The sequence below is a fragment of the Grampus griseus genome (assembly GCF_964374135.1).
Source record: "Grampus griseus genome assembly, chromosome: 2".
Lineage (NCBI taxonomy): Eukaryota > Metazoa > Chordata > Mammalia > Artiodactyla > Delphinidae > Grampus > Grampus griseus.
The window spans coordinates 43570468-43714646 of NC_139018.1; the positions used below are offsets into that span (position 1 = coordinate 43570468).

General features: G+C 38.2%; 2 protein-coding genes across 3 annotated transcripts; one reads left to right on the forward strand and one right to left on the reverse strand.

Annotated features, from left to right (window-relative positions):
• Positions 1 to 1817: 1817 nt before the first annotated feature.
• CCDC198 (coiled-coil domain containing 198) lies at positions 1818 to 28635 on the forward strand (the record flags this gene model as incomplete). 2 transcript variants are annotated; one of them, XM_082649088.1, is made up of 6 exons in its annotated part: positions 1818 to 2040; positions 4411 to 4493; positions 20440 to 20526; positions 21669 to 21770; positions 22549 to 22708; positions 28406 to 28635. In XM_082649088.1, 6 exons carry the CDS (start codon positions 1818 to 1820, stop codon positions 28633 to 28635), a joined length of 885 nt encoding a protein of 294 aa, XP_082505214.1. The 2 variants fall into 2 exon arrangements, with proteins under 2 accessions (XP_082505214.1, XP_082505215.1); XM_082649089.1 differs by having other exon boundaries at positions 21672 to 21770.
• A 43918-nt stretch (positions 28636 to 72553) lies between these two features.
• Positions 72554 to 92293, reverse strand: NAA30 (N-alpha-acetyltransferase 30, NatC catalytic subunit). Its single transcript, XM_082647439.1, has 4 exons — positions 91519 to 92293; positions 86638 to 86761; positions 84814 to 84869; positions 72554 to 75984 (listed from the first exon to the last, which is right to left on the reverse strand). The coding sequence occupies exons 1-4, from the start codon at positions 92290 to 92292 to the stop codon at positions 75847 to 75849; spliced, it is 1092 nt and encodes a 363-aa protein (XP_082503565.1). The 5' UTR covers position 92293; the 3' UTR covers positions 72554 to 75846.
• Between the last annotated feature and the right edge of the window lie 51886 nt (positions 92294 to 144179).

Below are 144179 nucleotides of genomic sequence, written 5' to 3' on the forward strand. Positions count from 1 at the left end.
AATTAATTTACCCTTCCCTCACTGGTCTTTTCCATACTTAGGTATAAACTCCTTTAGACAGGAATATGTCTATTTTAATGGATTATGACCAATGGGTGATAAGGACTACCCTATTACATGTAGCAGTACTTCCTCAGGAGGACAAGAGTAGTGGCTAATGTTTACTTCAAGCTTGCTGTACGTCAGGTACTATTCTAAGAGCTATAAGTGGAATTAATTCATTCCTCATTAAGTATTTTTACTAACCCCATTTTACAGATGAGAAAATTCAGGCATGGAATGGTTAAGTAACCTGCACAAGTTTCAAAGCTTGGAAGTGGCTAGTGATCAATGGAAACAAATGTGGTATAAATCTTCATTTCTTTCATCGTCTCCTCAACAACTAACCAACTTCCTCTACAGAGGCTCATATTCTCTACAGATACCTGTCTTGAAATTAAATAATAATAAGGCAAAAAATGAGAACTGAATCTTTCTCACTGGTCCAGATCCATGAAGTCCACAGTTTCCAGTATAATTTCTAGTTCATTGGTCAGTTTGCAATACTTTCGCCTGCCCCTAGAAATACTTAAACTAATTGTATCCAAAAATAAACCTGACTAGATATTGTTCAAGTATTTTAATCTTTATAATTAAACTAGTCTCTAGTTACCAGAGGTAGTTTTGTTTGCAGATACTATTTATATATGATTATTTCTTACAAGTCTTTCTGCCACAGAGAAAACTGTGTGTAAAATGCAAAGGGAATAAGTAGGAGAAAATTAAACTCAGGCTTCTTTTTAGAAGACCTCTATTGGCTTACAAGAATTTCCAAACCCATATTAGCATCTTAGAAAATGAAGTTTACAGAAGTGAAAAATAAATTTCTTTGAACTTCTCTCTATCCCTGTATGGATATGATGAAAACATAAGCAATCTGTGGTCATGAACAATTAGAACTTGAAAGTGAGTTCTGTTTCTAAGTATCAACATGAAGAATAAAATAAAAATCACCCATAATCCCAACATTCAGAAATCATTGCTCAACATTTCAGCACATTGCTTTTCAGTCTTTTTTTTTTTTTCAATTTTTTTAAACATAGTAAATAGGCTATCTTTGAATAGGCTATCTTTGAGTTTTACTTGAACTATTTATTCAAGAATTTTGTCCCCTCATCCCCAGGAAAAAAGTGCTATTGTCTCCCTGCCCTCCTGTAATGTATTCATCTCCTTCAAAGGCAATTCAAATTATTGACAGAAAAATTATTTTAGCTACTCTGCTGTTTCCTATTTGGAAGATAAATTCTTCAATTAAGATTAAAGATTAACAAAGCCCTAGATGATTAGTTCCTGTTATTTCCAAAGGTGACTTAGCTCTTCTCAGTTGGTAATTCTTACAGATGATGTTTGAAGGTACACACAATTTAAGGGTCCAATTTAAGACCAATGAAAGGGTCAAATTTAAGACCTCTGAACCCCTGCTCTCCATCTCTGTTAATGGCCTTCCTGGTGTTAGAGATTTGTTTAATGATCAATAGTGGTTTCTCTTCCTACCACTGAGTCTTTCAGAAAGTAGGCATAACCAAGTCAATGTTTAACTGGATTCTTTGGGTCTGAAATGGCAAAGTAGGAGTTGAAGGGCAGTCTCCATGGAAACCAGCCTCCCAGGAAGTGGCCAAAGTGTTAGTGTGTAGTGAAATAAAGCTACACAGATGTTATGAAGGAAACGACTGCTTTAGAGCTGGGTTAACTTCGGAAATCCCTTGATTAAAACAAGCTATATTAAAGACCCCAAACTACTAACCTCATGGTTTTACACTGACTGTCTTTAATGTGAAATGGGCCTGAGCCACTCTAAGGCTCACCCAAAGGTGACCAAGGTAGCACCTTTGCAAAACAAAGAGGAAGAGACTCCCTCAGCCGGCCCTGTGGACTTTGTATTCACTGAGAATCCAGAAGAAAAGAGCTCATATTCGTTTGCAAGACTGGAGGAACGGAATAAAGCTTTGGAAGGGCAGTTGCCACCTCTAAGAGAGACCTGGTATGGAAGATATTCTGCAGGTAAATGTAAAACCCAGCGTGAGATTTGTGGATTTGGGCCGAGGAGTGCTATTGATAGATTTACCTGACTGTCTATCTCTATAATCTCTGAAAGTTTCTAAATTACTGAAATATAAGAGAACATCCTTCAAAGGGTGACAATGTTTGTCAGTTGTAAGTATTCTGGGCACATTAGAATAGGTGTGTAAACTGTGTACTAAGGGCTTTTCACCATTCCACATGAGAAGGAAAAAATCATTTTGTGTCAGCTTGGTTTATAGTGCTTTGGATGTTTATACCTAGCTTTGCCAGGCAATTAAAATTCTATAGATAAAGATGTGATAATTAGGACAATCATACGTTTCAGTTAGATTCTAAATTTAAATCATTCTCTTCAGTACTGTTTCTTGCATCAGGCTTTGTTGTTTTGCAAGCAGTACTTTAGGAGTGAATCCATTGTGATGTGAATTTGGAAACCACCCCAAACTGAATTGATTTATTGCAGTACAGATGAGCGGATGGGGCACCCTCTCCCCAGCCCCTTATTCTTCATGGTCATACGCAAAACTAAGAGAATTTTTCCTATTATGATTGGAAGCTCTGAGCCAGATGTGGCTATAAATTCTCCTGGGATATTTCACAAGACATAGAATGTTTTATGACAACCATGATGATACTTAAACAGATGATACTTAAACTGACGTTCTAACTTGGGAAGAGATATATGCATATATATATATATGTATATATTTTATATATATATACACACACACACATATATATGCATGTTGTTTTTTCTTTTCTTCACATTCTGGATTATTAACACAAATAAGTTCCCATTATTGGCCATAAAGCCATATATTCCCTTTCAGCACCTAGTAGCTCTTACCTAGAGTGATTTTCATGGCTACTTTCTACAGAACTGACAACCTTTGACTGGTTCTATATGGCCTTTTTTTTTTTTTTTTTAAATGTTTTCAACTTCCTAAGCATGCGAGTAGGAATATTCCTCTTAGTTCATTGAATAATTCCTTTTTTACCCAAACCTTCCATCTAGAGTTTTAAGATTTTGGTAACTGACAGGTAAAAGCTGATTCTAACATGTTAAGAGTTCCAACTGGGAAATGTTCTTATTTTTGAAATTGCAAAATCTCATTAAAAATAAATAACAACGGATGGTAAGCATTCTGAACACTATTTTCAAGGGGCCCATATTCTAACCCCAGCTCCACCAAATACCAAATTGTATGACTTTGGGCAAGTTACTTCATCAATTTTCTTCACTTATAAATCAGGGGTAAAAGTAACACAGCCTATGCCATTTCAGCAGTATCAAATTAAATAACGGGGTGATATTACTCAAATCATGGCATAAAAATAAGTAGTCACATTGCTGAAAAAAATTTTGCTGGAAATACTTACATTTTTAAATGCAACATGTTTTTGGTCTTGCTCAATATACTGGCATCTCTCGAAAGAAAATAAGGACATAGAGAAGTTCTTAAGGTGATCATTCAAATGTCTTAAGGATAGAAACACATAATTACCCATGGATTTTTCCATTTAAAATGCAAAGTGGCACTATAGGATAGTCTACACAACAATCTAGAAATCAGAATGTTTCCAGATTGTTAAGAGGAAAGGACAAGAATGTCATTCATGTAGCATTGGTCACGGTAGTAGTCCCAAGGGCCCAGGATAATCAAACTGAAAAATGAAATCTATATGGATCTCTTGAGCTTCTCTGTTTCCTAATGAGGCTTAACTCTGTAGCCCTGGGTTATTTTATCAGGAAAGAATACTGATATGTTGTATTATAGTAGCAACTTGTGGGAATTCATTTCCCTAGATGGGGGGACTATTTAATTGGGAACATTCAATGCTAAACGTTGCATACTCCTATTACACACTCAAGCTCCATTTCTTTATCATCTCTCTGTCTAATACCTATCCACCTATTTATCTATTTTATCTGAAAAGAGAACTTATTTTCATTTCTTACAGCTATATGTTTTCGGATTTCCTATTTGAGGGAGATTTCATGAAATTAAAACAAATCAATAAGTTTCTATTTTCCAAGCTAAATTCTATGTCTGAATAACACTTGCACTCAATACGTTGTTAATTGTGCAGCTCTTCTTCTAAATATTAGTCTGGGGAGGAAATGATGAAAGCAGAAATTAAGTCCTGCATCTAGGCTAATATTTTATCATTTGCAGTTATGTAGGGCCCCTGCTTTATGTGTTTCATTTCCACATTCAACCTATCGGTTAGACATATAGAACTGAAGATACAAAATTGTGTTAACAAAGTCTAATAACTAATGACCAGTCTAATTTAATAGTAAATTGCTTTTAATAGTTTGTTTTTGTTTCTCTCCAACCCTTCAAGGACCGAGGGCCATGTATTTTGACATCCCACTGGAACAGGGAGAAACAAGTATTATTAAAAGGCATCCACCCCGAAGACTTCAAGTAAGACGCATTTAAAAGGCTTCATAAGGAATTTCTTGGATTTAATGGTAACATCCCTTTTTAACTATAATCATAGAAGAGGGATATTGACAATGACTAAGCTAATGAGAATGACAGTGTTGTTAAAGAGAATGTTGTCAACGCAAAAGCCATATTTCTTTAGGATTTCCTTTTGTAATGATTTCACTTTTAAGACCACCACCAAAAGAAAGAAGTATAGTACTAAAGACATAAACATAATGGGGCACAGAGGACCTGAATCTTGCACTTATTAGTTGGATGACTGTAAGGAAATCACTGTAATAAATAACAACAGTAACAACCACTACTACTATTCAATTACCACCTATTACAAGTCTGATACACTCTAAGCAACAATGATCTACATCATTCATTTAATCCTCATACCCCTCTATGAGAAAGGAAGTATTATCTTTGTTTCATACATGTGCTTCAGAGATTAAGTGACTTGCCCAAGGACAACAGGGGCCACATAACAACCAGGCCTCCAAAGCCTGTGCTCTTAACCATCGGCATAGATGATCTCAACAACCCTTCTATCCCTAACTTTTCATTGTTCTAAATGTTAACTGGTTGTCTAAATTGAGGACATTGGATTTCAAGGCAGCAAAGCAAGAGCTTTAAGGTAAAATACAGTCACCTTAATAAATATTTAATGAATTCCCTGTAGAGAACTATAAATTTTAAGAACTCTCATCCTAGAAGGGGAAAGAGATCTGAGTGGGTCCTTAAAACTGAGCATCAGCTAAAAGGAAGGTCTGGGGCTCTCTTGTGAGCAGGATCTACCACTGACATTTGGAAAAGGGAATTGGAACTAAACCCCACCTGCTACACAACTCACCCAGGTGTCCGGACTAATCCCAGGGGTATTTGAGCTCCTTTGTTGGGGATTATTTCTTTTAACGGTAGTTTTTATTTACCTGTCTTCTCCAGAAGTTCACAATCATTATTTGAAGTGATTATATCTTTTGGTCACACAGAAAAAGTATCTTTTCCCAAAATATTAGAAACCTCAAAATATTGCTTAGTTACTGGAAAATAAAGTGTAATTCTATCAAATTGATATCTAATTTTTAAATTTTTGAGCATATCTCTAGCTAAAGTGGCAATTTTAAAAACTTACGTTTTATTCCTAAATCAAAGGTATCCTTTCAAAGGAGCTCATTTAACATATATTCCTGTGAAGACTCTAAGCCAAATAACTCAAATAGAAGACATCACTATAACTAGTGAAAAATATTTGTGTACCAACCTATAGTTCACAAAGTACTTTTTTATATCTATCAACCCTAAATAAGCTAGAGTCAGGCTTTGATTCTCTCAAGTCAATCAGACTCAAAAAGAGAAATTTGGTATTTCAGAGTCAAAGACTACATTCCCCACATCCCAGCCAACCACCTTAAAAATGAAGAATCAAGATGAATTATTTGAGCATAAAAACAACATCTCATTCAGTGTTACGTATTTAGTCACTAACACTTAATATGTATCCCTCGAAAGTTTATGAATAAAGGAATGAATGAACAGATGAATGAATGAGACCCATTATCCCTGGTGGGAAAAAAAAATCAAAGTGAGCTCCCTGCTATTTCAGACCTGTAACATAACTGTATTAAAAGTCAAATGGACTAGCCAAAGCAACCCATGCGATAAATTATAAGGATATAGGAGTGTTTTAAGGAACTCAAAAGCTGGGAGGCATCTAGACTTCAGGGAAGAGCTACGTCCTGGAACCTGAAAGGCAGAAGAACTCTCTCTGTGCATTTGCTTTAATCTCTTCTTGCAGGTCAACTTTCTCTAGTCCTCAAGACGGCTTGGTGAAATATGGCCACCTTGAATTTGCATCTTATAATTCCAGCCAAACCGACTAGTCTGGCCCTCTTGGGTCTGATTCAAAATTCCTGGGAGAAAAGATGCTATTGACTCAGTTTAGCTCATGATTCTAGCTCTGTTCCAATGAGCTATGACCAGAGAATATGCTCATGCAGTAGAAATGTGGGCAGGGGAGCCCTCCCCACCGCCACCAAATGCCACTCCCCGCCAACTGCCACTCCCTATAGATTCTAGACGCAGCTCCCAGAGAAGAGTGAAATCACTGTGAACTTGGCAGACACTCCCAAAGATATAAACTATAATTATCTTCACAAATGAGGCTCAGCACATTTTCTACCAAAAATGGGTTTTTGAGAGAATAATAACCTCTGGGTTCCCATGACATGCTAATTAATAGCCTAACCTCTGTCAAAGAAAATTCTAAAAGTATTTTTAATTATTAAACCAAATCTAATTGCATCCTAAATAATTTGAGTTTCATATTTGGCATACTCCATCTCCTGAACATCTACTACTCAAGTAAACAGCAGGTCCTGAACTAAGGTTCTCCAACTCGGAGCGGCTAAGATCTGAGAAGCTCTGCCAGGGAACTCTGAATCAAATGTACCCACCCTATGTTGAAGAGTTGACCATCACCGTCCCTTCTGGGTGATTCACCTTCTCATCCAACCATCTCAGGTCCAGCCTAAGGTGGAGATGGTCCCCCACTCCCACCACACCCCACGTATAGAGTTTCCTCAGGTGATCTCCTTGGATGACTCCCTCATCTCCAAAGATTTTCTTAAAGCTCACTTTCCCTATAAGGCTTATATGACAGCATATTGACAACCATAGCCCTTACTCTGGCACTCCTGATCCCCTTGACCCTTCACTGTCTTTTCTCTGGGGTGCTTATTTCCATCTAACACACCAAGCAATTTGCTTATGTGTTAAGTTCATTGTGTGTTTTTTTTTTTTTTTTTTTTTTTTACTACCTGCACACTCCACCTCAATGCTAGAATATAATCTTCACAGGGGCAGGGATTTTTGTCTGTCATCTTCACTAATATCCAAGTGTCTAGAACAGTAGCTGGCACATAAAGGGTGATCACTAAGTATGTGTTAATCAGTGTTGAAAGAATGAATGGAGAGAAGAGAAAGATGAGCGTAAAGACGGCTGGTGAGGGATGAGGAGAGTGATTCCGACCTGAATGATTTCATTATACTCTTTGAAGTATTAGACAATTTGTCACAAACTTATTCTCTTTCCTTACTTATTCTAATCCTTTGCCCATTTTCTATGATCTCTTTCTTTATGATCCGTGACAGTTCTTTATATATTTTAGATGTAGTCCTTTGTTAGCTATATGTGTTGCAAGTATCTTCAATCTATGGTTTGCCTTTTCATTTTGTTGTGTGTATGTGTGTGTGTGTGTACACAAAGACTTTAATGTTGTCAGATTTCTCAATCTTAATCTTTATGTTTTTGTATCTCATATTTTGTCAAGGAAAATTTTTAATTCTCTAAGTTCATAAAGATATCCTTATTTATTTCTAAAATTTATAATCTTTAACGTTTCACGTTTAGGTCCTCATCCATCTTAAGTTCATTTGTATGCAGGTGTGAAATTGCAAGCTAATTTTACATTTTTTCCATTTGATTATTTTATTGCCCCAGAACTGTTTATGGAATCATCCATTGTGACCACTGATTTGAAATGTTACTTCTGTCATGTATCCATTATCCAGATCTTAATGAGTCTGCTTCTGAGCTCTCTCTTCTGTTGCACTGGCCTACTTGTGTATCCACAGGAATTCCATCCTGTCCTAATTATGTACCTTTAAGCTAAGGCTTAATATCTAGTTTGACAAGTCCCTTCACCTTATTCTTCTTCAAAATTGTCTTTGCTATTTACAGTCCTTTGCTCTTCCATGTAAAGTTTGGATCTTCTTGTCAAGTTCCACAAAAAAACCTTGTCAGTATTCTGATTGGAATGCATTCATAGATTAATTTGGGGAAAATTAACCAAGTTTACAATACTGAGTCTTTTAAACCATGAACATGATGTAAATCTCCATTTAGCCACATTTCCTTTTAGATCTTTCAATAATGTTTCATAATTTCTCCACAGGGGCCTTGTGTGGTATATTTTTAGGTTTGTTCCTTGATACCTGTATCAGTCAGTGTTCAACCAGAGAAACAGAACCTATAGAAGGAGACATATATTAAGAGACATTGCAAGGAATTGGTTACATGACAGTGGAGGTGGACTGGCAAGGCAAGTTTGAAATCATAGGACAGGCCGTCAGGAAGGGCAGACTGGAACTGTAGGGCATGAGGTGAAGCTGCTGTCCACAAGAAGAATTTCCTCTTCTTCTGGAAAACCTCAGCTTTGCTCTTAAGGCCTTTCAATTGATTGAATCATGCCCACCCAGATTATCTAAAATAATCTCCCTTAAAGTCAACTGATTATTGGCTTTAATCACATCTACAAAAGAATTTCACAGCAACACCTAGGTTAGTGCTTGAATAACTGGACACTGTAGCCTAGCCAAGTTGACACATACAACTGGCCATCAAAATATCTTATTTCGTTTTTACATCCTACAATGAATGAGGTATTTTTCCTATTTAATTTTCTAAATGATCATTATTGGTGAATAAGAAAGCTAATAATTTTTGTGGGGACTTCCCTGGTGGCACTGTGGTTAAGAATCGCCTGCCAATGCAGGGGACACGGGTTCGATCCCTGGTCTGGGAAGATCTCACGTGCCGCGGAGCAACTAAGCCTGTGCGCCGTAACTGCTGAGCCTGCGCTCTAGAGCCTGCGAGCCATAACTACTGAACCCACGTGTCACAACTACTGAAGCCTGTATGCCTAGAGCCTGTGCTTCACAACAAGAGAAGCCACCACAATAAGAAGCCTGCACACCTCAACGAAGAGTAGCCCCCACTCGCCACAACTGGAGAAAGGCTGCGCACAGCAACAAAGACCCAACACAGCCAAAAAGAAAAAAGAAAAAAAAAGAAAGCTAATAATTTTTGTGTATTAAATTTTGTGTTCTACAACTTGATTGAAATACCTTGGTAATTCTAATTGTCTATAGATTCTTCCTGACTTTCTATGTAGACAATATCTTCTGTAAACAGAAATAATTTCTTCTCTTTCTTCCCAATTGTTCCTTGTACTGGTTTTCTTGACTTCTGCATTGACTAAAACTTCCCTTGCAATTTTGAACACAAGCAGTAATAATGGACATCCTTGCCTTATCTGTGACATGAACGGGACTGGTTCTAAAGCGAAATACATTCGCAATAGGATTTTGACAGATGCTCGTCAGAGTCCCAAAAGGAAACAGATGGTACATTCGAATTAGGACAATTCAGGCGAGTTTTCTTTACAGGTAATTGTACCGAGGTTTGGATGAAGGGAACCAGAGGGGGTATTGCAATAACCACTAGCGGCAGTAAGAAGTAGCTATATCTAGGCCAAGGGACTTCTAGAACCTGGAAGGGAAGAGTGAGGTAGAGGGAGCTGCTCTGAGGAAAACAGTAGGACACAGCCAACCCAACATGCCTTGCAGGGAGGAGATAGAAGAAGAAATATCCTGACCTCATTCTCTTTCTCCTCTCAGATTTCCTACCAGGATTCTTTAGCAGTTGAACCCAATAGGAAGCCAGAAGGCAGGAGAAACTGCTTACTCGTTATAGGCAGAGAACAGGGTAGAGAAATGTGATAAGTGGATCTGGAGAAACAAATGGAAGATATCTGTCACAATGCTGTTTACTAAATTATGGGCATTTCTCTCATTTCTCTTATTCCTGGTAGGCTAAGAGTTTTTCCCAGGACTGAGTGTTAAATTTTATTGATGTTTTCCCTCCATCTAGTAAATAATCTATTAAAATGATCTTATGGATTTTCTTTTTAACCGGTTGACCTAATATATCACACTAATAGATTTTATGATGTGAACCATGCTTGCATTCCTGATATAAATCCTACTGGGTCATAAGATACATATATAAATACACTTCTGAATTTTATATGCTTAGGATTTTTGTACCTACTGATATTTTCATAAGTGGAGTTGTTCTATAATTTCCCTATGCTGTCTTTTTCCAGTTTTTTTTCTCGAGGTCATACTAGTTTTATAAAAGGAGTTGATTACCTTTTCATTTTTTCTGTTCTCTAAAACATTTGATTTAGCATAGTCCTTATCTGTTCCTTAAAAATCTAATAAAACAGGCCTGTGAAACCATCTTTGACCACCTGGAATTTTGGGGAAAGAGAAATTTTCCTGCTTACTTAATTAGTAAAAGAATGGTTCTTAGTTGATTTAGATATCTTATAGGTATCTTATTTCTTCCCGATGCAATTATGTTAACTTATATTTCCCAGAAAATTATCCATTTACCTAAGCTTTTAAGTTGATTGTTATAAAGTCTTAGCTTCTTATTCAACTTTTTGATAATGCCTGTAAAACAAATCTTCCGGCTTACGTTTTGATGCAGCTCTTGGACTGGGGAAAGAGGTGAGAACAACTCAGCCCCCGAGTTTAAACTCAGGCCCCTGTGAGCCTGCCTCTACTTTCCCTTCTTATATGGAGCATTTTTGAGGTCTCCTTTAGCCTACAGTAATAACTCACAGCCATCAGGAGCCCTAAATGCCTTATGAATCAGCTTCCCCCAAGTTTTCTGTTCCATTTTCTGATCCAGAGAGATATTTTTCTTGTATTAAAGCCTGACCACATCTTATTTGGTTTATGTTTTATTTTTCGTTGCTGGTTATTCGAATCAAAGAATGTTACTGAAATGTGAACTCACTGCAATGCCTTGGCCTTATAGTTTCTTGCTCCAATCTGTCTTGGACACCTTTACCTTCTTCCCAGAAACTTAAAAGACATATTCTTAAGTCATGATACCAAACAAACTTTACAGTTCTTCGAATTGCTCCTACCCACCTTTCTCTTCCTGTTAGTAAACATAACCAACCATCTCAGGTTAGTGGTTGTCACCAGGCTCTGTGCCTTACGCTTGATTTAATCTCCTTTCCTGAATCTCCTAGCTGACACGCCAACTGATTATCCTGACCATTTGTTTTCTTTGAGAAGCCAAATAATCCAGAAATCTTTAGACAAATAATCATTTTTTATACCATGAAATAAAAACAGTCATCCTTCTACCAATTCTCCAGTAATTCCTCCCATTGTATTCTCTCCGAAGATGATGAAGTGAGGCATCTTGCTTCCCTGGCAGGGAAAAGAAACATTGATATGAACCCAGAATTCTGAGGCAATTTCATTTGACTGGTTTGTTTGGAGATGCCAATTTTCCAACACTTTTTTCTGCAGTGCTTCTCAGGGCAAGTGCAGACGATTTAACCAGGGGATCCTATTTGCAATGTTAGCTACTGCCATCTAGTGCCGTTTGTGGAGGAATGGCATTCTTTAGGTTCTCATCAAAGGCCAGAAATGAAAGTCATTGCCTGGAGAGAGTACTTAAAGATACTTACTACTTAACCATTATCAGAACTGAAAATGAGGCTGAGAATAGAATCATATATATTCATACTTTCAAAGAAAAAGCTGGCTCTAGAACTTATGGATAGACTATTTTAAATAGCTGAAAATATTTAAATAGCAGGCTTCTTCAGACTCAATTTTTCAATAATGCTCCACAAACAAATCCTCCCTGGTCTATTTTGATGTAGCTCCTTTACTGAGTGGAGGGAGTCTGGAGGCCAGTGGACACCACCCTAGGAAATCTTCAGAATCCTCTGGAGAGTTTTGAAAAATACATATTCCAAAGAAACAACTGATAAGCTCGACTCCATTAAAATTAAGAACTTCTGTTCTGTGATAGACAATGTCAAGAGAATACGAAGAGAAGAAGATATACAGATGGCAAGTAACCACATGAAATGATATTCAACATCATATGTCATTAGGGAATTGCAATTAAAACAACAATGAAATACTACTACACACCTATTAGAATGGCCAAAGTCCAGAGCACTGACAACACCAAATGCTGACACGGATGTGGAACATCAGAAACTCTCATACATTGCTGGTAGGAACGTAAAGTAGTACAGGCACTTTAGAAGACAGTTTGGCAGTTTCTTACAAAACTACACATATTCTTACCAGACAATCTAGCAATCACTTTTCTTGGTTATCTACCCAAATGAACTGAAAACTCATATCCACACAAAAATCTACACACGAATGTTTATAGCAGCTTTATTCATAATGACAAAACTTGGAAGCAACCAATATGTCCTTTAGTAGGTGAATGGATAAATAAACTGTGGCATATCCAGACAATGGAATATTACTCAGCAATAAAAAGAATTGAGCTATCAAGCCATGAAAACACATGGAGGAAACACAAATGCATATTGCTAAGTGAAAGAAACCAATCTGAAAAGACTACATAGTATATGATTCCAACTTGATGACATTCTGGAAAACGTAAAACTGTGTAGACAGTAAAAATATTAGTGGTTGCCAGGGGTTTGTGGGGAGAGAAAAATGAGTAGGCAGAGCACAGAGGGTTTGGGGGACAGTGAAACTGTCTATATGATGCTACAATGGTGGGTATGTCATTATACATTTGTCCAAACGCAGAGAATGTATAACATCAAGAGTAAGCCTTAATGTAAACTATGGACTTTGAGCAATAATGATGCATCAATGTAGGCTCAATGATTGTAACGAAGGTAGCGCTCTAGTGAGGGATGTTGATAGTAGGGAGGTTGTGCGTGTACGGAGATGGGGGTATGAGAACTCTGTACTTTCTACTCAATTCTGCTGTGAACCTAAATCTCTCTAAAAAATAAATTGTATTAATCAAATATATACATGTAAATATATATAAATATTTATAATACATATAAAGATATATAATACATATAAATACATACATGTGTATATATGTTTTAACATCTTTATTGGAGTATAATTGCTTTACAATGGTGTGTTAGTTTCTGCTTTATAACAAAGTGAATCAGTTTTACATATACATATGTCCGCATATCTCTTCCCTCTTGCACCTCCCTCCTTCCCACTCTCCCTATCCCACCCCTCTAGGTGGTCACAAAGCACCGAGCTGATCTCCCTGTGCTATGTGGCTGCTTCCCACTAGCTATCGATTTTACATTTGGTAGTGTATATATGTCCATGCCACTCTCTCACTTTGTCCCAGCTTACTATTCCCACCCCCTGTATCCTCCAGTCCATTCTCTAGTAGGTCTGCGTCTTTATTCCCGTCTTGCCCCTAGGTACTTCTGACCATATTCTTTTTTTTTTTTTAGATTCCGTATATATGTGTTAGCATACGGTATTTATTTTTCTCTTTCTGACTTAATTCACTCTGTATGACAGTCTCTAGGTCCATCCAACTCACTACAAATAAGTCAGTTTCGTTACTTTTTATGGCTGAGTAATATTCCATTGTATATATGTGCCACATCTTCTTTATCCATTCATCTGTCGATGGACACTGAGGTTGCTTCCATGTCCTGGCTATTGTAAATAGAGCTGCAATGAACATTTTGGTACATGACTCTTTTTGAATTATGGTTTTCTCAGGGTATATGCCCAGTAGTGGGATTGCTGGGTCATATGGTAGTTCTATTTGTAGTTTTTTAAGGAACCTCCATACTGTTCTCCATAGTGGCTGTATCAATTTACATTCCCACCAACAGTGCAAGAGGGTTCCCCTTTCTTCACACCCTCTCCAACATTTATTGTTTGTAGATTTTTTGATGCTGGCCATTCTGACTGGTGTGAGGTGATACCTCATTGTAGCTTTGATTTACATTTCCCTAATGATTAGTCATGTTGAGCATCCTTTCATGCGTTTGTTGGCAATCTGTATATTTTCTTTAGAGAAATGTCTGTTTAGGTCTTCTGCCCATTTTTGGATTGGGTTACTTGTGTTTTTGATATTGAGCTCCATGAGCTGCTTGTATATTTTGGAGATTAATCCTTTGTTCACTGCTTCATTTGCAAATACTTTGCAAAAAATATTTCATTTGCAAATGTTATAAAGCAGAAACTAACACACCATTGTAAAGCCCATTGCATGGGCTTCTCATTGTGATGGCTTCTCTTGTTGTGGAGCATGGGTTCTAGGTGTGTGGGCTTCAGTAGTTGTGGCTCGAAGGCTCTAGAGCACAGGCTCAGTAGTTGTGGTGCACGGGCTTAATTGTGCCACAGCATGTGGGGTTTTCCCCGATAAGTGCTTGAACCCGCGTCCCCTTCATTGGCAGGCAGATTCTCAACCACTGTGCCACCAGGGAAGCCCGTTTTTTACAGTTTTTTTTCCTATAATTGATATCTAGTCTCATAGTGTTGTGGTCGGAAAAGATCCTTGATATGATGTCAATTTTCTTAACTTTACCAAGGCTTGATTTGTGACCCAAGATATGATGGATCCTGGAGAATGTTCCATGAGCACTTGAGAAGAAAGTGTATTCTGTTGTTTTTGGATGGAATGTCCTATAAATATCAATTAAGTTCATCTTGTTTAATGTATCATTTAAAGCTTGTGTTTCCTTATTTATTTTCATTTTGGATGATCTGTCCATTGGTGAAAGTGGGGTGTTAAAAATCCCCTTCTATGATTGTGTTACTGTTGATTTCCCCTTTTATGGCTGTTAGCATTTGCCTTATGTATTGAGGTGCTCCTATGTTGGGTACGTAAATATTCACAATTGATTTATCTTCTTCTTGGATTGATCCCTTGATCATTATGTAGTGTCCTTGTCTCTTGTAATAGTCTTTATTTTAAAGTCTATTTTGTCTGATATGAGAATTGCTACTCCAGCTTTCTTTAGATTTCCATTTGCATGGAATATCTTATTCCACCCTTCACTTTCAGTCTGTATGTGTCCCTAGGTCTGAAGTGGGTCTCTTGTAGACAGCATATATATGGATCTGGTTTTTGTATACATTCAGCCAGTCTGTGTCTTTTGGTTGGGGCATTTAATCATTTACATTCAAGGTTATTATCAATATGTATGTTCCTATTACCATTTTCTTAATTGCTTTGGGTTTGTTTTTGTGGGTCTTTTTCTTCCCTTGTGCTTCCTGCCTAGAGAAGTTCCTTTAGGATTTGTTGTAAAGCTGGTTTGGTGGTGCAGAATTCTCTTAACTTTTGCTTGTCTGTACGGTTTTAATTTCTCCATTGAATCTGAATGAGATCCTTGCTGGGTAGAGTAATCTTGGTTGTAGGTTTTTCCCTTTCATCACTCTAAATATATCCTGCCACTCCCTCCTGGCTTGCAGAGTTTCTGCTGAAAGATCAGCTGTTAACCTTATGGGGATTTCCTTGTATGTTATTTGTTGCTTTTCCCTTGCTGCTTTTAATATTTTTTCTTTGTATTTAATTTGTGAAAGTTTGATTAATATGTGTCTTGGCGTGTTTCTCCTTGGATTTATCCTGTATGGGACTCTCTGTGCTTCCTGGACTTGACTGACCACTTCTTTTCCCATATTAGGTAAGTTTTCAACTATAATCTCTTCAAATATTTTCTCAGTCCCTTTCTTTTTCTCTTCTTCTTCTGGGACCCCTATAATTCAAATGTTGGTGCATTTAATGTTGTCCCAGAGGTCTCTGCGACTGTCCTCAACTCTTTTCATCCTTTTTTCTTTATTCTGCTCTGCGGTAGTTATTTCCACTAGTTTATCTTCCAGGTCACTTACCCATTTTTCTGCCTCAGTTATTGTGCTATTGATTCCTTCTAGAGAATTTTTAATTTCATTTATTGTGTTGTTCATCATTGTTTGTTTGCTCTTTAGTTCTTCTAGGTCCTTGTTAAACATTTCTTGTATTTTCTCCATTGTGTTTCCAAGAATTTGGAACATCTTTACTATCATTACTCAGAATTCCTTTTCAGGTAGACTGTCTATTTCCTCTTCATTTGTTTGTTCTGGTGGGTTTTTACCTTGCTCCTTCATCTGCTGCGTGTTTCTCTGTCTTCTCATTTTGCTTAACGAACTGTGTTTGGGGTCTCCTTTTCGCAGGCTGCAGGTTCTTAATCCTGTTGTTATTGGTGTCTGCCCCCAGTGGGTAAGGTTGGTTCAGTGGCTTGTGTAGGCTTCCTGGTGGACTGATGCCTTTTCCCTGATGGATGAGGCTGCATTTTGTCTTTCTGGTGGGCAGGACCACGACTAGTGGTGTGTTTTGGGTTGTCTGTGAACTTAGTATGATTTTAGGCAGCCTCTCTGCTAATGGGTGGGTTGTGTTCCTGTCTTGCTAGTTGTTTGGCATGGGGTGTCCAACACTGTAGCTTGCTGGTCATTGAGTGGAGCTGGGTCTTAGCGTTGAGACCGAGACAGTTCTCTAGGATAGCTCTCACTGATTGACATTACATGGAGCCAGGAGGTCTCTGGTGGTCCAGTGTCCTGAACTTGGCTCTCCCACCTCAGAGGCTCAGGCCTGACAGCCAGCTGGAGCACCAAGATCCTGTCAGCCACATGGCTGCTAGTGTTGGAGGGTCTCCTGCAGAGGTGGGGGCTGGCTGTGGCTCACTGCAGGGACAAGGACACTGGCAGCAGAAGTTCTGGGAGGTACTCCTTGGCATGACCCCTCCTGGAGTCCACCATTAGCCTCAAGAAAGAGCCTGTAGCTTCCAGTGCTGGATCACCTCAGGCCAAACAACCCTGTATTTTTATATATATATATATTCCCTCCTGCTGGGACATATCCCAGACCTATTGAATCTCAATCCCCAATGAATAGCCTAGGATTTTTTTTTTTAATTCCAGGAGATTCTAACAATAAACCAGGTTTAGAAACAAGTATGGAGAAAGGAACATGGGATTTGGAAGTGGACAGACCTGAGTTTGAATCCCAGAATCAGCACTTTCTAGCTCTGCAAACTTGCACAACTCATTAACCCGTGAAACAGAGAATCACCATAATTATACACAGGGTTCATGTGGGGATTGAATGACATATTGTGAGCATGGCATGATGGACGGCAGTGGCTGCAAAGGCATATGGGCCTAATCACCAGAAAGAACCAAATCTTGAACCAAGTCCAGGGGACGGCACAAGAACTTCCTTCTTCTCTCCTCACCCCGAAATCCCCCTCAGTCATTGCTGAGTCTTCCTCCCATAGGTTCCTGCATATTCCTTCCCCTTGGTCTCCCTCCCCCTTCCTTTTCTTCTCCATTCCTTCAGGGTTCTGACTTGATCAGTGGCTGCTTCCTGTGCCAGCAGGTGTCATTTACCCTGCATCTTTAGGTTCTGCAGAGTTGAGAGACAGGACAACAAACAAACCTCTTTCTAGCTAGTATTAATTACCTCTCATTACCTCATTGCTAAGTTATTATGTTAAAAAAAAAATCCCTCACTTCCTCACCTGAGGTGAGACCGGGACAGAGAACCACTTCCTTCCACAAATGCAAATGGCCTGGCACATCTAACACAGAGATGAGTTCTTCCAGCTTTGTCTCTCCTTCCCATCTCCACATCCTTTGCCTTTCTTTCCCTCCTTGCCAGCTCAGCTTTGGGCTGCTCTACCAGAAAGGGCTGCTGGCTGTTCTCCCTAGAACAGCTCAGGCCCAGCCCAGGGACCAGGAAATTGTTCTACAGGGAAGGAGCAGGAGGCCCCAGTCATGCTCCCCTTTATGAGTGCTGGATGCTCGGCCACCATTTTCCATGGTCTCTCCCTCTCTTTTCACTCTGGTCACCCTGAAGAACAAACTGGCTTCCAGGCCTACCCCTTGATAAGGCAACCAATCAGACTACAATGGAAAATACTTTCAAAATATATTAGGATTTGCTTGTAGTGCTGGACTAAGGTGGGTGTGGTGCTGACACTGGTTTCTGTGGCATGGTGTCCTCCTGGTTTTCCTCCCGCTTGTGAAGCAATCATTCCTCCATCTCCTTGGCCAGCCCATCCCCATCCACCAACTCTCAGTGCTGGGGCATCCTTGATTCTGCTCTCCTCACTCTGGACCTCATTCATCCTATGGTTTCAGTTATTCTCTACCCAAGGATGATTCCCAAGCATGCATCTTCAGCACAGATCTCCCCTCTATATTCCACCCAAACATGGCCCTCTTCCAGGATTCCCCATCTCAGCAAATGACAGCACTATCCATCCCTTGTATCTGGGTGTCATTTGGACATGTCACTCTCCTTCAATAACAATCACGAATCTTGCTTGGTCTGTTCTAAACATTTGTAGAGCTCATCAATTTCCCCCCCATGAGCCCATCATCTTTGTCTTCCTAAGTGTTCACCCACATCCATAATTGCTCTTCTTCAGTATAGTTCCCACACCGCAGCTCGAGTGATCATTTTTTTAAGCAAATGTAGCATATCCCTACTCAGCTTAACGTGTCGATGGCTGCCTGCTCCTCTTAAGAAGACAACGTCTTCATGATGCCCCATCAGGCCCTTCATGAGCTGGCCCCTGCCTACATCTCCAGTCCCATGTGAGCCACTCTTCCTCTCACTCTCAACTGCAGCCAACTGACTTCTTACAGTTCCTTCCAGAGATCATGCTCTCTCCTGCCTTGGGGCTATTGCCCATGTGATTCCCTCTGCCTGCAACTCCTCAATCCCATGAAAACTCCCAAACTTCCAACTGCTGCTAAAAAATTACTTCCTCAGGAAACTTTCTTGGACTGCCTCCTGACCCCTCTGTCCCTTGAATTAGTTTTCTAGGGCTGTGGTAACAGAGTATAACAACTGTGTGGCTTAAAACAATAGAAATGTATTGTCTCACAGTTCTAGAAGCTACAAGTCCAAAATCAAGGTGTTGGCAGGGGTGGTTCCTTCTGGGGGCTATGTGGAAGAATCTGTCCCATGCCTGTCTCTTAGCTTCTGGTGGTTTGTTGACAATCTTTGGCATTCCTGGACATGTGAAAGCATCGCCCCAATTGCTGCCTTTATCTTCACATGGTATTCTCCCTGTGTGCATGTCTGCATCCAAACTTCTCCTTTTTATACCGATACCAGACATATTGGATTGAGGGTCCACCCTATTCCAGTATGACCTCATCTTAACTAATTATATCTGCAAGGACCCTATTTCCCAATAAGGTCGCACTCTGAGGTACTGGGGGGAGGTGGTTTAGGGCTTCAACATATGAATTTGGGGGGAACATAATCCAATTCATAAAACCCCTCATTCCCAAGGTGGAGTCCTCCAGTTATATCTTGTCATAGTCCTACCCTGCAGACTTTTTCTTCAAAGCCCCAATCGCAGTTTGTAATTATTCATCAAATAATCACACAAGCAAAAGTGTACTTGTTTCCCCATAGATCGTAAGCCCCAAGAGGGACCATGCCCATTTTTGTTGAGCATTGCAACCCAATGCCTGGCCGGTAGCAGTCATTCAATAAGTTATCACTGAGTGAACAAATAAATTCAGGTCCCTGATTGCATGTCAATGTGAAGAGACCAGCCCTTGTCTCCCAAGCCTGCTCAGTCACTTCCTAGTGCTCCAAATTAAGTCATCTAAGACAGGTAGAGCTGGCGGCAAATCCCTAGTTCATCAACTGCCTAGTCTCAGTGTCCGCTTGAAACTTCAGCATCACCTCCCCGATAAAGCCAAAGCCCTGCTGGAAAAATCCATGTCTAAGATTTGTTAGCACAGTGCATTTTCATTGTCAATATGCCTCATAAGCACCAGTGATTATTACTGAGGAGGCTGAGGGAGCTTCTCTGGAGAGCTTAAAATAGGTTACTTCCCTAAGGACCAGAATAGTTTAGCTGGGTGGTTAAGGGATAAATAAAGTAAAGGAACTTCCTGGCGCCTCTTTCATCTCTAATATTCTAAGACACTTGTTGCTTGATAACTGTGGACATAGTCCCTCAATGCAGACAGAAAATGATTCTTAATCCTTTAACTCTCTGACCAATACTTAGATCAATGAGTCACTGGCAACAGTGCAAGAGAACACTGAAGAACCCAGATAGGTCAAAAAGCCTTTCACACAGATACAGCTGTAATCCTGTAGAAACTGCCTTCCCTGTGTGCTCTCATGAATACGTGCAGAGTGTTAAGATAGTTTAATATCTGGCTTTTATGTTTCATCATCTCATGGCATGAGGAATGCTGAATACTCTAAATGTTGGACTTCCAGAAGCTTGAACCCATTGACCTGCCACAAGTAATTACTTCTGAAAGGCTCCTGAGCCAGGAAGAAGCTGGGAGGACTCACAAAGCCAAGGTGAGCAGCAGCAAAACCTGGAGGGGGTGGGGAACTGGGGGGCTGGCCATCCTTTTCCTGTACTCCCCACACAGAAGACCTCAAAGGCAAAGAGAGCTATTAATTCATTCAGAGCTAGAACTTTCCAAAGCTATCCATTCTCTTCTGGGCCTGCTTCCAACTGGTGATTACTCTTGCCTCTCAGATGAACTCTGAGCCCTTCTCTGCTGCCTCGTGAAAACAGGGAGATGTAGATGAGAGAGAGGAATTTTACTTGGAAATTGGTGATTCTAGAAGTGTTCAAATTTGTGAACACTTTCCTCCCCTGATTCATTTCAGAGTCATCTAGATGCTGCCATCCACAGATGACTGAGTCGATAAAAGATGTCCAGGTACTTTTAGATCCCCAAGGCCATGTTTGTGATACTGACAGTGCCCATAGAGATGGGCCCCTCCCTGAGGCTCACATAGCCACCACAGTTCATGTCCACAGGGAAACAGAACAGGGGATCACTGAACACATTTGGCTACATGTCCCTTCCCCTTCCTGGCCACAGCAAGTGATGAATGAGGGTATATTCACCCCTGGCTGCCCTCATTAACTGTTCACATTGTCTCACTGGAGTTTATGATACACCAGGGGAGATCACCCAAGTCACAAATAATCAATTTTAAATCCTTCCTAAACTGCAGTGTACCAGGGCTTATAGTGGAATATGGGAGTAAACCCTACAGAAATAGGTTGGCCCCCCTCTAGTTTCATAGCCAGACAATTACTCAATGACAGAAGAAGCAGGGAGAGAGAAGCAGGTCTCATCAAACAAGAACACATTTCTGGGAAGATAGTTAAAGCAGCTGTTGACATGGAAAGTGATATCTTGTCAAAATGAGATATGGAAACATATTTCCATTCAAGGTTTGCAAAACTCTACAGGAACCTTAAAAATGATATGATACACATGGCAAATTGCCACTTCATTCACTGATAGCTTCACTAAGAACTGGTTGGGAAGCTGCAACGGTCCACCTCTGACGTCACAAGAGATCTCTATGGATTATGACTGATGATTAAGATCTCACTCTGTTCCAAAAAGGATTTCAAGTTGTGATTGCAGAGTCAGTAACTAATTACCCCACGCTAACGAGTGCGTCATCTTTCATAGCAGGAACTGGAAAAGAAGATGCAAACTCTAATGTATCCTTCTGGGAAAAGACAATATTTACATAAGATGCAAATGCTGGAAATGAACCGTAAAAGACAAGAGGTAAACATGAGAAGAAGAGGGTCATATTTACCAAATGTACTCTACATAATCACTGCCCTGGCACATGAATATAGTTAAGCATTCATCTCTAGTCTTTACCTAGCATTTTAAATTTAGTCATTGGAGCCAAAGTTTCAACTACTGGGATTGAGAAGAAGCAGGAAGATCCCTTCTGCTACCAACTCTCTTGAGTCTTTCCTCTGTTTTCCATCCTCTCAAGGATGTATCCATGTCTCAAGTCTCCCTTTTTTTAACTGTTGCTTCTATGACATTCTGGCTCCAGCAGGAAAATGAGGTTAATTTTTCTTGGTTTAGTAAAAAGGAAGAGGGTGGTGAATTGGTCTGTGTTTTGATACCTAGGCATCTCTCTATAATTTAAGCCATAGAATCATTTTATAAGCAAGATCTCTTATAACAAACCCCTTTACAGTAATGTCTCCTGTAAATGTCATAACCCAAATTCCTCAGTCTAGTGAATAAGCCTGAAGTCCCTGTCTTCTGCAATTCCAAATATATCAGCTAGCCTATGGTGAAATGGTTTTACAAAGGTCCTCACTGTTTTGAGATTATAGGCATGCTCCCCTTTCTCCTAACAAACCTGCACGTGAAGAAAGTTTCCATACCTTCTAACAGGAAAAAAGAGAACCGTGCTCTATTTAGGGGACCATAGATGTCTACAGATAAGCACACAATTTGCAAAGTAGCTGATCTCTTGACCTACTCTGGTGAAAGCAGCTTGAGGGGAGAATACTAACTGTTTATAGCTGATCAATTTCAGGCCCAAGTGGAACTGAAGACAAGTCTTCACAAGGAGGCAAGAACTAATAAGCAGAAACAGAAGGACCATAAAGTCAAGAAAATCCTTCAAAGCATCCCAAGAAATGACGACGGTGACTTTCTAACCTTGTTGCCTGATGAAACCTTGAACAGAAGTCCAGGTGAGGCACACAATTTTTTTAGTAAAATATTTCAAGCATTTTAAAAACTTCATCAGATAAACTTCTGATGTGGAGTGGGGAAGGTGAAATGCAAATCTGACCATATCACTCTCCTGCTGGAAAAAAAAAAAATCCTTCAGTGAGTCTCCTTGAGCCTGAGGACAAGGTATAACTCCTTGCCCTGATACTCTAAGCCTTCAGGATCTAGGCTCTGCCTACCTTCCTGGCTTCACCTCCTGCTATGATCACTCCCAGCCCACACACTGTAGTCAGGCCAGGTTGCTCAGGGGCCTCAGATGGCTCTGTGATTTCCAACAGACATTTTGCTCATAAACTCTGTGTTGTGTTGCCCCATCAATTAGCGTCCCATTAAGTTTTCCCTGTCTGTACTCCCCCAGAGCAAACCCACCACTGCAAATGCATGGTATTGTTCACATACAGAGCTTACTGCGCTGTGGGCCAATCCCCCATTAGCAAGACTGACCACTTAGAGATCTACAGAAATGCTGGCCATGTCTCTGGAGGTCTTGAGCCTCTAAGATGCAAAGTTACCAGCTGAAAGAGACACTGCCCCTGCTCAGAGGAATGAGATGCTTAATCAATAAGTTAATTAAATAAGAAAAGGCTGAATAAATGAAAAATCTGCTTGGAACATCTATTTAACCTATAGTCCCACATCCCAGAATGAAATATGCTGTGTAGTCACATAGAGAAACAACTTTTACCATTTAAAAAATATTGGCAAAACCACCAAGAAAGATGCCTCAGTTAAAATTAGACACTTAGAGTCATTGCTTGAGATCAGGCCAAAAAAAACCCCAACATTTGGAAGATGCTCCAGATCTGGAGAGCCAGGGGAGACTGAGGCACATGGAGAGGGGCTTCTCCTCTGCTCTCCTGATACTTTTTAAAGCTGTTTCATTTAGTTCCAGCTAAGGTCTCTTGAGTGCTTACTCTAAGCCAGGCACCGTGGTCCACCCTTAACATGAATTATCACGTTTAAGCTTCACACCTATAAGACAGGAGTTACTATTAGCCCCCATGTGACAGAGCCAGGATTCAAGGCCGGGTCTTTCTGATTCCAAAGGGTGCACTCCCACCCATCCCCTCATATAGCCTCATCAGGACTCCAGCGACTCAGAGCTGGGTCCAGGACAACCTTGGGAAAGTCAGCAAATGTAGAGGTTATGACTCCTCCAATTTCTCTCTCAAGAGAAGGCTCCCCTCTGCAAAGCCTTAGAGACCTCACCACTCTGTAGGCATATGCTCAAGAAATGGGTCCTTTTTACATATTCCCAAGTAGCATCTTTGATTTCCTTCTTTGTCTTCTAAAAGCAGTTCACTTTGCTTTCTCCTAAAACTGAAACGTCGCTAAGATCATAGACTTCCATGAGCATTCTGCTAGTTGAGTTCTGGTAATTAAGGTTCCTCTGTACCCAGCTCCTCTTATTTAAGGCTCTATTTGTCCATTTTTGTTCCCTCTTTTGGAAGGTAGGATGAGAGTTTCAGCTCTCTTGTGAGATAAAAATCAGTCTTTGTTTCTTGCTGCCTCTTTAAAATGAAATCACACATGCTTTACATATATTTTATAGATAGTTACATAGTAAATTACATATATCTGTGTAATACATGATAATATATAACTTACACAAAGTGAACATTGCTCTCTTAGGTATACAATTCTATGAGTTTTAACATGTTAATGTGGCTCCTACACTTTCCAGAAGCCATATGAGTCTAGTGAGTAGAAAAAGCACTGGACTTGGAATCAAAGTCCTTTATTTGAGCCCTGATGGTACATTCACTAATTGTAAGCTCCATGGGAGCTAGTAACTTTTCTTGTTCCTAGAACAGTGCCTGGTACATAGCCGCTCAATAGTACCACTATTAGAATAGAATTAGAATAATAGAAGCCCGAATAGTACCGCTAAGAGCAGCCGCTCAATAAATATTAGCTATATATTTGTTCATATAGCTTTATTCTACAGAGAGATTATAGCTAACTTCCAGTTGTCTAACCTCTTTGAACCTCAGTTTCCACATCTATAAAATGGGAATAAAGCATTGTGTCTACCATGTAGAGTTTACATAAAATTCAAGGATGTGTGTAAAAGCACATATAAAATGTAAAGTATCATATGGATAGGGACAAAACTGAAGAAATATGGAACTGATGTCTTATAGTGAAAATAACTACCTGCTTCAGGGGAAGTGTCACTCCACATACATCATTTGAATGTCACCTTCACAACTCTGGTCTTATCTGGCCACTTGTACAATTATTTACTTAGTATTTTCCTTTAAGGTATCTTGCTTTGTTTTATTTTTATAATTTAGCCTTGTCTGTGAATTAACTGTGACATTATGGGTTCGATATAGTGGTAATACATTTTTCTAAAGCACATATTATAAAATACATAACCATCAAACATTTTTAATGGTTGGTATGATCCCTGTACTACCTAAAATCACTCCCTATTTTTCCCACACTGGCCTCTGTTTCTTTCCTCTCTCTCCAAATTAATTGTGAAGTAGGATACACTTTCCTCTACTCTGCTCACCCAAAACACATTTAGGTTTTAAAGGTTGTGTTTTTCTTTTTTTATTTTTTCTTTAAGTCTAGCAACCATAAAGAATCAAACAGAGATTTATCAAAATGTAACAAGTAATAAGACATCTAGCTCAGAAGTTCTCAGACTTTAGTGCTTAGTATACAAAACTTTGTATATAGTGCTTTGTGAGTGACTTAAGGGATTTTCAAGGATAAAACTGAACATGTGACTTTTGCCTCACATACTAAATTTAGAGTTGAAATATCGTAACACCAAGAGCGTAGTGAGAGTCAAGCTATTGCTAATATTACATTAGATCCCACCATTAACAAATGGTCTCTTCCTGTTTCAAAGCTCCTGCCTCTAGTCTGCAGAAAATCCCTGTTCTCAATCTGAGTGATGCTTCTAATAGTTCTGGGCTCATGTGTAGAGCAGAGATGATTCACACGCCCTGGCCCCAATGAATGAAGCCCTTCCCAGGTCCCAGTTACCAATACTTCCCGCCTGCCAAAATTCTCTGATGGCTCACTTGTTCATTCCTTTACTCATTTACTCTTTCAACAGATACTGAACTGAGTAGATGTGGTTCTTACACAATAGCACACACAATGAACAAAGGAAAGTCCAATGAGAGTATAACTGAGAGACCTAATAATCTGAGGAGTTGGACAGTTTCTGTGAGGAAGTGATATTTAAGTTGAGACAGGAAGTAGCTGCATGAAGGGAGCAGGTGAGCACGTGAGCATAAGGAACAGAGTCCTGGGACATCCTAAACTGTGATTGATAAGTGTGCAAAAGCCCTTGAGTGGGAAGGAGCCTGACAGATTCCAGACACCAGATGGAGAAGAGACATTGAGATAGAGAATGATTGGAGATGGTGCTGGAGGCACAGTCAGGGCCCAGGGCACACAGGGTCTCATAAATCAAATAAAGACTTTGAACTCTATCTTAAGATCAATGGGAAACCACTGAAAGGGCAAGTAAGTGAACTATTGGGTTTATATTTTAAATATTACTCTGTCTGAACTGTGGAGCATGGATGGGAGAGGAATGCAAGAGGATGTGGGGAGACAGGTGAGAAGTACATAGCAGTAGTGCAAGAGAGAGGTGGTGTCTGGACCAGCAGAGAAGGGTGACACAGAGGAGGGAGAGAAGGAGCCAGATATAAGATATTTAGGAGAGAGAATTGGCAGAACCTGGTGATGAATTACACATGGGTACATGGAGAGAGTGAGGTGGCCGGGAGGATTCTTGGGTTTCTCCTGAAGAACTAGGCAGATGATGGAACAAAGTTACAACCAAGTGCTGGATTAGGGTAACTGGGAGAAGAGGCAGGTTTAAGACAGAAAAAGAAGGTGGAGCTGACATATTGTCAGGAGACATCAAAGAGGAGGTGTCCAGTTGTACAAAAAATGTATCAGAGCTCAGGAGACAGATTGGGGCTGCAGGATAAATTAACTATAGTTTTCTGTCGGGGCTGTGTAAATAGACAATGCTAGTAAGTACAGTAACATTCAAGGGGAGAGCAGGGTAGCCCCTCAGTGAGGCAGAAAGGGAACTCGCGAGTCACAAGGCATGAATCCTCACGTTGAAATGCTTGATATTCTTTTGTAACCATATGCAACTTCAGATATCAAGGGCTTAAATAAAATATGCCTTAAGATTTGATAAACAACAATCATGAAAACAGCATCCATAAAGTTACAGCTGATTCCACCAGACTGAGGGGAAAATCTGGACTTTGACCCAGGATGATTTTCCAAGCTTGAAAATGATCGTTAAGATTTTGTTTTCTTAAAAGCCACCTTCCTTGCATAAAGTCTGTTGTTCTGAAGCGCATTCTAAAAGGGCACTGAGTTCTACTTAAATAAAAAGCTAAAGTAAAGACATACATGCACAAAATCCCACACAAAAAATAAATTAAATATCTTCCAAAAAAAAAAAAAAGAAGGTAAAATAAGTGCCTGACCCTTTGAGCTCCCTAGTTCTGTAGATCTGGCATCTGTGTCTCTGAAAATCTCCATAGGTGATTCTGCTACGAAAGGCAGAGCTGATGTGAAGGTTAAGAAAAGTGTATAGTATGTGCCTAGCATGTAGTAGATGTTCAATAAGTAGCTCCAGGCAACATCACCTGTGCAATATTCTTGCCAAAACCACTTAACCTTAATTTAATCACAAGGAAACAATCAGAGAAGCCTGAATTTAGGGCCATTCTACCAAACAATTGACCTGGATGCTCTAAAATGTCAGCGTTAGGAAAAAAAGAAGATAATGAAGGTGGAGGAGGAAAAGAGCCAATGAGAGAGTTGGGGAGGGGGAGAGAAAGAGAGACGAAGGAGAAGAAGAAGGGGGAGATGGGAGGGGGATAGGAGAGGAGAGGAGGGGAGGGGTGGGGAAGGCGAAGAAGAGAGGGAGAGAAGGAAGGAAGGAAGGAAGGAAGGAAGGAGAAGAGAAGAAAGAAGAAAAAGATAGGAGAGTGTTCTTGAATTAAAGGAGACTAAGAGACAAGAAAATAAAATGCAACACATATTCCTAGATTGGATCCTGGATCTAAAAAATAAAACACAAACAGACAAACAAAAAGCCGTTATAAAGGGTATTACTGGGACAACCATGGATATCTGAATACAGAACGTATATTAGAAAACAATGTTGTCTCAATGTCATATATCTTAAGTGTAATAATTGTATTGTGGTTACATAGGAAAATTGCCCTTGTTCTTAGGAGACTTGTGGTGATGTATTTTGGGAGGAAGTGACTCTGAAACTAATTCTCAAATGGTTCAGCTGAAGTGTGTGTGTGTATGTGTGTGTGTGTGTGTGTGTGTAAATATATGTATAAAACAATACTGTGACAAAATGTTGTTGATGAGTTAGGGTATACAAGTGTGTACTGTGCCATTCTTGTGACTTTCAGAAGATTAAGAAGTTTTTTAAATAGCAAGGAAAGCATTTTTAATGCTTACAGAAACACCAGTTGAAATCCTTTATATATGTGTGTGTGTGTGTGTGTGTGTGTGTATTTTTTTTTTTTTTTAAAGAACACCAAGTAGATTATGTTGTGTTCCTAAAAACCTAAGCACTTAAACAAATACATCATTGTCAGGGGAAAAAATAAATTAAATGAACTTCTAATTCTTTGTAGAAAATACACAGAATGCAGAATTTCTGGAACATCAAGCAAGTAATGACTATTGTCCCCAGAAAATTGGCAAATTGGAAACATGGTTCCGTGAACGAGAGGCTCATGGACAGTTTCTCTGGGACAGTTCCAGCTCTGACTCAGATGAGTTGGGGAAAGACGAGAAGAAACCACGAGCACTGGTGAGGACCAGGACAGAGAGAATTCCACTTTCTGACGAGTTTTTTGATTGAGAATAATAATACTATTCACTAACCTAGATACTGAGTGCATTGAAAGCTTACTTTCGTTTAAAAATTCTCCAAGGTAGTATATGAACTATTTTGAGGACACCAATTCACTTTCTTTTCATTTTGAAATCCTAAGATTAAACAAGTGAGATATATTGTTAATTATACTACATAACTAACTGCCTCAAAACTTAGGGGCTTAAATAACAGCCACTTATTGTCCAACTTTTCTGTGGGTTGCTGGGCTCAGTTGGGTGGTTCTTCTGCTGGTGTCCTTTGAAGTTTTTCATGCTGTTGAAGCCAGATGGCAGCTAGGACTGGAGTCCTCTGGAGGCTCGACCAGGACACTGAGACAGCTGGACCTCGCCCCCTCTCTGTATCATCCCAGAGCCTCCTCATGTGGATTCCCCAAGTGCTCTCTCCTGCAGGGTAGTGAATTTGCTTTTATGTCAGCCCAGGGTTCCCCAAAGCAAACGTTCCCAGAGGAGGAAAAGCTGCCCATCCTCTTAAGTCTAATTCATGGAACGGGCCCCAAATCACTGCCCCACAACACACACTCGATTGGTTACTACAAGTCATAGGCCAGGTCACAGGTAATGAAAAAGGGGCTACACAAGGCATCAATTCCAAAGTGTGGTCTATTGGGGTCCATCTCTGAGACATGGCACTCCACTGTTTTAAAAGCAAATTATTTCTTATAAAACAAATAGATGAGAGAGTAAATTTGATGGAAATAAAAATGACTTTTTAAAGAAAAGTCACAGTGATGCTACAGTAGACAGTAAGCTCACTTAAGTCACTTTCCTGTGAGTTAGAAACTTGTTACCTCATAACAGAGAGGCTATAGGAAAAAGGTAAAATAATGTCAAGTGTGGAACGTCACTGTGAGTTGAAACTCAAAATTAAATGAAGATCCCTTAGATTATGGTGTAGATCTTAGAACTCTTTAAAAGGAAACTTAGAAATGTTCAGTCCAAAAGTGATTATATTTACAAAATTTAAATTTTTTTTACCCTTCAAGCAATCTACTTTATTCAGATTTTACCAGTTACATGTACTCGTTTGTGTGTGTATTTAGTTCTGTGTAGTTTTGTCACGTGCGTAGATTCATGTGAGCAACCCCACAATCAGATACAGAGAAGGTCAATCACAAGAATCCCTTGTGCTATCTATAGGGGCCCCCAAAGTAGATTCTTAGGCAATTTTAAGAACTTCTTTTGTATAAAATTTGACTCCACTTTTAGCATAACCTAAAAATATTTTTAAGCCATCCAGAAGCTTCTAAGAATTTAGAGAATTTTAAAACAAAGTAAAACAAAAATACCTTTTAAGCCTTCTCTAGGAAACTTCCAAAAAGAAAACAATAGAAACACCCCCTGAATTTGACATTCAGTGCATTCAAATCAGTCACTAAGAAGATAAAAAGACTGCTGTGTCAAGGGATGAACATTCATGTTTCTTCCAAGGACAGAGACAATTAACTAGGTCATCCCGGGGCATTTTTACTCCCAGTTCTTTGCAAGCAGCATTCTTACTTTTTCTTTGGTAGGTAAAAACCGTATTTCCTACAAAGGAATGCATAGATTGTTTGACCAGTTAGCCTGTTTGGAAAAGTAAGAGCCTTCTTTTTTTTTAATTGAAGTACAGTTGATTTACAATGTTGTGTTAGTTTCAGGTGTACAGCACAATGATTCAGTTATATATATGTGTGTGCATATATATATATATATATATATATACACACATGTATGTGTATACATATGTATGTGTGTATATATATATATATTCTTTTTCTGATTTTTTTCCCTTGTAGGTTATTACAAAATATTGAATATAGTTTCCTGTGCTAGACAGTAGGTCCTTGTTGGTTATCTTTTGTATATATAGTAGTATGTATAGGTTAATCCCAGCCTCCTAATCTATCCCTTCCCCAGCCCTTTCCCCCTTGGTAACCATAAATTTGTTTTCTATGTCTGTGAGTCTCTGTTTTGTAAATAAGTACATTGTATCTTTTCCAAAATAAACAAATGGGACCTAATTAAACTTAAAGCTTTTGCACAGCAAAGGAGACAACCTACAGAATGGGAGAAAATATTTGCAGATGATGTGACAACTGAGAAGGGATTAATTCAAAAAAACAACCCAATCAAAAATGGGCAGAAGATCTAAATAGACATTTTGGTAAAGAAGACAAACAGATGGCCAACAGGCACATGAAAAAATGCTCAACATCACTAATTATGAGAGATTATGGCCATTCTGACCGAGAAAGGCAAATCAAAATCTACAAACAATAAATGCTGAAGAGGGTACGGAGAAAAAGGAAATTTTCTACGCCACTGGAGGGAATGTAAATTGGTGCAGTCACTACGGAGAACAGTATGGAGGTTCCTTAAAAACTAAAATAGAGTTGCCATATGATCCTGCAATTCCACTGCTGGGCATATATCCTGAGAAAATATATTTTTAAAAGACACATGCACCCCAATGTTCACTGCAGCACTATTTACAACAGCCAAGACATGGAAGCAACCTAAATGCCCATCGACAGATGAATGGATAAAGAAGTTGTGGTATATATACACAATGGAATATATACACAATGGAATATTAAATGCCCATCGACAGATAAATGGATAAAGAAGATGTGGTATATATACAATGGAATACTACTCAGCCATAAAAAAGAATGAAATTTTGCTATTTGCAGCAACATGGATAGACCTAGGGATTATCATACTGACTGAAGTAAGTCAGACAGAGAAAGACAAATATTGATATCATATGATATCACTTACATATGGAATCCAACAAAAAAAGGAAAAGTAAGATCCTTGAGAGGAGAAATGAGTTCAACCTATTCTCAACATCCTCATATTATGGTTGACCTGGAAGGTTTAAAACAAAGTGGGAGGGGCTTCCCTGGTGGCGCAGTGCATGCCCGCGTACTACAAAAAAGGAAACAAAAAAACAAAGTGCGGTGGGCAACTCCCAGCACTGAAGACAGCAGGGCCAATGAAGGTGTTCATGGCTCTGGTCTGTGACTTGAACTTGGACGACACCTCCTTCTACACGTTCACTGGTCTCTGAGCTACATGAGGGCTCGGCGTCTCCTCCCTGTAGTATCCACACCCTACACCCATCCCCCTGCTTCCTAGCATAACATCTGGCACCGAGTTTATTATTTAATGTTTGTGGAATTCATTAATTTATGTGTTAACTAGTCAATTAGCGTCAATTGCTCACTCTCACTTTCATTTCCCAAGAGTCTTAGTTGTACAAGGTTGATTATACAGTTTAAAATGAAGGGCTTCCCTGGTGGCGCAGTGGTTGAGAGTCCGCCTGTCGATGCAAAGAAGACAGGTTCGTGTCCCGGTCCAGGAAGACCCCGCATGCCGCGGAGCGGCTGGGTCCGTGAGCCATGTCCGCTGAGCCTGCGCGTGAGGAGCTTGTGCTCCGCAACAGAAGGGGCCACAACGGTAAAAGGCCCGCGTACCGCAAAAAAAAAGATGGGTTCTTTTTTTCCCCCTAGATCTTGGAATTTATACATCTAAATGGATGGCACAAATTAGACATTGTCTTGGGATAGAGGAGCTAGACACGTATGTGTACCAATGAGGATGCCATAGCTCAAAATATTTCTTGAAATTCAATCAGAGTGTGTCAGCTGCAAAAGAAAGTCAATCATAATGCCTTCTCTATTTTCCTGCTCCATGTGGAACTCTCCTTCACCCGATCTTAAACTCAAGAATTTGAAATTACGATAATAATAATAACGGTGATAGTAATAACTGCTAATGTGCACTGACTGCTTATGGTGTGTCAAGCACTCTCCAAGTGCTTCACGTATATAATCCACGCAACAATGTTGTGGGTCACCCCTGTTTGACAGATGAGGCACAGAGAGGTCGACTAACTTGCCAGGGTCACCCAGCAGAACTGGGTGTTTTTGAGTAGACCGCTGCTTACCAGCAGGGGCCTGATGGGAGCCAGAAGCACACGCCTCCCCTCCCTAATTTTACCTCAACTCACCAGTTGCATTCTCACATTTCCGTTACATGTTTTTTGTTTGGGGAGCGGAATACTATTACACCGGAAATGGTGAGAGCTTTCTTTTAGCAAGAAAGAATTGCCGCGGAGCCTGAGTGCTTCAGTGGGGGCACAGGGCAGGATAAGAGCACCTGAGAAATATGTCAGGAGGGGAGTTTCCAGGGGTGGGGTGAGGGGTACAGAAGGCAGATGAGAGACTAAAGATAAATTTAACTGTCTTCACAATTTGGCCTGCGAGCAGGATCAGTGAGCAACCCCACCAGATACCCCATCCAGGATGGAACTCAGGTGCACACCGTTTCCTGGGCCAGAGGGCGGTGGTTCTCAGAGCCACATGTTGGAATCAGCCAGCGAGTGATCAAACACCTAATAACAAGTAGGATTTGTGTTCCCGCCTTTTGATTTATTTGGGTCAGGCTAGAGTTCTGGCACTGGGTTGGTGTTTTCCTGCTTTTAGCTCCCAGGTGAATCCAACGTGCAGCTGGGGTTGAAAACCACAGCTTCAGGGCTACAAACATTCTATTATAGCAGATATACCAACTTCTATCTTTAAAAGCAACCGCTTCTGAGGTAATTTTTAAAGGTAAGGACATGAGGCCTGGAGCTCCACATACAGTAAGAGACTGTGCGTTTGGCTGGTAATTATCTGAGAACACCAATCCTTTACTTAATCTTGAATTTGTTCAGAGGCAACGCAGGGCCGTCAGTAAACACAGCTGCTGCCGCTGGTAAAAGCTATAAAATTAAGCCTCAAGGCAAAGTTGTCAATTTTCTCTAACTGAAAATCTCCTCAGCTTTGGGGATGGTGGGGAGGGGGGGAGAGTGGGGGTAGGCTTGTCTATGACCAAATACATGCTTTCTCTTGTGAAAATAACATTTTCTTTCTTGCTCTGAATTTTTCATGAGAAAAAGAAGTCTTTTTTCTGGCATACTTTTGGAAATATGCTTTTCTCGATTATTTTTCTCCAGCAAAGGGCCATTCTTCTTCATCTATCTATTTTGACGATAATTCTGAGTTACTGGGAGTTAACTGAAGATGATTCTTGCAGGAGTCACCTATGAAATAGTTTTGTAAACAAGAAGATAATCTTTTCTGCTCACACAGAGACTTTAAAGACAGAAAACAAATACCAGCTCTTCATGCCACTTCCTTTCTTACCAGGATCATCAAATCATAATTAAAGTCAAATATTTCCTGCCTCAGATGAAAAACAAAAGCCTATTTCCACATATTACTGCAAAACCTAATTTAGAATACTGTGGGGAAAGCTTGAGAGAAAATATGCTAAGAGTAGATGAGGGAAGTTTAGACCATGAAAAATCCGAATTACATCTCCCTTTTAAAGGAATACTATTATACTATTTATGTGCAAAATAAACAAAAACATTTTAAAACAAAGTGAAGAGTTAAGGTTTATTTTCAAATGTGTACTTCATAATAAGTCTGCAGCTCACTCTCATTCATTTACTTAATCAAACATTCGGCCAATAGGTTTTAAGTGTCTACTAGAGGCCAAGCACTGTTCCAGATGCTGAAAATACAGCCACACAAGACAAAGTCCCTGGACCCATGGGTCATATTCCAGCGGTGAGACCTGGAGCAGAGAGTCAAATACATGATACAATTTCAGGTAATATTGAAGAGAATAAAGCAGGTATGAGGACACGCACAATGGAATGGACTGTTTCAGGCAGGATGCTCAGGGAGGGGCTTGTTAGGGAACCAGGTTTGTTTTGCCTGACACACAACAAGCAAAAACACTGCAGTGACAAGGTTTGCAGCAAAGAGAGGGTTTATTCTCAAGACAGACAAGACAGGAGAACAAGTTTCAGATCCGCCTCCCTGAAGCCAAGGGGCTTGGGTATTTATGAGATAAAGAATAAAGCAGCAGGGTGGTCTGAGGCATGGGGGGCGTGGGGAGTGTGGGGAAAGGTGATTGGAAAAAGGTGCAGTAATTGTCCTTCTGCGCAGGTGTAACGAAGCTACAGGCCTTGGCACATTCAAATATGTAAGTGCTTAACACAATCTGAGGGTGGAGTTTTCAGCCCTCTGACAGCTAAAGAATACTCAGGCATGCCCAGCTGGAGGGTCAGTGGTCCCATCCAGTCTTAACTGGCTCGGCTTGAACTAGACACAGCTGACTGCAAGTTCCTGGAAAGCAACTTGGGCTATGTGCTGGTTGGAGAACAGGCAAATCTTTTGTAGCAACAATGAAAATGACCTTGATTAGTAAAGCAAGGTGAAATGGATTTGACCCATGGTTTTAGAATCTCTGAGGAAGAGACTTGAATGAAGTGAGGATGGAAGCCATGAGAACACCTGTGAGAGCAAGTACAAAGGCCCTGAGTTGAGATGACTTGTCATATTCAAGGACCAACAAGAAGGCTGGAAAAGTGAAGTGAGCAAAGGGGACACTGACAGGGACGACCTCAGAAAGGTCATCAAGATACAGATGGTGAGGAGTCCAGAGGATCGTGGTGTGACAACGGGTTTTAAGTGTAACAGAATTTCAGAGACACAAGGGGCTGGTCCTAGTCTAGAATGACATCTCCAATGTGATCATGAACAGAAGCAAACAGACTATGGCCAACACTAACGTCATATGGTCATAGCTGACTGTCTAGGACTGACCCTTGACCCAACTGAGCCAGTCAGAGAGGACCTCAGTCTCTGCTGGTGGCAAGAACCTCAGTGAGTACATTCAGGATTGATGGATAGTAGCATTCTGCCCTGTGAGCCAGAGATGCAGGAACACAGACCTGCAGTAAACAGAGTCAGAGACAAGGGATGCACTGAGACCCCATAGCACATCTATCCCTCATTCCCAGCCCTCCTAAGCCCTGCTGCCTCCTTGCCCTTCCTTCTAAGACTGTATCTTTACAGCGAATTCACCTTTGACTTGGACCAGCTCCACCTGATTTCTATTTCTTGAAGCCAAAGAACCTCAACCAACAGGTACCTTACACAGCAACCACCTCCTTGCCTTATGATGTAATGCTGGAGGCTGAGGAGTGCTGGAATTGCCTAGTGTGGCCAGTTCCGGTTCCCAAGAGGAATTATGAGGACCTCTTCCCAAATCCATATTCAGTGATACCACATCAACCATGGTGAGAGTAGTTACACCACAAAAATTGGCAAATGTTGCCAATCGGGACTTTTTTTTTTTTTTTCAGAGAGCTGGATATAAACATTTACCAGCACACCTGTCTAGAGGTAAAGAACAATAGGCTCTAGACTCAGAATTCACAGCCCGGCTCTGCAACTTCCTTATGGCCACATAGAGGTTAAATAACTGAAAGAAATTCTGAATCAGGTATCAATAGTTAATAAAAGCTGTGTATTTTTTGTTTGTTTTTTGTTTTTGCGGTACGCGGGCCTCCCACTGTTGCGGCCTCTCCCGCTGCGGAGCACAGGCTCCGGACGCGCAGGCTCAGCGGCCATGGCTCACGGGCCCAGCCGCTCCGCGGCATGTGGGATCCTCCCGGACCGGGGCACGAACCCGTGTCCCCTGCATCGGCAGGCGGACTCTCAACCACTGCGCCACCAGGGAAGCCCCAAAGCTGTGTATTTTTTAATGAGTCTTCTCTGTGTATAGAATTCCTGATCCTGATTCCATGATAGACATTATCATTCTTGATTCTGAAAAGGGAAAACTGATGTTAATAAAGTGTATGAAATGTCAATGCCCACACATTTAATTGGAAAAACTGCAATTTCATTTCAAGTTTGCCTGTCTTCAAAACCTCCTCACTGCAAAATGGAAATTAGAATAGTGCCTACCTCACAGTGACAGAAATGAGATCATACATTAAAGTACTTAAAACAGCACCCAACACACATACAGACTGAAAGTGAGGGGATGGAAAAAGATATTCCATGCAAATGGAAATCAAAAGAAAGCTGGAGTAGCAATACTCATATCAGATAAAATAGACTTTAAAAAAAAAGAATGTTACAAGAGACAAGGAAGGACACTACGTAATGATCAAGAGATCAATCCAAGAAGAAGATATAACAATTATAAATGTATATGCACCCAACATAGGAGCACCTCAATACATAAGGCAAATGCTAACAGCTATAAAAGAAGAAATCGACAGTAACACAATAATAGTGGGGGACTTTAAAACCTCACTTATACCAATGGACAGATCATCCAGATGGAAAATAAATAAGGAAACACAAGCTTTAAATGACACAATAGACCAGATAGATTTAATTGATATTTATGAGACATTCCATCCAAAAACAGCAGATTACACTTTCTTCTCAAGTGCACAAGGAACATTCTCCAGGATAGATCACATCTTGGGTCACAAATCAAGCCTCGGTAAATTTACCAAAACTGAAATCATATCAAGCATCTTTTCCAACCACAATGCTATGAGATTAGAAATCAATTACAGGGCTTCCCTGGTGGCTCAGTGGTTGAGAATCTGCCTGCTAATGCAGGGGACACGGGTTCAAGCCCTGGTCTGGGAGGATCCCACATGCCGCGGAGCAACTAGGCCTGTGAGCCACAACTACTAAGCCTGCGCGTCTGGAGCCTGTACTCCGCAACAAGAGAGGCCGCGCCAGTGAGAGGCCCACACGCCGCGATGAAGAGTGGCCCCTGCTCGCCACAATTGGAGAAAGCCCTCGCACAGAAACGAAGACCCAACACAGCAAAAATAAATAAATTAATTAATTAATAAACTCCTATCCCCAACATCTTAAAAAAAAAGAAATCAATTACAGAGGAAAAAAAAAAAACGTGAAAGGGCTTCCCTGGTGGCGCAGTGGTTGAGAGTCTGCCTACCGATGCAGGGGACACGGGTTTGTGCCCCGGTCCGGGAGGGTCCCACATGCCGCAGAGCGGCTGGGCCCATGAGCCACGGCTGCTGGGCCTGTGTGTCCGGAGCCTTGCTCCGCAACGGGAGAGGCCACAACAGTGAGAGGCCCACGTACAGCAAAAAAAAAAAAAAAGAAAAGTGAAAAACAGAAAAACGTGGAGGCTAAACAATACATTACTAACTAACCAAGAGATCACTGAAGAAATCAAAGAGGAAATCAAAAAATACCTAGAGGCAAATGACAATGAAAACATGACGATCCAAAATCTATGGGATACAGCAAAAGCAGTTCTAAGAATGAATGTTATAACAATACAATCCTACCTTAAGAAACAAGAAAAATCTCAAATAAACAATCTAAACTTACACCTAAAGGAACTAGAGAAAGAAGAATAAACAAAATCCAAGGTTAGTAGAAGGAAAGAAATCATAAAGATCAGAGCAGAAATAAGTGAAATAGAAACAAAGAAAACAATAGCAAAGATCAATAAAACTAAAAGCTGGTTCTTTGAGAAGATAAGCAAAATTGATAAACCGTTAGCCAGACTCATCAAGAAAAAGAGGGAGAGTACTCAAATCAACAAGATTAGGAATGAAAAAGGAGAAGTTACAACGGACACTGCAGAAATACAAAGCATCCTAAGAGACTACTACAAGTAACTCTATGCCAATAAAATGGACAACCTAGAAGAAATGGGCAAATTCTTAGAAAGGTTTAACCTTCCAAGACTGAACCAGGAAGAAACAGAAAATATGAACAGACCAATCACAAGTAATGCAATTGAAACTGTGATTAAAAATCTTCCAACAAACAAAAGTCCAGGACCAGATGGCTTCACAGGTGAATTCTATCAAACATTTAGAGAAGAGCTAACACCCATCCTTCTCAAACTCTTCCAAAGAACTTCAGAGGAAGGAACACTCCCAAACTCATTCTATGAGTCCACCATCACCCTGATACCAAAACCAGACAAAGATACTACAAAAAAAGAAAATTACAGGCCAATATCAGATGAATATAGATGCAAAAATCCTCAACAAAATACTAGCAAACAAAATCCAACAACACATTAAAAGGATCATACACTGTGATCGAGTGGGATTTATCCTAGGGATGCAAGGATTCTTCAATATATGCAAATCAATCAATGTGATACACCATGTTAACAAATTGAAGGAGAAAAACCATATGATCATCTCAATAGATGCAGAAAAAGCTTTTGACAAAATTCAACACCGATTTATGGTAAAACCTCCCCAGAAAGTGGGCATAGAGGGAACCTACCTCAACATCATAAAGGCCATATACAACAAACCTGCAGCAAACATCATTCTCAATGGTGAAAAACAAAGCATTTCCTCTAAGATCAGGAACAAGACAAGGATGTCCACTCTTGCCACTATTATTCAACGTAGTTTTGGAAGTCTTAGCCATTGAAATCAGAGAAAAAGAAATAAAAGGAATACAAATTGGAAAAGAAGAAGTAAAACTGTCACTGTTTGCAGATGACATGGTACTATACATAGATAACCCTAAAGATGCCACCAGGAAACTACTAGAGCTAATCAATGAACTTTGTAAAGTTGCAGGATACAAAATCAATGCACACAAATCTCTTGCATTCCTATACACTAACAACAAAAGATCAGAAAGAGAAATTAAAGAAACAATCCCATTCACCATTGCAACAAAAAGAATAAAATACCTAGGAATAAACCTGCATAAGGAGGTAAAAGACCTGTACTCAGAAAACTATAAGACACTGATGAAAGAAATTAAAGATGACACAAACAGATGGAGAAATATACCATGTTTGTGGATTGGAAGAATCAATATTGTGAAAATGACTATACTACCCAAAGCAATCTACAGGTTCAACGCAATCCCTATCAAATTACCAATGGCATTTTTTACAGAACCAGAACAAAAAATCTTAAAATTTGTATGGAGACACAAAAGACCCCAAATAGCCAAAGCTATCTGGAGGGGAATAAAACAGAGCTGGAGGAATCAGACTCCCTAACTTCAGACTATACTACAAAGCTACAGTAATCAAGACAATATGTTACTGGCACAAAAACAGAAATACAGATCAATGGAACAGGATAGAAAGCCCAGAGATAAACCCATGCACCTATGGTCAACTAATCTATGACAAAGGAGGCAAGGATATACAATGGAGAAAAGACAGTCTCTTCAACAAGTGGTGCTGGGAAAACTGGGCAGCTACATGTAAAAGAATGAAATTAGAACACTCCCTAATACCATACACAAAAATAAACTCAAAATGGATTAAAGACCTAAGTGTAAGACCGGACACTATAAAACTCTTAGAGGAAAACATAATAACACTCTTTGACATAAATCACAAGATCTTTTTTGACCCACCTCCTAGAGTAATGGAAATAAAAAAAATAAACAAATGGGGCCTAAAAAAATAAACAAATGGGGCCTAATGAAATTTCAAACCTTTTGCACAGCAAAGGAAACTATACAAGATGAAATGACACCCCTCAGAATGGGAGAAAATATTTGCAAATGAATCAACAAAGGATTAATCTCCAAAATATATAAACAGCTCATGCAGGTCAATATTAAAAAAAAATCAAACAACATAATCAAAAAAATGGGCAGAAGACCTAAATAGACATTTCTCCAAAGAAGACATACAGATGGCCAAGAGGCACATAAAAAGCTGCTCAACATCACTAATTATTAGAGAAATGCAAATCAAAACCACAATGAGGTATCACCTCACACCAATTAGAATGGGAATCATCAGAAAATCTACAAACAACAAATGCTGGAGAGGGTGTGGAGAAAAGGGAACCCTCTTGCCCTGTTGGTGGCAATGTAAATTGATACAGCCACTATGGAGAACAATATGGAGGTTCCTTAAAAAACTAAAAATAGAACTACCATATGACCCAGCAATCCCACTACTGGGCATATAGCCAGAGAAAACCATAATTCAAAAAGACACATGCACCCCAATGTTCATTGCAGCACTATTTACAATAGCCAGGTCATGGAAGCAACCTAAATGCCCATCGACAGACGAATGGATAAAGAAGATGTGGTACATATATACAATGGAATATTACTCAGCCATAAAAAGGAACGAAATTGGGTCATTTGAACAAACATGGATGGACCCAGAGACTGCCATACAGAGTAAGTCAGAAAGAGAAAAACAAATATCACATGTTAACGCATACATGTGGAATCTAGAAACATTGTACAGATGAACTGGTTTGCAAGGCAGAAATAGAGACACAGATGTAGAGAACAAACATATGGACACCAAGGGGGGAAAGTGGGGTGGTGGGGGGGGAGTGGTGGGGAGATGCATTGGGAGAATGGGATTGATGCGTATACACTAATATGTATAAAATAGATAACTAATAAAAAAAACAGCGCCCAATGCCTAATAACTGCTCTATACATGTTTGTTAACGAGTAGTTTTATTCCTGTTGAAATTAGGAATAAAATAAGAAGAAAAAATTTTGTGGTTCTAGGAGTCTGGTCTGTTCAATGAGACATGAAACAAAAGCCAGAAGTACATAACTATGGAATTAAAAAGAGATTTACCATGATTCACAGACAATTTGATTATATGCCTAGACCAAAAGAATCAGCTGAAAAACTTTCAGAATGCATAATGGAATTAAAAATAGGTTTCTGGATAAAAGATATATTTAAAAATCAGCAGCTTTTGCAAACCATTTCTCAGAAGTTAGCCAACAGAAATAAAAATATCAGTATGCAAAGACAAAAGTTCAAGGATGACTGGGGCTTCCCTGGTGGTGCAGTGGTTAAGAATCCGCCTGCCAATGCAGGGGACACGGGTTCTAGCCCTGGTCGGGGAAGATCCCACGTGCCGCGGAGCAACAAAGCCTGTGTGCCACAACTACTGAGCCTGCACTCTAGAGCCTGTGAGCCACAACTACTGAGCCCATGCCACAAGTACTGAAGCCTGCACGTCTAGAGCCTGTGTTCCGCAACAAGAGAAGCCACCGCAATGAGAAGCCGGCGCACCACAAGGAAGAGTAGCCCCTGCTCACTGCAACTAGAGAAAGCCCACATGCAGCACCAAAGACCCAATGCAGCCAAAATAAATAAATAACATAAAATAAAATAAACCATAATAACTGTAGAAAAAAAAAGACAACTGACAAAAAGCTCCAAATATAATTTTTTAAAAGTTCATGGATGAACAGTGGCTTCACTAATCATAAGGGAAATGTCTCAGGGTATACTATCTTGAAATGCTGTTCCTCTCTCTGTAACTCTAGCTCTCAAGCTCCCATTCCCAACACTGTCCTCTCACCAGTTCAAAGTACTTCAACCACTATGGCTTAAAATGCATTCGCTTAAGATTCTCCTCCACTCCTGTTTCTCTCTCCCCAGCCAGGGTCCAAGTTTGGGGGAAGAAGCTCAGGCCTGCTTACGGCCCTGTCCTTGTGGGGTGTGAGGAATAACTCATCAGTGTTGTCCTCTGTCCTCTCTGGCCTTGACTGAAAGATATTCATCTTGATGATCTTGGGCATCTACCTCCCTCTCCTTAGCAAGAGCCCCAGCCCCATCCCCAGATATGTTACTTCTTGCCATACTCTCGGCACTGGCCTTGTGTAGTGACTGCTTACAAGGAAGCCCTGCAGTTTTCTCCTGCTGTTGGGCCCCACCTCAATTTGGAGGGTGCTACTCATCCTCCAAGAATCAACTATATTTTCTATACAGTCCCTGGGGTGGGCTGTCCATCCCACATACTGTGCAAAGGAGTCCCCAAGGCCCTCAGTTCTCCGCTCCCTCGCCTGCTTCTTTGGAGGCCATGGAAACTTCCTTGCAATACCTGCAGGAGTCGAGGCTTGGGGGTGCAGGCCCTTTCTACTGAAACATATCTTGTTGCCATTATTACTCTGCTGCAGCCCCCAGATGTTGCTTTGAGGCAGGTTCATAATTTTCATTCTTTTTCATAAAGGGCACACCCCAAAATATATGTTCCTATCCACCCTGCAGATAGAGAGGTAGCTTTCCGCTTTTAAGTCAACAAATTTTCCTGAAGACGGCAGGGGATAGTCAAAACATTTAACTATGCACAGAGCATGGGCAGTAGTCAGAATGGCTCCGGCAGGGTCCTCTAAACAGGACGCACTGAATGAGAATCTGCCCGGAGTCTCTACATGATCCCACCTCCCAGGTTTTCACACCAAAGGACAGGCCAGGGAGATAGCCCCACATAAGCTTCTCAGCTCTTTTACTTTCTCCTCTCAGTTTCTTCCAAAATACTTGCCTCTAAGCCAAGGAGGAATTTTCTTTCTTCTTTATGTGGTTGGCAACCTGTTCCTGAGTCATCACCTTTCAACCTCTTACCCCATGTCCAGAACACAAATGCTTCGTTCTCTCTGTTCTAAGACTTATGGGATCTGGCTCTTAACATCTAAAGGGAACTTTTTAAAGTGCAAAAGCCCCCTTCTCAAGAACCTGACCTCGTTATTGAAGACAAAGATCTCAAGGTTATTGCAGCAGCATAAAATTTGAAATAATATTAATGTCTATCTATAGTGGTAATTGAAAAATTATAGTATGGAACCTCAATAAAATCAATGTAACACTACAGAGAATTTTTTTAAAGGATTGTCTTAGGCGTCCATGATATACTACTAAATGAAAAAACTAAGGCAAATTACAGGGTAATGTGTATAATGTATAACTTTTTTTCCTGTTTATGCATGTTGTAGAAGAGAAAAGTATAAGACAAACTACTCCAAATTAACAGTATTTATGGTAGGGTGGAATTGGAGCATATCTTAGGTCAGGTTCCCCAAAGCAGACCCTGAGGTGACTTGAGCACAAGTTATTTTTTAAAGAAGAGATGTCAGGAAAAATCAGTTAAGGGAGGGGGGAATCAGGACAATGAAGGGGAAGAACCCAAATAAAGGTGCAATTTCAGGCAAAATTCTGAGGAAGGTAATTTATCTCACAGGAGACCCTGGAGTATGATTGAGATATCAGAGTTGTTGAGACCGACACCAGGAAGCTCTTCATAATCCTGTAACCTCTAGTCATTGGCTAGGGATGACTGGTGGAGAGTAACTGCCTGGCCCTCCAGCCCTCTGTTCATGGGGGTAGTGAGCTCCACTAGCCCAAAGCAGTTTGCTGAAGATGAGACGCAATTTGCCTCAAAGGAAGGGCACACCAAATGGTAAAATGTATTCGAGAGGATCTGGAGTAGCAACAGTATACGCCATGGAGTAGAAGGGGGAGATGATCCAGTGCAACTATATATTTTACATAGTTTGAATCATTGCAAAGTGTAGCAAAACAGACATTCCTGCCACATGCCAGATATATCATATACACTCAATTACTGTTATTTTGAAGTAGTGGATAGATGGATGATTGTGGCAATTTTACTTTTTCAGGAAGCAATCTAGAAGCTTCCAAGAAAGTCTTCAAAATTATTTGTTCTTTTTGACCCAGTATTCTATGTATAGGATAAATTCTTAAGGATATGAACATATGAACATGTATTTTTTGAATAAAAATACATTCAATGCAACATTACAAAAGCAAAGAACTTTAAAATAAATATATTAATTTCACAGAGATAAAATAGGCTGACAAAAACAAGTGTCTATAAATATAAACAGGTGAAAAAGACAATGTGAAATCTTGAAAATGTAAAATACAATTTAAAAAATAGCTGCTCAATAAATGAGCAGAATTGCATAATTGACATTGAAGATAATTTAGTGAGCTAAAACATTTGTTCAAGGAAATCTCCAACAATGTAGAAGAAAGGGGTAAACCATGAAAGATGGATCTAATAATTCCCCTTCCTTAGAAAAAAGACAGGACATACAGCAGAACAAAGATGGCAGTAGACTTTTCATCAAAAACTGTACAATCCAGAAAACAGTGACATCTTTAAAGTACTAAAAGGAAAAAAAAAACCTGTCAACCTAGAATTTTATACCCAGAGAAAATATATTTCATAAATGAAGACAAAGTGAAGACTATTTTAGACATTCAAAGCTCTAACAATTCATCATCAGCTGACCGGCATTGAAAAAAATGTCAAAGAAAGTTCTTCAGGCAGAAGGAAAATGCTATCAGAAGGAATTATGAATCACCCAAAGGAATGAAGAGCACTAGAAATGGTAAATATATGTAGGTAAATATAAAATACTTTTTTAAAATTTTCAGAACCTCTGTAAAAGTTAATTGGCTGTTTAAAGAAAAACAACAATGTATTATGAGATTTCATATATATTTATATAGTTATATATTTTAATAATATTAGTATACATTATTATACATTACATTTTATTTATATATGTCTTTTTTACATATACATGTAAAACGCATGTACTGACATGTGTTGACATCAACAACATAAAGGCCAGGAAAGAGGATATGGAAGTATACTGTTGTAAGGCTTTTCCACTATACATGAGTGACTTAATATTACTAAAAGGCAGACTGTGATATATAAATAAGTATACTACAGCAACCACTTAAAAAAAAAAAAGAAAGAGGAGGAATGGCTAATATGCCAGTAAGGGGAGATAAAATCAAATCATAAAAAATAATCTAAGAAAAGCAGAAGAAAGAGGAAAAGTTGGACAAAAGAGAAAATGCAAAAACTAGATCCAAAAGCCAAGGTGTCCTAATTAAACCCAGCTTGTCCATAATTGTATTAAATATAAATGGTCAACAGCACAATTTAAGTGCAAAGGTGGTCAGATTTGATAAAAGAGCAAGAATCAACTCTATGCTATCTTCAAGAAACAAACTTTAAATATAAAGACACAGATAGTTTAAAAGTAAAAGGATGGAACAAGGTGTACCATTCCAACATTATACGATACAGAGTAGCCATATTAGCGTTGAACAAAGTAGACTTCAGAGCATGTAACAAGCATCATCACCATTAGCAGCCAAAGTTATATATCCATCCAGTTCAGCAAGGACAGAAATAAAAGATTGTATTGAATCCCTCCCACCCTTCCCACCTGCATGAGACTCAAATCCCCGAAAGGAATCTGACCGCCATGCTGAATCACACCCCCACTCTTTGGGAAAGCAGGTCCAGATGACTGAGAGCCTCACAGAGTCACATGAACTTGAGAAGGGTAGTTTCCCAAAGAATAGATCCAAAGACACTGAAGAAAAGCAGCAGATGTGAAGCAATTATACTCCAATAAGGAGCTATTAAAAATAATAATAATTTTAAAAATGTTTTAGGGACTGTCTACTTTCCTAACACATCACACAGGTATAAAGCATAGCAATACCATGGTCCTATCCAAGAATAACTTGACAGTGGTAGAGGAGAATGAGAGGAGTTTTTAGGTGCTTATTAGTTCTGAAGACAATGCACACTAGTCTCTCCTTATCCATGGGGCATAGTTCCAAGACCCCCAGTGGATGCCTAAAACTGTGGATAATACATATCAGTATTATTTGTAATCTCAAAACCCTATACATACATATTCCCTTATACATACATATCTGAGGTACGACAGCAAAACTAGCACAAATTTCTTCTTTCGTCTTCACAATTTCGTGGATAGAAAATTTGTTCTTACCATTGATCTCAGCAATCTCATTATACAACTTTTTTTTTTTTTTTTTTTTTTTACTAAGTCAAGAACTTCCACCTTTTTGTATAAAGGAAGCACTTTACAGCTTCACTTTGGCATATCCGAATTGCTAGCATCACTACTGTTGTGCTTTTGGGCCGTTATCAAGTACAGTAAGGGTTACTTGAACACAAGCACTGTGATACCTCAACAGTCAATCGACACAGTTACTAAATGACTAACAGGTGGAATATACTGGACAAAGGGATGATTCACATCCTGGGCAGGAAGGAGAAGGACTATCACACTACTTAGAATGGCACACAATTTAAAGCTTATAAGTTGCTTATTTCTGGAATTTTCCACTTACTATTTTGAAACCACAGTTGATTACAGGTAAATGAAACCACGGAAAACAAAAACCTTGGATAAGGAGGGACTACTGTATTGCCTTTTAACCAGAAAATGACTTTCCAAGAGAATGAATGAAGAAATAATTTTGCCCCAGAATTTATCAGCATAAACTTAAAACTTTGAGAATCTCAGGAATGACAAAAAATGTTAACATTGAATCCAAGTTTTCAGTAAAGAAACAAAAGGTGATTTTACAGTCTCCTACGTTTTGTACTCCACTGGACTTACTCAAATGTTCCTGTTATCCTTCAACGTTTCCCCAAAACATTTTCCTCCAAAACTATAATCGAAATCTTATCCCACCATGTATACTTGGGAACTCTCTACATCTGCTTCCAGATCATAAAACACCGGGAGACTTACGGAGAGCAGGTAAGATTTAGGTCAAGGTAGAGCATCTCAAACCACAGATTACTGGAACTGAAGGGCAATTTAGGAACTTTCTATTCCACCCTCTCTCCCACAGGGACAGAGGTAACCACAGCACTCATAGATGACCTTCAGGACAGGTTGGTTGACCAATTGATTTTGATACATACTGATTTAGTTTAACTGGCAAATGTCTTCATAACTATTTGAAAAGGAACTTATTTTTCCTTTAGTCCGTTTTACAATGTAACACACACACAGCCCACTAACACCACCCATCCCCCAAAAAAAGAGGCACAAATCCCCAGTATTTCTCTAGGAGAGGATCTACCCATTACGGGTCTTCTTCAGTCTAAGGGTTGTAGAAGTTTGCCACCTACTGACCTTTCACTGAAGTACTTTGTCCTCCATGAAATGGAGATTGCTAACAACGTCAGCAACATACACTGGGGCTGTAGCATTGTGCAACTATTTCCCAATAAAATGCGAAGGGTTTTTTTTTTTTTTTCATTTTCTTAAAAAATAATCCAATAGGAAGGAGAATCAAAGCTCAAAGATCCCACTTGAATATTAAAGTGTTCATGTTTGTCTGAAGGCCCTCTGCTGGCCATTCTCATTATATATATTCTTTAATGTAAAAAGAAAAAAAAGTGAAATTAATCACAAAAATTGAGGGACAGTGAAGATATTTTCCAACATGAAGCATTTCTTTTTATTGCTCACGCTCCTCACTGGAGTTTGAGACAGCTGCCAGGAATTCCTTATTACCCATTTCTGGAAAACAGGTCTAAAGAGCTGACCCTGACCTTCTGTCTTGTTCTGAGCTGGCTTCAATTTTTCCATTATTCTTTGCAAAGTTCCTGTTATCTAGCTTTTGGCTTCTTTCCTGACTTAGTGTTTCAGAGGTGGTCCTAAAAATAGGCTATAATGGACATACCAAGTCTTTAAAATACTATCTAATTACTAACAGACTGGGAGCTCATAAAGGCAGACGCATTATACCATCCTCAGTTACCACACAGTGATCCCCTGCAGGCCAGGTTGTGAACGTGTCAGGACAAGACGTATCACCCACCAAATTCTGAGGGCAGAGTCTGTCCCACTATTTATCCTCCCTTCCCCAATCCCATTTTTAATTTTTCCCCATCCTTGTTTCCTCTTAAGAATCTATTGGGCTTCCCTGCCATCTCTTTCCGTTACCCTGCATGCTAGGATCATCCTTGTCGATATTGGAAAATAAAATATGTATTTATTTGTTTAGGGGTAGGATGACCAGAGGATTTTTGAAATCCCTTATGGACATCTGATTCTGTGGTGATAAATCAATCCACTGCAGAGCTGACTTACAACATATTAACACAGATATAAATGAACTGAAAGTTTTTTTAGATAAATGAAAACTAGTTGATAAGAATTGGCCTATAGAAACTATGACTTGTGAAGGGATATGATTATAACCATAATAAAACTGACCATTAGCAAAAGAGCATAGAAATTCAAAAACTAGAAATAGACTGTAACAGATACAGACTAGAAAATGTATTACCAGAGCCAGAAATCTTTGAATTTTGGGTGACAGTCACTGCCACAATTTCTCAATCTAAATGCTAACACGTTAAGAGAAATCTTTGATAAGACATGGCTACATCAAACTCTGAGCAGAAACTGTTTCTGGTCAGAGATTTAAGTTTAACCTAATCTTTTAAATGCTTTAAAATATTCCAGAATAAAACTACCTCTTGGCGAATACCTATTATGCTGCTTCTCTATTGCTGCCTATCAAACCACTCCACAATTCAGTAGTTTCAAATAATCATTTATTTGCTCAAATTTGGCAGTTTGGGTGGGACTTGGTAGGACAGCTTATCTCTGGGCCAAATGACATCGATCTGGGGCACTTCTACTGGTCCTAGAGAATCCATTCCAAGATGGTTCACTCACATGGTTGGCAAATTGTTGTTGGCTGTCAACTGGGAACTGACAGGCCAGAGCTTCATTTCTCTTCAATATGAATCTCTCCATGTGGTTGCTTGGGCTTCCTTATGGCATGGCAACTGATTCCAAGAAGGAAATGGAAACTGCCAGTTTCTTAAAGACTGGGCTTGAAACTGGCACAGTGTCACTTTTGCCACATTCAGTGGATCAAAACCGTCAGAGGCCTAACCCAGATTCAGGAGGATGAGCTGCTATGCCTACAAACTCTTTGTTACTCTCTCCATTGAGAGGTAGGTGTGTTTCCCCATCCTTTTGAATCTTTATATAATATTACATAAAATGTTATATATTATATGTATAAATATATACAAATGACATGTATATGTCTTTTAACTTCAAAACACTATGAAGTGCTAATCAGTTTTTCCACTTTTAAAATTTTCCCCTAATTTTCGTTATGTGTAAACTCAGCCTTGGAAATATTAAGTATCTTGACTAATATAATGTAGAGAAATAAGAAAAAAGAACTGAAGAAGTTTTCCTTAACTACCCAAGACCAATCGTAACTTCTGCTTCACACAGAACCCCTGAAGAAGAGAAAAGAAGCAAAGGGGTACAGGAAGAGAAGGCACTAAGGAGAACTGCAGAGACTATCAAGAGAGTTGTTTCTCCGAGCGTGATGCTAACATGCAAGCTCCATGAGGGTAAAGATTTCTGTCTGGTTTGTTCCGTCCTAGAGACCCAGCACTAGCCCAACACAACGGTTTCACAAATATCTATTGAATGAATGAATGAATGAATGAATATGTGGTCCAAAAAAACCACTTCAGGTTTTAGTGCAGCTTAACATAATAGGAAGAGGATTTGGAATTATATAAATATTTTTCATAATTAAAAATAAACTTCAATCAAAAAAAATGCAATCCCTAAATATTGAAAACAAAGGAATATAAAATTGGTGGCATAACCACACAGAGAATAATTATTTCAAGTTACTGTTCAAAATAGCATTTTGACTCCACATCTTGAGTGGGATATAAGATGAAAACCTAAAGGATAAAAGAACCATGAAGAAAACAATTGTATCAGATACCTTTACTGATAGTGGTAATACCTGAAACTATATGTACGTTGTAAAATAAAAAAATAGATAATTATGAACCAAGATTTTCAGCATAAAAGACAGATAAATGTAAAATCAAAGTTCAGTAAAGCTCTATACTCTAAAATTTGAATTGGAAATTTCAATATGAACACATAATTTTTTTCCTTTAAATATATATATGTATATATTTCTTAGCTCTAGCCACTAAAAAGCCCTGAAAGCAATAACAGTCCAGTAGCTGTGAGTACTACCACCACCCAAATTGTGTTCTCTAAAGACTGTTTCCTGGGCTTCCCTGGTGGCGCAGTGGTTGAGAGTCCACCTGCCGATGCAGGGGACACCAGTTCGTGCCCCAGTCTGCGAAGATCCCACATGCTGTGGAAAGGCTGTACCTGTGGGCCATGGCTGCTGAGCCTGCGCGTCCGGAGCCTGTGCTCTGCAACGGGAGAGGCCACGGCAGCGAGAGGCCCGCATACCAAGAATCAGGGCTGCTTGGAGAAACGACTGATTCCAGTAAACAGTAGGAAAGTGCAAGCTGATCCTAGACTGTTTTATTGTGCATGAAAGCAAGAAAATTATCAAATACTATTGATATTATGCTTAAAGGTTATAGTAGCCATGTGAAGGGGTTTCACCTGGTCAATTTGAACATGAAAAAATCTGCAATGGATTAAAATATGAAATATATAAAAATCCAGTAGTTCATAATCACACTCAAAAGATGAATATACTGATCACCTTGGAGATTTCTAGCACACTAACTCATTATTCTTAAAATTGGTAAGTAACAGGAAAGGACTAGCAATTAATCCTGCCTTTCTTATACAAATTGGATTTCAGCATAATCAAATAGTTGATGAAAGAAAATTCTTCTTTATAGAAACATTCCCACTAATATATACAAACAGAGTGTTAGCACTAGAATGACACCATGTCCATGTCACAAGCCCTAATAAAATAATGTATCTAAGCAGTAAACACCAACAGCTACTAAACCCAGGTGAAAAGCTGTGGGGAATTTTGTAATCAGGTCAGGCTGACACCACTTGAAGCTACTGATGAATCTTTTTATTATGTTTTTAAAGTATGTATCAAGAACTGTGAAGGGGCTAATATTTTATTCTATTTGCAAGCTAACAAATTAACCTGCCACAATTTCATGGAAGCTAATGGTTAATTTGGTCTGTCAACTTGACTGGGCCAGGGGGGCATTAAACATTATTTCTGGGCGTGTCTGTGAGGGTATTCCTGGACAAGATTAACATTTGAATCAGACTAAGTAAAGCAGACTGGCCTCCCCGATGTTGGTGGGCCTTATCCAATCTATCAAAGGCCTGAATAAAATAAAAGGATTCTGTCTTTGAGCTGGGACATCGGTCTTCTCCTACCTTCAGACTTAGACCAAAACTTGTAGCACTACCAGCATATTTGCTTCTCAGACCTTTGGACTTGGACTGGAACTTACACAATTTGTTCTCCTGGGTCTCTAGGTTGCTGACTGCAGATCTTGGTGGATCTGGAGAACCCACACTAACACAGAAACCAAGGATAGTCTATTACAGCAATTGCAGTAGTCAGAGTTATCATCATTTTCACACTGGTTCCTCGAGCCTCAATTCTAACAGACTGACACAAAGAGGGTCAGATGACCCTTACATGTAGTGGACTGCATTAGAGGAAAGGAACTCCAAGCTTAGGGAATTCTAATCGTTTATCCTATACAATCAGCTTGCTTGTCTTTTGCTCTAGCGGAAGATACTAGCTCTTTCTTCCAAGACTGTTCACCATACAAACATCCTGGAAAAGATGGTGCAGACAAAGGGCTGCCGTCTAGCCTCAACTCCCTGACCCACTGCACTCACATACATTCACGCCTACTACCCAGGCTCTGAGGAAAGAGGAATCGCCCGCGTCAGGAGGTCTGGTTTCAGCTTCGGATCTGGCTCTCACAAGCTGAGAGACATTGGTCAATTCGAGCTTCTGCGTCATGAACTCAAGTGCTGCCATTGAGGTCTATGGGTCAAGGGGCCCTTGCCTCCTGTTAAGAGCACCTGGCTGAAATCTTGATGGGAGGAAGCTGATGGTGTTGGGAGGCATCAAAAGTAGCAGTTTAGATCTGGAAGTGATGAGCCCTACAGTAATCCTTTGAAGGCAGGCTGGTCCTTTCTCCTCGTGAAATCATCCAAATGGTCTTTTTTTTGTACAAATATAGAGAAAAGAACCTCTATGAAATATTTCCGTTTGAGAAGAGGGTCTTTGCTTTAAATTTGCATGACCAAACCCTGGCAGCAGTATGTTTAATCCCTCAGTAATATTTGACATTTGATAGATCACAAAAGAGGAGTAAAACCACTTAACAAAATATGTATCTCATGTAAATGATCAATAAAACCAGAAACTGGGCAGCAGCAAGACCCTATACCCAGAATACAGGGAAACCATACTCTGGTCACCACTTATATCCTCGTTCTAAAAGACTACCTGCCTGTGAAAGATTCCTACCCTCAGGTGAAACAAGCCAGTCAAATCACTCTCATTTTTCCCCCACAGCCAATTAAGCATAGAGACCTTAATTGTCTTAAAAATCGTCTTCACGTTCATCACTGACCCTTATTTCTTTATTCTGCTTTAAGAATAAATCTGCTAGTATGGAAGCATCCAATATACATGAATCCTACTGTTAGGCTTAAATTCATCCAAGACAGTGTCTCTGTTTTCCTGAAGAGCGTCCCTTGGAAAGGGAAAACAAAGTCAAAATACAAGAGGCTGGTCCACATAGTGTTTGCTGCATAAAGCGCTGGCTTTAAAGACAAAAGACAAGGGTCAAAACTCTTCATGGTCACTTACTAGCTGTGTGATTATGTGCATACTTCAGACACTCTATCTCCCTTTCTTCATCTGTGGAACAGTGATAATAAATCATCTACCCACCAGGTGATTTATGATTATTGAATACAACATTCTCTGTGAAAGCACTCAGCATAAATGATTAAATAAGTGCTGATGGACAGTTTGCTTTCTTTCTGCTGAAGAGTATCATTTTTCCAGTCATCTCTCCTTGATCCATGAGAAAAACTGGAGAAAGGAAACAAACTTGAACCAGGGATTGTGGAGCACGTGAACTCCGTCTGTCTCTAGTCCCTTCTCAGTCTTAATTAATAAGAACGCCAGCCAACCAAACCTGAAGGCCTGGAGGCCTGGCCTGTTGGGGTGGCATCCTAGGGGATAGCTCATTGCAACTCTGCCAGGCAGGCCAGGGCTCTGGCTTTGATGCCACACCTTTCAGACACACTAGCACAGCTTTGACACACGGAAGTTGATGAACAAGTTGACACATTTGTCCTGTAATTGCAGGTGTTGGCAAGCCAAGTTTCAACACACTGATTTGCTTGTCAATTATGAAAGCTCTGATGGATACTAATGACAAGTTCAACCTCACATATGAACAGGAATGACTGACCACAACTTCTAAGCTAGAACTGTCCTAGACCGGAGTAAAAACATGCTAATCCAGTGTTTCTCAAGGTGTGGTTCCCTGCTCCAGAACCTGCTGGGGATCTCATTAAAATGCAGACGTTCCGGGCTTCCCTGGTGGCGCAGTGGTTGAGGGTCCTCCTGCCGATACAGCGGACAGGGGTTCGTGCCCCGGTCTGGGAAGGTCCCACATGCCGCGGAGCGGCTGGGCCCGTGAGCCATGGCCGCTGAGCCTGCGTGTCCGGAGCCTGTGCTCCGCAACGGGAGAGGCCACAACAGTGAGAGGCCTGCGTACCGCAAAAACAACAACAACAAAATGCAGACGTTCCCCAGAGCTACTGAATCAGAATCTCTGGGTGTGAACCCAGATATCAGCAACGGCACCACAGGAGTTTGCATGCTTATTAAAGTTTTGTCACCAGTAAAGCCCGTAAACAATTCCAAAGGAATAAAAATACAAGTTAGGTAATAAAATAAAGTCTAACCTTTTTTTTTCCCTTGTGCTTCGTCCAGTTTCTCTTGCTCTTGGAGCGTCGCGTATAGAGGCCTTGCACCCAGCACTAGGAACCAGAGTCCCTAGTGCGAAAAGGCAGCACCAACAGTTCAGCTGGAGGAACCTTCTACAGAGACGCTGCACCCAGCACTGTGACCTGGAGCCTGCGCAGCACAGCTGCGTTCACCTGGGAAGAACCCCGCCCCCTCCCTGGTAATATATATTCCTATAAATCAGCCCCGCCCACAGCCTTCAGGGAGAGCGCCTGCTCTACAGCTGGAGCTCATACCTCTCCATTCTCTGATCAAAGAATAAAGCTTTCCTTTCCTTCTGAACCGAAGAACTTGTTCTCATTCTATTGGTGTGAGTAACATCCAGTAGAAGAACCCTTTTTGGGACCGGACTCTGGAGGGTTGGTACCAGTTTGAGGACTGGTTAAGCAAACTCATAATTATCATTCAGACTACGAAGGCTTCAAGGGCTATATGTAATAGATAATACTTCAAACCAGAACGTTTAAATATATTGAAATGCTGAATTCCAAAGTATTTGGTTATGATTTTTTTTTTTTTAAATGAGTGCAATGTGAGAAGCATAAACTGATGGGAAATCGGATTTGGGGAATTGTACCTACATGAATCAAGCACGTTGGTTGCGTTGGTTGCGCTCAAATGGGCAGATCTGTCCACTATGCAATAAAATGACTTCAATGGTTTCAGCTGGGTGTTACATCAGTCTCTGATAATAAGAATAGCACAGTAGATAGTCACTTGACAACTCAATTACTAGCTGTGATAATTGAATATGAACCTTCACTTTGGGTTTTTACATGTCTGTTTTGAACTTAGAATTGAATTCAAGTAAGAAAAACACTTTATGTTACACTGAGTAGCAGAACTTCCACTTCAGGTTTTATTAAAGAAAAAAATATACCATGTCTTCCCCTTCCATTTCCTCTACTCCAGACCAAGAATTTAGCTAATGTAGCTAGCATGGTAAATGGGGCTGGGGCCAAAGAGGCAGCCTTGTGGTTAGGATATTGGTTACACTCGGGAGAATTGACTAAGTAAGTAAATATATTGAGGCTAATGAGACCCAGGTGTTTCAGTGCTGAAGGGAGTTACAAATAGGTAAAAGAAGCAAGGATAAACCCTGTAGTGTTGGATTGGAATTAGAGGGGTCAATGTGAATTCACGATTTTTTAACATAGAGAGATGATAGATAGATAGGTAGGTAGATAGATAATTGATAGATGATAAATAGATATAGGTGCATGTGTGTATATATATGAATGTGTGTATGTACATACATATTTCCTAGTCTGCTAAGAAGAACTAAAAGCAATGACACCCAATACCAGTGAGTACTAAGATCGCAGTTTCTAAATTACATTCTCCCCTAAAGGAATGAGGACTCTTTAAAGAAATGACTAAGTCCAGGGCTGGGGCAGAGGAATAGCAGATGAGCCTAGAACATTGTTGAGCCAGAAAGTAAGGAAGTGCTCAGAAAATGATGGGAACATGTCAAAAGGACATAGGAACAAGCTTGAGGGGGTCTAATAAATAATAATTGTAACAGGTAAGAACACATTGAATAAAATAGAAGTCTGCAAGCCCATATTTATATAAATAAATGAATGAATATATAAATTAATGAGGGGCAATTAGAGAAAGAAGAACAAAAAAACCCCAAAGTTAGCAGAAGGAAAGAAATCATAAAAATCAGATCAGAAATAAATGAAAAAGAAATGAAGGAAATGATAGCAAAGATCAATAAAACTAAAAGCTGGTTCTTTGAAAGGATAAACAAAATTGATAAACCATTAGCCTGACTCATCAAGAAAAAAAGGGAGAAGACTCAAATCAATAGAATTAGAAATGAAAAAGGAGAAGTAACAACTGACACTGCAGAAATACAAAAGATCATGAGAGATTACTATAAGCAACTCTATGCCAATAAAATGGACAACCTGGAAGAAATGGACAAATTCTTAGAAATGCACAACCTTCTGAGACTGAACCAGGAAGAAATAGAAAATATGAACAGACCAATCACAAGCACTGAAATTGAAACTGTGATTAAAAATCTTCCAACAAACAAAAGCCCAGGACCAGATGGCTTCACAGGCAAGTTCTATCAAACATTTAGAGAAGAGCTAACACCTATCCTTCTCAAACTCTTCCAAAATATAGCAGAGGGAGGAACACTCCCCAACTCATTCTACAAGGCCACCATCATCCTGATACCAAAACCAGACAAGGATGTCACAAAGAAAGAAAACTACAGGCCAATATCACTGATGAACATAGATGCAAAAATCCTCAACAAAATACTAGCAAACGGAATCCAACAGCACATTAAAAAGATCATACACCATGATCAAGTGGGGTTTATTCCAAGAACGCAAGGATTCTTCAATATACGTAAATCAATCAATGCAATAAACCATATTAACAAATTGAAGGAGAAAAACCATATGATCGTCTCAGTAGATGCAGAGAAAGCTTTTGACAAAATTCAACACCCATTTATGATAAAAACCCTGCAGAAAGTAGGCATAGAGGGAACTTTCCTCAACATAATAAAGACCATATATGACAAACCCACAGCCAACATCGTCCTCAATGGTGAAAAACTGAAAGCATTTCCACTAAGATCAGGAACAAGACAAGGTTGTCCACTCTCACCACTATTATTCAACATAGTTTTGGATGTTTTAGCCACAGCAATCAGAAAAGAAAAGGAAATAAAAGGAATCCAAATCGGAAAAGAAGAAGTAAAGCTATCACTATTTGCAGATGACATGATACTATACATAGAGAATCCTAAAGATGCTACCAGAAAACTACTAGATCTAATCAATGAATTTGGTAAAGTAGCAGGATACAAAATTAATGCACAGAAATCTCTGGCATTCCTATACACTAAGGATGAAAAATCTGAACGTGAAATCAAGAAAACACTCCCATTTACCATTGCAACACAAAAAATAAAATATCTAGGAATAAACCTACCTAAGGAGAGAAAAGACCTGTATGCAGAAAATTATAAGACACTGATGAAAGAAATTAAAGATGATACAAATAGATGGAGAAATATACCATGTTCTTGGATTGGGAGAATGAACATTGTGAAAATGACTCTACTACCCAAAGCAATCTACAGATTCAATGCAATCCCTATCAAACTACCACTGGCATTTTTCACAGAACTAGAACAAAAATTTTCACAATTTGTATGGAAACACAAAAGACCCCGAATAGCCAAAGCAATCTTGAGAATGAAAAATGGAGCTGGAAGAATCAGGCTTCCTGACTTCAGACTATACTACAAAGCTACAGTAATCAAGACAGTATGGTACTGGCACAAAAGCAGAAATATAGATAAATGGAACAGGATAGAAAGCCCAGAGATAAACCCACGCACATATGGTCACCTTATCTTTGATAAAGGAGGCAGGAATGTACAGTGGAGAAAGGACAGCCTCTTCAATAAGTGGTGCTGGGAAAACTGGACAGCTACATGTAAAAGTATGAGATTAGATCACTCCCTAACACCATACACAAAAATAAGCTCAAAATGGATTAAAGACCTAAATGTAAGGCCAGAAACTATCAAACTCTTGGAGGAAAACATAGGCAGGACACTCTATGACATAAATCACAGCAAGGTCCTTTTTGACCCACCTCCTAGAGAAATGGAAATAAAAACAAAAATAAACAAATGGGACCTAATGAAACTTAAAAGCTTTTGCGCAGCAAAGGAAACCATAAACAAGACCAAAAGACAACCCTCAGAATGGGAGAAAATATTTGCAAATGAAGCAACTGACAAAGGATTAATCTCCAAAATTTATAAGCAGCTCATGCAGCTTAATAACAAAAAAACAAACAACCCAATCCAAAAATGGGCAGAAGACCTAAAGAGACATTTCTCCAAAGAAGATATACAGACTGCCAACAAACACAAGAAAGAATGCTCAACATCACTAATCATTAGAGAAATGCAAATCAAAACTACAATGAGATATCATCTCACACCAGTTAGAATGGCCATCATCAAAAAATCTAGAAACAATAAATGCTGGAGAGGGTGTGGAGAAAAGGGAACCCTCTTACACTGTTGGTGGGAATGTAAATTGATACAGCCACTGTGGAGAACAGTATGGAGGTTCCTTAAAAAACTACAAATAGAACTACCATATGACCCAGCAATCCCACTACTGGCCATATACCCTGAGAAAACCATAATTCAAAAAGAGTCATGTACCAAAATGTTCATTGCAGCTCTATTTACAATAGCCCACAGATGGAAACAACCTAAGTGTCCATCATCGGATGAACGGATAAAGAAGATGTGGCACATATATACAATGGAATATTACTCAGCCATAAAAAGAAACGAAATTGAGCTATTTGTAATGAGGTGGATAGACCTAGAGTCTTTCATACAGAGTGAAGTAAGTCAGAAAGAGAGAGACAAATACCGTATGCTAACACATATATATGGAATTTAAGGAAAAAAAAAATGTCATGAAAAACCTAGGGGTGAAACAGGAATAAAGCCACAGACTTACTAGAGAATGGACTTGAGGATGTGGGGAGGGGGAAGGGTAAACTGTGACAAAGCGAGAGAGAGGCATGGACATATATACACTACCAAACGTAAGGTAGATAGCTAGTGGGAAGCAGTCGCATAGCACAGGGAGATCAGCTCAGTGCTTTGTGAACGCCTGGAGGGGTGAAATAGGGAGGGTGGGAGGGAGGGAGACGCAAGCGGGAAGAGATATGGGAACATATGTATATATATAACTGATTCATTTTGTTGTGAAGCTGAAACTAACATACCATTGTAAAGCAATTATACTCCAATAAAGATGTTAAAATGAAAAAAATAAAGAGTGAAAATTAATTAATTAATTAATGAGGGGAAATGAAAAGCTCTACCTTATAAGAAAATTTCAAATAATAAATATAAAGGAAACAATGAAATTAGAAAATCGTCATTTGGCAAACATCATGGTACTAACTGATTTAATCATGGATTATCAACAGATGCTAAAAGTAATAGGTGAAAATTTGATGAGAATCATGATATTTTCATATCTCAAAGCACCTCTCCATAAAATACTTATTCAATGCTTATTAATAAATAAGTACATAATAGTTACTAACTTTATAATAGACTAACCAGACAGATACCATCTTAACCCAGTGATTAAAATGAACATCAATAGCAATAGGACAAATAAATATCATGTGCCCCCTTATATTTATACACTGAGAAGAACACATCACTTCTGTAGTATTCCTGCCAGAAATGTGTAATCTGAATCTAGTCATGATGAAATGCCAGACAAAACCAGATTAAGGAACATTTTACAGAGTAAATTTTTAAAACTGTCAATGTTATAAAAGATAAGGAAGGACTGGGGAACTCTTCTAGACTGAGAGAGACTAAAATAAAGGACAACTAACTGTAACACGTGATCTTAGACCAGATCCCAGACTTACAAAGGATATTTGGGGGTCATTATTGGATAACTGTCAAATTTTTAGTGAAGTCTATGGATTAGATGACGTATTGTTCAACATTAATTTCTTGCTGCTATATAAGAAAGAGTTTATTTTTAGGGAATTTAAACATTAAGGGACAATGGAATGTCATGTCTATAGCCTACAAATGGTTTAGAAAAAATTAATAAAAATATATAGAGAGAAGGAATAATAAAGGAAAAGTGGTAAAATGTTCATGTAGGGGAGAAAAAAAATTGTCCTTTATTTGCTTATGTTCCTCCCTGAGGCCTGCAAATTAAACTGACAAAAGACAGCTTAACAGGAGAAAAAGGTTTATTCATGTACACAGGGGACCCAGCAGAAGAAGTAGCTGGCTTATTAAATGGTTTAAGTTAAAGGTTTATAACCCTAACTTAGGGAAAAAGGAGAGGGGAGAAAAGGTTTTTCTGGGCAAAATAAATAGGTTTCTTTAGGAAAGACAAATGGGTTTTTAGGAGACCAATCAAGAGATAAGAAAGTTAGTGATAATGTTTGTCTGTACAGGTATGAGTGCTCTTTCTGTCTCCTTCAGGGCCATAAAACTCCTCTGGAGAAGAAATTTGGGATAGATTTTATTCACATTCTTCCATCTGGGAGTAAATCCACTCCAAATAAGGAATTTATGGCAGCCTCATTTCCCAGACATTGCTGCTTTTAGCAAGATATGGGAAGCTCCAAGAATACTTCTGCATCTGTTGATTCTCAAATATCTTGAGCTTAAAATAATCTTTACACCAAATCTGGGGTTCTGAGTGAGTCCTTACATTAACAAGTGAGAAATCTTGATGAAAGATATATAGGCTTTCCTTGTACTCTATTTTGCAAATTTTCTATAAATTTGAAATTATTTCGAAACAAAAAGTTTCAAAGGTATGTACACCCCATCCTCACAAGTTGGAAATTTAATTTTAAAAATATTGCCAGCTCATTGGTTTATTAAAGAAGTGAACTCTGAAGGATGGATTGAATGTAAAAGGAAAGATTTAATTTCCATAAATAAGTGAGTAGTAAGCGTGTATCCTTGAGGAAGAGGGCCGTATAAGGAACATTAGTAACTTAATCCAGGTAGAACAGGGTATTTAGAGCATCCTCAGAGCTCTTCAGGAAGAAATGCAGCCTTATCTGTCAGACAACAGATCTCAGGCTGAGTGTAGGATAACCACTCAACAGAAGGCTCTGCTGACAGCTTTCTGGGCTATAACCTATTGCAAAGATGACCTTGTGTCCACAGTTTGATTTTCTTGCCTAAATTCTTATCTTAATAAAGTAACATAATGTTCAGATCTTCAAAGTTAAAATAAAAGATCTTTCAAAAATGAACTTATCAGAACTTCCGTGGTGGTGCGGTGGTTAAGAATCTGCCTGCCAATGCAGGGGACATGGGTTCAAGCCCTGATCCAGGAAGATCCCACGTTCCACGGAGCGGCTAAACCCGTGCGCCACAACTACTGAGCCTGCACTCTAGAGTCCGTGAGCCACAACTACTGAGCCTGAGCACCACAACTACTGAAGCCCGCGTGCCTAGAGCCCGTGCTCTGCAACAAGAGAAGCCACTGAAATGAGAAGCCCACGCAACACAACAAAGAGTAGCCCCCACTCGCCACAACTAGAGAAAGTCCGCGTGCGGCAATGAAGACCCAATGCAGCCAAAAATAAATATATATATATATTTTTTTTTTTTAAAAAAAGAACTTATCTACGAAACAGAAACAGACTCACAGAGAGAACAGACTTGTGGTTGCCAAGGGAGAGGGGTGGGTGGGGGAGGGGTGGATTGGGAGTTTGGGATTAGCAGATGCAAATAGTATATACAGGATGGATAAACAACAAGGTCCTACCATGTAGCACAGGGAACTATATTCAATACTCTGTGATAAATCATAATGGAAAAGAATATGAAAAAGAATGTATATACATGTATAACTAAATCACTTTGCTGTACAGCAGGAATTAGCACAACATTGTAAATCAACTATACTTCAGTAAAATAAACTTAAAATAATAATCACAATAAAAAATAAAAGGTCCTTCTTTTTCTGTTTTGCAAAATGAAAGTTCTGATATTTTCCAAACAATAATAATATAAGCAACTCACATGTATTAAGGACTTACTTGGGGTCAGAACCTCTCCTCAGTGCGTTATGTGCATTGTTTTATTTACTCATCTCCATTTCCCTATGAAGTATGAATCACTATTGTTCTCTTTATTTTACAAATAAGGAAACAAGATGCTCTGAGCGATTCAAGTCTCCAGGATCACCAAGATCTTAAGTGGCTGTATCAGAGTTTGAACCCAGGCTTTCTAATATCAAAGTCCAGGTAATTAACTGCTATATAGGATGCTATGCTATTCCTCATCATTCTGCGGCTCCCTCTAGACTCCAATTTATAGTAATAACTTAGGGTCCAATCATGTAACAGATATACCATCTCAGCCAAAAAAAAAAAATCCTGAGGGACATAAGGAACAGACTTGTGGTTGCCAAGGGATTGGTGGGGGAAGGGATGGACTGAGAGTTTGGGGTTAGTAGATGCAAACTATTACATATGGAATGGATGGACAACAAGGTCCTACTGTATAGCACAGGGAACTATACTCAATGACCTGGGGTAAACCATAAGGGAAAAGAATATAAATAACAATGTGTGTATATATATATATATATATATATATATATATATATGTATATGTATAACTGAGTCACTTTGCTGTAATAGCAGAAATTAACACAACTTTGTAAATCAACTATACTTCAATTAAAAAAAAAATCCTGAGGTGCCCAAAAGGAAACCAATTTAAGGTAACCATCTCAATATAAACCCAAGAAAAAGGGCAACCGCTCTGCAAATAAGAGCTACCCTAGGTCATAGTTGACTCACATCATACTGTTTAATGCCTTTGGTGCCTCACTGCTGTGGCAAACTGATAAGCGTTCAGCTCTCTTTTGCTGCTTTGGTTAAAGGTCAGGAGGGAGAGGTTGTTTGGGAAAGATACTGAAAAATACCCATCTCTAGCTTTAATTAATTTTTCTTTATTTATTTAATTAATTTCTCTTTTCAAGGGACTCGACTCAGTCCCTCGACTCTTTCTCACACACGACTGTTAAGTATGCCAAATAGCTGCTCCTACACAGTAGCTACTAAAATAAAATGGGAGCATCGAAGAGCCAGGACGAAACTAGAAGAAAAGCATCATCCCCAACTCTTAATTCAGTCCTAGGAATGCTCAAACTCTTTTCTGCTTCAGTACACAAGGGATGATAGTCAAATGTGTGACACACCCCCTTGCACATTTCCTGCAGGATTAACTGAAACCCTACTCAATTCTCTTTCATTCAACTCCGTAATGACCTATTTAGGAAAAGAATTTAAAAAAAGAATGGATATATGTATGTGTATATGTATAACAGATTCACTTTGCTGTACACCTGAAACAACCACAACATTGTAAATCAAATATAATCCAAAAAAAGTTTTTTAGAAAAAGAAATCAGAATCAAGTGAGCTCAAGTGACATTATTATACAGAAGCCATCGATTCTAATTTATGAAAAAGAATATCTTTTGTAAACTTTTAAGTGCCAACTATTATTGGTAATAATCACAAATAGCTATGGATATGATAGGTATTATTATTGATATGATACATATTATTATACGTATTCTAGGTTAAATTCGATTGTTGCTTCTTTCAGGACTATTGCATTTTTCCCCTTTTTTGCAAATTATTTTATTTTATCTAGATCCCTACAATAGCAGATCAGAAAGAAGGATGGCAGAGAAGTCTTAGAAATTGCTCTAGCCCAAGAATTTGTACTGATCAAGTCTGGACTTCTCCATCATAAGCTGAGAGATAGGGTGGTGAGGACTGTGATGTGGAGAGCAGGGTTTGAAATCTCTCTCTCTCTCTCTCTCTCTCTCACACACACACACACACACACACACACACACACACACACAGATTTACTGAGGTAAAACTGACAAATAAAATTGTGTATATTTAAGTTGTACAACTTGACGTTTTGATATACATATACATTGTGAAATGAACAGTGTAAGCAAGATATTTAACATCTCCATCCCCTCATATAGTTACTATTTTCTTTGCGTTCTTTTGTGTGTGTGTGTGTGTGTGTGTGTGTGTGTGTGGTGAGCACTTAAGATCTACCCTCTTAGCAAACTTCAAGTCTACAATACAGTATTGTTAACTACAGTCACTTTGCTGTATGTTATTTCTCCAGAACTCATTCATCTTGCACAGCTGAAACTTTGTACCCCTTGACCAATATCTTCTCATTCCCCACCTCCACCCCCAGCCTCTGGCAACCACCATTCTTCTCTCTGCTTTTATGAGTTTTGACTACTTTAGTTTCCACATATAAGTGAGATCATGCAGTATTTGTCTCGCTATGTCATTCCCACGTACAGGACTCCTCTGGTTGTAGAATGTTATCATCCAGGCCCTGGTGGCCTGACTTTGGTAGGCACATTTGACTCAAAGTTGACAGGATAGGGTCAAGGTCCAAAAGGATCAGAGAATGGGTTCCTCAGACCAGACGGCAGCCACTACTTGTATATTCTTATATCAGCATTTGGGTTCTGCAGGACTTCCCTGGTGGTCCAGTGCGTACGACTCCATGCTCCCAATGCAGGGGGCTGGGGTTCAATCCTTGGTCGGCGAACTAGGTGCCACATGCATGCCACAACGAAGATCCCATGTGCTGCAACTAAGACCCAGTGCAGCCAAAATAAATAAATAAAAATATTTTTAAAAAATATTTCGTTTCTACCCTTGTATTCCCAGAACCCAGAGAGCTGGACAGGTTGATGGCACAAGGGCCACCTCCAAGGTCTGCCTTTGGTGCCCCTGTGTGAAATAGGCTCCGAATACTTTAGCATTAAATAATAGCAGTAGTAGTAGTAGTAGCAGTAAATTTAAGTACATCATGTCACAGCATGGGCTATTTAAGAATCACAAGTATATGAAGTAACTTTTATTATTCCTATTTTCCAGATGAGAAAATTGAGGGGAATTCCCTCAATTCCCAGGGGGAATTTAGGCACTGGGGTGGCCCATCAGAACTGGGGCGAAGTAGCTGGACCTTTACATGCCCACAAGAACTAGGCTTTGAATACAGACTGTGCGGGAAAGGGGTGTAACACTGGGCAAAGCAGCTCTTTTTGGTTGAGGTACTTCCTGAAGGGGACTGACAGCTGAGGACAGTCTGCCAGCAGCACTCCCAGGCCTGGGAGAGAGTGAGGTCTTCATTCCTGAAGGGGGACAGGATTATTTCAGAGGGATTTTTGTTTTTGCTACCTCCCCCCAACACACACACATAAAATCCACGGCACTCACCAATGCCTTTTAGATTTTTTTTTTAAGAGAAGGAACAGAGAGATGCTACAAAAGACTGATTATGAACTGAAAAGAGAGAATTAGACTGCTGAAAAGATCCAGCCACATTTGCATTACTTGTATTGCCCAGTTTTTTTGTTTGTTTTTGGCCATGCCCCACGGCTTGCAGGATCTCAGTTCCCAGACCAGGAACTAAACCTGGGCCACAGCAGTGAAAGTCGGGGATCCTAACCATAGGCCACCAGGGAACTCCTTTATGGCCCAGTTTTAAACTGCTTACAAAGAGGACTTCTCCCTCGCTGCCTAATTAATCCTTCAAAATTTGCCTTCCATAACTCTGACTCACCATACATCTGAATGCTTATTTGTTTCCAAGCTTCCCATTCAAATTTGGGGACTGCTGTCTGCTCCAAGAATACAGATAACTCCAGAGCCAGCAGGCTTTCAATTAGCACTTTGTTTTCCCTTCCCTAGACTTCTGCTGTCTTAGACCTCACAGGCTATTTGATGCTAAAGGAGTGGAGGTTTTCTTCCACAGTGTCAGGTGCAGTGTCTGGCACATAGTAGGTGCTCAATAAAGATAGATCAGATGACTAAAGGGTATGTTCTAGTTGGAAACTTAAAACATTCCTTCTAATGCTAGCAGCATCTCACCACTCCCTCCATGTTTGTGCCACATGGTCTCCCACTGGCTACACAAGGCATAGATCCATTTTCCAGGAGCTATGCTCTCAGACTTGGGACCAAAAGGATAAGATTACCTCCCAGGCAGCCCTCTACCCAGGTATACAAATACATAAACTAGTAGTTATTTTAGTTAAACCCCTGAGATTTGAAACAAACAAACAAAGGCTCACACATAGTAAAGTAATCATTCAAAAGAGAATTCAGTAATTTGCAATTCAGTCAAAAAAATGGTTGACTCACACACACACAAGTCAACCACTTTTCCTTGGTAAAGGCAAACTAAATTTAGTCCCAAAAGTTACCTGTTTTCAAAGTAGATGTAATGGTTTTTGCTGACATTGCACTTGGAAAAAATTATATCCTTATAATATTTTTTAAAAATTTTGTAAAAACAAAATCATTCTGGATTAAGACTCAGAAGCTTCTATTTCGATCCACAAAATCTCTGCTGATATTCTTTCCCCTTCTTTTGTCTGTTTAAATAAGCAGACTCTTGGCCTTAGCTGGATCCCCTTTGCCTCTGTCTGTTTTTCTATGTATAAAAATGACCCTGTTTCCTGGCCTTGATTCTCCTTGCTGTCAGTAGGCTGCTTTTACTGAAAAGGTGTGTTCATGTTCTTGGCTTTACCAGTAAATTGATTTTATAGCTGAATTGGCAAGGCTCTGTGGGTGGGGAAGCCAGAAGTGGCATATCAGGTGGTCAAGGAATGTGAAAATTTAGGTTACAGATTAGAAAAACTTCAAAATGTACACTGCACATTTTAAAAGCACTGCTGGTTGTAAAGCACTGAAGTTATTCCTAACTGAGTGTATGTATAAATAACATTAAAAGAAAATAAGTGTCCAACCACATTAGGTTTGGATAAAATATATAAATTAGACATCTCAATTTCCATAAAATTTTCTTGTTCAGATTCCTGGGTCTAATTTACAATTTAGGATTGATTGTATTTGGATTTATGCGTCTGAGCAATTAAATGTTTGACATGATAAAAAGAAAAATCTCCTTTATATTCACAACAAATACAGGAGGCCTTTGCTTCTTTTTGAAAAATGCAGGAAAATAATACAGAAAGAAAAATATTTAGGAACTCACTGATTCTCCAGAGATTTTGCCTTGTTAACATCTCTGGCACCATAAAAAGTAATATAGCAACCATCTCTGCATATCATAAAGAGCTTCAGGTAGGTCCGTGAGCCCCCAGAGAGCCATTTACCTGGCTTTGTCTTTTTAGTGCCTTGCACGATGCCTGGCCCAGAGCAGGTTCTCAGTAATTGTTTAATGGCTAACTGAACAGAGCTATTGCCTCATGGCAAAAAATAACCACTTATGATATAAAGGTTAAGAACATTAGCAGAGGATGTATACTTTCACGAAAATGTAGGGAAGGAGGGAGAAAGGAAAGGAGGGAAATTCATAGAGATTGTGTGCCAGTTAACACCTTTGATAACTCTGATGATTTTAAGCCTGAAAACTTTCTGTTGTGCACCTTAAAAAGCATTCCGCATCAATTAATGCATTTATGTAATAAGCACTTATGTTATGCTTAATATGCTCTAGGTACTATTCTAGGTAGTGAATAAATACAGCCATGAACAAATTCCCTACTGTTACGGAATTACACTCTAGCGGAACCCACACCACTATCTTAAAAGGCAAGTGTTTATAACCCCATTTTTATGAGTAGAGATAGTATGATTGACCTTCCTGACCTGTCCAGTGTTTGAAGAGGCATGGATTTTGCATATTACCATCCTACTCTATTTGAAGGCAAATACAGACCAACGTATTTAACACTGTATCACCAGCAGCTGATATTGTAATTAAAACAAGTTTTTACCACCAGGAAAGGGGTCTATGTATATGTATAAATGTATATACATTTGTACATATACACACACATTACATACACACACATACACACACATATATATACATATATACACAAAAATAATTTCCTAATGTTTGCGTTTTTGTAGGCTTAGCACTATATAGAGAATACTAATATGACCTGATTTTTTAGTGTTTTTAAGTATTTCTACATATTTTAATTAGACTTCAAACTTGATTAATAATCAGAATAGGTTTTTTTTTTTATGAACTCCTTTCCCTTAGAAAAGAAATTTGACTGAGTAAAAGTTTACTGGAAATATGGCAAGAGTTACATGCTGGAGCATAATATTTAGAAAATTTTAAACATAAATGAATTATATAAATAAGCGGATTCAGTTCAACTTTCATAGGGCAATATATTTTAAAAGTTCATTTTTAAAGAAGAAATCAATTTCAGTCCCCTTAAATATATTATATACCTAATTATTAGAAACCAATTAGATGTTAAAACTACTTAATCCTAAATCCTTTCATGGATTTTACAAATTAGACCTATTAAACATTTTAAGAGAGCGTTTAAATTTTATGCTGAATCAAACAGCTGAATTTAAATAATTTAGTAGGAGTCATTAAAGTTTTAATTTTACACAACAGAATTAAACATATTGGACTCTATCCTCTTTGGGTTTCAACAAGCACGGAGTGTGATGGGAAGAAAACCAGATCTAGGAGACTCAGACCTGGGTTGAGGTCTTATCACTGCTTTGTGACCTTAGAGGCGTCATTTTTGAGTATTAATCTTTCCACCTCAAAAGATCTTTCTAAAGATTGAGTAAAAGTAGGTGAAACTGCTTTGAAAACTGTAAGAAGGCAAGCTCACTGCATGCTATTTATTATCATTACTCTACTGCCTTCCTGGCAATGAAGAAAGAACATTAATCATACGTCTCTCCACCCCAAGCTGAGGGGATCACATCCCAATAATGGCAAGCATCCCACAATCAAGCCAGAATACAGTGATCCTCTACTCAGTAGGCTGGGCAAAGATGTCCAGGCGTTCTTCTGTATCTGTAGTCAGGTGCAAAATTGGACTCCCTAGTATGAGAACCACAATTCTGTAGCTCATATTCTATATCAAACCATCTCCTGATTTTATGCATTAATGGCAACCCTAGTCAAGCCATGTGGTTTAAGGTTTCTTTATAAATTCGGATAACGGCTGTGATAAATTTATCCTGAATTATTTCTCTATTAATTCCTTTTTGAACGCAACATTGGGGTGTTAGAATATAGGGTTGTCCTTACCCTTCCCTATCTTGTTTTCTTTCAAAAGGAAAACCAAAACTGTCTTCACTTGCTTAACAATCTCTATTAAAACTTTGTGCCTATATTAGCACCTATTTTTTCTTTCTTCCTATGCTTTGCTGATTACATTTCAAAAACCCAACCCTTTCTAAAAGTCATTCCTTTGTTGCTGTTGGCAATTGCACCGTATTTATCTACCCCATTTTTCCCCCAATAAACATTTGTGTCTTATTATGCTCATAGAAAAACACTAGGTATTTGGGATATGCAAGACACAGCCCCCTACTTTCAAACTTACCTCTACTTTCCACTAATTTTCTTTCCTATAATCATTTGTCTGTGCCTCCAAACTTGTCTACTAAGGTGTCTAATGTCCTTGTAACAGAAATCTTTCCTCTTTGAAAGAGTAACCTCCTCTGTATTCTACATATTTACTTCTTATGCATCTCCATACTGCTACTAAAAACAATTTCCTAGAAATTGGAGTTTTAATACTGGTTATATGATTAAGGATTTGTGTGTGTGTCTGTGTGTATTTGTACACACAGTTTTTCTCTTCACTTGCTACAGTCTGGGCTATTCTCATAAGATCTAATATTTAGATGACTTTTACCATTTAAATGGTGCTATAAAATCCAGTACCGAAATACAAAATTACTATATAGTACTATGGTATATATATTAACAATAGCTATCCTTTATTATTTACTATATACTAGGCTACTAGGTACTGTTAAGGTGAATTTACATACATTATTTCATTTATTCTTCGCACTAAGCTTATCAAGTATTTATCACTAAAGGTTTACAGAGGTTAAGAAACTTGCTCAGTATCATCTGATGGAAATAAACACCCTGAATGCTCATTATCAGTTCCAAATATGAAGAAAATAATTATTCTCACAATAACTCAAACACAATGCTCATATCCATATTGGTGTACTTCATTTCATATTATCATAAGCTATCAAGTAGACTTGGCCAAAGACAAGATTGAAATCAATTTACATTTACCTAGTTAAGTCAATACTTGGTGGACTTACAAATTTTATTTTATTAGCATTCACAATAAAATCAAATATAATGCTAGCTGACTGTTGAGTCACTGTTTACAGCCATGATTGTAGGGAGGGAGGTAGCAAAGTTTAAGGCAGCAGGTTTAGCTTTAAGGCAGCAACTTCAGCTCCCTTAAAATGATCAATAAACATGTACAATCACAGGATATCTGGCCCTACAGATGTTAGTGATCACCTATGTTAGGGCATTGAACCCTGAGCAGTTCACAAACATACATAAAATTTAGCAATTACTTTATATCTTGTATCAGCTTCATACAATTGTGGATTTTAAAGCAGCACAGTTCCTTAAAATTGCCAATATTGTTTCCTACAGAACTAGTGCATGCCTAAAAACACACGTATTTTTACAAATTTTTACTACTGGTTTTAACTAAAAAATTGAAGATATTTTCCTTTGGAAAATATTTAAATCTTAGGAAATAAAGCTGCTTAAGAACTCCTATCTAAGGGGCAAAAAATTTTTTTCAGTTCGTGCAACCTGCTGACTTTTTTTAAAAGGGTGAATTTCTTTGGCATGAAAGGAAAACACAGGAGACATACAAATCTTTGCAGTTATAAATGAACAAATGAGGGTGCACGCATCCTGGAACACAGATCTCGCTAAATAAGAATATGTTTACTAAAAAAAAAACAAAAAAACAAACCAAAAAAAAAAAAACAAAAAAGAAAACCTCAGTCAAGGGAGCCAGAAAAGGCTGTTTTTAAGAAATTTCAAATAGATTCACTGTGTAACAAATTCAGTCACAAATGTCTTTATACAATTTCTTTAAAAGCCATGTCCTTTCTCTAGCATATGGTAAATTATTTTATTTACAAAAACATACATACAGATTCTCAGGAAATTGAGGTATTAAAAAATTGAGATATATTCATACAGCAAAGAGGTAGTCATAAAAATCCATCATCAACTAAAAATAAGCTTATTTCTTAGCATTATAAAAACCTTACATTTTTAACCCCTGCATTGTTTACATTTTTCTAAGTAGTAGAAGGTAGATTTCGGCACTTTGGTGATCTTTATTATTCCTAGGTCTTTTTCACATGAAGATTAAACACTGATTCGTATCAATAGAACGTGTGCCTTGAGCTCTTTCCCCAGCAGTGTTAACAGGCTATACCAAGTCTGGCACTCCCTTTTGCCAGGTGTTTCCCATCTCCACGCCTGCTCTTTTGATGAATTACACTTATGAGATGTCCAGCTAGAATCAAGATTGACACATCGTGGCCAGAGAACACAGGAAAATAAATCTGGTTCTCTCAGAAACAAAAACACTTGCCCTTGTATCAACATACATAATCTTCTAGAATTTAGGAACAAAAAAAAGTGTAAACATGATACACCTCCATGTTTCAGTTTGACCACTCATAAAACGAGAAATGACCAATCTCATTTACAGGTAAAATTATTTCAAATTCATCTAAAATGAGAAGTTATTAGGCTTAATGATGTAAAATATTTTAATGCTAAAAAGACAGGAGTCTCATCAGAAACCAATTTTTCGCACTTGAATCTCGGAACCTCTGCAACCCAGAGAACTACCAAATTACAAAAACTGCAAGGGCTGCTTTTCTCAGAATGGCTAATTCACGGCAAAAGCAGGGAGAGGGGTGGTGACAAATACTGTTTTAATGAAATAGGTTTTCGTCATAAATACTGTAGGTATACTCTTTTGTATAGAGTATATTGCTCAGAGGTAATTTTTAATCATGATCCTATTTCATTCTTCAATGAATTAGATAGTTTTTAAAAAATCCTTTTCAAAAGCTGTTTTCCTCAGTTATTGCTGTCTAAATATTATCTAAAGCTATTCTATCCAGTGCAGGAGCCACTAAACCACATGTGGCTGTGTAAATTTCAATTAATTAAAATTAAAAATTCAGTTCTTCAATCATACTAGCCTTTCTTCAGGGGTTCAGTAGCTACGTGACTAGTGACTATCATATTGGAGAGCACAAATTAACATTTCTATCCAAAAAAAGTGCTATGGGACGGCTCTGAATCTGAAGAAAGTGCATTGTGCTATCTGCTCATGAAATTTTTCAAACTCATTTTTTAAAAGTTGCTTAAAAGTATCACTACATCTCTAGGCTACAGGTTATTATTGATCTCTGTTCATAGGTGTGAAAGAACGGTATCAACTTTCTGGTCCTTATTAAGACAATTTATGAAGTATTTAGAATTCCATATAGGGCCCAAGTAAAACATGAACTCAGATATTTTCACTACTTGACTATAAAAGAACAAAGTGAAGATTTGACAGGCATGATGAGAGTAATTTAGCAGTCCCAATTAAAACAGATCTCTTCTTCCACTAATATCCATAAATCCTGAAATATGAAAGAATACATAACTGCCATTTAAATCTTCCCACAAGAATGGGACAAAAAGCCCTTTAGATATTGCTCTATTTTCCTTTGGTCTTAGCAAGGGGAAAACAAAACAAAACAAAACATTACTTAAGTATAAACAAAAAAGTAAATTAAAATAAAAACTGTCTTACAAATAAATTGCTATGGGACAAGGACAGAAAAACAAGTTTTGGTTTAATGCATGAGAAAATGCTCTCATTTGTATTGATAGCTGATATATGAGCTGACTAATAACTGAATACTTTTAGTAAGATCAAGTTCATGTTGTTATTTTCAAATTTGTCAGAACACAAGGTGAGAGAGATAACAATTGTGTATCACTTCTTCCAAATAACTCTTAGATGCAAGGCAGGAAGTGGGGAACAAAATAGATTGCCTATTTTTTTCTTTTTTCTTCTTAGTAGGTGAAAGTAAAACAACTTGAACATAAAATGCACACAGCTGTATCTAAAAGAAAAATGCAAACACAACTTAACCATACTTTATTTGACTGCATCTTATTTAGACAGCTTGCACATTTCAAATCCCATTAAAACTCTCTCTCCAAAAGGATATGGGACAATAGAAGAAAATTATGCAGCAATATCCAGTCATCAAACAGCAGTCCAATATTTTGAGATACACATGATATTTTATAGATACTCAACTCATATCTGACGTCAATATAATTTATGGTTATATTTTTACAAACCTGAAAGCCCTATAACAATATAGCACTCATTTTAGTGATGTCATGGTGCACTGAAAAGTAACTCTGATGCACTACCAATTTGCTTTTATCTATGCTCCTGGAAAGTGATGAACTTTATGATTTTTAGACACCATAATAAATATACACATCCAGTCTTATACATGTCAGCCAATACCATAACACAGGGCAAGGTAAAGTTAAAACATGTGACAAACAAACTTCTTTACATAGATTTGTCAAGCAAATGGGGAGGGTACTTTAGGGAAGAGGCAGAAAATATTAGAACCAATTTTTTAATAGTAATTTTTTTTTTTTTTTTTGCTGGCTTCAGCTTCAAAACTACTGTCTGGTTTATGATCTGTGGAATTCTCTAGTTTCATCCTAATGTAAGGGAAATTATAGTCAGCCCACACATTAAAATGGTAGTATACCCGTTAGCTTCTTCAATACTAACATATATAGCTTCATGGTAGCATGTATAAAAATGTTCAGCAGTAGCAACTGCCAAACCAGTGTCAGTGGATAGTACAGTCAGTCTTAAAGAGGCAGCACCCCATTAAAAGAAAGTTGCACCAATTTTGCTCAGTTTTAGCCAAGTGAACTCACTCTATCAATTTTAAGTGGAGCTGTTTTAAGATTATATAAGAAAAATGAAAGCCCAATATCAAAAATTAAGTTAATGTTTGATGCTACTTCACCTGAAATGGAGACTTAATTTTGGTGCTGGGTTACCATGCTAGAGGATAAAATTTTAGTCCACTTAAGTAAACAATTTCTGCACACCCAATTAAAGACATAAGGTAGACACAGATATTCAACAAACACCAGCTAAACAATATGACAACCATTTGACTTTTCAGTCACACAGTTAAGTTTGTGTTTAAAACACCCAGTCAATTCAGCAAAATTTGGTCAATTTTGGGTGAAAAGGTCAGTAGTGATGGTTTCACTGACAATCTGCCAAAAAATTAATGGCTGAGCTAAAAATCTAGCATGTATTTACTTTAGAACTGTCCTCATTAGTGAGTCAAGCAAATGTACATTCATCAACAATCATTACCTATGAACCAGCAAGTCAAATATAAAGTGGTGAGATAAAATTTGATAATGAAAGTACTGAACTATTTTATTAGTTCAATTCCCTCCATATTAAGAATAACAGAATCATCATTATGATTGGTATTCCTCTAAGTGCTAGAGTCCAAATGAAGTCTGACCAAAAACGTACTCAAAATGGTCACCTGGAAAGCTGAGTATTGTGTGGTCTTCATATTTTAAATGTAACCAGTATTCTGCCCATTAAACTTTCAAGGCAATATAAAATGAAAAGAAAAAGTTTTCTTTAAAAATAAGGAACTATAAATGATCCCATCAACAGGAAGATTTTATTTTCACCAAATTTATGTATCTTTATTTAAAAAATACTTGTCACCACGTTCACTTTCAAGACACTACACTGAGCAAGGAGCAGCTTTCCCTTAAAAAAAAAAACATAACAAAAAGGCAACAAACTTTCCTGAAAGGGGGCTTTTACCAACTGTTAATGGAGGTAGGGTTTTTAAAAATACAGTAATTATAGCCATAAAATAAAATTCAAACCAAATCCTAGAGCAGAAGTAAAGCATATCCAAATTAATGAAAAAACAATACATTCCTACAAAACATTTTTCACAGAGAATGAATCTTTTCTTTAATGGGTACCTAGGTTTTCCAGTCAAATAAATTATCCATCACAGGTTTCCTGACTCCATTGAAAGCAATCAACTTTAAAATTAATTACATTGCACAGATTGGCCAAAACACAATGTAACTAATGAACATGGTGATGGCTATTAAGAAAACCTATAGAACTCATTCCAAGAATTTTCCATTTCTCCCTTTTGTTTTTCTGGGAACTAATAAAGCAAAGCTCCCCCAAGAATTTGCACAAGTAAGTGAAAAGAAAATAAAATCAGTTTAAAACAGATACAGTGCACCTTGGAATTTATTTTCAAGACCAAGAACCAAAAGCGAAGCATTTTAAGAAATGGAAGCAATGTGAATCCAAACCAAGTGGGAAAAAAGTTCCAACTACTTTGTAAAAGCTGTTCCTCACAGCTTAGTAACAATTTTGATTAAATAAAATCATACCAATTTACATTAATTTTTCTACTCTTTTCCAAAAATTCCCTCACTCTCAAAAAAAAGTGCATCTAAAACCCAGCAATTCCCGGCTTCATCAACTTTTCTCATCCCTTTTGAGTCATTTCTCAAAGATTTTCCAAGTAGATTCAACTTCTTACTGTAAGAAAAGAAGGGACTTCTACAGTAAACCACTCTGTCACTCACCTGGAAAAAGTATCCAAATTATAAAAATCTGAAATAATTTATTACCAAATTTAGAATTTAAATAAAAACAAAAGTTTGCTTGCAAAGGCCTTAAAGAAAAGGAAAAGGTAGCATGCATTCAAAAACTATAGAGATGAAGACAAATATACTTATCTACACAGGCACTGGCAGACGCAATTTAATTGTTATCTTTACTCATTGTTAAGACACACCCAACCCTACATAACATTTTTTTTCATTCACTAATCACTGAGGTACCAATATTCAAGAATGGAAATTTAATATTGAAAAAATAAAACCTAAAATTGAAGCTTTTCCCCCACCCCCTCAGAAAACTATGGCAGGTTTCGTGTGAAATGTTAGTATACTCAGAGATTTTTACAATCTACATTGGCTTTTTTCAGGAACAAAAATCATGTTCCACTTCCTGGTTCTGTGATAAAATTATCACTGTGTAAATAACAATGTCAGCAGACTTTGCAAATGAACAAACAAATCTTGGCTATCAACTGGCACATCTTGTTGGTACCAAAAGAACTCTTTAAGTTTAAAACAATCTCTTTTAATTCAGAACAAATGCGCCATGCCAAAGTGCAACAAATATTGTGCGACACTCAAATGAGACACTGACAGATAAGAGCTGCATGGAAATCACTAAATCCACCTGCAAAGCAATTCTGTACAAATTGCATTGCATGCAAAGGTCGATTCTGCATCGTAGGAAAGTTGTTCCTTGATGTCAGTTTCTCAACGCAGCCACAATTTAAGTCGCAGTGCATCAACTCCATTTAAATAGTATCTGAACAGCCTCTTATCTCGAACAAAACCAAGATTTTCATAAAGTTTCAAAGCAGACTTATTCGTTATTTCTGTTTCCAAAACAACCTTCAAAAAAAGAGAAAACTAAGTTATAATTTTATAATATTTGAAACTAATTTATAATTTCATAATTTGACAAATCACTTATAAACAATAAGATCAAATATTTAAGAAAAAGAAACTACATTTAATTGTCTTAAAGTTGATGGTGAAAACAGTAAATATTAATGACGTACAGGAAGAACCCAGAAAAACAGTCATCAGAATTATAAAAGTCATTCTCTCTCAGGGCAAGGGTGCGGTGGGAACACTGGGGACATTTTCTTTTCTATTGATTTTTGTGAAATGTTTGGAATTTTTGGCAATGAGAATATATGTTTTATACTAAAACAAAGATGAATTCGTTCCCTGTATAGTGTGACAAAAAAATGAAGAAAAAAATCAACAATCAAAGATTTAAGAAAATAAACCAGTACTTGAAACTATTCAGATTGACCTCCAACTCCTATATTTTCATTAATATGTCATCCTTTATCCTGGCGACAACTACCATATTTGTCTACAGTCAAGACCAGAGTCTGAAAACTATCGTCCTTAGACCAAATATGCCCACTGCCTGTTTTTGTAAATAAAGTTTTATTGAGACACAGCCATGTCCATTGGTCTGCATGATGTTTATTGCTGCTTTCTCAATACAAAAGCAGACCTGAGCAGTTGCACCAGAGACCTGTGGGCTGCAAAGCCTAAAATATTTACTATCAGGCTCTTTGTAGAGAAAGTTTACCAAACCTAGATCAAAGGTACCAAAACTTTAGTGTACCTGGAGGGCTTATTAAAATAGATTGCTGCACCTCCCCTCCAGAGTTTCTGAGTAGGTTTGGGGTGGTGCCCAAGAATCTGCGTTTTTTAAAAATTGCCAGGTGATGTGGATTGCTGCTGGTAAGGGGACGACATTCTGAGAACTACATTCTGAGTATGTCTAGACACTATGGATATCAACACTTAACAGAGGTATTAACTTCTATCTGGGTCTTTTAAAATATTACTGAACCAGTGGCCCTGACAATGAAGAACTGATACTTTTGACTATTATGTGATGTTCTTCTACTTTACTTCTACCTTCCCCTACCAAAATATCCTCTATCCCATCCTCCCAACTTTTACATACATAGCTCTATTTGCCTTTCTATTGATTCTCTACCTACCTCACTGAGAATCAACACAGTGAGTCACAGCTACTGTCGGGATGTTATAACCCCGAGGTGTTTGGAGTGGGAAAAAAGGGCAAAGTATAATTAAACAGAGGCCCAAGTAAAGCCTACGAGTCTCTTCCTGTTCTATCGCAAGCTATAAAAAAAAAATCTGACAAGAATTCAAGCAACAGATATAAATAATAGAGAAAAGACTGTACTTCAACTCATCGGATCCAAAAAACTCATGATCAACTCCTCTACAATTCCGCACATCAGTAACAAGATCTCCATCCCATCAATGCCTCAAACCTAAAACCTAAGAGTCATCTCTGTACCTCCTTCCTCTCCACCCCGCTACATACATCCAGGCATTGAGTATTTCAATTTTCTCTCTTAAATCTCTCTTAAACTGATCCTCTTCTTTCTATCCCCATTGACAACATTCTAGTCTAAGCTGCCATCAACTTTTATTATAAATACAAGAACCTCCTAACCCAAAGGTCTCCCACTCTAGGTACAGTGATGCTCGTTAATGCCCTGCTTACAACCATTTATTGACTCTCTTTTGTCCTCAAGAAAACGTCCACAATCTAACAGTAATCTAAAGAGACCTAAAAGGTCCGTCAAGATATGGCCTCTACCTACCTTGCTAATTGTGTTTTAGGTCTCCCCCCGTTACTCGCCACGATCAACACTAAACTTTAAGTTTCTGGAACCCACCATTATCTTTCCTACCTTAGATCTTTCACATAAGCTGTTTTTTCTGTCTGGAAGAACACTCTTCCCATCCTCCTCTTCTTGCTTTTGGCCTTAGCATGTCACTTCCAGACTGGGTAGAGTATCTCTTTCCCTTCATACTACCCCACAGCACTTGGCACTGCTCCTTGTTCAACTGCACTTTCATGCAATGTTTGATGAGTATGACATCTTTCCCAGCTGGTGAGCCCAACAAGGACAGGGATCATGGGTACCTTGTTCACAGCCATTTCCTCTGCACCTAACACACTGCTTGACACATAGAAGGCTCTTAAACATTTGTTAATTATATATGCCCTTAGTACCTTTCATTATATTACATACATTACATAAATAGGAAACAAACGAAAGTACTGCCACGCTTTTAAATGACCAGAGTACTCAAACAGAAAGTATCATCTTACAGCAATTACCTATGCAAACAACTCATGAGAGCAAATCACACACTAATCCAAACTTTAAAAAGATCTAAAACCAAGTCATTAATAGTTCAAGATCAAGGGAAAATGTTCCTATAAAAGTTATACAGCAAGCAAACCGGTTCAAGATGAAAATAAAAAGTCAACAATTTCTCTCTGCTCTTAAAATGGAATTTAATGTTCAGTAATGTGTGCCATCCTCCAGTTTGGAACACCCCAGTCTGGTCAATGCAATTTACCAGTTTGGAACTATTCTCTTGAGTAATTCCTAGAATTCTGTTTTATGTCAGCACCTAATTACAGCTAAAATGTTAAATCAAAACAATATGAGAAGCAATAAAGCTGCAACAACTCAAAACTTAGAACTGATTTCACAGAAATAAAAAGGAGAGCGACAGTGTAAAAAAAATAATACTCTTTGAAGGCTTACTAAGTGCTACGTAAAGCATTTCACATGCATTATCTCATATTACATGCATATGTCATAATGTTATTTTCACAAGAACCCTATGAAACAGATATATCTCTAACTTACAAGTGAATGAAACTCAAGGCCACCAGTAGAACAAGAATAAACCAGACTCCAAATGTGAACTAGAGCTTAATAGTATCCACTCTTCTGTACCTGTGATTGCACCCCAAAGTAAAACAAAGCAGTGATTGGGAGATCTAACATAATGAAGGGGATCCAGGTCCATATTCATTAATATCCAGCAATCTAAAATATTCAAAACACAGCTGAGGCTAACTATAGCTACATAAATATACACTTGACGTGTAAGTTAAGAGTTGAATTCAGGTTTGTTGGCATCCTAACGGATTAATAAAATAAAGCCCAATTTACAGAAAAACATTACACAAAGTGCTAACACCTTGGTTAAAATGAAAAGATTCTCTCAGCACACTCACATTCTCTAATCAAAGAGATCATGTATTATTTGACACAACAGAAAACGCCACAAAAGAAGTAACTACTTTTTAACACTTAATTACGAAATTCTTATAAACATACTAAAAGAGGATCTGGGTTTATACTGGAAACTCTCTATAAAATTATTCTTTTAGTTCACATCATGGGAATATTATATAGGAAGCCAAAGCATAATAAGGTTATTTTAATCCTAAAGAAACTTGGCTAAGTTGAATTCTACTTAACAGAAAATAAGGGTTACAGTGAAGTTCTACGGATTCTCTCAGGAACAAACCATTGTCAGGATGAGCCAAACCATTACAGTTTAGAAAACCTTTTTTAATATTACAGGCTAGGAGCTCCTGGAGGGACGGCAAGCACTATTTTATTGTCTAGCACCTCACAGGCCTTACACCGACAATCTGACTGAACAATTTTACTGCTCTTCATAACATCCCTTTAAGATCAGAACCACCATTACATTGCACAAAGAGACAGATTTAAGAAGTTAAATGACTTTCCTATAATCACACAACTGTATCGACAGAAGATGGATCTAGAACCCAGGCTTATCATATCCAGATCTTTAACTAGGCCAAACTACTCAACCAAAAATCCTTACAGTTTAAATAATTCCATTTTACTCTGTTCCTCACCTAGCTGTCCTGTCTCACAGCCAAACTATATGTTTCCAATGAAACTAAAAATGTTAAACATATAATTATTAAACACAAAAAGCTTAAAAGTCATCTTGTACATTACTATAAAATGTATGTTATTTTGTTAACATGTAACAGGTTTATTATTGGTTATTTAAATAAATTTCCCACTGTTGGTGGGAATGTAAATTGCTACAGACATTATGGAAAACAGTGTGACGGTTCCTTAAAATTAAAAATAGAACTATCATATGATCCAGCAATCACACTTCTGGGTATACAACCAAAGAAAGTAAAATCAGGACCTCAAAGAGGTCCCCATGTTCATTACAGCATTATCACAGTAGCCAAGATAAGGAAACAACCTAAATGTTCATCAACAAATGGATGGATAAAGTGGTGCGTGCTGCCAGTGTGACAACACGGGTGAACCTGGAGGGCATTACCCTAAGTGAAATGCATCAAACATAGAAAAACAAATACTGCGTGATCTCACTTATATACAGAAACTAAAACAGTCAAACTTAATAGAAGCCGAGTGTAGAATGGTGGCTCCAAGGGGCTGGGGATAGACGAAAATAGGAAGATGCTGGTCAACTAAAAATGTTTTAAGGTCACATACTGCACACTTAACCTCCATTAAGAAATTCTGATTCCAGTATATTTTCATCATTTATGAGTTAGTTCTGAGTATTAATATCGTACTAACCATACCATAAATCTAAAAAAAATTTTGAAATTTAAATTTCCAGAGGTGAACATTTCAGGGACATCTACAGCTTAAAAAGTACTGTTCATCATGCTGCTCCATTCATTCTAATTTATTTCCAAAAAAAGTACATAAAAGTAAATGGCCACCATGTGGGTTCATTATTTTAGGTACACAAGAAAACTCATTCATGTTATTTGTATATATTTTTCTTACTGTCTCCCCTAATGTAAAACCCAAGCTCAAGAAGCTTCTCCTAGTAGCCACTAAATGTTTGGCAGCCAGAGCACATAGAGGAGTAACCAAATTCAAGCTAGATTAGCAATACAGGTAATGCATTTCTTACTCATGAAGTAATGAATCCACCTGTTTCTTTTTCTGATGCTATAACTTTTTAGTCAGATCCAAATATACAGAAAATGGAAAAGATCTTTAGCTACGCTGTTTAAACATGTCTAATTCTGATATAAAAAGTTAGGAAAGTCATAGTAAGGCAAAATGAAAAGATCTATTAGACCAGAAGAATAATACCATTGTTCCTTGGGCAAAAGCAAGATCTACATTTCAACTCTGTGAAATGTACAGATCTACATTTCAACTAACCTCAGTTTAATTCACTCTGAATTTATCTTAAAATGACAAGTGGCAACCAAAAGCAATATAAACATGACTCAAGGTCATAAATAAATTCTGCAAACAGAACAGAAAGTAAAAATTGACTGGATGTGTACAGTAAAGCTTCATAGAGATTTCCAAATGTATCTCTCTTAATAGGCTCATAGATTCAAAAATCTCTCTCTGTAAGATTGAAAAAACAGCAGCACGACCTAAGCAGTAGAAGATGTAATTTAAAACCCTTCACAAATGTCTTTCTGATAATTTGTCAAAATTTCTTAACACTTTAAAAGAAAGGAAGATTGACCTAACTTAATGAAAGTAACATCACATGTCAGTTATTTTATAATTTGGTCATTGTATTCTTGGAGAATTATAATTTCAAAGTTTTCCTCAGAACAATGAATTATATACAAAACTATTTTTATATATAATTGCTTTATCAAAGGGTACTTTAATAACTTGGTTAACCCTGCAGATATATATTTTTTCAGATATATTTTTTTATGTACACACACACAAAAAAAAGACGATTGCTGTTCTTAGAAGCTTAGAGAGAAAGACAAGTTAAAAACTAATTAGACTGGGAGATGGGGATTGACATATATACACTAATATGTATAAAATAGATAACTAATAAGAACCTGCTGTATAAAAAAATAAAACTAAAAAAAGAAAAGAACTAAAAAACAATTTTTTTAATGAAAAAAATAGACAAATCGAAATTCAAAAGTCCAGCCCCCCCAAAAAAAAGAGGCATAGATAAGATACTGGAAACACAAAACTGATCATTCAACCAATATTTATGAACCATGTACTCTATCACAAATGCTGTACTAAGTACTAAGAATACAGCAGTAAACAAGAAAAGGTATCTCTGCTCTCAGTGGCTAAGGCACAGTCTCTGAACAAGTAAATTTAAGAATTTAAGCATAGTAAGTATTACAGAAAGGGAGGTAAAGAAAACCACAGAAGGTGGTTTTCAAGGAAAACTTAAAAGGAGTTGTTGATATCTGAATTGGGTCTTAAAGACTGAGAAGCATTTTAATAAGCAGAGGAAGACCAAGAAGCTACTGGGTCTAGCAAATACAAAGTAGTTACACTGGAGTGGAGGGGAAAGAAACCAAACCAAACAGGATGAGATGGTAATATAAGGAAGTAGAACCAACAAACACACTACCATCAAAAATTAGAAGGGTAAAGAGGACAGAAGACTTTGTTGCTTATATGGTTTAAAACTCAATGAAAGGGAAAGGGAAAGCCTAATAAAGAGTAAGCAAGAGTTCTGTCCCTTTCTACAGCAAATCCTTTATCTGAACAATATGGGGCACAGATAACCAATTTTTTTAAACCATGGAAGACTTCCCTAATCCAGAGGCAGAGCTATTCAAACTGCAAAAACCATCCACTTAAAACCATACAACAGGGCTTCCCTGGTGGCGCAGTGGTTGAGAGTCCACCTGCCAATGCAGGGGACACGGGTTCGTGTCCCAGTCCAGGAAGATCCCACATGCCGCGGAGCGGCTGGGCCCATGAGCCATGGCCACTGAGCCTGCACGTCCGGAGCCTGTGCTCCGCAACGGGAGAGGCCACAACAGTGAGAGGCCCGCATACCGCCAAAAAAAAAAAAAAAAAAAAAACCATACAACAGAAATAAGTTCATGGAACTATACCCATTTCAGTCTAAGATTGAGTAAAACTCATTGCTTGAAAAGTAAGAAAAATGAATCAGAATTTTAAGCCCACAATGAATAGTTCTACCATAAAATGTATCACTAATTTAGGCCTTAACCTTAAGACTATAACAATATAACCAAAATCTCATCATTCCTCAGAACTTTCAAAGAAAAGCCACCACTATTTAAACATTTGATCAGTTAAGGTAAAGCATACTACCTGTCTCATAGGCAGTAACTAGGATAACTCAGAAAAGGCTTTCATAAGGGACATAATACTCCCTCCTTATAACATCCCTGTTCACTGGGAACCACACTACTCAGTAGAGGATCAAAACATGGTCTTATCATCCCAAAGATTTCTCCGAACTGTTAAGCAGCTTTTGTGAAGCCTGACTTCTATTCTTGATGAGCTGTCTAAGCCAATATAGCCATGGTCCATATTGGACTTACACTGATGAAAAAATTTATATTCAATTTTATACTCAAATTTTAGTTACCAATGATGTAGATAATCAGGGTATCTTTTACTTTTTTTTTTTTTTTTTAACAGATAATCACTGTACCTTTTACTTTTTGAAATTAAAAGCTGTGAATATGAGATCCTTTGCCATGTGTGAATTTTCTTATTCGGGGTAAAAAAATTAAATATCCGTAAATCCCAGGATGTCTTCCCTGTGCTGCCCAATATGTCTGTAGGCCTTCTCATACAACCACGATTTAGTGTGATCTGTCAAACTACGAACTATGAATGTGGACAAGGAGCGTGAGAATACTCTGCTGTACATCTGTACTGACATGGAATCCTGTTCATGAGTTACTGTTAAGTGGAAAAAGCAGTTATAGCAGAATAACTGTGATTTCATTTGTAAAAAAAAATGGGTAAACATCTGCATTCACATGTGCTTAGAAAATGGGAGGATGCAAACTGCAAGATTAATAGCAGCTATTAGTGGAAAGAAAGATGAAGAGTTGAAAAGCGTGAAGATGGTAAAAGAAAGGACTTTGCACCCCAAATACACACAAATAATGATGGTTAGTGACTGTGAATAAATTTTGTACCAAAAAAACCCCACTTAAAAAAAAAAAAGTAACCAAAACAAGTTACTTATTGCAGTCTGAGAAAAAAATTACCTAATTTCAAGTATTTTGAGAACTCTCTAAGGCACATTTGCCCTCCAATAATAAAGACAAGTGTTAGCAGTAATGCTCATAAAATTACTAGCACAACTCTGGTCCTTCTTAGTCACCACTGTTATATTAAAGATATCTGTACTTCCCTAGTTTATACTTATCCCCTTCCACATTACATAATAGTAAATCTTAACATTCCCAACCATCACTATTATTTATTGAGCACCTACCGTATGTAAAGCACAGTGCTGCAGGATACAAAGATACTACCTGCCTTCAGGCCTTACAAACAATCTGAAGAGAGAAGACGCTTTTATGCTAATTTACAGATAGATCTACATTTAAAAAGTGGTTGTCTTTCCCCCCCTCCAGCCTTATTATTTAATGCTGAGATTTTTTTCAAATGTGAAATGTTCTTCATATGGGCTGACAGTTGGCCCACGGGAAAAAAAAAAAAAAGTATTATTTAGAGAGAAACCAAGTCCAATACACAAGTAAATTACAATAAGGTTTATAATAAGAGCTACCTTAAATGATTTAACTGATAACAAATCAGAGTTCTGAATACCAGTTATTTACTAAAAATATCTAAAATTTTACCTTTACATTCTGACACAAATTTTAGCTCCCATTATCATCTTAAAATTTGTTCTAGGTCAAAGTTCATGTGTTTTTCAACGGAATGTAATTTTCAGCACAAGTTACATTTGTATAATAATAGCTTGCAATGAAATCTGCAGTACAACTTATTATGGGCTATTTATAAAAATACCCAGTAGAATACAGCCCAGGATAAAAGGTCTTAAACATTTAGGAAGACTTACCTCATCACAGTCTCCTTCAACCATAGCATATATAGCTTTCTTAACCAAGTTAGTACCTAGAATACAGAGCTGAGTATTAATGAAGTAAAAAATGTAATTAGTTTCTTAAAGATACCTAAATTGTAATATTCATAAGAAGCAAAGAAATGTCAAATGCTGGGTTCTACCCTGAATGAGATACACAGATTATCTCAAATTAAGTGGGGGAAAAAATTTAGACTTAAAACTGAGAGCCCAATAGGACCTGTGCATAGCAATACAAGTTTCCTCTTGAAAGACCTATCTCCTGATATATATCCTTTTCTCAGGTGTAAATGCTGTTTAATTCCAAGGAAAAAGGTAAGATATGGCCAGAGCAACCCAGGAACTTCTTCAGCTGTTAAGAACTCACTCCATGACCTTTGAGCCAATCTTGCCAAAGATCACACCAGAATTGCTGTGACCCAGAGTGGGCCCAAGACACTGTGCTAGTTTCCACAAACCTTATAGTAAGCCTGGGCACACCAAATGACATCAGTGGTGTGTCTGTATCCTAGTTTAGGGTCAGATATACTTAGCACATTAAAGGGAAAACAAATGCTAAATCTGATCTTAAGAAATCCAAATTTTCTCTCTCAATTTTCAAACCATGAATACAAGCAAGCACACGTTACATGGGCCATACAAAATATGTCTGAGGGCCAGGATGCAATCTTCAAGGCACTGGTTTCTGCCCTCTGAAGTAGCCAGGCAATTTGCCTATCATTTTCCATGAGTCCTTACCAGCTCTTTTTAATGCATCAAAGACTCAAACTTGGCTTGCATAACAAGCCCAATTCATTAAACATCTTAGTGGCAAACTGTAACACTATAAGAAAAGTTGGTTGAACCTAATGTACTAAGTAAACCTATTCATAATGACTTCTCATGATGTCTCAGATTGTGTGAAGCAGTCTTAAACTGGACACTCATAGTTTAAAAAGATAAAACTACAAGTGACAAAACTGCTAGTAATTAAATACTGGTACAGGCATCAAACTCTTTTTTCATGAATACTTACTTAGCTTCGGTACCTCACAGAATGTGCCATGCTCAGACAAGTGCTTATCTACCTGATCCTCCATCTTGAACAAAGAGCCAGTAGGTCTTAGACACTATGACAGCTGTTCTTAACAGGCTTACATCACAGCCACCTGGGGAAATTTCAGCCCTACTTCTAACAGGACAAATAAGATTCTCAAGGGGAGGGGCTTAAGCATTTGTTTTTAAACCACCCAGATGATTCTAATGACCATTATAAACCATGAGTATAAGATTAACTGCAAAGGCCAGGAAAGGTAGCCCAGGAAAGAGATGAGTTTGGGAATAGTAGTAAGAAACAATTCTCCTTTTTCCTGGTCCTTCCCGAATTGCTAATATAATGTTTGATGACTAGTACTAAATAATGGTAACAATTTCTCCATAATTTTGCCTTGATTGAGGACCATTTAACCCAAGTACACACAGCTGCTTGAGTGCTGTGATCAAGCACCCTAATAATGCTATTAAAAACTGCAGAACTTAGTATAATGCAAAGCAGTTTGGATATGATCAAAAAAATGTCTGGAGATGAAAACTGATCACCTTCTAATTGTTAGAAAGATAATCTCTCAAATAATTAAACAGTAATAAAGGAAACAATTCATTTTTAAAACATTTTGAAAATATTTTGAAATAAAAGCAATCAATTTTCTTCCCTCAGCTTCATGCTCATTTCTACATACTATTTACATTTAAGTCTTCTGCTTCAAAAAAAAAAAATGAAAATAACTTAGGCATTTTTTTGTGACATAATATTTTTCTTACCAATGCCATTTCTCCTGTATTTGGAATCCACGGCTAACATGGCTATATAACCTCTGCGGAACATCTTTTTGTGCATATCCAACTTGCAAACGATGGCACCTACACACTCCTCCCCTACCATGGCCTTAAAAATAAACAAACAGTTACAAAGAATACATTGCCATCAGGTATTGCATAATTACCCACAGAAACAGCAGCCAACCATTGGTCAGTGTTTCTGAGGGAGGAAGAAATAATGAGAATTCTAGCAAGAGAGCAGTCACAGAAGTGTCAGAAATCTAAATCCCAGAACTCCTTCAAATGTTCTAGTTTTAAAATCTTTCAACATTCTTTAGGACATGAATTTCTTAGGCTCATTATTAAAGCCTAGGGGGAAAAAAAAGCAAATTTCCACATGGTAAACATTCAAGTACTTTATGAGGTGCTTATAATTAGTTGCAATAAAGAGCTACATGTTTAAGATCTGGGAAAGGGGAAACATGTGAAAATAATTTTTTAAGAAAGTCTTTTCATTAGATATCACAAAATATTGTGAAACTTATCAACAGAGTACTATACATTTATATTTAATTATAATAAAGTTTTAGTGAAAGACAGATATAAGACATAATATTTACACCTGAATAATAGTTAGATTTTGATCAGGGAAAAAAAATCTAAAAGAAAAAGGATTATTTTTAAGGTATTCCTTAGATCCTACCCAAGGGGTTTCTGTTACTGAAGGACTACAAAAACTAGATATACGATGGTCTCATTTTTAGGGCTCTACTGACAGTGTGAGTCATTGCCATAAAGCTCACAGAATATCTAGATCTCAAAATCAAAGCTTCATATTAAAGCAAAAGTTGTAATTTTTACAGAGCTTTCTATTTTAATAAAAATGTACAGCCTTCCACACAAAGATTACTTATTAAATAAAAGCTAATCAGCCTCCATTTTCATTAAAATTTCCAGTATCACCATTGAAAATATGTTTTTCAAAAATTCCATCACCAACAAAAAGTTCTAGTAAATATTGTACTCTGGTAAATATAAATAGGGCAATAGTTCCAATTGTTTAATAATGTGTCAGACAGAAATACTTGTTTGCTGTAAAGAGCCCTCATAAAAAAATATGAAAGCTTCAAATCATCTCTTAATAAAATTAACTTTTCAGAAACTATTTCAACAACAAAAACCAGGAATGGGTTTAAAAAAATCAATAAGCCCAATTTACACTTAATACCTCTCTTATCTTGAATCTGTTATGACTTTTTTTAGTTCATCATTCTGTAAATTGATTAAAAAGCCTTTTTTTCAACTGTGGAGAAATCTTTAGGCAAGATAATTCTAATCCATTTCACGCAAGCCTAAACTAGGTCAGGAGGGATATTAATTTTATTTACTTATTTTAATTGAAGTATAGTTGATTTACTTTGAAGGGATATTAAATTCAACAATCCACACTAATTCATTTCTGTTTTATCAACACAATCCAAAATTATTTGGGGTCAATAAACCTCTAAAATTGTTAATTCCATTTTCATTCATGATAAATCAATCTGGTTCTTTCAAAATTCTTTTGAAAAGTAAAACTTCTTTCTGTATTAAGTCCTGAAACATATACAAAAGTTGCCTGGTTGAACAGCATTTTCTGATTTGAACATAACTTATTTCAAATAGATGTGTGTGGTTGTGTGTGTGTGTGCATATATCAGAGATGAGAGGTACATTAAAAAATTTTTGACCTGACCTCATAAGCTAGGAGAAATGGAAATCTATACCAATCTATGATACAAAATTATAGGACAGCTACATTTCACAGTTAATAAACCATCCAAAAGGGGAAAAAATTAAAACCACTAGACACAATATAACTGGACAATACTTTCAAACTGGATAGGCATTTCAAACAAATCTTCTTTGTCCTCGGACCAAGAAAGCAAACAAAGTATTATATTAGTTCACTTAGACTAGATTGAGTTCTTACTAATCAAGAATCTATGGGAACAAAAATCAAGTTGTACACATCATTTAAAAATAAAAGCCCAATATATGATTCACTGTTATTAATAAGATGTTTAGTGAGGAAGGCCAATTCTGCATTTTTTCCTGATAAATTGCTGATGAATATACACTTACAAGAATCACTGAACTGCATGTTAAGTTTTTACAAATAAAAGCTTCTGCACATAAATTTGGAACTCATGCTATTAAAATGTGTTCTTTTTTTCAAGGATGGGAACTGAAAAATTCCAGGCAAGATTAAAATTTAACTCTACAAGGCCAAATGCTTGTCAATCTATAAAACTTGAAAAATACAAGCTGTGTGAAATACAGATTCCCAAATTCCAGAATATCACAAATAGGAAAACAGAGGAATCTGGAAATTTAAATTTAGAACAAATAACAGAAGTACTATAGTATATCACTGGTAATAAGTTTAAGAAGTTCAAAAAGGCACCAACAACTGAAAATACCATGAACTCAAAAGAGACAGATAAATTATTTAAGTACAGAGTAAATGACAGTGCCTCCCATTTGTACAGTACCATACGTTCACATCTGTTACAATTATTAGGAAGAATCATTAGAAACTGTCACTTTTGTTAGTCAAATATGGTCAAGTATTGGCGATTTTCTAAGGCCCAACCACATATATTCCATTTGATCCTCTGCAGGTTACTCATGGAAACCAGGAACATTCTGAAGATTTCTAGTCTCTTAATATCATTGTCTGCAAGGACAACTATTACTTGGTGAAGCATAACTTGGTGACACAAGGATCTTGGCTGAATGACTCAAGGGTATGTCATTTTTCAGCTTCTTAGTTGTTTCTATAATGACAGGCCAGGAGACCTGGGTTCTAGCTTTATATCTCTGGACCCTAAATATCTGGAGATGCGAACATTTTAAGTCACTCTGGTCTTTAATTTTTTTTCATTAAAAAAAAAAAAATTAAGCTGAACTAGATTATCTCTAGGATCCTTTATAGTTCTAAAATAATATGAATTGAAATAAACATACTTATATTTGTTTTAAATTAGTTCTCATGAGAAATTCAAATTTTTTAAACGCCAATATAAAGGCCCCAGTTCCAAATGGCCTCTGATTGTTTAACTATTGTTTTATGTTCAATACGTCTAGATCCATACTTGCATTAGTAAACCTTACAGGTCAACCACTTGCATATTATCACAATTTCTAGATATTGAGAGTTTAATGTTAAACAAACTGGCTATTAAGGGTTAAAGTTCAAATTAGCTGTTGAATTGGGAGGAGTCTATGTAAAATCAAAGTAAAGTTTACTAATATTCAGTTTATCAGAGTTTAAAATGGCAGACAAGTTGAGAGAGGTCTAGGTAATACCAGAACTCAAAAGCTGACTAATCATCACACATACACAACTATTTTCTGGAATTAACAGAAATACATACACTATTTCAATTTAAACTGTAACTAAATTGTATGCTTTTGTGAATTAACTTACAATTAAATCAATCTACAATCTTCAGCATTTATAATAGCATTTGATATGACATTTATAATAATGCTATGAAAACCATCTTCCCATATTCATTTGACACAGACGTGTCTTAGAACTTCTATTTTGATGCAATGGTTAGAATCCTGTAAGAGCAGTTTTGTAGAATATAAAATAGGTCCCAGTTTAAACAAACATACTAAACTGAAGTTTAGCAAAGTGAACGCAGAAAATAGCACAGCTACCATTATCAACAATACTGAGGTTATATTTTCAGATCACCACCAAGCTATAGAATCAAAAAGACAGATTTCTAAAGTATTGTCAAAGCATCTTACAGGGAATTAGTAAATGCAATTAAGTCAATTCTAAAACAGCAAATAATGGTAGTGGCTTTTCCCTTCACATATCGTAAAGCACTCCTTAAAAGCATGTTGTCTTTCTTCAATAAAATTCAATGGAAACAACATGCTTGTGAGTACATGATATAAAGCACATACCTGCCATCAACATTTAAGTGAAAGGTTTCATACAGACTGAAATTGGTCAATATTATTGGGAAACTATTGGTACTACCAGTACTACGTAAGTCAAAAAAAAAAAAAATTCAGCTTGTTTGGTTAAGCCAAGTCTTTTTTACTCATATATTAAGCAAAAAATTTCTGTCAACTACATTACACACAAGCCAGCAATAGTACTAGAACTTAAGCATATCTATGACCAGCTTCTTTTAAAAAAAGAAAAAAAAATTAGATTACTTAACAATTTCACAGTTTCCTACACTCCCAAAAAGGGTATTTTGTTCAAGTTTCTGGAGTCTTTCAGCCACCAGAAGTGTTAGTAGCACCTTCTGCAACCGTGCACCAGAAAGCAGGCTGGCTACAACTGCTAACTGCCCTGCTGAAGTAAAAGGAAACAATCTCCATAATTATGGAATACGCTTCTAAGATTTAATTCTCCAGTGTGGCCACAGCAAGTTTACTGACAATCATGTTCACCAAAACATGTTTATGCATACACTCTTCCCTGATTATGGCTGTAATTGAGAGATTAATAAGGCCTGTATCCGAACAGAACCATGTTCAAATTAAATGACTGCAAAGTGCTTTGAGGATGAGGGAGGATAATTAAAGACGGTTAAACATGATTATAAGCTAATGTAAACAGGATACAAGACCCCCAACATGCAACACACAGGCTTATTGCATTTACATCAGTATCAAGTTAACCCGGATCATGAACCCTTACCACCAAAGCAGTTTCATTAAATAATTAGGAGTGCATACACGCACTTTACATCACGTAACATACTATGAAATGCAGGATACATCCACTGCCACTCCTGCCCTCACACTCCCTGCCCCGCACGGCCTGGATCTCTCTGCTGGGTTCACCCTATTTTCGTTCCACCCACTTACCAAGAAGCACAGCTGTGGCCAGTTGTGGATAAAATATCTATAGGTATAAATGGAGTAGGGTTCAGACAGATCTTTGGTGATCAGTCTCATGATATCGGGCATTTGCAGCTCGGATTCATATCGGACATAACGTATAGTCCGATCCTCCCCAGGCTCAACCTCCCGGCCTGAAGGGCTTCTCAAACTGCAGCCGGCGGTCAGGGATGAAGACAGCAGCCGCACCTGCTCGTCTTCCTCCTCCTCCTGCTCCGGGCCCTCCGCCAGTCCATTGCGGGCCGCCGCGGGATCGCTCGCCGCCGCTGCCTCTGCGGGGCTGGGGAGCGCAGTTCTTGCATTATTGGGGAGGCAGGGAGGGGGGCTCTCGCCCGAGTGTACCCCGGCTCCTTTTGTTGCAGTCGCTCTGGGGCCCCCGGCGGGGGTGGCCGTGACCGTGGCCGCCTCGGCCGCGCTCAAAACCTTGCTCTTGAGGGAGGCGGCCGTCCGGAGGTGCCGCAGTTCGGGGTTGATCAATCCGTTGAGCTGCAGCTGCTCCTGCGGCGGCTGGGGGCAGCGGAGGCACGGATGCCCCTTGGCCGCCGCCGTCGCCTCGCCGCCCGCCAGGCTCCCGCCGCCGCCGCCGCCGCCGGCTTCGTGCTCCTCGTCGTCCTCCTCGTCCTCGCTGCAGCAGGCGAGGGCGGCCCCCGCCGGGAAGGGACAGCGGGGCTCGGCCGCCGCCGAGGCCGGAGGTGCTGGTGGTGGGAGGAGGCTGCTAGGCCCAGGCGGTACCTCCGCCATCCTAGAGGAGACACAGACCGAGAAGGGAAGCCATGAGACCCGGCGGACAAGCGCGGAGTAGAGGGGGCGGGGGGCGGCCAGGGTTGGGGGGGAAACAAAGGCAGAAACCGTCCCTCACAGAGCTGGCGCCCCAATTCCGCGGGCCCCCCCAACTCTTCAGCGCCGCCCAGCTGCTCAGCCGGCCACCGTCCCCGTCCGCCCGCGCCCATCCGCCAGCCCTGTCACCCGCGGCCCCTCCCCGTCCCCACCGCAGGCTCACCCCGAACAGGTCCCCGCCGCCACTGCCGCCACTCCTCTTCCTCCTCGGCCGCCGCCGCCTCCCGCACCGCCGCGGCTGCCTCCACCGCCGCCAAGCCTCACACTCAGCCGCCGTCGCCGTAAAGCGCCTCGGCTGTTACCCCGGGTAAAGTTTCCTGGGCCTGGCTTTACGACACTTCCCTGCCTGCCGGCTGCCGGGGCCGAGGGAAAGGGGCGTGGAGGGAGGTGACCTGTGGAGGGGCGGGGACGAAGGTGTCTCATACGGGCCCCGGGGGAGACCGCGTGCTAATGGGTGGGGCTGTAGGGCGGGGAAGTTGCAGAGGGCTTTGGAGTCACCAGCTCCCAACCCACTGTCCTCGGCCTTGGGGCTCAACTGCGGATCTTGCAACGCGAGGCCCGGGAAGGATGGGCGGGACAGGCGCTCCCACGGAGCTGTCGCGAAGCCCGCCCGCTCCGGGCCTGCTGCCCCGGCCTTGGACAAGTCTCCTAAAAATGCTTTTCCTCAGCTGTACAACGTTTAACCTTAGCTCTGACCGGGGGCGGGGGGAGGGCTACCCGCGTCCCTTAAAAATGGAGCAAATCTGGAGAGAAAAATCCCTGAAAAGGAGAGGAAGTTAAAAACTTTGAGCTGTGAAAAATATGGGAATGACTGATGAAACCTGGTCGTTTGCAATGTGAATTAGGTTTAGTCTTTGCCGCTTCGAAGCAAGAGAAAGTGGACAGGTAGTCCTCTTCCTCTCTCCTTATCCCCTTCACCCCGCCCAGGAAAACTAGAAGTAAATGGGATTAACAGGTGCGGGGGCAGCTGCAAGCACGCCTGGGGAAGAGTTAGAGATGTTGAAAGAGAGTGACAATGGCTAAGAAGCACATTCCTAAACCTGTGACCCGAATTGTGATAGGGTGAGAAGCACCAGTCAAGAGGTGTCCTGAACCTGCTCCCCGCCTTCTCTTAACAAGTGGTCCCCCTGCGCGGATGCAGAGGGAAGAGAACTGCCGCACGCGCCTGAGCGGGAGGTTCAGCTCTTTCCGCTCTGATCCACAGCCACGATTTTCATAAGAGAAACACAGGTAGTGTTAACTCACCAGCACACTGAGGAAGTTAAGTTTTTTAAACTGAATGTAGAACTGGTCAGGTCTGCAGCAGATGAATGTTTTCAGGGATATAATTCTCTGACTGTTTGCAATTTTTGCCATAATCTAAAGTAAAAAGAAGAATACATTGTAGCGTAGCTGTTGGATAGCCGTTAAGGTCCTTGTCACCAAAGATGTTAAGCAAGTACTATCACCTTCTATCTAGAAGGTCAACCTATAGTGATAAAAATAATATAATGTGTTACTATGTGCCAGGCACTGTCCTAAATATCTTACATGTATTTATTAACTCATTTATAGGTTTTTATAGAAATACATTTGTGCACAAATAGACATGTAGAAGCTTATTTATTTCAGCCTTTTCTATAGTAGGAATAAATAATTCCAGACCACCTAAGTATCTATCAATACAGGAATGATCTTATGATACATAAATACTATAGAATATTACTGTTAATTATGTAATTGTTTAAAAGATTGAAACAGACATATATTGACACTCCTCCCGCTACTATAGCGGCATTGCAGATTACCCCACAGCATGTGGTATAAAACAACTACTTATGCTCACAGATTCTTGTGGGTCAAGAATTCATACAAAGCACAACAGGGATGACTTTCTCTGTTCCATCGTGCTTCAGGTGGAAGACTGGAGGCTGAGGACTGGAATCATCTAAAAACTTTTCACTCTCCTGTTGATGGTTGTTGCTGGCTGGAGACCACAGTTTGGGAGACCGCAGTTTGATCTCATGTAGACCATGTTGTCTTTTAGTATGGGCTAGTTTGGGCTTCGTCACAGCTTAGTGGCTGGGTTCCAAGGGCAGGTGTGCTAACAGAGAGAGAGAGCCAGGTAAAAGCATATTGCCTTTTATCACTGAGCCTTAGAAATTATGCAGTGTCATTTCTGCTGCACTCTATTTGTCCAGGTTCCAGAGGAGGGAAAATAGACCCTATCTCTTGATTGGGGAGACGCAAAGTTCTTAAAGAGCACGTGGGACCAGAAGTATTGTATGTGGCGTCTTTGGAAATTACAAGTTGCCACAGGTGCTTACATGGAAAGACCTCCTAAATACCTTAAGAGTAAATAAATGAGATGTATAATAAGTACAATGTGATCCCATTTATGGTTTTTAAAAAGTACAAAACAAAGCTATATTTCCAAGTGTACATACAATGTTTAAAGATATGTCTGTTTCAAACCACAATTAAATATTTGTGTAGTTTTATTTTACATGCCATGTGGTTCTTAATCCTACTAATCCTATCTGTTATACATAAAGCCATGAATATGAGTGTCCTTAGCTTTGTTTTATCCTAAATGAAAGAAAAGGCATATATCAAATTTGAGGGCTATAGAATTTAATCAAAGTATGAATATTAGTATATTGTTTTACCACCTGTAATCCTGGAACACTATGAGATTCCCAGGTAAAGTGTTTTAGTTAACAATTTGATTCTTCCCCTTGAACTTGTGGTGGGGAGGGGTGAGTGCTGACAGTCTGCTCTTTGACCCTCTTTCCCTTTGAGAACAGTGGTTGGCAAGCCCCATTGTAGGCACAGATTTTGCTTGTAGAACTGAGGACCCAGGAGAGTATGAGGAACCAGAGAGCGCTATGGTCAAATGGTTCCCATTTCTAGTACTTTCAACCTCATTCTAACTTTCATAACCTGCCCAAAGACATGGACAGGCTGATTCACAAATCTCCAACTGGACTGGGGAGAATTATGTATTCCTACCTACATATTAAAGCTATCGAAAACTCTCGGTTTTCAATTTAGCTATGCTCCCAGCACAGCACTCTAGAATTATCTTACCTGTCTTCCAGGCTTGCTTCATCCAGCAGCAGCTATCCTTGACCACTACAGTGCTTGCTTCACACTCCTTCTCAGCAGATGATTCTGCCACCGTTTCACTAAGAAAAATGAAGTATTCCATAGGTGCACTCCCTCAATGTTCTCCCCTCCTATAAATGCATCTATATCTGAACTTACTCTTAACCTCCTTCCCCCTAGTCTTAGTGGGAGGGAGACGGCCAGTTCTTCAAGACTAATGCCTCCCTCCACCTGTGAGCTTGATGCCATCTCTTTCAGTCTTCTTTGGGACTTGTCCCATCATTGTTTCTCTCTCCTGAATTGTCAATGGTACGTTTGCTAGCTGCTGCCTCAAAGTTTATAAATGTGCTCCATCTGGAGACCTGCTACCATGGTTTCTTCCTCTTCTTTCCATCACAGTGAAACTGCTAGTCTGCAATAGATATGTAGCCACTCACTGTCTCCACTCAGGTGCAAGTTTGCTCTTCAGCCAATTGGTAGGCTTCCACCTCAGCCCTTCCACTAACACCTTTCTGGCAAAAGTCATGCTTTATGGGAATTCCCAGGCGGTCCAGTGGTTAGGACTCCACCCTTCCACTGCAGGGGGCACGGGTTCCATCCCTTGTCGGGGAACTTAGATCCTGCAAGCCGCAGAGGTTGGCCAAAAAAAAAAAAAGAAAAAAAAAGTCACCCGTTATAAAGGCTAGACCCAATAAACTCTTTTCCACTCTCGTGTCACTTTATTCTTCCATGGCATTTGATCCTGCTGTGCTCTACTGAAAACTCTTTGCTTGGCTTCTGTCATACCACTATCCTTTGCCCTCCTTCTCTGAACATTCCTTCTCTGTTTTTCTTGATAATAGTGGTCTACAATCATAATAGTAGTAGCTAGCGTTTATGTGGGCCTACCCCATACCAAGTATGTTATAAGCAGTAGCCCATTCAGTTCTCACAATAACCCTATGAAGTATGCAGTATGAATTGGTGGTTAGAAGCCAAACCAGAATTGAGTTGCCAGCCTATTTCTGTGTCAATTACTGGAAAGGGGCTGGGCTTACTTTTATATCAATTAGGTCTATTTGAGGCTGAGAGTAAGATGAGCTTCTTCTGATTATGGCTTGGAGGGTAGGAGGGAGGCATAAAGAAATGTCTATAATAAAAGTGGCTTCAAATCCTGGCTCTGCCACTTACTAGCTATGTGGTCTTGGACAGCTTAATGTTTCTGGACTTCAGATTCCTCTTATTGAACGTGGGTAATATATTACATGCCTCATAGAATTTTGGAAGTGTTAAATGAATTAATATATGTAAAGTGTTTTAGACTAGCACAAAGCACATAGTAAGGCCTCAGTAACTTTTAGCCTGTCTCCCATCCCACCCTCCATCCTCAGCACTTCTGCCACTCCTGTCCTCATAAAATGCAAACTGATTATGTCAGTCTCCTGTTTAAATCTCTTCAGTGACTCCCCATTGCCAAATAATCAAATCTAAACTTTGGTTGGGGTACTTTGGCCACAGATAACAGAAAAAACAACTCAATCTAGTTTTTAAATAAGTGAGTGAATTAGATCATGTAAAAGAGATCAGAAGCAGGGTGAAGTTCAGGGTTAGTTGGTTCAATGATATTATTGAGAATCCAGGTTTTTTCCTCTCTTCTGCCATTCATAGAGTCAGCTCCATCCTAAAGCTGGTTTAGAACAGACACGTTGCTCATTACAGGGACTGAGTCTGTGAAACTAGTCCAGGAAAGTTAAATTGTTTTGTTTGAATATTGCATTAAAACACAAACTATGTGAAATTAAATGCTTGTTTTATTACTTTTTTTCTGAATGAGGAAGTATAGAAACGATCAAGACATTGAAAATCTAGACTTAGCACGATATGAATGTAATGCTAAGAATAGTGCCTCAGGACTCACTGGGGTGGGTAAGTCTCTAGTCCTAATATATTTTGATTTGTTACTCCTTTTAATATGTGTACAAAACTGTAAAACCTAAAGTGCAACCACAGTGAGGAAATAAAAAGAATATGGTGACCAAGATATTTGTAATGTTATATTTATACACTGTAATGGAAGTCTCCAAGTAATCTCACAGCTGCTTCTCAGAGTTCCCATAGGACAAACCTTTGAAGTTCAGGGAGTGGCTAATGGTCCCTTTGATCTCCTTAGTCTTTTTGCACTTCAGGGAGCTTTGGAGGAGGACAGTTTTGCTTATCACTGGGCCTATTGTTCAAGCAAAAGAAAAAGCAACTTCCTAGATCTATTGAGATAGGTGGTGCAGGTGAGGGACTTTCCCAGACTAGCTGTCTGAACTGCTGCTTATGGCCTGACTATTTCAAGAGGTAATTCTGCCCAAGTTAGCCTCTCCCCTAATCCACTGCGAGTAACTATACAGTTAGTTAATTGCCTCTAACCTCTCCTTTAGTCTTGTTTTAAAATGTCATTTTATTTGTGCTTGGCATAATAATATGTGCGTTAATTTACTTTCTAAGCCATTTCGCAGACTATTCTTTTTTTTTTTTTTTTTTTTTTTTTTTTGCCACGCTGTGCAGCGTGTGGGATCTTAATTCCCCAACCAGGGATCAAACCTGTGCCCCCTGCAGTGGAAGCCCGGAGTCTTAACCACTGGACCACCAGGGAAGTCCACAAAATATTCTTTAATAAAATTGTTTCCCCTTGAGAAATACGAAAAACTTTGAACATAAGGATATTTAAGTTAAATTTAAGATGATTATAGTTTTGTAGTGTCTCCTCGTAGCATCTGCATTAAAGGTCATTGCATTATTAAATCTATTCAGTATAAAATATTTTTAAGTATATCTGTGCTGCATGAAAAATATTCATGCCTATCCTTGAGTCTTAAAACAAATTTTGAAACAACTGCTTACACATAAAGAATTCATTTTATTACAGAAATTTTTTGATAACCCTTGGTGTTTTAATGAAAGTAATACACACTCATTCTGAGAGAAATCCTGAAAAATGTAAGGAAGAAAAGCGGTTTACATGTGCTGATCCTCAGAAATAATCACAATTTACTCTTCAATGCATTTCCTTTTAATTTTGTATTATGTAAATACAGTATATATTATGAAATTTCTTTTTATGTGGGAGAGATTAGCTTATTCTATGTATGTAATTTGTGTACTTTGTAAAGAAACTTAATATTATATTATTAATAATATTGTTATTTTCCCATGCATTTAAAGATAACTATTTTATGAATCGTAATTTATTTAGTCCCCTATTGTTGAATGAAGGTATCCTTTTTTTTTTAAGAATTAAAAACAACTGGCCAGGGCTTCCCTGGTGGCGCAGTGGTTGAGAGTCCGCCTGCCGATGCAGGGGAGACGGGTTCGTGCCCCGGTCCGGGAAGATCCCACATGCCATGGAGCGGCTGGGCCCGTGAGCCATGGCCACTGAGCCTGCGCGTCTGGAGCCTGTGCTCCGCAACGGGAGAGGCCGCAGCAGTGAGGGGCCCGCGTACCGAAAAAACAAAAACAAAAAAAACTGGCCAGTGTATCAGAGTGTTTTTTTTTTCCACTACAGGCTTGAAAAATTAATTTGAAAAATTTCTTGAAGCATTTGTTCATGTACACATATATCTGTTAAGTGAGTACAAGATGCAGGACTAAAGTGCTGAGTGGAGAACTCCCAGCATCCCCAGGACCACCACCATCACAACATGTGTCCTCTTTATTTTGATATGCACTTGCATCAATTAGAGTACCTCTTTAAAGAAAGTTTGGAGAAGTTGAATATAATTAGGCTATTTCTCTTATTCATGCACTTATTCATTCATTCAGTAAATATTTATTGCTCCCTGGTCATACATTGTAGTATCAAGGTGAACGGGGGAGACTCAGCCCTGGCCCTCACTGAGCCTGCAGTCCAGATGAGAAGGACAATTAAACCAGAGAATTTAATTATATACAGAAAGGGCATTGACAAGGGAAGCAGTGATTATAATAGGAGCACACAGCGGGTACAGCTAAGTTTTCCCGATGAAGGTGACATTTAACCAGAGACTTGAAAAGTAAGCAGGAGTTAGCTAGATAAAGGAGACAAGATGAGTCCAACCTGAGAGAACACCTGAGGAAAAGCCTGGTGAATGTCAGAATGCCTGGAATGTGCAGTGGAAGCTGAAGAGGAGGCTAGAGATGTAAGCCGAAGCCAGATGATAAAGGGCCTTGTCAGCCACCATAAGGAGTTTAGAGTTTATCCCCAGGGGCACTGGGAATCTGCTGAAGGTTTGCTCTTTGAAAAGATCACTCTTGCTGCAGTCTGGAAAATTGTTGCAGGACTGCATGTAGAAAGACCAGCTCTTTAGCTCCAATCTAGCTGATAAGTTCCTACATGAGGGCTGGAGGTGAAATGCTGTAGCCATCCTTATTTCTCTCAGCCATTCATCACATTTAGCTTCTGACCCTTTTCAACCAGCCTAGCACATATTTAGCATTTAATAAATGGTTGTTGCTTTGTTTGCTCTTTTACGTGTTTGGAGAAGGAATCATCCATCACCTGACTCTTTTTCTCTTCTAAAGGATGAAGTGTTAGGAGAGAAAGTATCCATCCTAAGAACTTTCCCCACTTTTTCACTGATCTAGGGACCCCTCTACTTTTCTTCAGTGGCTCAACTGGCTACATCTGAGCTAGTTTCTGAGGTCTTAGTTTCCTTTACAAAAGCTTTCTGAGCTTGTACAGAAAGCCCGAAAAATTCCAGATCTGAAGGCAGTGCCTCAATTCTGCTGATATTAGGAACATGGGGACTTCCCCCATTATAACAATAATACATTATTCAACAATAAAACATGGTAAAGTACCAACAAGTGAAATACAGAAAAAGCTACCATAGTGCTATCCCCAAATGACAACCACTATTAATATTTTAAGGCATTTTTTTTTTAGACTTTCTTTAGTCTTGGGAGAAAATCATTGTGATACACACACACGTGTTTATATCCTGAATTTTTTAAACTTAACATCATAACAAAAATTGTATTATTTTAAATATTAAATTAAAATTTTAATTGTTGCAAAAAATTCCATTGTATCATTCTATTCCAATCTAATTCAACACACAGTCATATTTAGGTTGTTACGAATGTTTGCACTTCAAATAATACTATGATTAGTAGTATGAGCATTAAGTTTTGGGGGTACTTAAGTTTGTGCTTTTGAGATAAATTCCTAGAAGCAAACCTGATAATCCTTTTTTAAGGCTTTTGACATATACTGTCAATTTGACTTACCAAATAAGGAGTGTACCAAATTTACATTTCAACATATGAGAGTACCTGTTTTAATTAGGCAATTTTTAAAAGAAAACTGCTAATTTAATACACAAGGAAAAAAATCATAGAAAATAATTTAAAATGTTAACAGTGCTTTTATGTACCCATAATAACTAAGTGAGCTAAAGGGAGAAACTGACTGCAAGGGTATTAAGCCAGACCTATATTAATAGGCTAATTGGCTGCATTTTCCATAACTTGGTAAAGTGGGTAGTTAATATCAGGGTTTTAGTATTCCTTGACATAATTCTAAATTTTTCTTTATGTAATTACTTCTGCTTAACTCTGCTTTTTGTTAACTTTAGCTCATAGTATTTTATAGATTAATTCAGAGATTTAAAGGAGTAGAATGTATCACAAGCCATAGCACTAACATTAGTTTCTGATTTATATGGTTTTGAATATAAGGCTTTGAAGTTCATTTAGTATTGAGTTAATTTTAGATTGAAAAGTTACAAGCTGAATATTAAATTGATAATAATAATGATTTAGCTAGAGAAAACACAAGAGGGCAATCTTGCACAACAGTAAAATATCTTTGCATAAGATAAAAAATAATTCAACATTTTTAATCAACTGTGATTTTTTTCCAATAGACATTTAAAGTCTTATCAGTATGTATTATCTTTTTATTAAGTAATAGAAGTGTGGCTTTGCAAAGAAATTTAGTGTCAACAAACATATAATAAATTTTGCATGTATTTCAATTATATTTTTTAATCCTGGAAAGAAGTGAATCTATTTTCCATTATTGGAACCATATGGCCTGGTTTCAGTTGATAAGAAAGCAAGGAAGTAGATTTGCTGTAGAAGAGACACCAAAAGTATATTTTTTTCTCCTGGATTCACCATAGATATATATCTCAAAATGGAAATTGTTTTATTTTTTCTGATTAGGAATATGTGATCCATTAAATCTCAAAAAAAAAGGCTATTTTTTAAAAAATAAAAATTAATGAATTGCTAAAGGCAGGGCCTGGTCTAATGATTAGATCCCAAAATTCACGTATGATCTTTTACGTACTTTAATTTTCTGACACTTAAATAGGACTGTAATTTCAGTTAACTCACTAGGCCCTAAAAATTAAGGGCATGAGAAAATGAGAGGTTTAAGACAATTGCATGTACTTTTGCAAGTGCAAATTCTGAAAGATCTTAATTTCATCTACGAAGGAAACACAGATAGTATCTGTGTGGTCTTACTTCCCATACCCCTGTGGTCCTTCTCCACTCAAACTAATTTAGAGTTTAGAATGCCAAACTGGATAAAAAAGGAATAGAAATAGGTATTTTTCTGAACATACTGGTGGGAGCAAGCCTTAAAAGTTCTGCGATCAAGTACCTGGTACTTAGAAAAGCAATATAACAATAGTTAATCACATGGAATTTAAATCCTCAGTTTCTGCCACATATTAGCTGTGTGACTTTGGGCAAGTTCTTAACCTCTCTGTGCCTTATTTTCCCTATCTGTATAATGCAGTTATAATGGTACACATCTCATGAGGTTTGTTGTGAGACTTAATATGTAAATATTTAGAGCAGTATCTGGTACAAAGTAAACTTTATATAAGTATTTGCTGTTATGCAAGGGAGCCTAGGAAAATCTCTAACGGAAGTAAGAACCCAGATATTAGAATATGAAATGTAGGCAGTAACCCAGTTAGACATACAAAAGAGGGTCCTCAAGACCAATAAGAAGAAAAATTCATATTATAACCATTTCTCAAGCTACCCTTGGCTAAAGGTTTTCTACAGTTCCTAGGGAGAAGGAATCCAAAATTAGCAGCAGCAACTTACGGAATGGTACAAGAGTTTTGCTCATGTTAACCATGTAGAAAACCATACCTGCTTCTTCTCTCACTATGAGAAATGGTGAGTCATTCTAAAGTACTTTTCTTTAATGCTCATAAACCTCTCTATTAAAGAGTCCTCAGGGTCTAGTACTGTTATTGATAGGATCTGAACTGATGAGTATTATTTGAACGATAGAGTTAGGATATGGGTTTTCCAAGAGGGCAAATGAGATACACAGCAGCTTATAGGAGTTGCTTTAACAAAGCTTATTTCTGCCATATGCAACATGACTTGCAGTGGAAGATAGTTCACTCAGGTCACTTTCATATTCAGAAAATAGTCTTTCTTTGGGGAAAAAAAAAAAGAAAAACCCTGAAATTGGAAACCCAAGACATGCCGGTTCTATTCTTACCACTGCCATTGCTCTGTTCTGAGAACAGGCAAGGGATTCTCCATGATTCTGTTTGTTCTTTAGGTGAATTTCTCATCCCCATTATCATGGTATCTAAATTGTTTGAAAAATCTGAGTAGAAAGGTAAATGAGTCATTAAGAAAATTATTAACAATATTATACTTGTGCTTTGCATTATTCCATGTATATTTTAGTTTCCACTTTAGACAGAGTGGTTAAAATCTTACAATATCTTGGTAGGAAGAAACAATTATAGTAATTTAAGAGCTTGTGCACATTTCTACAGAGATCGTTTTGGAACATCAATGAAAATTTCTATCATATCCTTGTGGTGCTTGAACGATTCTGAGTACTATTGGAGTTTGAGAGGCTCCCGGTGTGCTGGAAAGATTTTGCAGGGAAGGCTGCCTGATTGACTTTATTATAAGGTAAATTGGTGAATTGCCTAAAATCTACAGCTTTAACTTTCCAAGTTCTAGCATTTAATTTCTAGGTTCTGGTCTGAGTGGATCAGACCAACCAAATTTATAAGAGACTGATGTATAAATGTAGCAAGCACTGTGCAAAAGATAAACACAATCCCCATCCTCACTGAACTTAAGGGAGAGAAAGAGTAAACAAAGAGACATACAACTAATTATTAAATTTAAAACTCAGAGTAAAAAAGTCCTCAGAGTTATAAAGCACATGACAGAGCATGCTCATCCAGCAGCTCATGAAGAAAGACCTTTTACTTTAAGGTTTACAATTTGGCCTTTTGTTTATTTAGTTAAATATGTGTTATCATACTGTAATAATTTGCTGTGTCTGTCTCCACAATGGATGTATCTGTTCCGTAGACTTGTAATTTACAGTTTGCTTATCAAGGTTCTCCAACTTCAAATTGCATCTTCAGCTTCTGCTTTTTCTATACTTTCATACAAGCCATTTCCAATTGTTGACGCATTCTTTAAATATGGCAATACCACAGATCAAGTTAGGTAAAAGTAAGGAGTTCTTTCGGGCTCAGAGGCTTGTCTTTCACTCTGTACTAATGTTATTGGTCCGAGTCTCTGAATTTGTGGCTTCCTTAGTGCCACAGTACAAACACTCAAGGCAAAAACAAAATAAACCATTCCAAAGTTAATATATGCTCTTATCAAAATCCTGTGCCTTTGAAGTAGCAGGAGATAGCCACCCAGCTGTGGTATAAAAATTCATAGCAGCAGAATTCACAAAAGCCACAAGGTAGGAACAACCCAAATGTCTATCAACAGATGAATGGATAAACAAAGTATGGTATATATACATACAAAGAAATATTATTCAGTCTCAAAAAGGAAAAAAGTTCTGACACATGGTACAACATGAATGAATCTCAAAGACATTATGCTAAGTGAAATAAGCCAGACACAAAAGGATAAATATTGTATAATTCTAATCATATGAGGTACCTAGAATAGCCAAATTCATAGAGAGAGAAAGTAGACTAGAGGTTACCAGGTGCTGAGGGGAGAAGAGAATGGATAGTGTTTAATGAGTACAGAGCTTCTGTTTGGGATGATGAAAAAGTTCTGGAAATGGATAAAGTTGATAATTGCACAACATTGTGAATGTAGTTAATGCCACTTGTACACTTAATGGTAATTTTTATGTAATGTGTATCTTACCATAAGAAAAAAGAATACAAAAACAAAAAGCAAAACCAGAGACTGTGTGAAAGGTGGAGGGAAAATATAGTCACCTGTCCAGATGCTGTCACCATGGGATGCCTAATGTCTTGTATATCAGTACTGCTTTCTGTTATAATGCTAAAACATTTTTTAAAATCCTTTCTTAATTTTCTCTTTCAGCACTCAATCTTCTCACGCCTATTAGCTACCTTATAGTTGTTTTATTCTGTCACTCAAAGTATTTTCTGCATGTAAGCAATACTGTTGTTATCATTATCATCATTATTATTAATTCTTGGATTGCATTCATTGTTCTGGTGTCCCATTTATATTGAGGGCTTGATGTACTCACCATTAACCTGTAAAAACATGGATTACAAGGAGAGTATGATAGGATAGTGCTGATGACAGTATAGTAATTTTGTGTGATTCTATTGAGCCTTCTTTCTTAGTATGTCAACACTATCAGATAGAATTGCAGCTTTTTTTTTTTTTTTTTTTTTTTTTTTTTTTTTTTTTGCGGTACGCGGGCCTCTCACTGTTGTGGCCTCTCCCGTTGCGGAGCACAGGCTCCGGACGTGCAGGCTCAGCGGCCATGGCTCACGGGCCTAGCCACTCCGCGGCATAGATGGGATCTTCCCGGACCGGGGCACGAACCCGTGTCCCCTGCATCGGCAGGCGGACTCTCAACCACTGCGCCACCAGGGAAGCCCGGAATTGCAGCTTTGCATCTAGTTTGTGCTCCTTAGAAAGGACATGGGCTCCGGTTGACCTCAAGAGAAAGCCTGGAATAGGATTAAGTCCACAAAGAAACTGCAGGACTGAAGATGGTCGTTTCAGTTCGAGAAAACACTTTTTACAAAATTATTGGGAACATATGCCAAGCCTTTTTCTTCTTCTAACACCTACTTGGTCTTGTAGAAATATTTTAATCACCATAAAACATGCTTACTATGCTACACATTGGGAACAGGGCAGACCTGTTTTGATTTATTGATTTCATGAATTTCAAAATTAGTTAAATCTCTTAAAGAACATACTTTTATGATTTAAAAGGATCATAAGAAAATATACCACTATTCTTGAAATAATGGAAATGCTTTGCAGATATCTTTTATTATTTAAAAGTATAAAATAATATATTTTCAAGAAAAGCAAATGTAAGACAAATAGGAAAGTTTGCAAGAAAAACAAATGTAAAACAAGAAAAGCAAATGTAGAACAAGAAAAGCAAATGTAAAACAAGAAAAGCAAATGTAAAACAAATAGGGAAGTTTCCCACTCTGCCCCATTGCAGACAATATGCCTCCTCTGATATAACCAGTGTTACAGGTATATCTAATACATATACATGAAATAAATAAACAACATAATAAATAAAATTATATATGCTATGAATATAAAATAAACAAAAAGACATTATTCTACAACTTGGTGTTTCATAATTTTTTTTCTTACTTTAACAGGAGCTTTTATTTATGTTTTCTTATTGAAGTATAGTTGCTGTACAATATTATATAAGTTACAGGTGTACAATATAGTGATTCACAATTTTTAAAGTTTATATTGCACTTGTAGTTATTATAAAATATTGGCTGTATTCCCCGTGTTGTGCAATATATCCTTGTAGCTTATTTTATACCTAACAGTTTGTACCTCTTAATCCCCTACACCTATGTTGCCCTCCCCCCTTCTCTCTCCCCACTGGTAACCACTAGTTTGTTCTCTATATCTGTGAGTCGGCTTCTTTTTTGTTATAGTCACTAGTTTGTTGTATTTTTTAGATTCCACATATAAGTGATTTCATACAACACTTGCCTTTCTCTGTCTGACATTTCACTTAGCATAATGCCCTCCAAGTCCATACATGTTGCTGCAAATAGCAAAATTTTATTCTTTTTTATGGCTGAGTAGTATTCCATTCTGTATATATGCCACATCTTCTTTATCCATTCATCTGTTGATGGACATTTAGATTGCTTTCATATCTTGGCAATTGTAAATAATGCAGGTATGAACATTGGGGTGCATGTATCTGTAGGAATTAGTGTTTTTGGTTTTTTTGGATATATACCCAGGAGTGGAACTGCTGGGTCATATGGTATTTCTATTTTTAGTTTTTTGAGAAGCCTCCATACTGTTCTCCACAGTGGCTGTACCAATTTACATACCCACCAACAGTGAACAAGGGTTCCCTTTTCTCCACATCCTGGTCAACATTTATTATTTGTGTTCTTTTTGATTACAGCCATTCTGACAGGTGTGAGATGATATCTCACTGTGATTTTGATTTGCATTTCCCTGATGATTAGCAATGTTGAACATCTTTTCACATGCCTGTTGGCCATCTGCATATCCTCTTTGGAAAAATGTCTATTCAGTTCTTCTTCCCATGTTTTAATCGGGTTGTTTCTTTTTTTGATGTTGAGTTGTATGAGCTGTTTATATATGTTGGTTATGAACCCCTTATCAATCATATCATTTGCAAATATTTTCTCCCATTCAGTAGGTTGTCTTTTCGTTTTGTTAATGGTTTCCTTTGCTGTTTAGTTTGTTCAATTTTACTTAAGTTAACATTTAATTTTAAGTTTAATTATGTCCCATTTACTCATTTATTTCTTAAAATATTAAGGAAAAATAGATTATAACTTAGATCTGATTTGTAAATATTGCCTCTTCTTTTTTTCATCCATGAGATAAGTACAAACCATGGGAAAGTCCAAAGTAGAAAAAACGATATTGTTTACGTCTGTCTCTCCTGTTTTGCTGCAAGGTATTTCAGGCCAGGAACTGTGTCTGCCTAATCTTTGTAGCCTCAGAACCTAACACAGTGCTTGGCACAAAATAAGTGCTCAATAAATGCTTGTCGAGTATTGTTGATTCAACTGGGGAGTATTTGTCATCATTAATTGGTGTAATATGGTCCCAGGATGTGCATTATAGGCTATAATACACTGTTGATACAATACGTGAACCTGGCCTAAGACACTACTACACACCACTTGGTTAAGGCCACAGACAACTATGTGCCTTAAAAATTCGGGAATCCAAAGTATAAATCATGCACAGATAGTTTTCTTCTCCCAGGGTCCCAAATTCAGGGTAGAGGTGACATTCCTATGCATCACATTCTAAAATGCACACCATAGGCTTCAAGGGATCTCAGTACCCTAGATGATTTTCATAAACAAGAGTTTTGAAGGACCTTTTAGAATTATCTATAGCAGTCTTTCAAAATATTGAGTAGAGGAGCAATTGTATTCCTAGGACAGTGTGCTACAACAGAGGCAAAATTGCCACATGTGTCAATGCAGGTTAAACACAAAGAATAAATAGAAATTAAGCTGTACCTAATTATTTCATACTTTTGCCCCAAACTTCATTTATCCTTCAAATTTCAGTGTTTAAAACTTAATATTTTGAGCTCTACCCACCACCAGTCCCTCCCATCAAGTCTCTTAGATAGTCTCATCCACCAGAGGGCAGAGAGCAGAAGCAAGAAGAACTACAATCCTGCAGCCTGTGGGAAAAAAACCACATTCACAGAAAGATAGACAAGATGAAAAGGCAGAGGGCTATATACCAGATGAAGGAACAAGATAAAACCCCAGAAAAACAACTAAATGAAGTGGAGATAGGCAACCTTCCAGAAAAAGAATTCAGAATAATGATAGTGAAGATGATCCAGGACCTCGGAAAAAGAATGGAGGCAAAGATCAAGAAGATGCAAGAAATGTTTAACAAAGACCAAGAAGAATTAAAGAACAAAGAAACAGAGATAAACAATACAATTACTAAAATGAAAACTACACTAGAAAGAATCAATAGCAGAATAACTGAGGCAGAAAAACGGATAAGTGACCTGGAAGACAGAATGGTGGAATTCACTGCTGCAGAACAGAATAAAGAAAAAGAATGAAAAGAAATGAAGACAGCCTAAGAGACCTCTGGGACAACATTAAACGCAACAACATTTGCATTATAGGGGTCCCAGAAGGAGAAGAGAGAGAGAAAGGACCAGAGAAAATATTTGAAGAGATAATAGTCGAAAACTTCCCTCACATGGGAAAGGAAATAACCACCCAAGTCCAGGAAGCGTAGCGAGTACCATATAGGATAAACCCAAGGAGAAACATGCCGAGACACATAGTAATCAAATTGGCAAAAATTAAAGACAAAGAAAAATTATTGAAAGCAGCAAGGGAAAAACAACAAATAACATACAAGGGAACTCCCATAAGGTTAACAGCCAATTTCTCAGCAGAAACTCTACAAGCCAGAAGGGAGTGACATGATATATTTAAAGTGATGAAAGGGAAGAACCTGTAACCAAGATTACTCTATCCCACAAGGATCTCATTCAGATTCGATGGAGAAATCAAAAGCTTTACAGACAAGCAAAAACTAAGACAATTCAGCACCACCAGACAAGCTCTACAACAAATGCTAAGTGGGAAACACAAGAGAAGAAAAGGACCTACAAAAACAAACCCAAAACAATTAAGAAAATGGTCATAGGAACATACATATCGATAATTACCTTAAACGTGAATGGATCAAGTGCTCCAACCAAATGACACAGGCTTGCAGAATGGATACAAAAACAAGACCCATATATATGCTGTCTACAAGAGACCGACTTCAGACCTAGGGACACATACAGACTGAAAGTGAGGGGATGGAAAAAGATATTCCATGCAAATGGAAATCAAAAGAAAGCTGGAGTAGCTATACTCGTATCAGATAAAATAGACTTTAAAATAAAGACTCTTACAAGAGACAAGGAAGGACACTACATAATGATCAAGGGATCAATCCAAGAAGAAGATATAACAATTATAAATACACATGCACCCCACATAGGAGCACCTCAATACATAAAGCAAACACTAACAGCCATAAAACAGGAAAGCAACAGTAACACAATCATAGTAGGGGACTTTAACACCTCAATTTCACCAATGGACAGATCATCCAAAATGTAAATAAATAAGGAAACAGAATCTTTAAATGACACAATGGACTAGATAGATTTAACTGATATTTATAGGACATTCCATTCAAAAACAGCAGATTAAACTTTCTTCTCAAGTGCACACGGAACATTCTCCAGGATAGATCACATCTTGGGTCACAAATCAAGCCTCAGTAAATTTATGAAAATTGAAATCATATCAAGCATCTTTTCTGACCACAATGCCATGAGATTAGAAATGAATTACAGGGGAAAAAACGTAAAAAACACAAACACATGGAAGCTAAATAATACGTTACTAAATAACCAAGAGATCACTGAAGAAATCAAAGAGAAAATCAAAAAATACCTAGAGACAAATGACAATGAAAACATGACAATCCAAAACCTATGAGATGCAGCAAAAGCAGTTCTAAGAGGGAAGTTTATAGTTATACAAGCCTACCTCAAGAAACAAGAAAAATCTCAAGTAAAAAAATCTAACCTTACACCTAAAGGAACTAGAGAAAGAAGAACAAACAAAACCCAAAGTTAGCAGAAGGAAAGAAATCATAAAGATCAGAGCAGAAATAAATGAAATAGAAACAAAGAAAACAATAGCAAAGATCAATAAAACTAAAAGCTAGTTCTTTGAGAAGATAAGCAAAATTGATAAACTATTAGCCAGACTCATCAAGAAAAAGAGGGAGAGGACTCAAATCAATAAATTTAGAAATGAAAAAGGAGAAGTTACAACAGACACTGCAGAAATACAAAGCATCCTAAGAGACCACTACAAGCAACTCTATGCCAATAAAATGGACAACCTGGAAGAAATGGACAAATTCTTAGAAAGGTATAACCTTCGAAGACTGAACCAGGAAGAAACAGAAAATAAGAACAGACCAATCACAAGTAATGCAATTGAAACTGTGATTAAAAATCTTCCAACAAACAAAAGTCCAGGACCAGATGGCTTCACAGGTGAATTCTATCAAACATTTAGAGAAGAGTTAACAACAATCCTTCCCAAACCCTTCCAAAAAATTGCAGAGGAAGGAACACTCCCAAACTCATTCTATGAGGCCACCATCACCCTGATACCAAAACCAGACAAAGATAGTATAAAAAAAGAAAATTACAGACCAATATCACTGATGAATATAGAAGCAAAAATCCTCAACAAAATACTAGCAAACAGAATCCAACAACACATTAAAAGGATCATACACCATGATCAAGTGGGATTTATCCCAGAGATGCAAGGATTCTTCAATATATGCAAATCAATCAATGGCATACACCATATTAAGAAATTGAAAAATAAAAACCATATGATCGGGCTCCCCTGGTGGCACAGTGGTTGAGAGTCTGCCTGCCGATGCAGGGGACACAGGTTCGTGCCCCAGTCTGGGAAGATCCCACATGCCGCGGAGCGGGTGGGCCTGTGAGCCATGGCCACTGAGCCTGCACGTCCGGAGACTGTGCTCCGCGATGGAAGAGGCCACAACAGTGAGAGGCCTGTGTACCGCAGAAAAAAAAAAAAAAAAAAAAAAAAACCATATGATCATCTCAATAGATGCAGAAAAAGCTTTTGACAATATTCAACACCCATTTATGATTTTAAAAAACTCTCCAGAAGGTGGGCATAGAGGGAACCTAACTCAATATAATAAAGGCCATATATGACAAACCCACAGCAAACATCATTCTCAATGGTGAAAAACTGAAAGCATTTCCTCTAAGATCAGGAACGAGACAAGGATGTCCACTCTCACCATTATTATTCAACATAGTTTTGGAAGTCCTAGCCACAGCAATGAGAGAAGAAAAAGAAATAAAAAGAATACAAATTGGAAAAGAAGAAGTAAAACTGTCACTGTTTGCTATACATAGAGAATCCTAAAAATGCCACCAGAAAACTATTAGAGCTAATCAATGAATTTGCCAAAGTTTCAGGGTACAAAATGAATGCACTGAAATCCCTTGCATTCCTATACACTAATGAAAAATCTGAAAGAGAATTTAAGGAAACACTCCCATTTACCATTGCAACAAAAAGAATAAAATACCTAGGAATAAACCTACCTAGGGAGACAAAAGACCTGTATGTGAAAACTATAAGACACTGATGAAAGAAATTAAAGATGATACCAACAGATGGAGAGATATACCGTGTTCTTGGATTGGAAGAATCAATATTGTGAAAATGACTATACCACCCAAAGTAATCTACAGATTCAATGCAATCCCTATCAAATTACCAATGGCATTTTTAACAGAGCTAGAACAAATCACCTTAAAATTTGTATGGAGATACAAAAGAACCCGAATAGCCAAAGCAGTCTTGAGGGAACAAAACGGAGCTGGAGGAATCAGACTCCCTGACTTCAGACTATACTACAAAGCTACAGTAATCAAGACAATATGGTACTTGCACAAAAACAGAAACGTAGATCAATGGAACAAGATAGAAAGCCCAGAGATAAACCCACGCACCTATGGTCACCTTATCTTTGATAAAGGAGGCAGGAATGTACAGTGGAGAAAGGGCAGCCTCTTCAATAAGTGGTGCTGGGAAAACTGGACAGCTACATGTAAAAGAATGAAATTAGAACACTCCCTAACACCATACACAAAAATAAACTCAAAATGGATTCGAGACCTAAATGTAAGACCAGACACTATAAAACTCTTAAAGGAAAACATAGGAAGAACACTCTTTGACATAAATCACAGCAAGATCTTTTTTGATCCACCTGCTAGAGAAATGGAAATAAAAACAAAAATAAACAAATGGGGCCTAATGAAACTTCAAAACTTTTGCACAGCAAAGGAGACCATAAACAAGACGAAAAGGCAACTCTCAGAATGGGCGAAAATATTTGCAAACGAATCAATGGACAAAGGATTAATCTCCAAAATATATAAACAGCTCATGCAGCTCAACACTAAAGAAACAAACAACCCAATTCAAAAATGAGCAGAAGACCTAAATAGACATTTCTCCAAAGAAGACATACAGATGGCCAAAAAGCACATGAAAAGCTGCTCAACTTCACTAATTATTAGAGAAATGCAAATCAAAACTACAATGAGGTATCACCTCACACCAGTTAGAATGGGCATCATCAGAAAATCTACAAACAACAAATGCTGGAGAGGGTGTGGAGAAAAGGAAACCCTCTTTCACTGTTGTTGGGAATGTGAATTGATACAGCCACTAAGGAGAATAGTATGGAAGTTCCTTAGAAAACTAAAAATAGAATTACCATATGATCCAGCAATCCCGCTACTGGGCATATACCCAGAGAAAACCACAATTCAAAAAGACACATGCACCCCAATGTTCATCGCAGCACTATTTACAATAGCCAGGTCATGGAAGCAACCTACATGTCCATCGACAGATGAATGGATAAATAAGTTGTGGTACATATATACAATGGAATATTACTCAGCCATAAAAAGGAACGAAGTTGAGTCATTTGTTGAGACATGGATGGATCTAGAGGCTGTCATACAGAGTGAAGTAAGTCAGAAAGAGAAAAACAAATATCATATATTAACGTATGTATGTGGAACGTAGAAAAATGGTACAGATGCACCAGTTTGCAGGGCAGAAGTGGAGACACAGATGTAGAGAACAAAGGTATGGACACCAAGGGGGGAAAACTGTGGTGGGGTGGGGATGGTGGTGTGCTGAATTGGGCGATTGGGATTGACTGATGTGTATAAAATTGATGACTAATAAGGACCTGCAGTATAAAAACAAACAAACAAACAAAAAAGAAGAACTAATACTAAACTTTCTTTGGGTTATTTGTATGGAAATATGTTAATTTAAATGTTTCAGACATTACATGAAATTTCTAAAAATCTTATATGTTCTGGTATAATGTTATAAGTCATAATTCTAGTTATTACTTTAAAATGTGTATCTCAGAAATAACTAAATTTCCTTGTCAATTGCATTATTATGAACTTTCGTCAAATCTTTAACCATGGTCATTTTTAAGTCTTTTGTCATTTACAGACAGTTCTGAGTGTACTCTGCTGCTTTTGCAAAAATGTTCCTATAAAAGGATTTCATCTTCAAGGAATTCTTGGAAAAGACTCTGACAAGTACAGGTTTCTGGTAACTGACTATACTGCTGAACTGAATGAATAAGCATTTTCAGAACTCTAATGGAAAACTGATGAATTCATAAAAGCACTTAAAAAAGATCAGGATGAAAAAAAATTAATTACATGGGACTGAGTGAATTGATGGGGATGATTATAATTTTTGTGACTTTCTGTCTGAATAAAAAAAAAATCCCACAAGGACTCAGAAAAAAAACCACTTAATATTTTGAAGTATATTCCATAAACTAGTATTTAAAAACTTGCAATAATATAATATTTTAGCAAGTTCCTAACCTTGGATCTACTGCTAATTATGTAGTTTTTGTCAAGAAATCTCTTGACTCCTCATTATTGGTTTAGATTAGTCAAAAATAAACAGATCCACCTTGCACAACTTTAATCTTTTGGTTGTGGTTTTGTGTAGCACTTTGTGAGGATGACTTTGAGGCTGTCTCAACTCTATAGGAACATGCCATGATGACTCAACAATCTGTCATGGGCATGCAAAGAAGGAGGGTGAAATGTGTGCAGTGCTGTATATAGGTTCCATTTTTGTTTATACTGTTCTAAATTAGTTTTAAGGTTTCTTCAGCTCTAGAAGTCTAATTCTATTTATAAATGTAGAAATTATGTTAATGATATATTATCAATGAAAAATTATAATTATGTATAAGTCCCTTCTGTGTATACATATTTTAGCATAGAATAAATTCTGGAAAGATACTCATTGAATTGTTACCTGATAATCTCTTGTTGGTGGAAATAATAATGTTTACTTTTGTCTTTATTTTCTATTTTTCTTTCATAATCATGTTTTGCTTTTGTAATAAAATGGTGACACATTTTTAATGTCTTATTCTAAAACAGGTACTTAAGTGAATTTCCAAATTACATATTTTAACAGGTATAAAATTAGAGTTAATTAACCATGTTAGATGAATCATTTATTTACTATAATAGGCAAAATGAGTCTGATATCACCAAATAGTATTTTATGTACATATTTAATACTAGAGTCTAAGAAAATGTTTAAAATTGAAAATAATTATACATACTTCCAGTAAAATTTACAATAGTACAATAGTACAAAAAGAGTATAGAGTAAAAAGTAATCTTCCTCTTATCTGAGACTTCCAGTCTTTTTCCCAAAGACAAATACAATTAGTGGTTTCTTATATACCATTACAAAAATCTTCAGATGATATATAAGCATATGTATGTATTTATACATTCTTATAGAGAAATAGAAGCATCCTATATATAGCATGGTATATTTTTATTTACTTTCTCATGATAATATGTATTAGAGATCATTTCCTATTAGCACATGTAGTTCTACTCCATTCTTACTCTGGACTGCATAATATTCTGTTTTATGGATGAACCATAATTTGTTCAAATTACTCTCAAAAAAATTGTACTAATTTACATCCTCACTAATCATGTATGAGAATGCTAGTTTTGTTAAATCCATGCCAACATGATATATTATCGAACTTGGATCTTTTATTTATCTGATTGGTGGGAAATGATAACTTGTTTTAATTGGTATTGCTTGAATTATGAGTACTGTGATATCTTTCCAAATTTTTTATATTTTATTCTGGGAATTGCCTGTTGCTGTCCATTCCTCATTTTTCCATTGTATTTTTTCTAAGCTTTTTCTTCCAGAAATAGTTAATGAGTTAACAGATGATAATAAAACATTATCTAAAATTAGTTTCTTATAAGTTGTTTGTCATTTGTATCTTTAAAAACATAGATTCCGTTTCACTTAGTTCAATAAACATCTAAGGGAAACTTTCTAAATGCAGAGGTGTAGACCCTGGGGGAGACAAAAAGGTTAAGTGGATAAATGGATAAAGGGTTATCTCAGGGAACTCACAATTTAATACAGAAAATGTAAACAAAAAGACATGCTCTAAAAATAATATTATGAGGCTGTAAGAGAGCACAAGAAATTACTTTGACAGATTGAATTCAAGGAAGGTTTAATGGAGTAGGTGTCATATGAACTGTGCTTTGAAGGACAAATGTATTGGTTTCCTACAGCTGCTGTAATAATGTACCGCAAATTGGGTGCTTTAAAACAGCAATAATTTGGGACTTCCCTGGCTGTCCAGTGGTTAGGACACTGTCAAGGGCGTGGGTTCAATCCCTGGTCAGGGAGCTAAGATCCTGCAAAAGCCGCATGGCCAAAAAATTAAAAACTAAAACAGCAGAAGTGTATTGTCTCACCGTTCTGGAGGCTAGACACCCAAAATTAAGGTCTTGGCAGGCCCATGCTGCCTCTAAAACCTGCGGTAGAATCCTTCCTTGCCTCTTCCTAGCTTCTGGTGGTGGCCAGCAATCCTTGGCATCCCTTGGCTCATGGCTCCAACAATCCAATCTCTGCCTCTGTTGTCACCTTGCCATCTTCACATTGTCTTCCCCCTGTACCTTTCTGTGTCTGTGTCCATATTTCCTTTTTATAATGACAGCAGTCATTTTGGACTAGGACCTCCCTAATGACCTCATCTTAATTTAACTTGATCATCTGCAAAGACCCTACTTCCAAATGAAGTCACATTCACAGGCATTCTCCTCAACAGGGGAGAACAGGGGGCTGTTGGTAGAGAGTGGATATCCTAGGAGAAGAGAATAAAATGGGTAAAGACTTGTCAGTAGGAAATGCAGGGCATGTCCAGAAAACATCAAGTACTTTGTCCAGTTTTTCGAGAGCATGTTGCAAGTAAGAAGACAGTGGGAGGGCTTCCCTGGTGGCGCAGTGGTTGAGAGTCCGCCTGCCGATGCAGGGGACACGGGTTTGTGCCCTGGTCCGGGAAGATCCCACATGCCATGGAGCGGCTGGGCCCGTGAGCCATGGCCACTGAGCCTGTGCGTCTGGAGCCTGTGCTCCGCAGCGGGAGAGGCCACAGCAGTGAGAGGCCCGCGTATCGCAAAAAAAAAAAAAAAAAGAAAACAGTGGGAGAGGATCTTGTGTGCATTCGTTCGCCACGGAATGGACAACCACTGAAGTTTTCAATCAGAGAGTGCCCAGTTCAATCATGGGTGCCTTAAGGAGACTGCTGTAGCTGTGCAAAGAATGAACAGGATGGGGGAACTAGTGAAGGCAGGAAGACCGGAGAGGAAATGATTGCAGCTGCCCCAGAGAGGTCAGACAGCAAACAATGAACCTGTAAAGACAGTAGGTTAGGGCATCTGCACTCACCCTCAGACCCTACAGAAGGGTTGCTTGCTTGTGGTTTGAAAATACCCGCAATCCAGAGGGATCCCCTAGCCCCATCAGAAAAATTGCTTGAAATATATTTCTTCATCTGACTGGGTTGTTTTAAGAGTGACAGTATTTCACTTTGACAAAGATTACACGTGTTGCTTACTCTGAAAGAGACCCCAGGGTTGTTTATGACTCTCTAGAAGGCTTTTCTTTCTGCTTTTTTCTTAGTATTTTCAGACTGACTCATCAACATCTTGGACTAGAAAATGAAATTTGAAAAACGTCTTCTCCTTTAAGTTCTTAAGAGTTTTTCTGCACCGTTAGCTCAAAAGAGCATATAAAAGTGGGTTAATGGCTGAATTAAGCTGTACCAGCCAGGCAGATATTGTCTGCATCTGAGGAGGAAGCGTCCACCCACTGTTTACCATTGTGCTTGCCTGCGATATGCTTGCAATTATGTAGGGGATCCAACAACAAAAGAAAATAAAAGTCACCAGAAACAGATGAAACGTGCCCTTGTATTCAGAAGCAGGGCCGTTGCACATTTCAAAATGCCCTGTTTTCTGCTCCATGGAGAAAAGGCACTGAGTATGTATAAAGTATCAGCCATTTTCTAAGACTAAGTAGGGCTCCTATCTGCAGTTGTTTCTCTTGAGATCCTCAAATACATTTAGAATCGTCTTGGCTCTTCTCTACAGAGAAGGCTATACTTGGTTTCACCTTTCTCAGCAATTGACTTTCAAAGTCATGTAGCCAGTTGGCTTGATCACTAGTTACTTCTGTTGTTCCAACATAACACGATGTGCCAACACACAGGTAGCAAACAAGAAGAACAAAACTTTATAAGCCTGACACAGGTTAGCCTGAGTGCCCAGTGTTGCAAGTAGCTGGCCAGTATTCAGAAGGCCACCATCTTACAAGGAGGAAACCTTGAAAAGGAAACTTAAATTCAGATCCAAATCCCAGTGCTATTACTTGTTTTAAAGATATTCTACATTCTGTGTCAGACACTGTGCATCTATCTGTACACATTGTAGCTGATGTGTATGCTCAAGGTGTGCAGTAGACCAAAAAGCTATTGCCCAGATAGACGAAGCAAATGCATTAGGCTGAGTTCTAACTGATAGCATAGCATTTATAATTGCTATTACCAGGTGATCCTGGTAGTAAAGCTGAATTCAAAACACAAAAACTACGCTAAAAATGTTTGTATCAAGATTAGTGACTCGATTATTATACATTCTCTTAACACAATGTTATAAATTCTAACCTCAAATGTATTCATTGCCCTCTGGAAGAGTTAGATACCCGTTTTTCAGAGTAATTTGACTTTAATACAGAAAGGCTTTTGTAGACAGTCTATTCACTTATTCAACACTTTTAGCACCTTTCAGTGGTGGGAGCTGAAGTATCCCCTAAGCTATTCAATTGTCTTTTAGAATAAACAAATATATGAACACCTTAACAGCAAATATCAGTGTAGGAAAATCTACCCAAGCAGTACTTTTTTTAAACCCGAAATAATCATCACACTGCATTATTCTTGTATTCAAGAATATGGAGAAATAAAGATCACTTTAAAAAGCCTCTTTCCCTTAAAATACAATAACAGGAGGCTTCCCTGGTGGCGCAGTGGTTGAGAGTCCGCCTGCTGATGCAGGGGACACAGGCTCGTGCCCCGGTACTGGAAGATCCCACATGTCGCGGAGCGGCTGGGCCCGTGAGGCATGGCCGCTGAGCCTGCGCGTCCGGAGCCTGTGCTCCGCAACGGGAGAGGCCGCAACAGTGAGAGGCCTGCGTACCGCAAAAAAAAAAAAAAAAAAAAAAAAAATACAATAACAGGAAAGAAAAGCATTCAGAACCACTCTTTTTTAGTATTGTGTGTACTCAGGAAATAAAGACATTTATTTAGTGAAATATAGATATTTTAAAGTAATAGCAACTACTATAGGAAGATTTGCAGAGAATAATCTCTTCATGTTTACCCCCTTTTTCCTTTTTGCCTCCCTCTATTTCTTTTATCTACTTCTCTCTTTTCTTTTTCTTTCATGTTCTTCCTTGATTTTGGTCCTTTTCACTTTTACTTTCATCTTCCTTGTTAAATTTTCTTCTGTTTTCTTTTTTCCCTTTGACTTTTCTTCTCTTTCCCCATCACATTTTGTAAATATAGTTTCATATGCAATATTATTAGCTATTTCATTAAATTTTAAACTTATATTAGTTATTAAATATTTTAATAAAAAACTTCCCAAAATCCAGTCCTGTAACAAATAAAAGAATAAAACTTATGAAGAAATTGATTTTTTTCTGCCTCTTTCTTATTTTACACAATGTTTGCAAATGACTCCACCTTTCTTATTCAAATAACAGAAGGTAGAAATAAAAGGGAAATATAAAATTACTATTTAATCAAAATCCATTATAATGAGAACTTAAATCACATAGCTTCAGTGATATTGTTTCTCTTACATTTATATTACCAAAGGCAAAACAACTGGCAAAATATTTGCCCATATTTGTCACCCTTGGTTCATAAGAAATATGGACATTATAGAATAAAAATACTTGGTGACAGGAAATATAACAATCACAAGAAATTTTCCTAGGAAAAATGGTGCCTACAGATCAAAGCAAAACATTTGAGATACTAGCAAAACATGGTAACTTCAAAGGTTGTTGTTCTCTGTACAGCTGTGAATCTGCTTTAGGTATAAAACTTGCAAGAACTTGAACACACTGAAAACATTCCAGATTAACTTCCCAGTTTGACAGAAAGCAATTAAGGGCCCAGAAAGGGAGGGTAGTTTGAAACCTAAAGCCCAGAAATTCATTTTAAGATATTCCTTTCTTGGGGAATCTTCTCAGATAAAAGCATGACTGGACACTCCTAACATTTTGTTCAGGAACTGAGTTTAATTAACTACTAATGTTCAAATGAAGGAAGAAGGGCAGATGTAGATGAAGTCCAATTTGAGAATGCATTAAATACCAAAGATTATGCCAGTAATACCTGATGTTCTTTCCTTTAGGATTTGTTGCATAGATGACTCACCATCTCTCCATCGCTTTCATTACTTTTGATCAAATGGCATCAAGTCTTCTTCATTATCATCTTCCTTCTAACTGCTCATTTTCTGAGACTTCTTCAATATGCCCCAAGGACACCACCTTTGTTGCAAATAGACTAGGGTTCAGATAAAGTATTGTTCAGAATTAATATTTCAGTACAAACACAATATACTTTTGTACTGAAGTGGAATGAATGTTAATCCCCCTTTGTACATTCAATCAATTTCTCTCTTCTTTTTCCTTGTCTCAGTGATGCCATTTTTCTTCTGCAAACGTCAAAAGTTATTGCCCATGCTCTGCCCAGCGTGTACCTACTAAGATTTGCAAGCTTCCTTTTCTATTTGGATCCCTTCCCTGCCAAATGTAGTTTGGTTTTACTGTACATTGGGGCTTTCTTCTTTTTTGCTCTTATATTATAATGCAACCCTCAATTGTCCAACAATAATTCATCAATGAGGTAAATTGTCCTCATGGCTTATACATGAGTGCCAAGGATCCGTTCTTGTTGCTTGTTTAGAGCTTGTTGAGACCTTCTTCTGTGCTGAGAAAACTTCAAAAGAGCAGAGCCATGTTTTGCCCACCTGGGCCTTAAAAAAGAAGTGAAGCAGGGCCACTGTACGGGCATGGTTCCAGCCTACTCAGCTCACCCCAGCTGAGATGATCCATCACTATGCTTAAAATTATCCCTTTCATTGTCAAGTAAATGCAGAACAGATTACATGTCCTATTTTTGCGCTAATGTTTAATCCTCACAATACCCAAGGTAGGAAAACTGAAGGTATAATCAATCAGTATCCCCTTCCGAGGGTAAAGTGAGCCATAGGAGGAAGATGAGATTTAAGGCACTTTCCAACATTACAAATCACGATCTAAATCATCTATATTTGTGACTATGCTTAAAGTGTTTTATCGGGGAAAAAGAATTATGAATTGGATCTGGGGGATAATAACAGTACTTAACTCATAGGGTAATAAGGATTAAATGAGATAATGCTTGTAAAGCACTTAACGTAGTGCCTGGTTAGTACTCAAAGATGCTAGTAGTTACTAGTATTCACTATTAATTAATGTATTAACTAATGTATTATCCATTAAGCTACACTCCCTCACAGTTCCTTTTGTATTAAGTAATACAAATATCATATAAAGGTAGGCAGTGTTGTTAAGTGTTTAAACTAAACAAGAAGTGATTTTTAGAAAGCATGTATTTTTTTCACACCCAAATTTATTTTGGGTTTTTCTAAACACAGGTATTTGATTAAGAAAATAGGATGTCACTTTTAGGAACCTAATTTTTTATATTACATTATTCTCAATAATGTGCTATCTTGCTCTTGAGACAAAATATTGGAACTGAAGATGAACCCAAAAATCTCCACTAAAAATGTTTTCACTTTTTCCTTTTATCTCACTCCTTTAATGTGAAACTAGGTAAGTATTGTCCTATTTTTCCATTCTGATAATGGTGAGGAATCTCAGAAATCAATTAAATGTCCAATAAGGCATATTTGTGATATCCGCTTGCCCTGACAACTGACAGCTGTGATATTGCTCCCTTTGGACACACATTTTTTTTCTATTAAGTACTATGGCTTAAGACTATATGTGTCTAGTTTTAAATAATTTTCTCTCATCATTTTTGTGTTCCTTTAAAAACAAGTGAGAAACACGCAGTCTAATACACTGTTGGTAAGAGTATAAATTGCTACAACATATTTGGAGATCAATTTAACAATTTTTATTAAAATTTTAAATGTTCATACTCTCTATTCTTGCAATTTTACTTCTAGGGGTTTTCCTTAAAGAAATATTTGCATAAGTACACAGAAACATATGTACTAGGACACTGCAAACACTGTTTACAGTGCAATAACAGTGTCCCCAACTCAAAGTCCATCAGTAAGGGGGTTGGTTAAATATAATATGATGCATTCAGACATAGAATACTATACAGTTGTTGAAAAGATGAACTAAATAGGCATGAAGACAATGGAGGAATGGATACAAAATCACTAACAGTGGTTATTTCCCTAGCAGAGGTATTATGATGGATCTCTACTTATTTTCTTCATTATATATTTTATTAATAGTGGAATGTTCAAAATAAGAATAAATTGCTTTAGTTAGCAGGAATACACACAGATTTAAATATATAATAAATACATCTAAAAACTCAAAGCAGAGTGGTTAGTTGAGATACAGCAGGAATAACATCCCTGCTTCTGACTTCAAGTCCAGAGTGCATTTTTTATAACCTCATTTATAGTCTTGCAGAAGCCACATATGGCATCAATGTGTCTATCTATGAATGAAAGAAAGCAATTAGATTTGGTAAACTTTTTGTTCTTATTAAATTTACCATTCTTTAGCCCTCTAGGGCTCCTCCTTCCCTTGCCCCTGCTGGCCTCCTTCTTAATGAGTCACCAGCCCCACCCCAGCTCCCACTGGGCACCCTTGACGACTGTACTATGGTGAATGAGTTTGTTCTCTTGAGGCAGATCCAATTGAAAATTAGTGGCTGCCTACAGTACTGTGCTGAAAAGGGTTCTGAGGACAAATTTGTGACATAGGGTCATGATCAGGTAGAGATGCTGGTCACGAGGGAGGGTGTTACCACACATGCGTCTTGGATTTGCTAACTCAGACCATGAGTATCATGATGATTATCATCCCCAGAGCTACCAGGATATTCTCAGCTTTTCCCTAGGGTTAAGGATTCAGGACATGAATAAGTTTGAAACCTGGCAAAACAAAAAGCAAACCCCCAACACATTAAGGCATTGTGTTTGGAGTAGTCATTTGCATCACTATTCTATTTGGTCTCCCCAGTGGCTTTGAAAAATATAGGAGGATTATCAATTGCCCAAAATTGTCCTACTCCCTTTGAATGGTTCATTTTTCCTTGAGTATTAAGAATTCTTATAATCTATTTCCTGTATTATCACAGTGTCTTGGAGTAATAGAATCATAAATCTATTTCATTCTTTTGCCGCTGAGCATAACTATACTCAAACTGGCCCTGTTCTTATACTTTTTATCTCCAGGAGGCTCTATAGCTTTAGAATTCAGCGTCCTAAACTTTCTTCGTTCATATATAGATCTACTAAATTACTCCATATTACCTTATTTTAAAGTCTATCACACATCCTATTAAAGTTATACTATTCCAAATTCAACTCTTGTATATTTTATCTTCTCAGTTGAGTAAATATCCAAAAATGTTAACAATCAATGTTGCATTGAACCAAACTAGTGATAAACATTGTCCTTTTAAAGATTCCTAAAAATGTGAATCTTATTTACCCAAGTTCATAGCCAATGGAAATGTCTTTGAAAATTGTGAATAGATGCACTAAAATAATTTTTTTTTTTTTTTTTTTTTTTTTAAGTATAGGTGGGAAGGGACCAGGGGTTATACAGCTGACTGCTGAGTCTGGGGTTCTTTCTGTATTGAACATTTTTCTAAGTGTATAGCCATTGAGCTTCAAGAGGACCACAAGTTTACAAAGAAAAGACTATAATTCAATAATAATTCAAGCATTCTTTTTCTTTCTTACCCTTTGTTTTGGGTGTATGGGAAGCTAAGAATGGAGCATCTCACTTTGAGTTCAGAATGACAAATAATTATTTTGATAGTTTATTTTCCAAAGCATAGATATCTCCTGGGAGACCTATACTTGGCTTCAAATTTCTTAATAGGAGATTCTTACAAGTCTCTTCTTTCAAGTCTGATTCCTACATGGCCTGTTTTAGGTTGGGCTAGATTAATAAAAGACAAAAGTTGCCCATAAAATTTCTGGAGTTCACTTCAACTGGTCCAAGCCAGAGCAGAAAGCTGGAAGTGCGTCACAGAGGAGAGCGCAGCAATAGGGGTGCAGAGGGCAAAGTGGAGAGGTTCCTGCACAGAGGATGGGTGCTGACCAGCACTCACCAGCCTGAGAGGCTTGTCTGCTCACCCACTGCGGCGGGTGGGGGCTGGAAGCTGAGGCTCCGGCTACGTAGGTCAGATCCCAGGGAGAGGACTGGGGTTGGCTGCATGAATGCAGCCTGAAGGGGGCTACTGTGCCACGGCTAGTCTGGAGGGAGTCTGGGAAAAAGTCTGGAACTGCCTAAGAGGCAAGAGACCATAGTTTTGTGGTGCGCGAGGAGAGGGGATTCAGAGCACCGCCTAAACAAGCTTCAGAGATGGGAGCGAGCGAAGGCTATCAGCACGGACCACAGAGACGGGCATGAAACGCTAAGGCTGCTACTGCCGCCACCAAGAAGCCTGTGTGCGAGCACAGGTCACTATCCACACCTCCGCTCCCGGGAGCCTGTGCAGCCCGCCACAGCCGGGTCCCGTGATCCAGGGACAACTTCCCTGGGAGAACACACGGTGCGCCTCAGCCTGGTGCAAACGTCCCGGCAGCCTCTGCCGCCGCAGGCTCGCCACGCACTCCGTGCCCCTCCCTCACCCCGGCCTGAGTGAGCCAGAGCCCCCTGCTTCTTTAACCCCGTCCTGTCTGAGCAAAGAACAGACGCCCTCAGAGGACCTACACACAGAGGTGGGGCCAAATCCAAAGCTGAACCCCAGGAGCTGTGCGAACAAAGAAGAGAAAGGGAAATCTCTCCCAGCAGCCTCAAGAGCAGGGGATTAAAGCTCCACAATCAACTTGATGTACCCTGCATCTATGGAATACCTGAATAGACAACGAATCATCCCAAATTGAGGAAGTGGACTTTGAGAGCAACTGCAGACTTCGGGTTTGCTTTCTGCATTTAATCTGTTTCTGGTTTTATGTTTATCTTAGTTTAGTATTTAGAGTTTATTATCATAGGTAGATTTGTTTATTAATTTGGTTGCTGTCTTCCTTTATTTTTTTAATATATATATATATTTTGTGAGTGTCTATATGTATGTTTCTTTGCGTGATTTTGTCTGTATAGCTTTGCTTTTACCATTTGTCCTAGGGTTCTGTCTGTCCGTTTTTTTGTTTATTTGTTTTGTATAGTTTTCAGCTCTTGTTATCATTGGTGGATTTGTTTTTTGGTTTGGGTGCTCTCTTCTTTCTTCTTTCCTTTTCTTTTTTTTATTACTTTATAATTTTTAAAATGTTAATAATTTTTTATTTTAATAACTTTATTTTATTTATTTATTTTCTCCCTTTTCTTCTGAGCCGTGTGGCTCACAGGGTCTTGGTGCTCCGCCTGGGTGTCAGGCCTGTGACTCTGAGGTGGGAGAGCCAAGTTAAGGACATTGGTCCACCAGAGAACTCCCAGCCCCATGTAATATCACACGGCAAAAGCTCTCCCAGAGATCTCCATCACAATGCTAAGACCCAGCTCCACTCAACGACCAGCAATCTACAGTGCTGGACACCCCACGCCAAACAACTAGCAAGACAGGAACACAACCCCACCCATTAGCACAGAGGCTGCCTGAAATCATAATAAGGTCACAGACACCCCAAAACACACCACCTGACGTGGTCCTGCCCACCAGAAAGACAAGGTCCACCCTCATCCAACAGAACACAAGCACCAGTCCCCTCCACCAGGAAGCCTACATAAGCCACTACCAACCTTAGCCACCAGGGGCAGACACCAAAAACAACAGGAACTACGAACCTGCAGCCTGCAAAAAGGAGACCCCAAACACAGTAAGTTAAGCAAAATAAGAAGACAGAGAAACACACAGCAGATGAAGGAGCAAGGCAAAAACCCACCAGACCAAACAAATGAAGAAGAGACAGGCAGTCTACCTGAAAAAGAATTCAGAGTAATGATAGTAAACATGATCCAAAATCTTGGAAATAGAATGAAGAAAACACAAGAAACATTTAACAAGGACCTAGAAGAACTAAAGAGCAAACAAACAATGATGAACCACACAGTAAAAATTTAAAATTCTCTAGAAGGAATTAATGGCAGAATAACTGAGGCAGAAGAACGAATAAGTGACCTGGAAGGTAAAATAGTGGAAATAACTACTGCAGAGCAGAATAAAGAAAGAGGAATGAAAAGAGTTGAGGACAGTATCAGAGACCTCTGGGACAACATTAAATGCACCACCATTCAAATTATAGGGGTTCTAGAAGAAGAAGAGAAAAAGAAAGGGCCTCAGAAAATATTTGAAGAGATTATAGTTGAAAACTTCCCTAATATGGGAAAGGAAATAGTCAATCAAGTCCAGGGAGCGCAGAGAGTCCCATACAGGATAAATCCAAGGAGAAACACGCCAAGACACATATTAATCAAACTAACAAAAATTAAATACAAAGAAAAAATATTAAAAGCAGCAAGGGAAAAACAACAAATGACATGCAAGGGAATCCCGATAAGGTTAACAGCTGATCTTTCAGCAGAAACTCTGAAGCAAGAAGGGAGTGGCAGGACATATGTAAAGTGGCGAACAGGAAAAACCTACAACCAAGATTACTCTACCCAGCAAGGATCTCATTCAGATTTGACAGAGGAATTAACAGCTTTACAGACAAGCAAAAGCTAAGAGAATTCAGCACCACCAAACCAGCTTTACAACAAATGCAAAAGGAACTTCTCTAGGCAGAAAACACAAGAGAAGGAAAATACCTACAATAACAAAACCAAAACAATTAAGAAAATGGTAATAGGAGCATACATATCAATAACTACCTTAAATGTAAATGGTTTAAATGCTCCAACCAAAAGACATACACTGGCTGAATGGATACAGAAACAAGACCCATATATATGCTGTCTACAAGAGACCCACTTCAGACCTAGGGACACATACAGACTGAAAGTGAGGAAATGGAAAAAGATATTCCACGCAAATGGAAATCAAAAGAAGGCTGGAGTAGCAATTCTCATATCAGACAAAATAGACTTTAAAATAAAGACTATTACAAGAGACAAAGAAGGACACTACATAATGATCAAGGGATCAAACCAAGAAAAAGTTATAACAATTGTAAATATTTATGCACCCAACATAGGAGCACCTCAATACATAAGGCAAATGCTAACAGCAATAAAAGGGGAAATCTACAGTAACACAATCATAGTAGGGGATTTTAAGACCCCACTTTCACCAATGGACAGATCATCCAAAACGAAAATAAATAAGGAAACACAAGTTTTAAATGATACATTAAACAAGATGGACTTAATTGATATTTATAGGACATTCCATCCAAAAACAACAGAATGCACTTTCTTCTCAAGTGCTCATGGAACATTCTCCAGGATAGATCATATTTTGGGTCACAAATCAAGCCTTGGTAAATTTAAGAAAATTGAAATCATATCAAGTATCCTTTCTTTTTTTTTTTTTTGCGGTACATGGGCTTCTCACTGTTGTGGCCTCTCCCACTGTGGAGCACAGGCTCCGGACGCGCAGGCTCAGCAGCCATGGCTCACAGGCCCAGCTGCTCCGCAGCACGTGGGATCTTCCTAGACCGGGGCACGAACCCGTGTCCCCTGCATCGGCAGGCAGACTCTCAACCACTGTGCCACCAGGGAAGCCCTCAAGTATCCTTTCTGACCATAATGCTGTGAGAGAAGATACCAATTACAGGAAAAAATCTGTAAAAAATACAAACACATGGAGGCTAAACAATACACTACTAAATAACCAAGAGATCACTGAAGAAATCAAAGATGAAATCAAAAAATACCTAGAAACATATGACAATGAAAACATGATGACCCAAAACCTATGGGATGCAGCAAAAGCAGTGCTAAGAGGGAAGTGTATAGCAATAAAATCCTACCTCAAGAAACAAGAAACATCTCAAATAAACAACCTAACCTTACACCTAAAGCAATTAGAGAAAGAAGAAAAAAAATCCCAAAATTAGCTGAAGGAAAGAAATCATAAAGATCCGATCAGAAGTAAATGAAAAAGAAACAATAGAAATGAAGGAAACAATAGCAAAGATCAGTAAAACTAAAAGCTAGTTCCTTGAGAAGATAAACAAAATTGATAAGCCATTAGTCAGACTCATCAAGAAAAAAAGGGAGAAGACTCAAATCAATTAGAATTAGAAATGAAAAAGAAGTAACAACTGACACTGCAGAAATACAAAGAATCATGAGAGATTACAACAAGCAACTATATGCCAATATATTGGACAACCTGGAAGAAATGGACAAATTCTTAAAAATGCACAACCTTCTGAGACAGATCCAGGAAGAAATAGAAGATATAAAGAGACCAATCACAAGCACTGAACTTGAGACTGTGATTAAAAATCTTCCAACAAACAAAAGCCCAGGACCAGATGGCTTCACAGGTGAATTCTACCAAACATTTAGAGAAGAGCTAACACCTATCCTTCTCAAATTCTTTAAAATATAGCACAGGGAGGAACACTCCCAAACTCATTCTACGAGGCCACAATCACCCTGATATCAAAACCAGACAAGATGTCGTAAAGAAAGAAAACTACAGGCCAATATCACTGATGAACATAGATGCAAAAATCCTCAACAAAATACTGGCAAACAAAATCCAACGGCACATTAAAAGTATCATACACCATGATCAAGTGGAGTTTATCCCAGGAGTGCAAGGATTCTTCAATATATGCAAACCAATCAATGTGATATACCATATTAACAAACTGAAGGAGAAAAACCATATGATCATCTCAGTAGATGCAGAAAAGCTTTTGACAAAATTCATCACCCATTTATGATAAAAACCCTCCAGAAAGTAGGCATAGAGGGAACTTACCTCAACATAATAAAGTCCATATATGACAAACCCACAGCCAACTTTGTTCTCAATGGTGAAAAACTGAAACCATTTCCTCTAAGATCAGGAACAAGACAAGGTTGTCCACTCTCACCACTATTAGTCAACATAATTATGGAAGTTTTAGCCACAGCAATCAGAGAAGAAAAAGAAATAAAAGGAATCCAAACTGGAAGAGAAGAAGTAAAGCTGTCACTGTTTGCAGATGACATGATACTATACATAGAGAATCCAAAAGATGCTACCAGAAAATTGCTAGAGCTAATCAATGAATTTGGTAAAGTAGCAGGATACAAAATTAATGCACAGAAATCTCTGGCATTCCTATACACTAATGATGAAAAATCTGAAAGAGAAATTAAGGAAACACTCCCATTTACCATTGCAACAAAAAGAATAAAATACCTAGGAATAAACCTACCTAGGGAGACAAAAGACCTGTATGTGAAAACTCTAAGACACTGATGAAAGAAATTAAAGATGATACCAACAGCTGGAGAGATATACCATGTTCTTGGATTGGAAGAATCAATATTGTGAAAATGACTATACTACCCAAAGCAATCTACAGATTCAATGCAATCTCTATCAAACTACCAATGGCATTTTTCACAGAACTAGAACAAAAATTTTCACAATTTGTATGGAAACACAAAAGACCCCGAATAGCCAAAGCAATCGTTTATTTTTTTAATTTTTTGTTTGTTTGTTTGTTTTTCAAAGCAATCTTGAGAAAGAAAAATGGAGCTGGAGTAATCAGGCGCCCAGACTTCAGACTATACTACAAAGCTACAGTAATCAAGACAGTATGGTACTGGCAGTAAAACAGAAATATAGATCAATGGAACAGGATAGAAAGCCCAGAGATAAACCCACGCACATATGGTCACCTTGATAAAGGAGGCAAGAATATACAGGGGAGAAAAGACAGCCTCTTCAATAGGTGGTGCAGGGAAAACTGGACAGCTACATGTAAAAGTATGAAATTAGAACACTTCCTAAGCTGCTCCGTGGTATGTGGGATCTTCCCGTACCGGGGCGTGAACCCATGTCCCCTGCATTGGCAGGCAGACTCTCAACCACTGCGCCACCAGGGAAGCCCAGCAAGATCCTTTTTGACCCACTTCCTAGAGAAATGGAAATAAAAACAAAAATAAACAAATGGAACCTAATGAAACTTAAAAGCTTTTGTGCAGCAAAGGAAACTATAAACAAGACAAAAGGACAACCGTCAGAATGGGAGAAAAATATTTGCAAATGAAGCAACTGACAAAGGATTCATCTCCAAAATTTATAAGCAGCTCATGCAGCTCAATATCCAAAAAACAAACAACCCAATCCAAAAATGGGCAGAAGACCTAAATAGACATTTCTCCAGAGTAGATATACAGATGCCAACCAACACATGAAAGGATGCTCAACATCACTAATCATTGGAGAAATGCAAATCAAAACTACAATGAGGTATCACCTCACACTAGTCAGAATGGCCATCATCAAAAAATCTACAAACAATAAATGCTGGAGAGGGTGTTGAGTAAAGGGAACCCTCTTGCACTGTTTGTGGGAACGTAAATTGATACAGCCACTATGGAGAACAGTATGGAGCTTCCTTAAGAAACTAAAAATAGAACTACCATATGACCCAGCAATCCCACTACTGGGCATATACCCTGAGAAAGCCATAATTCAAAAAGAGTCATGTACCACAATGTTCATTGCAGCTCTATTTACAATGGCCAGGACATAGGAGCAACCTAAGTGTCCATCGACAGATGAGTGGATAAAGAAGATGTGGCACACATATACAATGGAATATTACTCAGCCATAAAAAGAAACGAAACTGAGTTATTTGTAGTGAGGTGGATGGACCTAGAGTCTCATACAGAGTGAAGTAAGTCAGAAAGAGAAAAACAAATACCGTATGCTAACACAGATATATGGAATCTAAAAAAAAAATGGTTATGAAGAACCTAGGGGCTGGAGAGGAATAAAGATGCAGACGTAGAGAATGGACTTGAGGACACGGGGAGCGGCAAGGGTAAGCTGGGACAAAATGAGAGAGTGGCATGGACATATATACACTACCAAATGTAAAATAGATAGCTAGTGGGAAGCAGCCACATAGCACAGGGAGATCAACTTGGTGCTTTGTGACCACCTAGAGGGGTGGGATAGGGAGGGTGGGAGGAAGACGCAAGAGGGAGGAGATATGGGGATATATGTATATGTATAGCTGATTCACTTTGTTTTAAAGCAGAAACTAACACACCATTTTAAAGCAATTATACTCCATTAAAGATATTTAAAAAAATAGAAAAAGTCACAAATAAACCACATCTAACAATAAAACAAAACAAAACAAAAAAACCAAAGTATTGCTAGTTTAAAGAACTGGTAAATTTATCAGATCGTAACCAAGCAATTCCTAGCCTTTAATTTCTAATTAATTAACCCATTCCAACTCAATTCCTCACTCCCAGGGACCAGAAAACCTTTTATAAATCAAAGATTTTATTTATTTATTTATTTATTTATTTATGGCTGCTCCAGGCAGCATGCAGGGTCTTAATTTCCCCTGTATTGGGAACTTGTAGTCTCAACCACTGGACCGCCAGGGAAGTCCGAAGTCAAAGATTACTTGATGTCTACTAATGAAGAAATGTGAAAATATCACCCCCTTTAAAATTCTTTTCACACAGGACCAGATTCTGTAAAATGCCAGATATGCTAAGAATTGGGGACATTCATCTCATTTTTGCTTAAATCTCACTGTAAGCCCAATGGAACCTGAAGATATTTGAATTCTCTCTATTGCACACACACACAAATACATACACACAATTTTTTTTTTACTAAAACTGAAATTGCAAGGCATTTCTCATCTGACTTGAGTAAAATTATCCTTAATATTTTTACACATCTCCAAAAGAAATCCTTTTTCAAAAAGCTAATCCCATTTATTTCTGTAGGAATTGGAGTACAAAATATAAAGTACCTAGACCTGAGATGTTGTAAATCATGAGTTGCTGTTTCCAAAGCATCTAAAGCTCAAACCACAAGGTTAGTACACAGTCAAATTCCTGCATTTTGCTGCCTTTCTTCAAAACTCCAAACTCAAAACTTCACTGAAATAATTTCTAAAACAAGCTGAGGAAATGTGAGGCTACATGTGCTGTCACACTTAACGCACTGAGGCCAGTTGTGTTAGATATGTTCTGGGGTAAAGAGGAACAGGAACTGTATTCTTAAGATTTATATTAGACAATGGTCCAGCTCACTTTAATTTAAAAAATATAATAACATATAATTCATATACCATTCAACCATTACCACTATCTAATTCTAAAACATTTTCATCCCCCTCAAAAGAAATCCCATACCATTGGCAGTCGCTTTCCCTCTCCCCCAGCCCCTGGCAACCACTAATCTGCTTTCTGTCTCTATAGATTTGCCTATTTTGGACATTTCATATAAATGGAATCATATAATATATGGCCTTTGGTATTTGGCTTATTTTACTTAGCTTAATGTTTTCAAGGTTTATCCATGTTGTAGGAATATCAGCACTGCATCACTTTTGTAGCTAAATTTCATTGTATGGGTGGATATACCATATTTTGTTTATCTATTCATCAACTGATGGACATTTGGATTGTTTCCACCTCTTGGCTATGTGAATAGCGCTGCTATGAATAAAATACGAGCATTTTTTTGAGTATCTGTTTTCAGTTCTTTTGAGACTATACCTAGAAGTGGAATGGTAATTTTATGTTTAACTTTTTGAGAAACCGCTAAACTGTTTTCCACAGCAGTTGCACCATTTTACATTCATACTAGCAATGTATGGGGATTCCAAGTTCTCCGCTTTCTTGCCAACACTTGTTAATTGTCTTTTTGATTAAAGCTCTCCTAGTTGGTGCAAAGTAATATCTCTTTGTGGTGCTGATTTTCATATTCCTGATGACTAATGATGTTGAGCATCTTTTCATGTGCTTCTTGGCCCTTTGTATATCTTCTTTGCAGAGATGTCTATCCAGATCCTTTGCCCACTTTTTACTTGGGTTACTTGTCCTTTTATTGTTATGATTTCATTTTGTGAGCTTGTCAAGAGCCAGACCCACACATCATCAATATTTAAGAATAAAAGAAACTGTTAGATTTCAATAGGGGGGAAAAATCCAGATTTCCTTTTCTTTCAACATAGAAAAAGATATACTTACTGGATTTCCTTTTAAACACACAGTAAAATGACTTAATTTTTAATATTTGTATGAGTTAAAATATTTAGATAGTTCAATTTTATTTGTAATATGTGAACTAACAATATCTACCTTACAGGGCTGTTGTAAGAACTAAATGGAATATAAATGGAATCAATATGTGGCCTTTGGTGTCTGGCTTATTTCATTTAGTTCACCACTGTATCCCTAGAGCTTCATACAGTGTATCGTACATAATAAGCACTCAAAAACAGAACGAATTTGCAAGTACCTAGTAGAGTCCCACAAGCACATCAGTAAATATGAGTTCCTCCCCTTCCTCTTCAAGAAACTTGAAGGAGGAAAGAATAACCACACTAGAAGAGCCCCTTGAACTATCTAGATTGTGGTACAATATGAGTTGAGTCGCTTGCCCCTTAAATACTATGAGATTTATGGAGCCGAGAGGTTTAAAGGATGTGAATGTGGAACTCCACCTATCTTCAATGAAAAATGAATATGTTGGAGAATGTTTGGGTTTGGAAAGTTAAAAAGGTCCCCATAGGCTACAGTATTCCTAACTTTGTGACACTGAGTCACTTGTCAACAAATTTCCTGACTTGATGTTCTGAGTGTCAGTGAATTTGACACTCAGTGAGGAAGTGCCCATCATCACGGCGCCTTAAATGGAAAGTGGAAAACCTAGCATGCGAGGCCTCTTAAGACACTGAGGTGGCTTGAAGACAGAGATATTGTTTGTTTTCTGGAAGTGGTTGCAGGGGTAGTGTCATAACTGATATTTTATAATTGATATTTTGATTGATAATTGCAATTTCAGGAATCTGTCTCATTATCCCCCAGCCCCCATATAACTAGTTTTATCCTCCAGAAATATTAAGAGGATATTGCATAAATCAGGAAAATTTATTTCCCACCTTCTCATTTTATTAATGTCAATGCACACAGCCCAACACAACTAAAAAATCCTTTTTACACATCTTTATAAGCAGTATGTGACTCTGGACCTGAGAAGGGAATCTACTTATTGCAAACTGGAAATGTCATTCTCTGTGATATAAAATTGCCTGTTAGGAGCATGGCAGTTACACAGTTTAAGTCTGTACAGTTTAAATTAACACAACACGAATAGCTGAAGGCACAAATTAAAAATCATTAGTGTTTTATACTTAAAATATAAAAAAGAAATACTTTAATTTTTAAAAAGTACTCTGTTAATCAACAAACTTCATGTTGCACTTTTTAAAAGATCTGATTTTGATAAAAGAAGTATTTAAAATTGCTGAAAAATAATCTTTGAAACAAAAGGAAACTTACCTCTTAAAGCTACTAGACACAGGCAAGCATTGTGAATCTACAAATCTCTTTTAGTTCCAAACCTAATCTGTAGTTAATTTCTTTTCTTTGGGACACACCAGGCAGAACTGAAAGACCAAGTTATTCTGGTAAATTTGATGAGCTCCCCAAGGTCAATGATTTGGAATACATCTTCTAGCAATGACCCGAGGCTTAACATCTGCTAATTCTGTGCTACTCTAAGACAGTTCTTACCTTACTGGGTCTGAAAAGCAGAATTTCCTTTTAACCTCTGGTATTTCTTAGCAGTTTCTGCCTGTGGTATGATCACCTGATGGTGTACTTTTAGCCAGCTGTGTGTATTCTTGGGGGGTTGTCTGTCTTAAAGAACGTTCAGAAAAAAGGAATGGCTAGTTACAAACAGGTGATCGTGTTAGCAGAGGTTTATGGCAGAATTAGACAAAAGCTATTGGAAAGAGGGTATACATTGTGGAGGAGAGGGTAGCATATCCAATAATGCAAAAAATCATTAGAAATAAAACTGAAAAAAAAAAGACCTAGGAAGACAGGTAAATGGCTGTTTTTACCTAGGGATCAAATTCTTAGAAATTGAAGCCACGAAAGATAATTATGTGGCTTTGCAAGCACTCTTTTACTCAGAAACAGCAGTTTTTGTCTAATAAGGCTGCAGGTGCAGAGAGGTGGTAGATGATAGCCATGGAAACATCATCCCTGGGACAACTGGGTGCAGTGAGGGGTGGCAGGGTGGCCCACACACATGGGCAGAAGCCTGCCGTTGTTTTAACATGACCAGTCATATCCACGGCTCTCGCAGTAGTTAGTTCTAAATTGAATTTTGCTTCTCGGGTATGTTTTTCACTTGGGAAATTCAAAACGAGGTCAACAAAGAAATCTATGGCATTGGCATGTTTTAGACACTAGGTGGAATGAATAAAAGAGTTCTCAGGATTCAGGCAATTAAATTGGTTCATCTGCTTTATTCCCCAATCTCTTTATTATTTTTAAAAGCCTATTCTGGATTTTATTTCATAAAGTACTGTGTTCCTCTGAAGTTGTATGTGAATGCTACCCTTATAGGGATAAGGGTGTGGTTTCAAATACATGAGATAAAAGCTTGCCTGTTGACAAATACTACTTTTTTTTTTTTTTTTTTTTTTTGTGGTACGCGGCCCTCTCACTGTTGTGGCCTCTCCCGTTGTGGAGCACAGGCTCCGGACGTGCAGGCTCAGCGGCCATGGCTCACGGGCCCAGCCGCTCCGCGGCATGTGGGATCTTCCCGGACCAAGGCACGAACCCGTGTCCCCTGCATTGGCAGGCGGACTCTCAACCACTGCGCCACCAGGGAAGCTGGACAAATACTACTTTTGTAAATCATATCTTTCCTCTCTTGTATTAGATACTTAAGGATCTCAAAATTTTTCTAAAAACATTTTCTTCAAAGTCATAGCATCCAACAAGGATGATTATGCTTATTATACTTACACGAGGCAGAAGTGGAAATTGTTGAAACAATTTGTCCAAATGATCTAACAAATTCACAATTGAGTTATAATGCATCCTGAATTGCTAGGGTACTATCTTAATGAATTTTGCTGCTGTTTGTTCAAATAAAACGGTATTGATTTTAAGGCAATCACAACTGAGATATAGTTCAAATTTCTAATAATTTTCTCAGCAATACAGTTTCATTTCTCACCTGGAAGTAAAAACATGTGTAAATGTGTTGAAATTGTATATTTTGGTAGTACAGTCTCTACATTTTCATAAATTAAAAAAAAATTATAAGATGGGAGCTTAGTTGGGAGTCAAAGTAAGAAAAGATATATTAATATATAAGATCCTTCTTATACTTTTAATTTCTTGATACAATGGTAAGGTGAAGAAATCATAGAGGTAAAAATATATTATGATATTGAGGCTAACTTTGAAAGCAGAACAATACCTGTGTCTCTATTAAGTAAACCTAAGAGGTGGGGTTTATTTAATTGGTTGACTGAATTTTTTAAATTCTGAATTTCCAGATGACCACCTCCACCAACTAGTTCCTTTGCTTCAGCTAGAGTACCGTTCATAGGCATAGATTATTTATAGTGAACAATTACCCCATATTCACTTTCCTAAGATAAAGAAGGGATATAATTAGGCTAGATAACATCCCTATAATACTATAAAAATTACCAAAATTATGGTCATTGAGTTTCATTCTTATGGAGCAAGTAAAAGCAATTTTTAAAAATGACTGATTGAGGGCTTCCCTGGTGGCGCAGTGGTTGAGAGTCCGCCTGTCGATGCAGGGGACACGGGTTCGTGCCCCGGTCCGGGAAGATCCCACATGCCGCAGAGCGGCTGGGCCTGTGAGCCATGGCTGCTGGGCCTGTGCGTCCAGAGCCTGTGCTCCGCAGCGGGAGAGGCCACAGCAGTGAGAGGCCCGTGTACCACAAAAAAAAAAAAAAAAAAAAAAGACTGAAATTAATACTCCTTATGAGGGAAAACTGAAAATAAGTGCATAATTAAGCATATACAAAGAAAAACATCTTATTCAATAATTGTAATAGAACAATTAAATTTATATTGACTTTAACATCAATGACAAACATATGTTCAAACATTATTGTCAATTACCTACAGCATCACATTGTTATTGACAATTATTAGTCATAGCAAGACAAGCATTTTCATGAATACAAAATATCATGGAAAATGTCACAGAATGCAAAATAACACTTTGCAGTTGTCTAGTTCTTTTTGTTTATCAAAGTGTTTTCACATTTGCTATATTATTTTATTCTCAATTTTTAAATAATGAATTTTTTTATACCTCATGCATTTGCACATAATTAAAAACTTCTTTCCACTGAAGAAAAACTAACCAAATATCCAAAAACTCTTCTACCAGTTTTTTTTAACCTAAGTTGTTTTTCAAATGTTGCTCCTTTGATTAACTCCTGTCTCACCGTCTCTGCTTTCCCTTGTTTTATCCTCTGGGAAATACACTGCTTCAGGAAAATCTTTATCCTCATGATCAGAATTCTTTCATGTTTTCTTTCCTTCTCCCATTGCAAAGGACCACTTAAAGTCTTCCTTGGTAACTATGGCATATTCTTCTTTGTATTATTATACCGATCATATTGTTTTGCCACCAGATGTATTGTATCGATACTACTCAGGCTATTTCCTGTATTTCCCTAATTTGTACCTTTCACTCAGAACATAACATGGAGCAGAGACAACAAAGATTCAGTAAGGAATCAAGTTTAAAATCAATTGTGTTTGCTTTATGATAAAGGCTGTATCTATTTGTTCTGATTTCTTTTAAGACATCAGAAACACTATATTCTATACTTTCATGTTTTTATTACGACTATTCCTTGGTTGAAACAGCTGTAAAGTACATATAACAGTATGTACTTAATAAGTTGTTGTTAGCATAGAAATATCCTTAAGATACTATCTGCTGAATTGTCATTAAAATGAGTCACCAGTCTACATGAAACCAGACCTACCAAGATGATTACTTGTCTTATTTTTACACTTCTTCATTTAACATTTCCTCTGCCCAAACTAACATCTTATTTATTTTTGTGATGTTTTTACTGGGACAGTGGTATCAGTTACTTCTCCAGATTTATTGGCTTATAAAATCTTAGAACATCTGTGTTGAGTCTATTGGCTGGTATCACTGTACAAGTTAGAAGAACTTATAATCTCATCAGTACTGTATTTGTTCAAGATTTGTGCATTCTCTATATGTTCAGTTGTTTAGTTGTACTCAGAAACCAGATTATCTACTATGTTATTCTTGATGTCATCTTGTGTACAAATTACCCAACCATGAATTTCCATGGAAATTATTTGTGGCAAATGTTGACTTGTATCGGCCAGAGCCTTTTGCTTCCACCACTGCCATTGGTGCCCCTTGCATGTCTCACGATGACTGTTACAGTTCATGCTGAGGAAATGTGTGATTGACCATGAAAAAACAGTGTCATTTTGACTTGTTTTATCTTTTTGAATTGGACTCTGTGAATGACTTGCTAAAACATATGTGGATTACTAGATCTACTATGAAATATCTATGCTGTTAGCCCTTTCACACTGTATTTTCTTAACAAGTTGTGGGAATAGGCTATAAGGGTGGATTTTAAGAGATAGTAATTGTTGCAAGGGTGGTCACCACAGTACTATAAACTTCTTTACTGTCTTTACATGTTATAGTCACAGGCGATATTTGAACTTAATCCAGTGCCATTTCCATCTTGTTCAAATGAGAAAATGGCTCCTGTGGGAATTCTTCGACTGTTTCCACCTGCTACAGGATATTAGCAGATTAGACCAAACATTGGGAGGTGCCCTGTGTCATCTAAGCGAACAACAGCACATTTGTTTGCCTTTCTACCTTCAAGGATATTTGAAGGTCAACTTCTGAAGAGAGTGTTTTATGAACATAAAAACAGCCATGTTCTTGTGTAGAAATGGACAGATACTTGACCCAAAGGAGGATCTTCCAACCATATAACTACAAATAGGAAAGAAAGCCTAACATGACAGTTTTCTTTGTGTCTGCTTTTTCAGCATGCTGAGGGCTTCACCCACCCCTAGACATCTCCCGCCCGGGGAGCGCCTGTCTTAGAGATGCCCAGGATTACATTGGAGCTGTGAACAGCGGTCAGCGCTCTTATCCTACAATTGACACAGGAGAAAAACCAAAAGAAGTGGTGAAAGAAGTGTTTTTTCTTTCCACAATTTTGCATTCTATAAAGGCTTGAAATGTGCAGGTTTCTCAATACTGTTTCTACACTGATAAATGACAATATAATAGCAATTAAATCATTTAATGGGTGGTATTCCTGGAATTTCTCATGTCCCCAATGCAGAAAGGATGGTAAGGATCTGCAGAAATCATGCAACTGGTATTTATTTCCTTTTCCATAAAATGGAAAGCATAATGGGTAACTCCTTCTTATGTAATAGGATGTTTTATACACATTTAAGAAATGTTCACTGGGGACTTCCCTGGTGGCACAGTGGTTAAGAATCCACCTGCCAATGCAGGGGACACGGGTTCAATCCCTGGTCCGGGAAGGTCCCACATGCTGCGGAGCAAATAAGTCCGTGTGCCACAACTACTGAGCCTGTGCTCCACGAGCCACAACTACTGAGTCTGCACGCCTAGAGCCCCTGCTCCGCAACAAGAGAAGCCACCGCAATGAGAAGCCCACGCACTGCAACGAAGAGTAGCCCACGCTCGCTGCAACTAGAGAGAGCCTGCGCCCAGCAATGAAGACCCAACGCAGCCAAAAATAAATAAATAAATAAACTTATAAAAAGAAATAAAAGAAATGTTCATTGGAGAAATGAATCCTATGGGCAGACAGCTCTTAAGATCCATAAATATCTTATTATGCTTGACATCCGTAATACTAGATGAAAGAAAATGCTTTTTCTTTTTATTTTCTTATTGAAGAAAACAATGATATTTTTAAAAAGTTGATATACCATGACAGCTGGCAGAAGACACTCAAAAGTGTGCTCTGTGAGGATTAGCATTACAGTAAACAGTAAATGGGTAATTGAAAGAGTGACTTGTTTGGGTTGTCAAAGGGTTTTGTGAGAGATGTAAGTGCTAATATTAGAGGCACATGGCTAATTCCATATGCCTCCAGAAAAAGGAGACTGCACTTGGGTTTGCTTATTGAAGAAGAAATTATTTTAAACAGTTGTGTCATGCCTCATTTTGTAGTTCATTAAAAAAAAAAAAAGCTTAGCTTAAAATCGGTGAAGCCTGAGAAATAAAATCTCCATATGAATAAACATTCAAATATGTTTCTTGTCGAGAAACAAGGACCTTCAGTGACCAGGGTCCTGTCTTCTTGCTGTGGAGAGTTTTCCAGGTGTCCAGAGGAGGAGATGTGGCCAAGCTTCAGCTGGACGCAGGTGCAGCCACTCTTCCACGGAGAAGGAACAATGTCCGGAGTTAGCCGACACTGGTTTGTCATACCCCATGGTGACTGCCCGTCGTTTGCCGGCTTTTGTCTATTCTTTGTGTACTGCTTGACTCAGCTTGAGCCAAAGAATCAGCAGCTAAAGCTGGAGCCTACCTTTCTGCAGAGAGCGTAACGTTTGATGTTTCTGGACATTTTTGCAACACATAACCCCTACCCCGAGCTCCTGCTGCCTTACAAGCACTTCTCACATGAAAGTACAAGACTTTAAAACGGTACCTTCCACACACTATACTCCCATTTAGGAGGCAAGCGGACAGTGTTACAGTGTTTTCTGACAGCTGGCTGTCCATCTGGTGTTTGATGTGTGGCAGAAAAGCACGGTGGGGTAATAAGGGAGATGCTGTTTCTCTAGGTGACAACCTGGCGTTCCTGAGAGCAGACTCCCCTGGGCTCCCTGACCTTCTGCACAGCACGCTGCCTCTCCCCACAGGACTCTAGACTGTCTTCTTAGTGCAGTGCAGCTAAGCTCTTTCTATGTGCCTACCTGGCTTTTCATTGATTCACAATTTCTTGATGACAACAAATATTTCAACCACTTTATGATGGTGCTGTCAGCATGAATGCGTTGGTAAAGGTTTTTAACAATTCCATTCTTTTTCAATTTTTATTTGTGCCTGAAATTCTCCTTTATTATTATTCGTGAACAGCTTCTGGTCTTTCCATTACATTTACGTTAGACAAAAAGCTATCACCTTGCAAACTGTGTCAGGCCAAAGATAAATTTTTTTAAACTTTGATAATTTTCAGTTTACTACGCTTGAAGTTTATAAATAGTTCAGATATATGAATACACATTGCTATATTATGCATACCCAGTTTAAGAATTGTTCAGAGAGATATCTTCAAAAACAATTACATTAAAAAAAACCTGTACTTAGTGTCTACAAAATGTTTTGCCTATGGACTGAGTGGAACATTCACTGCCACATTCTTGTACCTTTCAGCAACCTTTCTCAGAGCCACCAGCAGACTTCCCCTTATGTATTTTTTTTTTTTTCTTTTGATCACACTGCGCCGTATGCAGGATTCCCTGACCAGGGATCCAACCTGCGCCCCCCCCTGCAGTGGAAGCTCGGAGTCTTAACTACAGGACCGCCAGGGAAGTCCTAGACTTCACCTTATGTTTTATTGGCCAAAAGAGCATTGCTTGGGCTTCCCTGGTGGCGCAGTGGTTGAGAGTCCGCCTGCCGATGCAGGGGACACGGGTTCGTGCCCTGGTCCGGGAGGATCCCACATGCCGCGGAGCGGCTGGGCCCGTGAGCCGTGGCCGCTGAGCCTGCGCGTCCGGAGCCTGTGCTCCGCAACGGGAGAGGCCACAGCGGTGAGAGGCCCGCATACCGCAAAAAAAAAAAAAAAAAAAAAGAGCATTGCTTGCCCATGCCTAGGCCAAACCTGACAAAAGGATGGTGCCACGATAATTAACTTATATCAATCAAGACTCACCATCTAGGCTTGGAGCTGGTGCTAGCCCCTCCTGAAGGACATGGCTTCCCGGAAGAGGGCAGACACCTGAAAGAAGTCAGAATTCATAGGAAGGAAGAAGGGGTGTAGGAAAAGGGGGGTCCAGAGTAAAGTTGGTAGGCAAGGTCACCTGTACACCCTATGCATAGAGTATAACAGTGTCCACGTCCTTGATTCTATTTTAAGTGCAACTGAAATGTTTGTCTGTGATGGCTCCTGTTATATAGTCCCATCTCTTCTCAACTACCAAAATCAATAGTGAATTTATTGTGTATTTCTGTGGGGGGAGGTGAGAGCAGGGGAATGGAACAAAGTCCAATTAAACTCAGTTACTGCTAGTAGCTCCCCCAATATGCGTTCTCTCCTCTGCCTAAGGGCTCATTTGAATTAAGTCTGAGTATTGAAATTACTAGTGTTCAGAAGTATGAATTAGACGGGCTTCCCAGGGAAACTATAACTATTCCTTACTCATGGTTGACCAGCAGGATCCCTGAAGAGTAAAAACAGAGCAAACAAATTGGCATTTAGAATTTAGGGCATTTTGATGAACCACATAGACTCTTTGCCACACATAAATTTTGGGGTGAGGAAGGAAGCCAACATACGAAAAAAGATGAAGAAAACTGGATGGAAGAAAATGGCAATGAATGAAAGGTGGAAGAGAGACAGTAACAGTGCACATATGTGAGAGGGAGGGAAGGAGCTGCGTGCTTTTGTCACTATTATGTTGCTATGGTAATGAAGCAAAATTGGGCTGATGCTGCTCTACTGGTTTTGTTTTGAATGAGAGACCAACTCTGAGCAAGCAGAACGACAAATGAAGTCTTCAGTAAGCCTAAAAGACAGTCTAACTGTATTTCATCTAAAATTTCAATGTAAACTTTATAAGAACTCCTACGTTCCTTTGAAATAATAAAATCTAAAAAGATTCTGAAGACTTACACAGTCATATTAAAGTTTCTTTTTGTGATTTAACAGTGAATGAAAACTTCTCAATTATAAAATACATGTTTGCTGCAGAAAAAAATTTAAATAAATAAACAAAAATAGCAGATGATAAAGAAAAAAGGGCACCTGATCCTGGCTGTTAATGTTTTCATGTGTAGCTCTTCAGTCTTTTCATTTATATGTTTTTACCAATTGGGATTGTACTTTATTTTTGTATGTTGAATATTTAGGTTAATTCTAGTTTTTCACTGTCTTAGCTTGGGCTTCTATAACAAATTACCATAGGGTGGGTGGCTTATACGACAAATATTTATTATTTCTCACAGTTCTGGAGGTTAGGAAGTCCAAGATCAAAGTGTCAGCAAATTCAGTGTCTGGTGAGAGCGGGCAGTGTCTCCTTGGTTTGCAGACAGCCACCTTCTGATTGTATCCTTACGTGGCACAGAGTAGAGAGAAAGAGAGGGCAAGCTCTCTTGCCTCTTCTTATAAGGGCACTACTCCCATTCATGAGAGCCCCATTCTCCTGACCTAATCACCTCCCAAAGGCCCCACTTCCAAATGCCGGGGGTTAGGGCTTCAACATTTGAAGTTTGGAGGAGTACAGATATTCAGTCCATAGCACACTGTTATAAATAATGTTTCAAGGGAAAAATTTTACATACTTTTTTGTGTACCTCCATAAATTACCTACAGCTACTTGTGGCATATTGTAGACATTCAACAAATAGGAATTATCATTTTCACTAACAACCACACCTAAGTTTAGTGTGGTCAATAATTATTTGTTGACTTATCAACTGGGGTTCCTCTTCGAATACTACAGAAGGTGCCCTGTAGGGATCTTGTTCAAGTGTATGACTGGAGGGATTAGCAAGCCTTCTGCCGGAGGGTCCCACAAGGTGGCATTTACTTCTCCATGACTTTCAAAACTGATGCTTTGCAGAATCTGCAACAACCTATGCAGTCAGCATCTGGACATGCCAACTCACATAACTAAACTCACGGTAGAGATGGCTAAATTAATACCAAAATTTTAATTGGCAATGAGAAATATAACTGCTAGGGAGATGGTGCATTTCCATCTGCACAACCAGTATTTTCTCCTTTTATAGTCAAACAACAACTGCCCACCGAAAATCACAAGTTTACTAACAAACAGAATCAGATGAGATGTATGTAGCCTTGTTATTCAGGGAGGTCACTCTCTTTCCTGGACATTTCAAACAGCCTAGCTCCAGTTTTAGTAGCATATAATTCACTATATAAGTTTACCCTTTCTAAACACAATTTCCAGATCACCTTGATTGGAATTGTGGGGATTTCTAATTGTGGGGGTTTAAGTCACACACTTATAGACAAAGTCTTGGTTTACTTCTTCAGATGGCTGTTCATTTTATGTGGATATCACTAGTTAACTCTAGGTAACTGGGTAACCTTATTTTTCTTTATCACCATATTCATCAATGGACCCTGTTGGTTGGGCACTTTGGCAGAGAGAATAAAAAGGTTTTAGTCTATTTATTAAAATGCTTA

Excerpts from the sequence above, each read along its gene's own strand:
- NAA30 (XM_082647439.1), bottom strand. The coding sequence starts at position 92,292 with ATGGCGGAGGTACCGCCTGGGCCTAGCAGCCTCCTCCCACCACCAGCA. Across the intron at positions 86,762-91,518 it reads GGCCACAGCTGTGCTTCTTG|GCCATGGTAGGGGAGGAGTG; the intron begins GTAAGTGGGTGG and ends TTTATTTTTAAG. Across the intron at positions 84,870-86,637 it reads ATACAGGAGAAATGGCATTG|GTACTAACTTGGTTAAGAAA; the intron begins GTAAGAAAAATA and ends TCTGTATTCTAG.